Below are 139,591 nucleotides of genomic sequence, written 5' to 3' on the forward strand. Positions count from 1 at the left end.
CGCACCATTCCAATTTTCATGTGGTTCTACCTGTCTATTTCCCACCAGATTCAAGACACGTGGCTAATTATGAGCCACCTATCAGTTCTGATTTTCCCACCGCAACCTTGGAACGTGATGGGATTTTGTTTTCTTCCGTATTATTGCAATGAAGGACAATTAATACCCAAGTTAATTAATTATTTCTTTAAGTAACCAATTAATACCCTAATAATTGTGGTTTGGTATAATTTCTTTATTAAGGGGTCATATTGAAAAAAATACATGTAAAAAATCACATGATTTATTAATAAAATCTTAAAATTTTAATTTTAATAATTAAAGTTCAACGAAAGTTTTGAATTAAAAAAAGCACTTATATGTAATGTGTTTGAAGGATAATTTTTTTTTACTTTTCTTACCAAAAAATTGTTTATAAGTAGAAATAAATTGAAACATGAGAGATGACAAATGCTTAAAACATAACAATAGCTTCCACTATGTAAATGCAAATACATTAGGTGTTTCAATGTAATTGATTGTGCGCATTATATAAAAGTTGGTGATAATTCAAACTTCACACCCACTTGATCTAATTAATTAGATATATTTTTTAAAAATATTAAATGAATAAATTGAATTAAAATTTTATAAATTTAAAAGTACATAATTAATGAACTTAGGTTGTCTGAACTAAATTCAAATATACTACTCTCAAAAAGCCTAAGTGGGCTATCATTAATTTTTAAGAAATACAACTAAGTAGAGCAATCACAGGGAGAAAGAGAATCGAAGTCCATGAGCTAACAGTCGGCCATTGGCCTTGGTGGGGTCTCAGACAGGGAAACTAAACATTCTTTTAGTAATATGGGGCGGCAAAGCCATGTTCAACTGCCCTTCACTCAACTCCAGCCCTCATTTCACCCCATATATACCCCCACTCCACTTCTCGATCTCATCACAAAAAAAAACTTAAAGTCATATCCAAGCTTCTTACTCTTTTTGATTAATTTTTTGTCATTGAATTTTCTAAGCATTAAGAGGCCATGGCTAAGGACATTGAGGTTGGTGGTGAGTTTCAAGCCAAGGACTACCATGATCCTCCACCAGCTCCGTTGGTCGACGCCCAGGAGTTGACACAGTGGTCCTTTTACAGGGCTATAATAGCTGAGTTCATTGCCACGCTCTTGTTTTTGTACATCACTGTGTTGACAGTGATAGGTTACAAGAGCCAGACTGATCCTGCTAAGGGCGGTGATGACTGTGGTGGTGTTGGCATTCTTGGCATTGCATGGGCTTTTGGTGGCATGATCTTTATCCTTGTTTACTGCACTGCGGGTATCTCAGGTTAAGTTTTAACTCTCTACTGATCATGTCTTATAACTTAGATGAAAAAGGGTATTTTGAGGAGAGAAAGCATTGCATGAAACAATTATATGAAGCGAGAAACTGTCTAAAATTACAATAAAAAGATTAAAAACTGGATGATTTAGCAAATGACTAACAGTTTAGATCAAATATGCAGGGGGACACATCAACCCAGCCGTGACCTTTGGGCTTTTCCTGGCTAGGAAGGTGTCCTTGGTCCGAGCCATATTGTACATGGCTGCCCAATGTTTGGGAGCCATCTGTGGATGTGGGCTGGTGAAGGCATTCCAAAAGTCTTACTACAATCAGTATGGAGGAGGAGCCAACAGCCTCTCTAAAGGATACAGCACTGGAACCGGTTTGGCAGCTGAAATTATCGGCACCTTTGTTCTTGTCTACACTGTTTTCTCTGCAACTGATCCCAAGAGGAATGCAAGAGACTCCCATGTCCCTGTATGTCTCCAATTTAACCAACTCCACACTTTTATTTTTTCCTTTTTATCTCTCGATTAGGCTACAAATTTCTTAAAATTTTCAGTTTTGCTTTGATTACAAAATTCATGCACTTTTATGATTCTAAATTCGATAGACATGAAGTGTACAGATTCTACAGAAATTGTCTTAGTAACTATTTTTTTCTATATTCTAATTTAAGGTCCTGGCGCCACTTCCCATTGGATTTGCTGTGTTCATGGTTCACTTGGCCACTATTCCGATCACCGGCACGGGTATCAACCCTGCTCGTAGTTTTGGAGCTGCTGTTATCTACAACCAGAACAAGCCATGGGATGACCATGTATGAACCTTCACTTGTACAATCGAATCTAATTTTCCCTTTGCTTTATGTCACATTTTAAAAATTTTGATGCTTATGCAATATTTGATCTGTTTGAATTCTTGCAGTGGATTTTCTGGGTTGGACCTTTCATTGGTGCTGCCATTGCTGCATTCTATCATCAGTACATCTTGAGGGCAGCTGCTGCTAAAGCTCTTGGATCCTTCAGGAGCAGCTCTGCCATATAAAAAAAAAAAGCAATAATTTTCCAGCCACAAGTTAAAAAAAAAATCAGGTTCCATGGAGGAAAGAATTAAGTTTTATCTATGTGGTCAAGAGGCTTTTTCAGACCATTGAATTTGTAAACTATAATGAAAGGTGTCATGCTTCTCTGTATCTGGCACTTATTTTTAATGTGCGCAACTTCTCTCTTTTCTTTTTCTTTTTTTTTTTTTAATATCTGAATGTAAAATGACTTCGGTGGCCTAAAAATGTGGTAAAATTTGGCAAATTTATCAGTTTAAATGTCACCTGATCAAAACAGGAAAACAAGGGCTTGGGTGTGGTAACAAATGGATCCGACATTAGTCCTGTCGCTGGTTTCAAGCTGTTAAGTTGGAATCAACTATGGAAAAGAACCTTAAAACTGGGAGTACTTTAAAGCAGTTCAAGTAGATGAATTGAATTGAATTGAAACTGGTTTCATTTTGACAACTCCTGTCTAATGTGAAGAACTCTGGAGATTTGTTCAATTTAAGATGCGGAACAATAGATCATCTGATTGTCTTATTAACTGCTAAAATGAATCAAGATTATCTGTTTCCAGCTACTCATGAGGACTTTCTACTGTACTGTAAGAAATGGAGCATGACAAACAGCTTTAGGTGCCTCCACCAATGATAAATTAAACGAACAGAAAAGTTCATGTCAATGCCAGATTCAATAGTAAAACCAGCCATTTGCCACCTTCCTCTCCCAATTATTAGCGAAATCAGACCAGGATACAGTAGCATGTCTTGAGATTGCTATATTATGATGGTTGTTTTCATAAAATAATGGTTTCATCTACTTCATATCTTATTCAAATGGCTTCGAAATTAGATCTAACATATTTATTTGTTTAGATTTGTAAAGTTTTTTTGCAATTAATCTATTGTGTTCATTTAATTGATTTGAAGTTTATTGTCTATTAGTTGATTGTTACTCTGTTAGAATATTTTGTGTAAAGAAGCAGACATCATTTAATACCAGAAGAGGACAACCGACCAAAGTTCAATATTTTTGCCTATATAAAAAATATTTTGACATGATAATTAATGTTAATATGCTTGTTTAATTCATTGAAAAAAATTTTCATTTTAATGAGCTAAAAAATTTAATGAAATAATAATGATTACATAAAAAAATAAAATTGTTATTGAAAAAGAAAATCAAATCGAATTATTTATTGCATTTACAAGTAAAAATTTAAACAATTTATGAAATTTAACTATCTTTAGAATTATTTTTAAAAGAAGGGGCAAATTATTAATTTGAGGGGGTAAAATATGATTTTACCGTTTTTTTGGATGAAAATGTACTTATCTAGAAGTGATTTTGAGGAACCAAGGAATGCCAAGCCCCTGCCAGCCCTTCTAGATTCGCCTCTGATAGATTTCAATCCCAAATTAATTAGACATCATTTTTTTTTTTAAATGTTACTTAAAGAAATTATGTTAAATTTTTATAAATTAAAAAAAAATAATTAATGAACTTAGGTTGTCTCAACTAAACTCAAAGCTACAATTCTAAAAAGCCTATGGGCTATCATTAATTTTTAAGAAATATAACATAGGGTGTCAGATAATCAAAAGTCCAGCAGCAAAGAGCCATCCGTTGGTCATGGTGACGTCTCAGACAGGGAAACTAAGCATGCTTTTTGTATATATGGGGCGGCAAAGCTGTTCAATTACCCTTAAGTCCATCCATCATTTCACCCCATATATGCCCCCCTCCGCTTCTCCATACTTCTCATTACAAAAAATAAAAAGAACTTCTTCACATCCAAGTTTCTGTCTCTTGTTGGTTACTTTTTTGTCACTGAATTTTCCAAACATTAAGAGGCCATGGCTAAGGAAATTGAGGTTGGTGGTGAGTTCCAAGCCAAGGACTACCATGATCCTCCACCAGCTTTGTTGGCCGACGCCCAGGAGTCGACACAGTGGTCCTTTTACAGGGCTATAATAGCTGAGTTCATTGCCACGCTCTTGTTTTTGTACATCACTGTGTTGACAGTGATCGGTTACAACAGCCAGGTTGATCCTGCAAGGGGCGGTGATGACTGTGATGGTGTTGGCATTCTTGGCATTGCTTGGGCTTTTGGTGGCATGATCTTTATCCTTGTTTACTGCACTGCTGGTATCTCAGGTAAGTTTTAACTCTCTACTGATCATGTCTTGTAACTAGGATGAAAAAGGGTAGTTTAAGAAGATGAAGCATTGTATGAAATAATTATGCCACATTAGTCTTTTTTTTTATTTAAATTATGTCACATAATCATATTATTAGAAAAATTAATAATTTATTATAGTATAATAATTAAATGATAAATATTTATTTTAATAGATCAATTAATTATTATATAATAAATAATTAAATTTTTAATAATATAATATAATTATGTGTCATAATTTTAAGAATAAATAGCATGCATGATCCTTAAATTTTGGAATAAATTTTATATTAATCTTATATTTTAAAAAATTTTAATTGAATTTTTAATTATTTAAACGTATGTCATTATAGTTTAAATTGATTAAATTTTAGCGTGACATGACACAAATATAGTGTGGCATAACATATACCTGTGTAAGGTTAATATTCTCTCTTTAATTTTAAGCAAAAGAATTCTTGACAAAAGGAAAAATTAAATAATTGGAGAGACAAACAACAAGCAATTAAAGATAGAAGTAATCAAGCAATCGAGCACACATCAAGCAATACGCAGGGGAAACAATTCGGTAATAGATATTCAAGTAATTCAATAGCAAATTCAATTAGCATCCAAACATAAAATCCATCAAATCCAAACCTAGAAATCCACCATAAATCACCAATAAAAAAATCACTGCTCAATCAATCTATAATCTCCAATTTAGCATAATCGACAACACCATCAAGCAAACCTAAAATAATCTATACTCACAACCTACAACTAACTACACCTAATAATTGATCATAAGCTAAACCAGTTTGTAGAAATCAAGAGTTTTAACCCAAAAAACAGAACCCATTAAATTAAACAAAAGCCAAACGCAGAAAAAAAGACATCGCAAAACAAGAGTTTGGCAGTAAAATTTTTTAGAGTCTAGTGGTTTTGTTTGAATTTTCCAAATAGAAAAAAAAAGGGACTAAATTTGTTGAGATTTGAGTGGTAATTAGGTCTCGGTCGATGAAAAGAATAAGAGATTTGAAAGAAAATTTTGGCATAAGTACGGAGACCGACAGTGGTCACTAACAAGATCAACCGTCGGTAACAGAAGCGGTGGATAGTTTAGTGGTGGTAGACGTTAGCTTTTAGGTTAATATTGTCGATATTGATTAGGTTTGAAGAAGAGAGAATTTATAGAGAGATTGAATAGGAAAGGGAAGTTTAGAATGAAAACCAGAAGCTGTTGACCTTGAAGTTTTTTATTTCATACAAACGGTGTCGTTTAGGGCTGATGAGAAAGGGCTACACCAATTTAACCCATGTGGAAGATCCATAATACATTTGTCATTGATTGTAAAGTTACATGTTATGTCACGTTGAATTTTTTATCAATTTTAGATGATATAATAGATAAAAAAATTATATTTATTTATTAATACACCTTTGGATAATTGATGATTTAATTAGATTTTTTTAAATTTTAAAAATTAATATAAAATTTGATTCAAAATTTAAAGATTATGCGTGCTATCTATTATATGCTGACATAAAATAACAATTTTATACTATTCTTTCTCAAAAAGAAAATGATCGATTTTCCAAATTAGTAGTCCAAGAAAATGATCTACTAAAGTAAAATCTGGTAGGAAAGACGCTTCTTATATTTTTGAGAAGCGAGAAAGTGTCAAAAATTACAATAAAAGAGGTAAAAACTGGATGTTTTAGCGAATGGCCAACAGTTTAGATCAAATATGCAGGGGGACACATCAACCCAGCAGTGACCTTTGGGCTTTTCCTGGCTAGGAAGGTGTCCTTGGTCCGAGTAATATTGTACATGGCTGCTCAATGTTTGGGAGCCGTATGTGGATGTGGGCTGGTGAAGGCATTCCAGAAGTCTCACTACAATCAATATGGAGGAGGAGCCAACAGACTCTATAGAATACAGCACTGGAACCGGTTTGGCAGCTGAAATTATCGGCACCTTTGCTCTTGTCTACACTGTTTTCTCTGCAACTGATCCCAAGAGGAATGCAAGAGACTCCCATGTCCCTGTATGTCTCTAATTTAACCAACTCCACACCTTTTTTTCCCCTTTTTATCTCTTAATTAGGCTACAAATTTCTTAAAATTTTTCAGTTTTGCTTTGATCACAAAATTCATGGAATTTATCATTCCAAATTTGATAGACATGAAGTGCACAGAATCTATAGAAATTGTCTTAATAACTATTTTTTCCATATTCTAATTTAAGATCCTGGCACCACTTCCCATTGGATTTGCCGTTTTCATGGTTCACTTGGCCACTATTGCGATTACTGGAACCGGTATCAACCCTGCTCGTAGTTTTGGAGCTGCTGTTATCTATAACCGGAACAAGCCATGGGATGACCAAGTATGAACCTTCACTTGCACAATTGAATCTAATTTTCCCTTTGCTTTATGGCACATTTTAAAAATTTTGATGCTTACGCAATATTCGATCTGTTTGAATTCTTGCAGTGGATTTTCTGGGTTGGACCTCTCGTTGGTGCTTCCATTGCTACGTTCTATCACCAGTATATCCTGAGAGCAGCTGCTGCTAAAGCTCTTGGATCCTTCAGGAGCAGCTCTGCCATATAAAGTTGGTGGCAACTATGGAAAAGAGCTGTAAAGCCTGGAGTACGTTAAAGCAGTTTAAGTGGATAAATTGTGTAGTATTGAGACTGGTTTCATTCTGACAACTCCTGTCTAACGTGAAGAACTCTGGAGATTGGTTCAATTTAAGATGTGGAACAATAGATCATCTGATTATCATATCAACTGCTAAAATGAATAAAGATTATCTGTTTCCAGCGTCTTATGAGGACTTTCTACTGTACTGTAAGAAATGGAGCATGAGAAACAGCTTTAGGTGCCTCCACCAATGATAAATTAAAATAGCAGAAAAGTTAATGTCAATGCCAGATTCAACCGAAAAACCAGCCATGGGCCTCCGTCCTCTCCCAATTATTAAGGAAATCAGACCTGGCTACAGTAGCATGTCAAGCTTTCAAATTTTGGCATGTTATAAGTGGAGCTTTCCTCATTCTTTCTCAGGAAATTTCTTACAACAAGAATAGGTATTAATGATGTTAGCCCTCATTTATCGCAACGCATTAAACCCTGATATTGAGGATCGATTAATGGCAATCTTTTAATGATTTCAACCAGATAATCTATTCATTTAATGCAGAAACAATGTCACCAAGGCTTCCTGCAACTCCAGTTCTGGACTAATGTTAATATAATGTGGTGCCCTGCAACTTGGAAAATAAAGAGTTTCATTGCATATCTTGAATTTAGAGCTCTCAAAGTCATACAATTTCTCATCGGTTCAATAAAATTTTCCATTTAACTTCCTTCTCTTAGACTCCAACCATGCCAAAACATGCCCCCAAATTATGTCTCTCCTTGTTTATAGTGCTTTCATTGTTAACAAATTATAATTTTTCTGCAAAACCATCTGATCAAATCTTATGCTCCAGTAGCATCAGAATCTGAAATCAAATCTATTTCTCGTGAATCTTTACCTTTTCTTCCCAACCCTGACAGTCCAACTACTGAGGCTGAAGCTGTAGATGAAACTCTCTCTCCAACATAATTTCCTGTTCCTTCTAGTGCTAACATTCCTGATGATGAAACCAAATCCAATGAAACACTTTCTCAAGAGAATATTTCCACTCTTTCCAATGCTGATGAACCAACTGATCTCCAAATTAGCAAAGAAGAAGAAAATCTCTCTCAAGTGAATACATCACTTCCTCTTTCAAAGGCTGATCCTCCAACTGTTGAAACCAAAGAGAGTACTGAAGATCTTTCCCAAGAGAACACATCTCTTCCTCCTTCTCCAAGCATGGATGTTCCTGCTGTTGAAACCAAAGAAGATGAGAATGTTTCTCAAGAGAATTTATCATCTAACCAAAACCAAAGTCAACGAGATGCTTTCTCAAGAGAATACATCTGTTCCTTCTTCTTCTCCTAATGTGGATGCCCCTGGTGTTGAAGAGAACAAGTCTCCCGCTCTTGCCCCTGCATACATTGACACTTCAGCTCCTGAAACCTCATATGATGGAAGTTTGAGATATAACACGAATAATCTTAATATGAACATAGACCCAAATATTTCAATTATACAAATAATCTGAATGCGAATTCAAATGTTTATTATATGCGTTACAAACGATATGATATGATTAATACATTTAAAATTAATTTATTACACATTATTCAGGTAACACAATACAGTATGATTAAATACAAATAACACAATTAATCTATTTATTTAAGTAAAAAATATCATTTAAATTAGTGTTTTAAAAAAATTAATTAAAAATTAAAAATTTATAATCTATTTAAACACTGAAATAATATGATAACTATGATTATTAATTTATATAAAAAATAAATTAAAATAATTTTTATAGTTTGTATGTTTTATATGCTTATATAAATAATATTGTGTTTTAAACGTATCATTATTATTTAACACAAATAACACGAATAATATCATATCATAATTGTGTCGACATGATTAAAACATGAAACATAATGACACTAAATTCATATATGATTTTTTCGTATTATTTTTTTATCGGTTATCATGTCGTTTTTAAAATAATCAAATCTACCTCAAGGGTACTCATCAGCTGCTCCTCCGTACACAATGCCAGAATGCTGAAAATGCACCTGAACTTAATTCTACAGCTCACTACCAAAAACTGCAGTTCCTGCACCATCGGAGGCACTCTCATTTCCAGAATCAGACCCAACCATCCAGATGACTCCATCAAACCATAACACTTTTGGTTTAGCTCCAACAAGTCATCACACAATCTTGCCATTCAACTACAGGGGTGAAGATGAGTCTGTTGAACCTTATGAAGATGAGAAAGATTCTTGGAATGGAATCAATGGAGCTGTGGCTGGAGTCCTGGTTGGTGCCTGTTGCATTGGAATGGGAGGTCTTGTCTACCAGAAGAGGAAGAAAGATAATATTAGAGCACAATATCAGTGCTTGGCCTAGAAAGGAGGGGTTTGAATTGAACTTTATATCTATCTCTAAAGCAACTTCCACAATTCCAACTCTCTGAAGCTCTATCATTTCAGATATATGCCTCTTCTATTTCAACTATATATAGAAATAGAACTTAGATAGAATGGAACTTGAATGATCGATCTAAGCAAAATGCAGCTTTTAATCTCGTATGCTGAAGTTGGAAAAGAATGCATCATCACTTGGATACCTTGAAGATTTGAATTAGGAGGGTGGTGATTTACCCTATTATGTATAGTTGATGTTATCGATTTTGGTCATAATTAAGCTGAATAATATGGGATATTTATTATTGAAGAACAAAAGGTAAGAGAAATGGCAAGGCATCAAACTATGTGGATTGCCTCTGTTTTTCCCCCCTCAAAGGAAAATGGAATTTGTTATCGTCTCTATTAAAACAAGGTTTACATTTGGCACATCCACAAACAGAGCGAAGATGATTAGAACAACATAAATCAAACAACCAGCTGAATACAACTAGAACAACCTGAGGACAAAGATATAGACCCAAATCCAACAAATGAATACAAAATTATAAAAAAAAAGGGGGGGGGGGGTTCTGCCAATCTAACTCAACCCAATGGAGAACAATCATTTAGCAGCAAGCCTTTCTTGTCAAATGGGAATTTCAACAAACAACAATGAATAGGAACACTTGGACTGAAATTAAGCATGGAATGCCCCATTTTTGCTCTTATCTTTAATTTATCAAAAAATGAATGAAATTTTTTTTTTTCATACAAAGAAGGCCGCAACTTGGCATCGAAGAATAGGTAGCAAGTGTTGGGCTTTGAACCAGACAAGCTAGATATCATTCTCTTATCATTCTTTTAAGGTGACTGTATAGACCACCCAAAGTAAGCTCTGAGTTTAATGAAAAGAATATTTCTCTTTTTCATCTATACACATTTTTTTCCCTTTACGAATCAGGGCACTAACAAAAAAACAAAAAATGATACTCATGCTACCATAAGTTCTGATTCCTTCTACGGTTTCACTATCACTGCCAAGAAAAAAAACCCAGCAGCTCTAAACAAGTATTAAGCAATATAAGTAGATTGAAAACAAAGTAGCATATAACATTTTAAAGAAGCAAACAAAATCCAGTGTGAGTTCCAAGCAAAATCTTCTTCCAGTACAATCCACATGTACTGATCAGAGTGCGCCTAAACAAAATGAGTCCACTTCTTCCATGTCTCTTATCCTAGATGGTGGATCTACCACCCTGCGTAAATTTCAACAGAATGGCTTTAATGTGACCAGATAGTGACTATACATCAACACCGAAATCTGCTTGGCAATCAAACTTTCCATGTCCTCAGTGAAAAGTCTGGGGTCCTAACTTTCTCCTTCAGCTAGGCTTCACATTTCATCACAGTGGATTCTAAGAAAAGCATTTGACTTAGAATTAATCTTGTCAACAATTGATTTTATTTGTCTGACAAGGATATGTAACTGAATACATAAAGAATTAGATGGATCCATGTAACAAAAAAAAAAGGAAATGAGATGCAACCTGTGTGTATACAATGTATAGACCAATTGGATTAGATTTTTTGAAGATTTAGGAGACCCCAATTGGCCATTTATTCGGCATTGTTGGCTTTGAATATGGAATTTGGAATAGCTCCAAAAGATGCAGGTTGATTATAATATGATATTTTAGCAGAAAAGAAGCCAGACAGGCTGACCAAGCAACCACGTGATATGATCGGCGGTTTATAATTTCTAGGATAGTTTGGCAGCTAGTGCACAATTGACACTGAATTATTGTAACACTTAACAACGAAAATTCAAATTGAATTTGGTTTTCGAGCATCCTAGTTATTAATGGTCCCTTCATACGTTCAAAAATTGAAACATCCCTATCCATCTCGCTGCATTTATTTACCAGTAATAAATTTGATGCCGATGCATTCAATTCAAAGCACATTTTTACCGTCTGATTGCAGTTCTTGTTGTGTTTCAGACTTGCTTTTACTTCTTTTTCATAATTGTTACTAAATGAAAAATAATAGTGGTTCATAACTTATTAATAAGTTCCATGAGTTCATTTGATAGTGTGACGGAAGAAAATCTTTATCATGTTAACACGTCATAATTATGTTTTATGACTAAACCTTTAAAAGTATAGTCATGAAATAATATCACGTCATGGTAAAAATATCAGATTCACATTACTAAATGAATCCTAAACAAGGTGATTGGGTTTGGTTCTACCGACATATAATAAAATTGTGAAAAGAAATAGAAAGAAACTATCTTGATGACTTGTATTTTTGTCTTCTTGTCGTGGGAGTGGGAAAAAAAAGTAGGATTAGCAAATGTTAATAGAATTTTGTGAAGTTGCCTTCGATAATATGCAAAGTAATGCTCTCAGTCTAACAAATGGAAATGACACATTCCATATTGTTTAATGCCAAATTGTCTATGTAAAAAAGGCAAAAGGGAAAACAAGCGAATCAGGAGAATGGTAAGTGGGTCACACGCCAATCCATTAATACAAACAAACATCTGATATATTTATCTTTGGAGAATGCACCTGCACATTCAAAAGGCGTAAGAAACGCCTTTTTTCCTTTTTGTACATGTTCATTTGTTTATTTATCAGACGGGCTGTCATTTTCACAGCTGAAAGTGGAAAGATCTCTCTGTATTGTCCGATGGTGGGACTAACAGATCAGATCAGTAAAACACCATTCATATTGCTTTGCATATGTAATGACAACTATTTAGAGTCGTGCCCCCGATTTAAGTCAAAAGTCTCGTAATTTTATTCATGAAAAGAAACAATAGACTTGCAGTATTAACTTGGCCAACATTCTCGTGATTGTTAATAGAGTGTTGATGATCAAAACTTAAAGTAAAAAAATAGTAATTTGATGAGAAGTTGTTTCAATGATTAACACTGTTGGCGGGTAAAAGTGATTATAACAAACAGTTAATTTGGAGAGCTTGATTACCTTTGTAGTTTCGAAACACTAACGGTTCGAACCACCAAACACAGTAAAAATGGAAACAAACAAAAGAGAAAAAAAAAAAAAAGGCGATACTGTGTTTTTTCATCGCTACTAACCTCATCAACTTCCTCTTCCTCTTTCTATTACTCACTTCAAGCTCAAAGAAAGAACCCTCCATTTCTATTTTCAATTCCATGACACCAAACAAGAAGAAGAGAACGACAACAAAAAGAACAACAAAGACCCGCTATGGAAATCCTCAAAACCATCATGTTTTTCCTTCTTCTCCTCCTCATTTCCGCCATTTCCGCATCTGGGTTCGGATCAATGGGTCCTATCTCCGCCGCATTTGGCGACAACGGATTCTTCTGTGCCGTTGATGCCAGCGGGAAACAGGAAGTTATATGTTGGAGCAAGAATAGCAGCTCTTCTTCTTCTACCACCACCACCACTACTACTACCACTTCATCTTCCCAATCATCCTTGGACGCTACTTCTCAAGTTCCTCCAATGGCGGCTCTCTCAGGCGGTGAAGGTTTCCTTTGTGGCATCTTAGCTAATACTTCTCAAGTTTTTTGTTGGAGCTTGATGGCGTTAGGTATAGATCTGGTTCCTTCAAGTTATAAAACCACGGCTTATTCTCATATAGCTGCTGGAAAGAATCATTTTTGTGGAATTAGAGGGGTTTATTATTCTGATCATGAATCCGGTGTTGTTGATTGTTGGGAAATTGTAAAGGGTTCTAATAATACTTTAAGTTCAAAACAGAGTAATCTGTTTTATGATCAGAGTATTAGATATCTTGTTTTAAAAAAGATTGTTTCTGGTGAAGGGTTTAGCTGTGGTGGGATTAGAGAAGGAGGGCTTATTTGTTGGGGACCAAATGTGAATATTTTAGGAGTTTCCAATGTTTCGGAGAGTTTTTTAGATTTAGCTTCAGCAAAAGGTTCTATCTGTGGCATCCTGGATTCATCTGGTGAAGTGAAATGCTGGGGTGATTCTGACTCATTTTCAAACCCTCCTGTTGGGGTCCGTTTCGTATCGTTGACAGCAGGTGCTCATCATTTTTGTGGAATTCGAAAGGATAATCATGGGGTAGAATGTTGGGGCAGTTTCAATTTTTCTTCAGTTCCAAAGCGTTCTGGATTTATGGCACTTGCTTCATCTGACTTCACTACTTGCGGCATTAGGGAAGATGATTTGGTTTTGGATTGTTGGTCCGGAAATGCCTCCTTGCAACCTGATTATAATCCTCCACTGGAATTGTGCAGCCCTGGTCTTTGTCGTCCTACTTCCTGCGGAGAATGGGAGTTTGCTTTCAATGCAAGTATTCTAAATGAGCCAGATTTGACTAGCTTGTGTGTTAGGAAAGATTTGCAGATTTGTTCACCTTGTGGATCAAATTGCTCTGAAGGTTTCTTCTTGTCTAGTTCATGCACTAGGAATGCTGACAGAATATGCACAGCTTGCTCTCTTTGCCAAAACAGTTCTTGTTGGGATGTTTGTGGGTTCCAATCATCACCAGGGAAGCAGTGGCATCGCTTGCTTAGGCTAGTGCTCATAGTTGGTTCTTGTGCTTTAGGTTTTTTGCTGATATTACTTAGCTGGTGTTTCCATCCACGTATATTTGCGACTAAAAGGGAAGAAAGGACAAAAATGCAATTTAAGTCTTGCATAGGCAAACCAGAGTTGGATGCTGATACCACTGCTGATTCATTACCTCCACTCCCCATCACTCCTTGTCCAGGGACAGCTCAAATTTTCCGGCTTTCAGAGCTAAAAGATGCCACTAATGGGTTCAAGGAGTTCAATAAGCTTGGTAGGGGAAGTTATGGCTTTGTTTACAAGGCTGTGCTAGCAGATCGGAGGCAAGTTGCTGTCAAGAGAGCAAATGCTGCCACAATAATCCACACTAACAGTCGTGACTTTGAGATGGAACTTGAAATTCTTTGCAATGTGAGACATTGCAATATTGTGAATTTGCTAGGTTACTGTTCAGAGATGGGGGAGAGGCTGCTCGTTTATGAATATATGCCCCATGGTACACTTCATGATCACCTTCATGGAGGGCTTTCTCCCCTGAGTTGGAGCCTTCGTTTGAAGATCTCATTGCAGGCTGCAAGGGGACTTGAGTACCTTCACAAGGAAGTTGTGCCTCCAATTGTCCATCGGAATGTCAAGAGTTCAAACATTCTTTTGGATTCAGATTGGGGAGCACGAATTGCAGATTTTGGACTTCTTACATCAAGTGAGAGGGATCTTGATCTTAGTGGAGACATGAAAAGTGATGTTTACAGCTTTGGAATTGTTTTGTTGGAGATCCTCAGTGGAAGGAAAGCTTATGACAGAGATTATACACCTCCAAGTATAGTTGATTGGGCAGTTCCCTTAATTAAAAAAGGAAAGGCAGCTGCCATAATTGATCGTTTTGTTGCTCTTCCTAGAAATGTTGAGCCTATGCTTAAATTGGCTGATATAGCTGAGTTGGCTGTCAGAGAAGATCCTACTGAGCGTCCTACTATGTCAGTTATGGTAAATTTGTTGGAGCAAATTGCGAAGAATGGACTGGTCTTCTGATCATGGCTCCCCTAATTTTTGTGCAAATCAAATGAACAGATTAGCAAAGTGCATAGCTATTCAGTAACTGTAAATCAACTTTAGTACATGAGAATGAGATGCAACGTATCACTTACTATCCATGAAGTGAAGGGAATTCGATTTTTTTTTTACTTTTGTAAGTTCATACAATAATTTCAGCCTTCCATGTAACATTCTACAGCCATTCCTCCCAGCACTATGTTCAAGTTCCTAATAAAAGTGCTTGATTTTGGTATGATCACATTGTTATTTTCTTCAATTGTCAGTTTCAGTCAATTTGTCAACCTGTTAGCTGAGAGCATATTTCATTCTGCCACCACAAACATAACTAAGTAGCGAATGTCCTAACCATCCGATCAATGTCATCATCAATGTGTTAAAAGTAAATATTGTCATCAAAGTTATGCTGTAGACAAGTATATCTTCCGCTAGCTATGCTTTGAAATTTCATAAGTTCATCTGCAAGTAGGGCAATGGAACCGATCCTATAGTTTGTAGAGACCAATAAAACTAAATCATGGTATTCGTTTGTCTCTCTCACAAATAATAGTGTAATAGACACAAATAAATATTGCTACACCCATCTATAGCAGATTTATAAAGTGGTTATGATCATTTTTCCTTTTCATATTTCATATGCCTGGATTGTAAGTTTCACCAATACATATTGATTGTCACAAAAGGCAAAAGAGAAAGCAGAAGATCTAACAGTTGTGCATATTTTCACTGGATTGCAGTTCTGGAACTTTAGAAAACAAACTTGCATATATTTTTTTGAGTCCAGAAATAACTTTTTGGTCTGATCTGATTGTTTCTTCTTTATTAAACTTAGTGATTTTTTCATTTATATATGATCCATATCAAAATTTACTGAAACATAGGTTATTGGAAGTTTTTTCTTCTCTCAAGTGGGGGAAGGACTGAGGCTTTGATAAATATCTCTGCTGATAACTGTTGCGTTTGTTTTCTACTTGTTCTGGCCCTCTTGTGTACTTAAAGCCATTAAGGTTTTGTAAAATTTTTTAATGCTTTTGTTTTTAAGTATCTGTTTGGTTAATTAATAGAAGTATTTCTCAAGAGAGAGGAGAAAAGGGGAGGGGAGGGATCCAAGGAGAGAGCAGAATCTGAGCAAAGAGAGAGAGTCCAATGTCAACCAAACACAAAGGTCGTGCCAACTCTTGCAAGTGCTAAGCTCTGGCAATTCTGACAAAAGGAGAAGGATTCCCACCCTTGCAGTTCCACCCCCAAAACGATAAAATGTATTAATAGTAGTCATTGCTTTCAAGTTCCAAGACACAAACAGCTTATGCATCCCATATGTTTTTATGTCAACTGTTCTCTTCTTCAATTAAGGCAAGGGAAATGGAAATTCTTGTAGCCTTTTGCCAACATGTCACTTAGAACATGTTTTCTTCCAACAGAACAAGCTTTCTTCCAAACCTATAAGAAGATGGTAGTTGGCATGGCTTTCATAGTAGCAGCTAGCAGACTAGCAGTTGAAGGAATTCTGTTCATCAATCATGGAATCAAATTGGAGAAGCTGAAGCCAAATTCCTTTGAGAATGTTGGTTTGGCCGTGTTTGGCCCCACTGTGTACGTATGGGTAGGGAATGCAAGGGAAATTAAGCTGTAGAGAAGAAGATGGGACAAAGGTACATGAGAGGCACGAGAGAGAGAAGGGAGATGTTCTTTCAACACCAGGTGTATAGGTATGGGAATCCAAGTCATCCAAGCACTCCCTGACAAATCAGTTTCAGAAGCGCAAATGAAACCTTTGCTTTATGATCTAGAAAAGAGGGAAAAAGGATCCTCCAAAACCAAACAAGTAAGGCTCAGTATTTCTATTTTGCTTTCCTCTTTCTCTTTCTTTCTCTCCAACCTATCAGCTTCCTTCTTACTCTTTCTAAGCCACACAAAAACCCTACTACCTTCATTAAATTTAGAGACAAAAGTAGGAAATGAAGTGGCCTTTCAGGTGGAATGATATGCCTTGTGCTTGTGTTATAGCTATATGCCAAATTGACAACTCAAAAGTAGTTGGGGGGGTATGTTCCCAGGAAAACAAAGGGAAAAAAAAGAAGGTATGGGGGGCTTAGTCACCTTGAAGCCAACTTGATTATGACTGATTAGAAGTTTATCCAAGATATCTCCCTTTTCTTTCTTTCTTCTTTCTTTCGTTTACAAGACAAACTCATTTTCTTCAGTATATATGCAGCTCCTTGCCTCCTTTCTCTAAAACACTTCTTAACCTGAATAGTTTTTGTTCATTTTCTCTTAAAAGTTCTCAAGTATATGTATATATACTCATGCTTGAGCATTGAACCTGCCAGCCATGTGAATGTGGTGCTTCTTCACTGTCATAGTCACCATTGTTCAAGCATCATCAATCATTTGGTTTTGGACCTTAAAAGTAACAGGAAGTTTATTTTTAAGTGCCTCAGTATATATAGTTAGACATACATTTATGAATCCACTTATTTTCATATTCATATCACCATGCTTGCTATTAGATTAAATGCATATTTTGCATGCCTGGCTCCCTGTATGCCATTTGCAAAGCCCATCAAGAGTCCGGTGGCCTTCGTGGATGGCATGCGAGGAGCCATGCATGCATACTGCTGTCTTAATCACTGGAAGTTGATGGAGGGTAGATATTTTTCTATGGTCAATCTAATTTCCAAGTATAGAAGTTGGGATTTCCATAACAAAATAAGCTTTAGTCATAACCCTCTAAAACTTTGCAGGACTTAAGGATACAGGTAAAATCGTCTGAGAACGCTTGGATTAGTTCTTTGTTTTTGCTTCTGACTGGTTCTTTTCTCATCTTATACCGTGAAAGGGTGAATTCTGATGGCTGCTGGGCTACTTCAAATTCCATTTTCCTCATTTCAAGGTATGAAAACGATTCACAACTCACAACCTTCGATAGGCATATCCACTGACGTTATAGGCTCTCTGGTTTTCACAAAGTCTATTTGTGGTGTATGCTGCTGTTTGAGAATCTGGTAGTTATATCACAAAATTCAACAAGTAAACTGCAATATGCTTATCTTGATCCGAAAAAAAAATTTGTATACGGTGGAGAAGGGTTATTGTTCTATTTTTTTTCTTTGTACAGTATTTTCAGGACTGCGACGGAACTGTTTCAATAGTATCCAAATAATCATTAGTTTCCTAGAGGAACAAAAAAGTTTATCAGTAAAATGATTCATATTTGAATTCCTATGCTTTTCTGTTGACACCCCGACAACCCCAAAAGAACAATAGAGCCAGCAAGTCAAGAATATGGAATAAGGGGGCTGCGCGTGCTTTCCATGCTAGAGACTTTAGAGGAAAGGCCCTGAAATGTGGTATTTCGTCGTGATATTCATCAGATCAGCAACAAGACCAGGTTGTGAAATCTGAACTCCTTCGATGTCGATGTCATTAGTCAACATTTTCAGGGCCGTTGACATTTCTGGTCGGAGCCTGGCTGTTTCTTGAACGCAAAGGAAACCCACTGTGATGAATCGAACCGCTTCTTCTTCAGGGTAGTTCATAACTTCTATAGGATCCGCCAATTGCAGAATTCTATTAGCACTGTAAAATTCCCATGCCTGCACGTTTACACCAATAACAAAGTCAACATGTCAGTAATTTATTCTCAGAGAATATATGTATATATGCTGAAAATGAATTGAAAGATATAGTTTCTGTGCATCAGTGTTGGATTCACCAGTTACATTCAATAGCATTACCTTTTGAACTAGGTAATGTTCACCATGCTCTAAGTCAAAATTGACAACAGTTTGCCCGCTGATAATTTCCAAAAGTAGTACCCCAAAGCTGTAAACATCTGTTTTTCGAGTCAAACGACCACTGATGGCATATTCTGGTGCAAGGTAGCCTCTATCTCATTTGACATTGCAAGAAATTCCATTAGCCATTGGTACTTCAAGGAGCATAAATTCAACCATATAAGACAGATTCTAAGAAGGTTATGGGAAGAACCAGCAATTTTCACTTACAATGTGCCTGCGATATGAGTATTAATGTGAGAAGCACTATCTCTTTGAATTCTCGAAAGACCAAAATCTGAAACTTTTGGTATCAAATTCTGATCCAGAATTATATTGCTAGCTTTAATATCTCTGTGCACAATGTGAGGCTCAGCTTCCTCGTGAAGATAGGCAAGCCCACAAGCAACTCCTAATGAAATAGCTCGCCTTGCTTTCTAACCAAGTTTGATCCCGTTTTGCTCTCCACCTATTAATCAAGAATACATAGAAACCAAAATCTTTTAATATAAGAACTCGGGTTAGCTCGGTCAGTTCATGGATTCACTTTTTAAGAGTTGACATCCAATAGATTTGGGATTCAAATCCCAGCACCAATAACTCCTTCCTCGGCCTTCTTTGTAAAAAAAACTAATATAAATCTCTTGATGTGTTCACTATCTGATTAATTCTGGAAATTCTACATCGTTTAATACATCAGATGACTTATTCACAATAATGAAATTGACTAGACTATGAGTAGACTGACTAACAAATTTTTACCTAGTAAGATCAGCGCCAGGCTATTATTTTCCATGTAATTGTAAACCAAGAATCTGTTAGCTCCATCCACACAGCAACCCTTGAGTGTAACAAGGTTTTCATGTTTAAGATTGGAAAGTGTAACCATTTCAGATACAAACTGTCTTTCCCCACGCATCAATTCCAGTTCAACTGAAAGCATTTTTATAGCCACAATGGTACCATTCCTAAGCAGGCCCTACAAGGTAAAACCAAAACTTAACGTCAGCTTTTGTTTAGGAAAATTTACCAGAATTTTCTGTTCAAATCAAAGAAGAAACCTTGTAGACAGAGCCAAAGGCACCTTCCCCGATCTTGTTTGAAGCAGAGAATCCATGAGTGGCAACTTTCAGCTCACTATAAGAGAAGACAGTAAAATTCTGATAATTGTCTCCTTCGGCTTCTGTGTATGCAGAAAGAAAAAAACAAGTAATGTTTTGAAAACAGAAGAAAATTCAATCTTGAACACCAAAGACCTCTTAACCTTTGCATCAAAACAAACATAATTAAAGGCACAAGAAAGCCAACATTTTACCCTGTCTTTCACTGTAATTGTCGGTTTCTGATGCAGAAGAAAAGCAATTTGAGAAACAGGATGTGAACTTCATGTCTTTGGTCTGCCTGGAAAGTGGTTTCTTCTCAGAAAGCTCAATTCCAGAAGCTAGATGTTCAGATTCCTTGGAGAAAGGTAACAGCTAAATGAAGGGAGGAAAGCATACAAGTACTCAAGTACATAAAAAGGAAGAGAAATGAGAAGACAAGCTTCATGCCTTTGCGTTTGGACTTCTTAAAACTAAGACTTTGGAATTCTTCTCCAGGAAAAATTTAAAAACCATTCTAAACAGTTACCACTGATTCTATTTTTTTTCCAATGTAATTGGTTGAACAAAAACAGACAAGAAACAATAAGTTGGAGTCAGCTTCTCATTTCATAAGCATACAAAATCTGAGAAAAATTAACTTGATTTTACAAGATTGAAACAGGAAAGAAGACTTATCTGCATCAATCCACCTATATGGACTTAAGAACATCCAAACCCATATACAGTTTCAGAATCCAATTATTATTTGGATTTAGAAGCCTAATATCTAGTAAGGTGATTAACCAATGACTACTGGTATCAGAAAGGATATTTCCAGGAAAGAGCCAAACCCAACAAAACGAGCAGAATAAAATGTCGTCTAAGTGTTAATCAAGGTACCATTATCATCATAGTCTCACTGGACCCGAGCATATTTATTGTTTAGCATGGAAAAATTAATAGTAATGTATAGTTTCAAGTACTATAAAAAGGCGTAAACCCGACGACAAGGGTGTCGTGCACGAGAGAACTCATTACGTACCAAAAAATAAAAGAAATTATTGAGCCAGCATACTTAAGATCGAATTTAAAATCTTTAAGTATTATTATGGACCATCCATACTTGTTTTTTTATCTACAATGTACCAAAATTTTTTAAAGAGAAAGTATATTATTATGTTTGGCTGAGTAGTAAGGGATTTTCAAGCTCTCTATAATATATCTTTTCTCTAGATTCATTTTAAAAAAATTTATCTGTTTTTAACTAATGGCCACTAATATTCCCAAATTTTGAATTCTTTTGTACTTGCTCAGGAAATTGTTGAATATAACTTGGCTCAGTTATTAAAAAGTTTGTTAAAAACATTCTGAGTTCAAAGTCATTTACAAACTACTACAATTCCAAGTCTTTTTTTTCTTTTCAAGCTTGTGTAATAAAGAATTGTGTTCAAACTTATTCAGTTAATTTTCTAATATGAAACTTATATTATTATAATATGTAGGTATATAATCAAAATAAAAAAGAGACTTTTATTTTTTAAAATGAAGTGCAAAAATGTATTTATATATAGTGAGGGCTTAATATCCAAATATATCTTCAAATTTTAGCAAAAAATAAATTAATTTCTTATCCTTTTTATTATTTGTAAATAAATTTATAATTTTGTATTTTTTCTATAATTATAATTATAAATATTAGGTATAAGTCAACTGATTAGCAATCAGAACTTGATTAGTACGGTTGAGTTTTTAGGCAATCCAAGCAAAGCATGCCAAAACAATCGAGTCATTTTTTCTAAATAGATGGCTTGCCATCCACCAAAAGAGGGATTTGCCCGAGACCCCACCAGTAATTTGTCAAGACAATCATATTAGAAATGATCCATCAGCATTCAAGATGCCTAAAACCATTAAATTTCAAGCAAGAGATAGATGAAAAACAAGATACACAAGGTAACACAAAAAGATAGACCTAACTCTTTGAACTTCTCTACACTAAAGGTTCCCAAACACACCTCACTACCTTACTTTAAGTAATATACTGACTTGAACGTTGGAACGTGTCTTAAAATAATAATTCTGGCATCCCTTAACCATATTTTTTGATTGCCTATTATAGTTTTATTTTTCCATCCTGTTCCTTTCCTTCCAACTATGAGATCCAAAAACATCATAGATAATAAACTTTTAAAATTAATGAAAAAAATTCAATTGAAATAAAATAGTTATAGTACTAGAATTTTGTAAAATCTTTAAACTACAAGTTGCCTACCAACAAGATCTTGATGGCTAAATTTGCAAATGAACTTTTAACATAAAGAAAAAAATGAAAAAACCTTTGATTGGCCACATTTAGAGGGTCAAAAACTCAATAGCCTCTCAACCCTACAATGATGGTGATTATTTCAGTGTATAATATAATAAACAAATACAAAATAATTATATGTTTGATTTCATTTTTATGTACCAAAAATAAAGAAATAAAATTTTAATTTATTCAGAAACATACATATATATATATAAATTCGAAAATAAGTAAAGTGCGTGAGATTCTACTTATCTTTTTTAAATTTCACTGGTTAGTTTTCTCTCAAAATAATTAACGGTCTATTCAAAATTATTTTAATGTATTAGAAATCAATTAACCTTTTTTTAGGTAATTTATATTAAAAACAATTTAAGTTATACAATGTTTAACTTAACTAACTAATATTGGCAGCTTGAGCTCTTTTTATTAAAATGATCTTATCTTAAGGTATACAACTGAAAATTAAGATATTTTTAGTGTGTTAGAAACTAGATTCGATAAGCTTTCTAACTATATATTGTCCACCTTATAATTCATTGTAGATTAATTATAATAATTTTTGCAATCTATATCATATGTTGTTGCTAGACAACATGTATACATTCTAGTAAAAATTAAATATTTCTTAATAAGAGACTCGAAATTCAGTTCCTCTTATTTAATTGGAAAGTAAATTTAATAATCTTTTTAATCATATATGGCTCAATTTATAATTTATTTTATAAAAATTAAGAGAATTTTTGTAATTCCTTCATGTTGCTACTATCAGGTAACCTATATATTTTTAAGTAAAAATTAAACAATTCTTCATAAAAAATTCAAAAACGACTTTCATTTGTTTGTTTGAAAGTAGAGTCAACAAGTTTTCTAACAATATATAATACTTATAGTAATAATTTATCCATTAATACATAATTTCATTTTAATTTACTCATTCAATTTTTAAAAATTAAAATATCTACTTTCAACATTTAAAATTCACTCAATAATCATTGTTAAATCTTAATAACATGAAGAAAATAAAACTCAATAGTTTACTCAAATAAATCATCAATATTAATGAGAGATGTTATAATAATTTTTTATTTTTCTCTCATAAACTTTAACTCTACATAATAATTATTTACATAATATTTTTTTTAAATAAAAAAAATCTATATTCACTTTTAAAAAATTAATTTGATTGCAACATCTGATTTCATATCTACAACTTAATTTTTCACATTCTCTAACCTAAGAAAGACGAAAACAAAAACTCTTATGTTCTTTTCTATTTCACATTAACAAAAAATATTTAAATTTTCTTTCATAAAATACCTCAATCATTTTTTCTTTAATAATTAATCTCTTAATTAAATTAATAGGTTTTGATAATAATCTAGAGTATTTCAAGTTGCTTACCAACAGGATCTTGATGGTTAAATTAGCAAATGAACTTTTAAAAGAAAAAAAAAAAAAACTTTGATTGGCCACATTCAGGGGGCCGAAGAACTCAGCAGCCTCTCAACCCTGTAATGGTGGTGATCATTTCAACTATGACAAAGTAAAAGATACAGCAAATTTTGTATAAGAAATGGATTAATTATTTTAAGTTCCCTCTTTTGTTTGGCATTTCCCATTAGAGTCGTTATCAAAGGACATATGGTTAGCCATTAAACACAGAAAACTGAAAATTAGTTTCATTCATCATCATCATCATCATCATCGTCATCCAAGTTGTGGAGCAGGCTATGTTATGAGTTAGGCCAAAAGGGTAGTGGAAAACACATGCCCGGCATATAAAAATACTTCAATTTTTTTTTCAACTTTATTTGACTGGTTTGGACATGGAAATTGATCTAAAAACAATATGATTGATAATGAAATAAAATTACACATCAAATTTTCAATGCTTTTTTGCTAATTTGCCTGTAAAATTGACTGATACCGACATAGAACCAGAAGCTTCACCAGGTGGGAGGTTTGATCCATTTGTTCTTCAATATCCTTCATTTGTCCCTTATAATTGACCTGAATACTCAACCTTAAACCTTCCTTTTATAAGATACTTGCACTTTTTGTCTTTGTTCTCCGATTTGTCCATTTTGGTTCTTTTAAAATATTCCTTTTATATATAAAAAAATCGGCATATGAAATAAAAAATATTATAAATATTAAAATTAAATTAAAATTTATTAAAAAATATATTTTAAAAATAATTTTATAAATTAATAAAAAATTTCGAGTTCATTTTCTAAAAAAATTTATTTTAACCGAATTGAACCAATGCAATAAATTAAAAAATGAAAACTTTGATAGAACAATTTTAAAGATAATTTTTTTGTATGGAATGCATTTAAAATTTTATTTTTAGATTGTTTATAATTATGGAAGCATGATTGATTAAAAAAACAACTAATCTTGATACTAACTTAACTAATTTTTGTTAGCTTTGTTGCTAAAATCAATTTTTTTGTAATTAACCAAAAATTCAGACCATTAATCGGGTAGGTGCTTCTGCATGGGAACACAATCTGAAACCGACCAAGTTGGGGTATTTTTGTCATCAAATTACTAACTTTCGATAACAACTGTAATAATAAAACAAAAACAAAGAAAAACTAAAAAAAGAAAGAAAGATATTCACTTTTGCACAGCCTCTATCTCTCCATCAATGGTGTTTTGGGGCTTACTCAAACCCATTATACCCATCCAAAGATTCTTTCTTTTTCTTCTCTTTCTCCATCTCTTTCACCTCCCTTCTATCTCCCTTCGCTTTCCTTTCCCTTCTCTGACGGAGAAACGAAAGGAAAAGTAGAAGAAATTACAATCCTTTTGATCCTCTCCCAAACAACTTTTTTTTTTTTTTTGGTTCTTTGAGGGAAAAAAGGAAAACCCAGAAATGTTTACATGAGATTGGATCCAACTTTGTTATAAAAATCTGTCCTTCATATATATATATATATTTATCGAAAACTTTTAATTTGTTTCCCTTTATATTCCAACGACGGCAAAAATTCATGGGAAACATCGGAAGCAGCGGAGTCAATGGCCGGCGAAGGCATGGAAGCCTGCGAAGCCACCCCCCGCCACCTCAACCGCCACCTTCAGCACAGCCGCAACCTGAAATCCCTGCCAACCATTACGTCTTTGCCGCCGCTACGCCTTACCCGACCCAATACCCGAACACGAACCCGCCCCAATATTACCAGTATCCAGGCTACTACCCGCCTCAGCCTCCGGTTCCATTGCCGCTTCCCCCACCGTACGATCATCATCATCATCGAGGTGGGCCCCACATAGAGCCTGCCAATTGGAGTAGGTATGCTTATGGACCAATGATGCCACCGCCCCCGGTGCCGTATATAGAGCATCAAAAGGCGGTTACGATAAGGAATGACGTTAACTTGAAGAAGGAAACTTTGAAACTGGAAGCTGATGAGGAGAACCCTGGCAAGTTTTTGGTTACTTTCACGTTTGATGCTACTGTTGCTGGAAGGTATAAAATTCTATCTTTTTGGTTAAATTTTGAGTATTTGTTACCTATGAGAATTCAATGGTTGTAGCTTTTAATCTGGGTTGCTTTTGATTAAAATTTTACTCTTTGAATAGAATTGATGTGACTATTTCTTTTTTGAGAGCTTGAGATGTAAATTATTTCAAATTAGACGGAGAAGTGTATTACAGTTTGAGAGATATGAAATTTTAAAGGGATACAGATTTGCCAAGTGGTTTTAAGAATATAGATTATTAGGAACTCAATGAAAGATTATTTGGATTTCTTTTTTGTTGACCATGGATTATGTAGTTTCTCAGCTATCATTTGAGGTTGTAACTAATGTGGCTTTGTTTATTTGGGGTCTGACTATGATTGAAGAACTGGGTTTTTTGTATGTTATATGAAATTTTGTATCTACTTCAAACTAGATGACAAGATGACAGGAAAAAGGAAGAAAACTCACGAAATGGTATTTCACCTCATTGGAGGTGTTTTGAGGTCCCCTCCGGGCATGTCAGAGTTTGAGCCCCGTGATTCTCTTTCTTTTACTTGATAGACAAAATGTCAACAGGTTTGTTGTGACGAAGACAAGAATGATGGTGAAATTTGTTTGTTATCCTTTTAAATTTCTGCATCCTAGTTATCAGACATAGAAACTTCTCTACTAGAGTAAATGATGGAAAAGAGAGCTCTATTCCTTGGTTTTAAGAAGTTTTGACAAGGTTTACGGAAAAGAAACATGAATGATTTCTTGAAGTTCAACACAACTTACGTAGCAAGCATTTAGCTCGCTGAATATCTTGTAAAAGTGTAATAATCCGATTGATAACATTCTTTTCTTATGCACTTTCATTCATTTTCTTATCAATATTATGGCTATTGTTGTCCTTTTATTCATTGGGCTAACAATATATCAGTTGTGGTACTTTTCTTTCTCTAGCATCATGAGAAAGCAAGACTTATATAATGGGGCACATACTTGTAGTCCTCAAACACAAACTTTTTTTAACTTTTTTTCTCTGAATCAATTTTATGCATTGAGGTTATCTGGAAGTTCAAATGTTGCTTCTCTCCATTGTTGAGAAGCCAGTTTTTATGTGAATGCTATTGTGTCTGATATTAGTTCTTAACAAGATGTAGTGTCTGCTTTGCTCCGCAAACAGGATGACTGTTATTTTCTTCGCGAAAGAAGGTGAAGAGTGCAATCTGACAGCAATGAAGGAAAATATTCTACCCCCAGTAACTGTGCCTTTTGAACAAGGTCTAGGACAGAAGTTCAGACAGCCCTCTGGAACAGGGATTGATTTCTCTATGTTTGAGGAGTCAGAATTACTGAAAGTAGATGAGGTGGACATCTATCATCTGGCAGTGAAAGCAGAGGCATTGCCTGTCAACCAGAATGAGGCTGATGGAAACCAAGTGTCAGGAGGCATGAATTCTCAGATAACTCAGGCAGTGTTTGAGAAGAAGGGTGAATACCAGGTGAGAGTAGTGAAACAGATTCTGTGGGTAAATGGGATGAGGTATGAGCTGCAAGAAATATATGGAATTGGAAATTCAGTTGATAATGATGTTGATGCAAATGATCCTGGAAAAGAATGCGTTATTTGCCTTTCAGAGCCTCGGGACACAACTGTTCTTCCCTGCAGACACATGGTAAACACAGCCACTTCTTTTTTCTTCATTTTTTTTTCCTTTTTTTGGTCTTTTGCAAATCGACCGTATAGACAAGAAAGCAAAGGGGAACGAATGAATAAATCTTGTGGTAATTAATAGTAACTTGTTTTCTTGAACAACAGTCAGAATTACTTGCCTTTTATAAAAATAATACCGTGGTGGTGGGTCTCACATAATTGGTCGATTCGACCAATTTTCAGCTTCAGAACCATTTCTCTTCATCTTCCTCCATAATGAAGACAGAAATGGAGTAAAGAAAAAACTAGTACATGCTTATGGTTGGTTGTCTGATTCCGTTCTTTTTGTTCATTATGCAGTGCATGTGCAGCTCCTGTGCAAAGGTTTTGAGATGCCAGACTAATCGGTGCCCAATTTGTAGACAACCAGTTGAAAGGCTTTTGGAGATAAAGGTCAACAATGGCACTGATAATGATGAATGAGATGAGAACATGTTTCTTTAACTATCTTCCTGCACGGTAGCTTGTCGTTATCTTTCTTTGTTTTCCCCTCTTTTCTCTTATCAGTTTTCATCTGCCGTTTTTGTCATCCTCTCTTTTGTTTTACATGTCATGCCTTTGGAATAATCAAACAGGAAGTTATAATCCATTATGTTACATGGTATGAATGAATTGCTGGAATTTCACACAAAATATATATTATTATTTGCCAAATAGATGCCCTCTCGTTTGCTGGAACATCAAAATTTATTAATGTTTTACTTTATTAACTCGTTTGGCTGCTAAAGCAATTTACTTCGTTCATTATACGATACATGCTCGGCTGTATAATCAGCGGTCTCATTATTTTGGAAATTGGAACCTGCCAATTATCATCCAGCGTTGAATTTCATGACTCTGGTCTAGATGTACATAGCAGAAGCTAAATTTATTTGCAGGAGCTGCTAATTTTCTATGACTGCAGTCGTCAGGTTAAAAATTTTTCGTGTTGCACCCGATGAGTCTGCAAGAAACAGCCTATCAGGCATGTAACTTGCCTAATTTTTTTGGAATGATCAGTTAAAAACAGATGGAAAACAAGGACTTCACGCGTTTAAAAGATAAATAAATAAATAGGGGTGTGCTTGGCCTGTTTGTTTTATTGGGTTGCACCTGGTTGACTTGCACATTCTCTCACAAACTGGTTCAAAGTTTTGAGCCCGCCATGCCCGAGCTTGGCAGCAAGCATGTGTGTGTCCAAAGGGCTTCGGTGTTTAAGAGGAAAAGGGCAACACCAAGTGGCTTTTCTTCGTGGATTTACGTTAAGAATCGGTCGAATTATAATAAAATATTTAATTTAATATTTAAAATTAAAAAATTTTTAATGTAACGATAAGAGTGAATATTATGCTAATTAATATAAAAAAATTATATTAATTAATAAATTTATAATTTAAATATCATATTAAAATCTTATAAAGGATAAATTTCATATTGAATTATTAATTATTCCTTTACTGCTTCTGAGGTAAAGTTTCGAAGTTTACAAATTATTGATGGCATTGGCAGCACGTCACTGTAATTCCAGGACTATCTTGCGGTTAAGCTTCAAATTATTGATCGTCGTATCACATCATGTCACTGCAATAAAAAGAATCTGGCATTACTAGCCGTGGGAACTGATTGAAATATAAAAGGACAAGCGAATCACATCACGTAACTGCAAGAACCAATGGAACACCCAATGCTGGTTTTCACGAATCCACTTCTGCATATATTGTGTCGGTGCATGTGTCCTTTAACGAGATTGAAACATGCCTGTAAAACTGGATAATAGAGAGCTCATAATGATATCCAACCAATGCCTAGAAGAATGCCAAAAACAAAATACATATCAACAAAAAGAGAGAGTAATTAAGCGGGGCAAGCACACAATGATTTGTGAACTTTATTCAGCAAACTAGAGATCATAGTGGTTGTTCATTTAGCATAGTGCTCAACCACAAAAGCAACTTAATTTCCTCCCAACATACCAGAAGACGAGGAAGACCGACCATGATAAAGGTAATAAGTAAACAACAACAATAGCAACTGCAAGCAGGAGTAGCACATAGATGACTCATGACTCATACAAGACATAAACACCAGATCAATGGCTGTCTAATCTTCCCACCACTGATGGACATACACAACAGTTCTTCTAAGGGCCTTGAAGAGGTCCATGCAGTCTCCCTTCACCACTCCTCCACTGTCCATATGGTCTAAGCATTGAAGAAAAAGCTCATCAATGAAGCAGATGGTTCCACTTTCAAACAAATCTGAGAGAAGTTTTAACTCAACTGCCCCTGCATTCATCTTCAGAACCGCAAAGTCTGCAGTTTGTACTGTATCTTTAAACCAGAGAAGAAAGTCAAAACCTTCATCTTCAACAAATGGATCTGAATCATCAACAATATCAGAATCTGTGGAAGCCTTATTTCCTAAACTGGCAGTAGCTCTATTTCCTGCAAGGCCTGGGTGATAAACAAAGTTGATACCAGGCTTTTTTACGTAGGATAGCATCGTCGAAGTATTGTGATCAACAAAATAAACATCGAAGGCTTTGTGATCAATAGGGTAAGATGGCAAGAACCAACTTGTAAAATTTGAGTTCAAATGCTCACCCGCCCCAATATCAATATAGACCAAGCGTGCTTAGAAGATACGTTAACAAACTTAGGCAAATAAGTAACACTTTTTTCAAACGCCATTGGTTTCTCCTCCACAGGAGGCTCAATGTTATCCAATATAGCTTTGTTGCTTGTCATAGATGGGCAGTCAGCAGGAAGACGATACTGTTCAAAGTAAGTGGTATTTTCGAGTTTCTTCTTGAAGACAACCAATGTAAACTCGTTCACATAATCAACATGCACAACACGGGAAGCTTTCAGTAGGGAAGAAACTGGGGTAGCCGACCTAATAAAGCTAGTAGGGTCTGACCCACTAATACCAACAAGCATAGCCCCGATTCCAACAGGCCTAAGAACGCGCTCAATCTCAAGCACAAGAAGAGCAGGGACAGAGATCTTATCTAGATCCCTGGATAACACAAAATCAAAAGAACTGTCCTCATAATCAAGCTCATATACAAACTTCTTATGCTTAAGAGAGAAAAAGGGGTGCCTGTGAACCCCTGTAACATCAGAGAATCCCAAGTCTCTCAATGCCACAACAGCTGACACTGAGCCTCCACCAACACAGAGAGCTTTTGCACTGTAACCCAACATTTGCTTTCCCATTAGTTCTCTTAACGACTCTGGTTGTCAAGTTCCCATCTTCCTCACATTGAACCGATCCAAACGAACCCCAATCTTTGGAGAACAAGAAGGTGCCTGGAAACATAAATAGCCCTGAAGAACCAGGTTCAAGGGCACAGTCTGCTGAGGTAGAAACGGTATACAACATTTTTGGATCGGCCCCAGATATCATTTGCAGCAAAGGAGCAATTGATAAAGCAGCACCAAGAATGAAAGCGCGTAAAAGCACACGCCTCGCCAAAGACCCATGAAAGATCATCAACTTCAAGGTCTTAAAATCCATGGCCTTAACACCTTCGAACTCGATAAAAATAGCAAGACAGATCCAATCTTTGATAAAACAAAAGATCGTTGCTTCTTAATCTAAAATGAGAAATCAAGAGAAATTGAACCCAACACAAAGGAAGAAAACAAATTTAGCGAGAACAAAACCCGGAGGATGTGTGATTCCCACCCACAAGGAGACCTATTGATCTTTGAACAGTTAACCAGACCTTCATTGGAACCCTTTTTCTTGGCTTCATTTCAACCAAATTTTCCTCCATTTTCCCCTCTGGAAACATCCCCAAGACTCAATCTGTAACTACACTACATTACATCCTTTGATGAATTAGCTTCACTCTCAATCTGGGTTTTCAACTTTTTATTAAAAAGGAAAAAAACCCAAAAAAAATAGATTTTTTGTTGGTGTTTTTTTATGAGGTGCTGTCTTTGCTTGAGTGAAGTGAAGTGAAGCAGCTAAGGCTTTATAGTTGAAGCAATGGAAAGTAAAACGCGATAGATCTGCATCTATAACGCACAACTACACAACGAACAGCTAAGCAAAATAAAGACAGTGGGGCCATGGTGAAGATATGTGGCGACGTGGCAGGAACGGAATAAAGATAAAAAAAGGGCATTTTGATCTGACAAAGCCCTTGGGCTATGGGGCCCCTCCACATGATTTTCGACTTTTTCCATGGCAACGTACTGTTTATGGGGTCCACTTTGTCTGTCCAGAGACAATACCCATTTTTAGACTGACCTTAATGATCCATCATGTCATCCATGGCTTGGCCCTGTAACATCAAATTAAGAACTCTCCTCCTATTTGGGTTCTTATTGGCCCAAATTAATTTTTGTGATTTAGTCCAATAAAACCTTTATGCTGAGATAATAAAAAAATAAATTTAATAATTTTAAATACAATATATTAATATAAAATAAATATATATAATTTATATGAATAGGAATATAATCCAGTCGAATGAATTTCAAATGCACACTTGTTTACAGCTTTGTTTTCATTTTGAAATTGCCGGCGGCCTTGGGCTTCATTTCAAAAACCTCGAACCCGTATACTAGCTGCCATTGGCTACCAACAAAAGCCAAGGTAAAAAGTTTCAAACAATGTTTCAAAACGTCGCAATTTGTAAAACAGATCATTAGGGCTACGTATACAGTTCAAAGTCAAATTGAAAAGCATCCCTTGCATGATTGTGATGTTGCTACCTTGCTGGCTACGGCTCAATCAAATCCACAGTGCCCCTGGTTGATGAGATTGTGGCTAGTCACCGGCCATTTCCTATGTATGGGACCAAACTCAAAATATTTTGTGGTTGGTAACTGGTAATGGTCCTTTGAACCATCTTTATCGTTTGTTTTATCTGAAATGAAAAGAAAGTTTCCTGGATGCTTTTGATAATGTTATCATGTTTCATTTCCGAAAATGATATGTTATTTTGGCACTTCCTTCTTATCTTGATATAAACTCCATTATAAGTGCAGCTTTTACATGAATAATAATACTGATGTTTAATTGAAACATGCATGTTCTTAACCGAAAAGGATTGAGCACGAAATTACAATGTCTCTTATTAAGGTTATGTCAGGACTAATTCAAAAGCGATTTCAAAGATTAAAATTGACCTAGATATGAATAATTAACAAGCACTTTGCTTTCATAAGGATTTTCCTGAGATATTATTCATTTTGTTAAAAAAATTAATAAATTTAATCATAAAAATTATTTTTTTAAGTTCAATGTAGGTCTCCGGTTGATAAATAAATTTCTAATGTTGGATTCAACAGAAAAATAAATAAAGTTTAATAATTGAGTTATAGAAATCAATTTTTTTTAGATTGATGAATTTTAAATTCAACTTGATTATAATCTAATTTATTTATAATAAAGTTTATAAAATTTAATATGATATCAGAACAGATATTATTATCGTTGGTTATCTATTCCATAAAATTCATGCAATGTAATGCTGATTCAAAATTTAACAAAAACATTTTATTGCATATGTTGAAGATTTGTGGCCGTCAGAGGCAGCCATGGGAACGTGAGTTGGAACAATGTTTTGTCCAATAATTTATGAGACAAAAAGTCGAATTTTTGAGATGATTTGATATTCTTGCTACGAAGGGGTCAACAGGATTATGGTTTACACTGTTCATCACAACCCAAGCACATCCCAGTGCCACTGTCCAATAAGCAGAAACTGTATATGAAGAAGTGAGAAGGAACATTTGAAATGAAAACAATGGAAAATGTCAGCTGTGCATATATTTTGTATAGACATGTCATTTTCCTTTTTATGTTTTTGTTAATCGCAACAATTTTAATGGGTTTTAATTCAGTAATGAGTGAAAAAAATTGAAGCTTTTTTTTTAAGAGTTTATATTTAATAAATTATTAGTGTATAAATTTTATATGCTATTAATAAATCAAATAATTTTATTTTATTATGAGTAAATATCAATCATTAAAATAAATATATAAAAAAAATATTTAAAAAAAAATTTATTCGGTGATATCATTTGATTTATTTTATTAATAAAATGATATTATTAAACTTATCGATGATATATAAAATTTATAAATTGATAGTGTATTAAATATAAATATTTTTTTAATAATAAAAGCATTTTATAAGAGAAACAATGAGAACCTCAAAAACCAAGTAAAAGGAGTTAAAAGTATTTAAAGACATATGATATTTATATAGAAATTTAAAATTATTTTTATATTAAAATAAATAATATTTTATGGATTGAATACAAATTTTTTACTTAATCTCAAAATTAAATTCAAATTTAAAGACTTATCAAAGAAGGGTTCAATCATTTTTGGCCCCTAGAATTTACCTTCTTCAAATCTTGCAAATTTGCAATAACAATCATGGTTTAGAGGATCATTAATTGGTAAGATAAGGATGAGCAGCTATCATCAAGGATTGTTTTTGTGTTGTTTTACATGTGAACTTATCATCATAAAATCTTTACTATTTCTGTAGAGTATTGACCGAAGAACAATAGGTCTAAAAAGCATATTCTAAAAGTGACTTAATGTTTACTTGTAGAAAAAACCCCCTTTTTTTTATTAATTACAGTAGTTTTAACGAACATATGTGCCTTTTGGTACGCCACTAATAAATCATCACTTCTTTTTGAAGCCTGAAAGAATTCTTACCGTATCATACCACCAATGGCTGCTTTGTAGTAAAATTATTTTCCATGTTGGACCAAAATCCTGTGACAAACAAAGCCACCACAGCCAAACCATTGTTACCTAACTTTGGTACTTTGTCCTTTCATCACCAATCAATGAACCACAATGGCAGTTTTTGTTTTTCATTTTTTCCTTCTCTCTCTTTCCCTCTGGGTGGCCACCTCACCTACTCATATGATCTCTGGCGGTTTTCCTACCCTGGTTTTTGTCAGCTTGTAAGATCTTCAGACAGAGTTCCAAAAACAGTGTTTTTGGTCAGAATCCCATAGTTAATTTAAACAATAAACACCAATCAGCTGTCTCTTCTGAAAAAGTTTGGTTCTTTTCAAGAATTCTTCTTATGAAAAATGGAAAATGAAGGAGACCACGTTGTCAAAAAACAGAATGGTGAAGGAACAAGCAATAACACTCTTGATCCTCCACTTCAAGGGGTACTCTTTTAAAGTGTTTTTTTTTTTTTTAGTTTTGCTTTTTTTCTTTCTGTTTTCTAGTTTGTCTGCTTGTAAAAATCATAGCTTTTTGTTTTTTTTTGACAATTTTGAAACTTTAGCTTTTTATCGCTGGAAATGGTTGATGGGAATTCTCTCTTGCTTCAAGATCATGAATTTCTTCTCCTGTTTCTTCTATCCTTTTCTTTAGCTTTGATTTTTCATCTATGCTGATTGAAAAAGCTTCTTTTGAAGACATAAACGTTTAGGGTATCTCCGTTTTTTGCGCTTAAAAGAGAAATTTTAAAGAATTAGAGGTTCAAACTTGAGCTTTCTAAGATCAAACTTGAGCTTTCAAGCACCAAAAAAATTGCTTTATGCAGCTTCATGATAAAATTCTTTCTGTAAATCAGCTCTGCTGTACTATTTACACCGGGGATCAATGGGATTTTTTTTTTTTTTTTGGTAGTTTGGAGATTCAACTGAGATAATTGAAGAGACATCACTTGGTCAGCACCGAAGGCAGGATGAACTTGTCTTAGAGACACCACCAAGAACTCTAGAGGATGGCAGGGAAGATTTTATGAGAATAGACATGCCTTTAACACCAACAGCTACTCCTAAAAGGGTTAACTTTTCACCCATGCCTAGCCCTATGTATTCCAGATTTGATGAGTCTCCAGTCTACTTATCATCAAAAAGTAAATCATCCTTCAAAAGCCTCCTTCCAAAGTTAAGTTTCAAGTATCGCAACACTAATTTGGAGATTGAAAAGGCTGCCATCTTAGCACTGCGAGGCTCGTCAGCAGATATATATGGGAAGCATCACATTCCAAGGACGTTTTCCCTTTCAAAGCTTTTCGTACCAAAAATGAAGAATGCATCATTTTTACCTGGTACCCCAATTGCACATTCAAACCCAGAGTCCATGCATGACGGGCAGGTAATTAGCTACTAAATTCTGCAGTAAGCATTGAACACATTAGCTGAAGTCAATTGTAAACTACAAACACAATAGCTTGCATTCAGAAACCTCCTCCCTATGTATCTGTTGAATTTCATGTAATTATGCAGTGATTGTCACCTATTGTTAGTACTTTTAGGAAGCTGTCAATTCATCTTGCTCGTTAAATTCAGTGGTATTTTATATCATTAACTAATGCTTATATACTTTGATACCCACTTAATTCCTTTCTGTGAATTTTCTATGCATGTAAATGCTTGCTGCACTTCCTAATTTGAAGAGTTCCCTGACTTCCTCTATCTTTTGTATTGCATTTGCACATCTATGACCATTAGTTTTATCGCGCATTGGCATTTGTTGCAAGAATGCCTCATTAGCTGCATTATGTAGACATGGGCTGCTAATGTGTGATGAAAAATTAGATGTGTATTAGTGGTTTATGGAAGTTAGTTGTGTGTTAGTGGTTTTTGTTTATGGCTTGCAAATAGGAAGATCATGCCTTGTGACTAGCAGTTATTTTAGTTTTAGGTTAAAATCCTTTTGTATTTAAGGAAGTTGCATTGAATGAAGAAGTAGTACAACATTTTTAGTTTCATATTCTCATTGTTCATTCTCACAAGTTTTTTTTTTTTTTGTCTCTGTAATCCGACAAAATTGGTATCAAAGCCAAGCTTCTTGAGGGATCTATGAGTTGAGTGAACCAAAAAAAAATATTATTACAAACAAAAATCCTCTGCACAAACATAGCAACACACAAAACCCTTAGTCAAATGGAGTCACATAAAACATTCTCAGTTGAACCACTAGTCTTTGATGGTGACAACTATCAAGCTTGGGCTGTTGGAATGGCAGTACACTTGGATGCTTTGGATCTGTGGGAAGCAGTGAAGGATTACTATTAAGTTCCTGCACTACCTGCTAATCCAACAGTTGCTCAGGTTAAGAATCATAAGGAGAAAAGGACCAGAAAGCCAAAAGCAAGAGCTTGCTTATATTCTGCAGTTTCAAGCACAATATTCACCAGAATCATGAACCTACAATCAGCCAAAGAGATCTGGGAGTATCTCAAGAAGGAATGCCAAGGCAATGAGAGGACGAAGAACATGCAGGTGCTGAATTTGATCAGAGAATTCCAAATGCAAAGAACGAAAGAGTCAAAATCAATCAAAGAGTACCTTGACAAGCTGCTCAGTATTGTGAACAAGGTGAGACTATTTGTTAAGGATTTTTCTGATGAGAGAATTGTGCAAAAAATTCTGGTTACATTACCTGAGAAATATGAAGCTAAAATCTCTTCTTTAGAAGAGCCAAAGGATCTGTCAAGCATTTTTTTGGCAAAGTTGCTGAATGCATTGCAGACATAAGAACAAAGAAGGATGATGAGACAAAAGAATTCTGTGGAAGGTGCTTTTCAAGCAAAGGCACAGAATTCAGGAGGAGGCAAAGAAAAAAGGAACAATAGGAAGCAGAACAACAACAAGCCTGGAAACAATGCAGGCAACAACAAAAGCAAAGATGGAACTTATCCACCTTGTCCACACTGCAAGAAGACCAATCATCCGTAAAAAAAAGTGCTGGTGGAGGCCAGATATTCAATGCAAAAAATGTGGTTAGATTGGGCACATGGAAAAGATTTGCAAGTCACATAAGCATGGAGAGGAAGCAAATGTTGCTACTAAACAATATCATGAGGAATAGTTGTTTGTTGCAACATGTTTTGCAATGAACAACAATTCTAGTGATTCTTGGCTTATTGATAGTGGTTGCACAAACCACATGACAAAAGATCATGAACTTTTTAAAGAACGTGATAAAACTGACATTTCCAAAGTCAAGATTGGAAATGGTGAATACATTGCAGTCAAGGGCAAAGGAATAGTGGTCATAGAGAGTCTAACAGGTTTGAAATGCATTATTGATGTTTTATTTGTGCCTGACATTGATCAAAACTTGCTTAGTGTTGGACAACTACTTGAGAAGGGTTTCAAAATATTATTCGAAGACAAATGGTGTAAGATCAAAGATGCAAAAGGCATAGATGCATTTAAGATAAAAATGAGAGGAAAAAGCTTTGCTCTGAATCTAATGGAGGAATGGCGTATAGCCTTTCCATATAACACAAGCAATGCAGAATTATGGCACAGGGGGCTTGGGCATTTCCATCATGTTTGACTTCTTTATATGCAAAAACACGATCTGGTGAAAGGAGTACCATTGCTGGAAGAGAAGATAGTAGATCATGAGGCTTGTCAGTATGGCAAACAAGTCAGAAGTCTCTTTCCTCAAATTGCATGGAAAGCAACACACAAGCTTCAACTGGTTCACACAGATGTAGGAGGACCTCAAAAAACATCATATTTAAATGGCAGTAAGTACTATATTGTATTTATTGATGGTTATACTAGATTCTGTTAAATTCAAATATGAGGTTGCTGGTGTATTTTGAAAATTTAAAGTATGGTGGAGAATCAAAGTGGTTGTAGAATGCAAGTAATAAAGTCAAATAATGGGAAGGAATACACTTCTGACAAGTTTAACAAATTTTGTGAAGAAGCTGGTAGCACCAACTTGGCACCTTATACTCCACAGCAAAATGGAGTAAGTGAAAGGAAAAATAGAACCATAATGGAGATGACAAGGTGTATGCTACATGAAAAGGAGCTACCAAAGAAATTGTGGGCAGAAGTTGCAAATATAGTAGTCTTTCTACTAAACCTACTACCAACCAAAGTTCTGCAGAAGAGAACTCCATTTAAAGCATGGTTTGGTTTTAAACCAGACTTGCAGCATCTAAGAACCTTTGGTTGCCTATGTTTTTCTTATGTGCCACAGGTAAAAAGAGACAAACTAGACAAAAAGGCAGAACTAGGAGTCTTTATTGGATATAGCAGCTCATCAAAAGCTTACAGAATTTTTCAACCACAAAATGGAAAAATTCTTATGAACAGAGATGTTAAGTTCATGGAGGATAGACAATGGAACTGGAAGGAGTCAGAAAAGGAGCAACACTCAGAGTTTCAGCAAAATCCTAAGGATGACATAGATGAAGTACTAGTTAGAGGTACAAGGCCATGGTTGATATTTATGAAAGGTGCAATGTTGCTGTTTTTGAGCCTGCAGTATTTAAAGAGGCAGAGAAGGATGACAAGTGGATTAAAGCAATGATGGAGGAGCTTAGAATGATTGAAAAGAATGACACTCGGGAGTTGGTGGACAGACCTAACACAAAAAACCTATATGTGTCAAATGGGTTTACAGAACCAAAGTTTGGTTCTGTAAACAAATATAAGGCCAGATTAGTTGTGAAAGGGTATGCTCAAGTGTTTGGAGTAGATTTGTCTGAGACCTTTGCTCCAGTAGCACGACTTGATACAATCATAATGCTACTTGCCTTGGCAGCACAGAAGGGATGGAAGGTTTACTAGCTGGATGTAAAATCTGCATTTTTAAATGGTTATTTACAGGAGGAGATCTTTGTGGAGCAGTCAGAAGGTTTCCAAGTCAAGGGACAAGAGGAGAAGGTCTACTTGTTAAAAAAGGCCTTGTAGGGCCTTAAACAAGCTCCCAGGGCCTGGTACAGCAGGATTGATAAACACCTGTTAGGTCTTGGTTTCGTTAAAAGCCTAAGTGAAACTACGAAGTATGTAAAAGAAACTGATGCTAATCTAATCATAGTTTCTATTTATGTTGATGACATGCTTGTGACAAGAAATGATGAGAAGCTAATAAAAGAGTTTAAGGCCCAAATGCTCAAAGTATTTGAGATGACATATCTTGGTCTAATGTCTTATTTTTTTGGGAATGGAGGTGAAGCAAAATCAGGATGGAATCTTCATATGCCAAAAGAAATATGCAGGGGAAATATTTAAGAAATTTCATATGAAGGATTGCAAATGCACAAATACCCCAATGAATCAGAAGGAAAAATTTAGCAAGGATGATGGATCAAACAAAATTGATGAAGGTCAGTACAGAAGTTTGATTGGTTGTTTGATGTATCGTACTGCCACCAGACCAGGCATTATGTTTACAGTGAGCCTGCTCTCACCATTCATGCATTATGCTAGTGAGGTGCACTTTAAAGCTACTAAAAGGATTGTTAGATATATTAAGGGCACAATAAATTATGGTATCAAATATTTCTATTGTTAGGATTTTAAGCTCCGTGGTTACTCTGATAGTGATTAGGCAGGTTCAGTTGATGACATGAGATGCACAACATGTTTTTGTTTTAGCTTTGGATCAGGAATGTTCTCATGGTGCTCAAAGAAGCAAGAAGTGATAGCTCGGAGCACAGCTGAGGCTGAGTATGTTGCAGCCACTGCAGCTGTGAATCAAGCCCTTTGGCTCAGGAAGATACTTGCAAACTTACACATAGAAGAGGAGCCAACACAGATTCATATAGACAACCAAGCTGCAATTTCAATATCAAATAATCCTGTTTTTCATGGCAGGACTAAACACTTTAAGATCAAATTATATTTCTTAAGAGAAATGCAAAAAGAAGGTGAAGTCAATCTATTTTATTGCAGCACTGAGGATCAAATTGCAGATGTGTTAACCAAAGCCCTCTCCAAAGCTAGATTTGAAGCTTTAAGAAGTAAACTAGGTCTTTGTAGCTACCGAGGCAAGGAGGAGTGTTGCAAGAATGCCTCATCAGCTGCATTATGCAGACATGGGCTGCTAATGTGTGATGAAAAATTAGATGTGTTTTAGTGGTCTGTGGAAGTTAGATGTTTGTTAGTGGCTTATGGAAGTTAGATATGTGTTTGTGGTTTATGGAAGTTAGTTGTGTGTTAGTGATTTTTGTTTATGGCTTGCAAATAAGAAGATCATGCTTTGTGACTAGCAATCATTCTAGTTTTAGGTTAAAATCCGTTTGTATTTAAGGAAGTTCCATCGAATGAAGTAGTACAACATTTTCAGTTTCATATTTTCATTGTTCATTCTCACAAATTTTTTTTTTTTTTTTTGTCTCTGTAATCCAACAGCATTAAAATATTTAAATTGAATGGTTCCCGTGACTCTGTCGATGCAGCACAAGGTAGTTCCTATTCAGAAGATAAGTTGGGGAACTTAGAATTTCCTTTGTTAATGTTTAGACTTATGCTTCTGAATTTGAGAAATATCAGTGTCAATATCTCTTCTAAGGATTGTGGCCATATTTTATGCTTATTGCCTCAATAATTTATTTATGGCATGAATTTGCATTTTGACCTTTACCCTTACAATGTGATCCTATTTTCTACTTGATTCTTACAGAATTGCTCACTTTACAGAAAGGAGGGGCCAGACGACCCATTTATCGGTCACATTCAGTTCCTGTGCTCATCAAAGATGGAAGCATAATGCAGCTGGATTCTTTAGGGGGTGTATTTCGTGTAATTCCTACAACTCCAGGAGCAGTCAAGGGAACTGTTTTGACAACATCGAACACATGTACCAAAAATGATAACGGTAATTTTCTTCTGCATATTGCCTTTTTTTGCTCTTAGAACCCCCTCACACCTTCCAACCAAGCCCAACACATCATCCCCACCCCCAATCCCCCTCCAACACAAACAAACAGAAAACTTTAATTAAAGAAAATTCTGAGGAGGATAACAATTAAACAAAGAGTGAAGGATTAGAATTTTGAGATAAATAACTTGGACATATTTAAAGGCCTCTTCTGTTAAATTTCCCTAGTCGGTTCAAAATTGTGTAAACTTCACTTAGCAAGAAATACCTTTGAATTTTCACTAATGCTTTTCAGGCACTAAATAAAATATCATTTTTCCTGCAGCAACAGAACTAAGTAACAGCATAAAAGCTTCAACTTTTTGTGCCAAATCTTGATATTGGCCACCTAAAAATGAAGCCACATCTTTCTGATAACATATCTTTCGAAATAGAATGGCTGCATATGCTGGCAAAATTTTTGATTAGTGAACTAGTTAGATGTTTTCAAGGAATTTTTAATTATTATTAATAATTATATTTAGCTTACAAGTGGGAAAAACTCTGAATGCTATGATGTTCTAGTCTAACCTCTGTTTTCTTTTTATGCTTGTGATAACCAACCTATGTCTTATCTTAGTCTTATTGTTCAGATGGAAATGATGATGGTGGTGAACATATTCCTGAAGAAAAAGCTGTTTGTAGAATCTGCTTGAATGAACTGGGAGAAGGTGCTGAGACCCTCAAGATGGAATGTAGCTGCAAAGGTGAACTTGCCCTTGCCCACCAAGAATGTGCCATAAAATGGTTTAGCATCAAAGGTAACAAAACATGCGACGTGTGCAAGCAAGAGGTTCAAAACCTACCTGTTACTCTTTTACGAGTTCAAAATGTTCAGGCTCATAATTTGAGAGGAAGTGGGGAACAACAAGCTGTGGCTGCTAGATACAGGCAAGTATATAGTGCCCACCTATGCAGTTGGCAACAAATGATTTTTGCCATCATTTTTTTTAACGTTTTCTTATGACTAATTCAGAAAGTAAAAATTCTAAACTACTTGGCCATGGAAGTATGCATTTTCTACTCTTATTTTGGTTCAACATTATCATCAACGACTGTATATCCTTAACATAAAGGTATTTTTGACAGGTTCTGGCAGGATGTTCCCATTCTTGTCATTGTTAGCATGCTTGCTTACTTTTGTTTTCTTGAGCAGCTGCTGGTAAGTTTAGCAATTTGGTAATTCCTTCCCTTTCAAGCTTTTCATTGTACCTAAAGTCATCATGTGCTCAGGTTTCAAAAATGAAGACCGGTGCGATTGCCATCTCTCTTCCTTTTTCCTGTATATTGGGTCTCCTTGCTTCCATGACATCAACAACAATGGGTGGGATTAAGTTTGTTTATGAAAATTCTCTTCATAGTTTTCTTCTGAATTTGGTTAAGCTTCCTATTGACTTCCAAATTTTGCTTTAGTGAGGAGAAAATATGTCTGGATTTATGCTACAATTCAGTTTGGACTGGTGGCTCTTTCAGCTCATCTTTTCTACTCATTTGTAAGAGATATTCTTTCTCATAATGCAATTGGTAGAACAATTAGAGTTCAGAAGTCTCAGATTGTAGCTTGCATGCTTAGTATATGGACCCTTTTTCTCTTTTAATAGTGCATCCCGTGTTTCATGTGATCTACAGCTCCATGTACAGGCTGTTCTCTCTGTCATTCTCTCTGCATTTGTTGGGTTTGGAGGCACAATGTGTGGAACCTTTATTCTTCATGATGTTTCAAGACGGTGGAAAAGGCGGCATGCTGAGCCAAATCATCGACTTGGTTCTCAAGAGGTTCCACAGCCAGATCAACCATCGGTGACCCTGGAACAAACTCAGACGGATACTCACCCTAATGGAACTGAAAGGAGAGATGTATAAACACTATAAAATGAAAACCTTTCGGCTGTATGGTAACTGTGTCATATGTAGAGATGCTCAACATTACATGCTTGTTTATTGGTGGTTTTATTAACACTGCAAGGAGAAAAGCTTTTCTGTTTTTTTGTTTAATTTCAGTTCCAGTAATAAGCTGTAATAATGCTTTAATTCCTGTGAGTTATTTTCACAACTCAATGAATAGAGAAAATGACAATACATTAACAAGTGGAAAGATCTTGAATCTCAATATCCCAATTTCAGGGCAACAGTCACCTAGACAAGAACTCATGAAGCAATGTGCATGAAGCTATCCGCATGTTCAACATCAATGTTTTGATGATCCAACATAAATCATATCGTAATGGTAATGATGCATCACCAATAATAAATAATCACTCAAATGCACCTCTAAGAAATACAAATCTTAAAGGAGCAACTTCATGTTATTCCTGTCAGTGTCATATATACTTACAATGGAGGTCCTTTCTTCCCCAGACCTCTTTGTGCTGTCAATGGCATTTTTGTCCTTGAATATACAATGGATTCAGTTGGTTAATCTCATTGCAATTCAACTATGTTCACACGGTTGTACTCTGAGAAGACCAACTGCATAAAGAGCGATGAATGGCCACACTAGCAAATTGAAATGCAACTCCATCAGAGACAAGAAATGAGCTTTGTTTTGCCTTGCATCTTTTGATGATGGTCTGGTCATTGTTTGTAGCTAGAACTGCCAATCTTGCCGGAAAGTAATGGCTTATCCTTGAAACTGTTACTCAACACAGTTTCACTGTTGCTTGATTGGCTTTCCGCGACACTGGGTCTCATCCAGATTTTTATGTGCCCCTCTCGACAAACAGTAAGTACGGATTCCTGGGTAAAAATCAAGCCCGAGAGCGGTTCAGTATGAACACGATGAGCAACCAGTGGTGAAATTTTTGGAACATCTCGAATGCTTGGTGCAGACTGCAGGGTACCCAATGGGCATACATTGTCCCAGTGGGAAGATTGGCTGCCGGTGCTGTAAGTGGGAGAGCCACCAGGAGGGCCTCGACGCAATGGCACTACGATTTCATCCATTTCCAGGTCCCACAATAACAACTGTGTGTCCTACACAGAAGAAGGCAGTAATGAGATGTGAAGGATATTGCAGGTGCTGCAAGGGAGTATAGCTATTTTAGTCAAGGGGAATAATGCAGATTATTAGAATAGTGTATGCATAAAAAGGTTCATCAAGTTTATTCTTAGAGCCTGAATTTCAGTTTGAATACATTAATGCTCAAGCCTAAAGTCAGATGCCCCCCTTCAACAGGAAAGAAGGAATTACTTGTTTGATTGCCAAACTTTTTCCTTTGGTGCATGTCTGTGGGTTGCATGCATTGAAGGCAGGGGGCAGGGGTTGCTTTTCTCTTTTTTTTCCTCCTTTTCCGCACATGTTAAAGGAACAGACAGACAAGGCAAAGGATGGCAATAACTAACTTTAAAACCATGTTCCTTGACCATAAAATGTTTTTGTATGACAGTGACATTCTGTAAAAATATAAGGCATCTGTTCATCAGAGAATGTTCTTGAAGTACTCCCTGATTCTTTGGCAATATGATTTGGCTTCATCATCATTCTTCAGTTTTCCCCATTTGTATGCTCCAAGTAAAAATGATATTCTTCATATTAGCTGTTTAAGATGCTATTTAAACAAGAACCAAAGCTAAGGAACCTACAATATATAGTAACCGATGCAGACCTATAGTTTCATATAGTTTAAAATCTAAATATTTCCTACAACCTACACTTCATCATTGTGCTACCATATCACCAGTAATCCATCCTGGAAACAGCCAACTAGGGTATAGGTAGAGAAAGGAAGCAACCCCTACCTCTAGAAATGTTGCTTCAACAACATAATCATAAGTGTGAGGCATGTCCAACTTGCTAAAGCTAGATATTTTGGAACTTAAGAGTTGACTCCATATAAACACAATCAGAAAACATGAACAGGAAAGAACCATGGAAAAACACGGCATCAAGATAGATGATAATAGGACAGTCATTATTTTGACCAAACTAACATCTATTACCTGACCAACAGAACCAAACCGGTACATCACAGTCTCCCCTGTGCCATCAGAATTAGGCGTTGACCAATATGAATCAAATGCCACTCCACTAACCTGCCAGCACCATTTAGAAGGAAATGAGTACAGAGCCATCATCATCCACAACAAATAAATAGAAGCCTTCATTAGAAGATAAGAATCTTACCCACGAGTTGTGCCCCTCACCCCATGCCACAACCTTCCGATCTTCCATACTCCAAACTTGAACCAAGTCATCTTCACCCCCGATCAGAACATATTTCCCATCCACACTGTTTAATGAATGTTGTCAATGACAAATTTTATTTTCCCCAAATGTAATAACTTAGATCTTATATAAAAAGAATGGAAAATAACAAATTGAAAGCAAAGTATACTCTAGATAAACAGCATGCATGAGTTTAAAAAGTTCAAATATATATATATATACATAGCACACCTCCAAGCACAACACAGAAGAGCACCATAATAACTTTTGCCACCACATACGAGCTGTTCTTTTGAATAATCAAAAACTCTCAGATAACCTGCACTCAGCAAATGAAAAAGAAAATGTTTTAAAGTTCAAACAAACTAGAAAAGAAAATGGCCACGAAATTCAAATGATGTGAATTTGACTTAATACCATCTCTTCCAACGGTTGCTATGTAGGCCCCATCAAAGGAGAAAGCGATGCTATTAATTGAACCTTGACAAACATGCCATCTTGCAATTGGGTTACTCTGCAAGTAAAAGTGGCAAGTCAACAAACAAACAATACGTTGGAAGATAGGAGAAAATGTATATGGCTTCCTCAATGATGTCAAACAACAGTCAGACTAATACCAATTACAGTGCGAAGGTGGGTCCTCTATCTTGACACATATCATGACTATCATGGCATTAACTTGTAATAAAATAAAAAAATACACATATACACCAGCGGGCAAGCAGAAGACTAAGTTCTTTTTCTTTTTTCATCCACATACCACATTGCTAGCTAAATGTGTTGAGTGAAGGTTTTGAGCATCAATGATTAACGTGTTTCTATTAGAACTACTTGCAGATCTTCAAAAAAAAGTACCATTGGCAAACTTAGGACTAATTGCAGCTCTCTAAGAAATTTGGGTGTCAATTCCCATTTTCACAGTCTAGATCACGCACACCTCAGCTACACATGCATCATCTATATTTAAACAGAATGTTGTCTGGCTATAACTATGGTTCTAAGGTAAAGAATACCAATTTTCAGGAAGCATACATGAATAAGAAAGTCTAAAATAGTTTCTAAAATAAAAACTGATCAGTACCTTACTGTAACGTGCATGCGCAACCGAAAATTGAGTTTGGTCTTTGATAACAGAGAATGAAGAATCACCAGAACCATCCTTGTTCTAGAAGACAAAAAAAGAAAAAGAAGAAAAGAAAAAAACTCAAAAAAACAACTTACTGCATACAACATCATGAAATTTGTAAGTTGTACCCCCAGAAGTGAAAAAAGCCTTCTTAATTATTGGAAACTTGCCTTTTCATACACGTACATATTTCCATCAGCATGAGCAACCACAAAAGCACCATCACCTCCAGGAACCCATGCAATACTAGTACAGCGACTGCTGGAAACAACAGGCATTAATCAGACAGGCGTAGAGACAACACAATAAAAAAAATCAACTCAAGATAAACACCAATTAGTCACAAAAAAATTGGTAGTCCACTTTTACTATCCTGAGGGGAAGCCCAAGAGGAAAGCAAAATTTTAGAATTGGAAGACCAACTACAAGTCGAATATTGCTAAAAAGATTAACGAACAACTCAATGAGAGATCAACTTAATGAGAGGGCAACTCAGTTGCTGACTTTATGGAAAGTTAAAATTATGGGTGACTGAAACGGCAATATTGCCCGGTAAAACAACAAAAATATATTCGAAAAAAAACATTTTCATAATAATTAAATCAAAGCAACCTGCATATGCAAGATGTCATAGAAAATTATCCTGCTACAAAGCCTTTGTAATTATAATCTATCTTTATGCCATCCTAGAACCAGAACATATAAATCTACAAGAATCAACATGCAAGAAGACCTAAACAGAACATCTTAAACTTGGAAATTAAAAAAAAAAAGAAAAAACGATGGCAAAGAAAAGTTGAAAAAGTCTAACTTCTGAAAAATCAGAAAATGTATGTAGGATTTAGTAATCTAAATCTTGCCTGTTATTCACAGAACAGTCTTTATTGTAATGCTGTGCCCCAACAAGCTTCTTTCCCACATCCTGTAACTGCTGTCTCATCGACACCGAGAAAACTGCAATAATACAACAGAACCGATAAATTTGCAGAGTTTAAACCTTGGAATTAAAATCGAAAATTAAAAAAGGTAAAAAGGATTACCATCCCCAGAATTCAACCCAATAAGCAAATCATGCCCGTCCTTGGCATCCTGATCAAACGCATGGCAGACAGGGTTTGAATTACTGAAATGGATAGACTTTATAGGATCCTACATTGAACACCAAGATTCTTAAAAACAGCACCATGGAAAACCCTTCCCATTCATCAGAAACCGTAACAACAAAATTCTAAATTACCTTATCCTGAGAATTCAAATCACTTATAAAAATAGCATCACCAACATTGAAGATTAAATAAGTTCCTTTCCCATCAAAATTTGTATTAGTCATTGAATTACTTGAACTCAAAGCACTCAATGACCCAATCCTACTAATACCACTAACACTTTTAGTCCCACCATTCCCACCAGCAAAACCAAGCGCACGGCTCCCATTCCCAGAACCTAGCCATCTCGCTGCCGCTGATCTAACACCACTGCTAGCACTGAAACTGGAGGATGCAGATGTTGGAGTTGAAGGAGCCGGCTTCTCCTTCAGATGCGCTAGGGTAACCTGACAATCAAACTTAATCAAATATAATCCTTATGCAACATAAGTATAACACGAAAAATATTAAAATTTGACTTTAGAAGCATGGGCAGTGATTTAAATTCCAATCTTTTAACCAACAATGCTCTTAAACATTGAAAATACAAAAAACCTAATAAATACTGTTCATTCAATGCTTCCAACAAATGGGTATTTGTTAAAAACCCGATTTTCCAAAGAAATTGGAATGCCTTCATTGTCTAATTATAAAATTTATGCATCAAAAACACCAAAAAAGAAATCCCATACTACAAAAAAGGCAAATTTAGAGTGATATCAAAAGATGGGTCTTGATCAAAACCCCAAAAGAATAACCAAAAAATAATTTCTTTTCAATTATTTAAGAAAATGGACACTCAAAAATATTTTTAAAAAAATAGAAATGAAGTTACCTGAGTAACAGTTTTGCCATGAGCATAGTGAAGAAGGCCAGAAGGGTGAGTCTTTTCATAGTGAAGCTTATATCGACCTTCTGGGGTTTTAAAATAAGTCTTCAAACCCGGCGATTGAGCGTTTGCCGATGAAGATGATGTCGGAATCATACCGTTGGCTGTGTTGATCATGGTATCTCTTATCATACACCCGATAACATCTGATCATGACACTACGATTTCTTTTTTTTTTTCTTCTTCCTTTTCTTATCAATTTTGAAATTTTCTTATTTCCTAAGACAAAAACAATAAAACCCAAAAACAAACAAAAAAAAAGATTTTCGTTTTTCCTTTTATGTTCTTCAATGGGCACAGGGATCAAAGAAAAGAGGTGAGAGAAAGGGTATGGATTGGTTACAGCTTATGAGAAGTTTCTCAGTTTTTAATGGTCCGTCTGTAACCTGGGCTTTGTATATATGCTTTTATAAGATGTAGTTGAGAGATTTGACTTTTGGGAAGAGTTTGGAAAAAGTCAACGGATTTGTCGGCGGAGATGAGGTGGAGAATTGAAGACAGTGTATTTCTGGCTTTGAAATTATAAACTGAGAAAGGGGAGGGAGACTGATGCAAGGCAAATGCCAGAGCTTTTCTGTTTTGTTTGATTTGCCCAGAGTTAACATGCAAGAAATTTCTTTTGATGAATTGGGCTCAGGTAACCAGGTTGAAAGGCCCAGTCTGATTTCTTGGTTTGGACTCTGAGCCTATAAATAAGATGGCTAGAATACTCCAACAGACTCATTTGTGAAGCCCAATCGTTTGATCCATTGGGCTCGCAAAAGGCCAAGCCATTCTGAAGCTGGAGGCCTTAAATATGTTGGAATGTTGGAAATCATACCCGATACTGGAGAAAGAAGGGGAAAATAAAAACAAAACAACATTGTTTTCCTCGACTTTTTGTGTTCTTGCATGTATGCCTGTATTCTTCTTAAGCAACAACCTGCGAAATTCTAACCAATAATGTAAATTTTGTCTTAGATAAGAGTGAAATTTCGGTCCATTTAGGCAATCAAAACCTTCAGGCCCACCAGACCACTAATCCTTTTCAGCTTTTATTGAAAACTTTTTAATATATAAGAACTGTATTCTATGTATAAAAAAAAGATAGTAGATATTGAAATTAAAATTTTAGATTTATTAAATATTATTTTTTAAAATGATTGTAAGATTCAATTAAAAATAAGCTTTGAGCTTAATTTTTATTGACAACTTAAATAAAGGAAAAGATGTCCATAGAACCAGCAGAAACACCACGGTTTTGCTCATTGAGTCCTACATTCACAGCTCAAATTAGATTCCAATAATCCCATGTTCTTCCTTCTTCCAGTCTTGTAAAGCAACTGTTCTTTCCCTTTCTTTTCCTGGAATTCTTCTTCCTTTGCACCAAAACTTTTGCTTAAATAGCCTCCGCTCCTCCGTTACGCCGTATAATATCACTTCAATCCTTGAAAAGGGTGGCCAATTCACCCCTTTCATTAGGCTGCTGAAAGCCACCCAGGTAATTGATAAACGAAACAACCAAGCACCCCTGATCCGAATGATGGGTTGACAATATTTGCTCCAACTGACAATGCATTCAGTGGCCCTCAAGCCTGGAACACTAAGCTTGCTTTCTGATCAAGAAAAACTCTAGCTGTTTTAATTCCATATCCTCCCTTGATATCTGTGTCACAGTTCCAAACTGTCGGCAATCCTTTGCGTACACAAGCAGGTGATATTAGGAGTGGTAAGTTCCCGCTAAATGTGACTGCTTTCAGGGAATCATGTGAAACGACTGGTGTCGTCAATGCAACAGTGGCTAACTCTGTATTCTTTGATTGCCGGATTGCTGTTTATCAAGTGATCAGTTGCTCCTCCCATTGCAAATTTTTGGACCAGCACCCGCTACTGCACCGGCTAAGCCAGAGAAGAATGTTCCAGTTTCAACCCCTAAGGCATATAAGGGTGATGCTGATACTGACTCATCTGGTGCAATCAGCCTGAAACTCCATCCCATGGCAATGGTTTCTTCCGGATTTGCATTTTTCAGGGCAACTTTTTGGAGCCTTTGAGTTTTCATATTGGCATGGGATATGTTGCTGTATCATTTATTTGATTAAATCTTGATTCTTTGTATATTCTCTCATTCTCTTTTATACAAAAGAACTGGATGCATTTCGATCCTGGAAACAAAAAACTTGAACTAAAATTTAAGACGCTGCTTGAAATTTGCAAAATTTATATGCAATGAAAAGCTTTGTTCAAGCACATTTAAGGTGTTAATATAGTTCTAAGCAGCAATGCAGTGTAAATGAAACCTGAAGTCTGCAGAATGAGAACTAAATTAGAAAATATTCCAGCTCGTTGCAGCCTCAGTCTTACAACGATTGGAATGTAGCCAATTGGTTGACTTGTCCTACCCTATCCATAGAAGTTATGGTTCTTCAATACACTAGCCACTAGGAAACAGGGTAATGGCCTCTGCTACTCAAAAGAAGGGCTCAACAACAAAGCAGATCATATTACTAAAAGTCAGATGGGATCCTGAAACAACTAATTAAACTAATTAAACAAAGAAATCAGCCTATCATTTAATACGTAACATACATTAATTTCATTCGGAGATTTGGTGGGAAAGATATAAACTTTATTGAGAAATAAGGTTCCAAAGTGAACCCATAAAGAAAGACTCAACATATAACTAAATTGAAGCTCTTCAATTTCCTATGATCAAGTTTGATACAAATTTTAAAATGAATTAAATGGAGCAAAACTTTGTGAACGGGATACATTGTTAATGTAAGAAGCCACTTCTAGTGGTGTAAGTTACATACTGCCAAAAGATGTCAGGCCTAGTCATATTGGTGTTGGGGGTCAAGATTGAAAAATGCAATCTTATAACCATTTTGTGAAGGTATCAAAAGTTAAAACCAAATCCACCACCATCTGGAAACCCTCCTCCAAAGCCTCCTGGAAACCCTCCATCAAATGTAAATGTGAAATGCTGTCCCCCACCACCACCAAATGGATTGAAACCACCACCTCCCATACCCATGTCTTCAATATCTTCTCCTCTGTCATATCTTGATCTCTTTTCCTCATCCCCAAGAACCTGTACGTGAAAGGCAACATGTTATTAGCATTTCGTTCATTTTATCTGGAATAAATGGCATTGATTAAAAAGTATTAATGATCCCAAGGTTTTATCAGCAAAAAGTTGAAGTTGAAACATTATACCAACGATAAAGAAAGTTAAATATTAATGAATCAGACCTCATATGCTGCAGCAATATCTCGGAATTGTGCCTCAGCTTCTTCTCTATTATCAACATTCTTATCAGGGTGCCATTGCAAAGCAAGCTTCTTGTATGCACGTTTTATTTCAGCAACTGAAGCAGTCTTTGAAACTCCCAAGATTTTGTACCAGTCTTTGCGTTTGCTCACCTTCAAAGCTTTCTCAGCCCTCATAAGTGCTTCATGGATATTCATATCCTGCAAAGCAAGCAATTTTTAGCTCTCTTGAAGCCAGAGATACATATAAGTTAGGACAATAACCAAAATATAATTCTTAAGTTGATCTAAAATTTTATTGACAATAAGAAGACAGCAATGAAGGTTTAACATTAGGATTTCTACGATGTTACTGTATTATATTGTTATCTTATTCTCACTTAGCAATAATGCTAACAGAATAAAAATCCATGAAAGCAAACCCTGTATCTTAAATAGAATTCAAAAACTCTTCAAAATGCACAAATCAAAAGAACTACAAAAACACAGCCTTAAATCTACAGAATTATTATCCCTTATCCAGAAAAGCTTTTCTTTTTAGGTATAGAAACAAATGCATATAAGATGTCTCATACATAAGATATTACTGGTCTAATATCATTACCATATGAGAAGCCTAAAACTATAATCTGGGAGTATAAATTTTAACAAAGACAATTATTATCCAAATTTAATATTATGGCTAACCTGAGGTGATTTTTGAGCTGCTGATTTCAGATCTTCCACAGCACCTTCCCAGTCCTCTGCTAAAAGTTTAGCCTCACCCCTCTGAAACATACAGTTAAAGAATGAGAGTTATGGCATAATGTTCGACCAACTGTAATAAAAAGTTGGACAAAGTGAACTGAATATTCAGCAGACCTGTACTAAAGCTTCAAGAAGTTCCCCATCAATGTTAAGGGCCTCAGAGCAACTACTTAAAGCATCCTTCCCTCTGCCAAGCTTAACCAAGACCTTACACAATCCAAGGTGAAGATGCACATTATGAGCAAGATGATTGGGGTCCAATGCAAGCGCTCCTTTGTAGTCCTCAACTGCAAGGCGCAACTTACCCTTGCTTACATTATCTTCCGCCTACACAAGTCATGAGTTCAAGTATCTAAACAAAATTAAGATACATAGTGGATGACATGACCATCTTTAAGTTAAAAAATAAAATATAAATAGGGCCAGTACCAAACTACCATGTATCTAAACCCCACACTGATCTCAGACAGGACAAAAAAGGGAGAGGGAGATTTCAAAAAGATGTTTAGTGGGCCTACACTTTTAGTCTTCTTCAGTAAATTTTTCAATCCAAAATATGCTTTCTTCAGTTCACTGTGCTCTGGATCAAGGCGGAGACCTTTCTGGTAATGCCTGAAAAGATCACATATCATATCTATTAAATCCCAATTCCTTATGTAACCCAACAGCATCATAATACTCTTTTCCAAGAAAAAATTTAAACAAACCTTTGAGCAACATCATGATCTGCTAAATAGTAGTATGCACGACCACGAAGGAGTAAGGCCTCAAGATTGTTCTCATCTTCCTTGAGAATAAACCCAGTCTCTGATATAGCACTAGAATAGTCTTTAGCTGCTAACAGCAACTTCATTTTGAGGAGCTTAGCCTGCAAGTAATGAAGCGTGTTAGAGTTTATAAAGATTGCTATAACTCAAGGAAAAATTAAAGAACAGAAATTTATAGTAGGTGCTACCTTAGAGCATGCTGGAGAAAAAACTAGTACAACTTTGTCCACGTATTCCAAAGCTTTTGTATAGTCTTCAGAGTCAAAGAGATTGAAAGCTATTTCCAAAGCACTTTGAGCGTGATGCAATTGAGACAGTTCCTTTTCAGCGGCTGAATTTCCAGGTTTTAGTTCCAGAAACTTTTTGTAGCTTTTCTCAGATTCCTCATATCTACATCATTGAAAAAGTGCCTGTCATATAATTTTCCAATCAGAAGACGAAGAATGGTAGGAGAGAGAGTAAGAGAGAAAATACCAGAAACATTTTACCTCCAAGGTGCAAAGGAACCATAAAACTTCACAAAAACATTCATACCACATTTTTCTAGGAAGTATAGGAAAATGTCATCAAAGACTTTAGAATATCTCAATAAAACCATATTTCATTATAATTTCTTCATATTTGAATGAAACATGAAAAAGGAAAAAAAAGATGTTCTGAGTGATAGAATACAAGTATATATCCTAACTTCCTAAGTTTCAACAGTACCGGCATAGCTGACGCAGAATGGATGCACGGCGAGAATATGCTTCTGAAAGTGCTGGATCTGCCTCAATAGCAGCATTAAGATCATTGAGTGCTTCACTGTAGCGCTTCACTTTTATACTCTGTGAAACTCTCTCAAATAACTCAGCGGCATTTCCCGGCTTTCCATCTGCACATCCAAGTGGAAATTTTAAGAACAAAGAAACAGGGAAGGTAATCATTTACTAACAGTTACAATCAAACCAAAAAACTCCATGAATATCAATTCTAATATTAAAACAAGATGCACCAGCTATTCAGCTGCTGGGACTTAAAAAGTCAGTCAAAAATCAAACAAAAGATACACTTCTGCAAAGAAGTTAAGCAGCTATGCAGTCATCACTTTCATGCTTGCACGACCTTTTCAATTCATTTTGTTAACTAGAGTACATTTTAAAAGTATGAAAAAAGGAAAATTGTTTTTCAAGCTGAACCATCCAATACACAATTCTACTCCACCAATGTCCACCAGAGAAGGGTAATGACCAAAAACGATGATAAACCATAAAAAATGAGGAAATTATTCGTCCTTACCTAATTAGGATCCTAAATTGATAATCTTTTTACAGGAAAATATATAAAATTCAAAACCTTTTTCCATATTTAAAAAAAAAAAGGTCTTGTTCTTACATTCGTACACAAGATGGATAAATAAAGATGGCAATGCAGAAGCAATTACAAAAGCATAAAATGAGTAATTGACTTTCAAAGGCATTCTTTGCAGAAAACAACAGTCCAAGGAAAAACCAAAAAAGAGTTTCTTTGATCATAGATAAATCATAACCAACACCTACAGAAACAATTAATATAAAAATTTTAATCAATTTTCTCTTTCCCTCCAAGACTTTAACTTTCTCACAATCTCTAATCCAAAACCTTCCTTTAATCTTACTCAAACAAAACCCAGATATATACAACCCAAATTTACAGATAAAAGCAACTAATTTTATCAAACAAATCCCCAGATCGAACCATCAAACTGCACCAACTTAATGGGAATCCTCCAAAAACACAAAAGAGTAAAAGTAAAAAGGCTGACTGACCCAAAGCAGAAACGAGAGGCTGAAGAAACAGAATCTGACAAAACAATACAAAATGGAGTATAAAAAATGTGTAGACCAATCCTCTCCAAGCCATTGAATTGAAGGCCCAACTCAAACTCAAACTCTTCAACATTTTTCTTCCTCTCTTTCAACAAATCTATGGAATTACATAGGAGTTTTTTTGTATATTTTTAGGATGTCTGTTTGATGATTTTGATTTGGGATTTGGAAAACTCCAAATATTTGTCAGGAAAAAGAAAAAAAAATTGGGTTTTGAGTTTGGACGTTTCTTCGAGTCGTTTACATTTCGAACAAGTGTTCAATGAACCGAGGATTTGCATGTCATTCCACGTTGCTTCAGCCAATGGATGGAATACACGTGGATTAGAGCGGTCCAAACCTGTGGAATTTCAAACCAGTAGGTGATTGACAAGTCATAGAGTGAGTTTTCTCTGGCCCGACCAGACGCTTTCCTCAACCTCCTCAGCCCAACTCTTCCTTCGATCGGGCCATGAGGAAACAGTTTCCCACCATAAAACAAGAAATAGCCCAAAAATGCTGTGGGATATCGATATTAATTTTGATAAAATTAAAAATAATAATGATAGTGAAATTAATTATTGTAATAATGAAATTGGATATTATAATTATGAAATTAAAATCAGTAATTCTAATATATATTTGGATAACAAAACAACGGTGATAGTAAGAATAAAAAATTATCATTAAAAACTTTACTTTAAAAGTTTATTGATAAATTATTTATATATTTTTTAATATTATTTATAATATTAAAAATCTTAAAATTTTAATTCAATCAAACAGAAATACATATTATTTATTATATAACAATAAAATTTATTTATCATATAATAACAATTTTTATTTATATTAAATTAATAAAGTTGTTTTAAATTTTATAAATAAAAAATAAAAAAGGTCAAATGGCATGAAAGTCCCGGCAAAAAACAAACAAAAAACAAAATAATGAGCAAAATAAGAATAAAAGCTATGGTGAATATGAGAAACTTTCAAATGGAGCTCCAACCTCTATTAGATAAGTGGATGCCATTGACTCTTGTTGGTGGAACAACCCCTATACAAGTGAAAAGCACGATACAAGAAATATGAAATGGTGAAAAGCTTGAGGGTGGTCCAAAATCATTAAAATCTCAATTAGGTTATTTAATTTGGTCCTCTTTATATATATATAAACCCTAATGAATTAAAACTAGATTTTCATAGCTGGGTTAATTTGATGGGCAAAATGACCTATGAACTCAAAACCCCAAGGGCTATCTTCTACATATAGATTAGAATTTATTGACACTTCAAGTTTACACAAGGTTGTTAATATGTAATTTTGCTTTTATTACTTTTTAAAATTTTTTATAAAACTAATATATTAATGATTTTTTAAAAGACATAATCTAATAACTCATATTTGAAAATTATTTGGAAACAAATTTATAATTATACTACAACTTTTATCCTAAGCTAAAAACTTGTTTGAAGATTGTGTTGTGTGACATTTGCAAAAGGTGATGGAATGGAAGTGTTATATTTTGGAATTCCAAATATTAATCAATACGTCAACAAGCATAAGTGGTAAGGGGTGAGGTCTTGGTGCGTAGTATTTAGATTCGAATCTTTTCACAATTTTTAATGAGTAGATGATCTATAAGTAGAGATGGCATCGGGTTCGGGGCGGGTTTTGCTCACCTCGAACCCGACCTGATTTTATGCTTATTAAATTCGATCCCGACTCGATGTGAATTTTTTAAATACCCGAATTCGATCTGATCCGATACTATGTAAATTGTATCCGATCTGATCCGAAATTAATAAAATATTATTTTTAAAATATAAAATATTATTTTTTAAATATAAATATTTAAAAATATCATTATATAAATATATAATTAATTAATTAATTAAAAAATAATTTTTTAATAATGTCGGGTCGGGTAGGGTCGGGTCGGGTTTCAGCCATACCAGACCCTGACCCGACCCCGATTGTTACCTAATTTACCCGATCCGACTCGAAACCCGAAATTCAAAAAAAAAAAACCTGACCCTATTAGATCGGATCGGGTCGAAATCCGTCGGAGACGGGCTTGATTGCCGTCCCTATCTATAAGTTCAAAAAATTCGTAAATAAATGTTTAATAAATTTATAAATTTCTATTAAATTAATGATTTATCCATAAATTAAAGTTTAATGAATTCGTGAATTTCAATTAAGTTAAGGATTTATTCTGACTTTAAATATGAAATAACCACCATTATTCTTAAATTTTTTTCATAAAAAATATTAATTAATACTAAAATACTAGAACAAGTTCAAAACTTGAAAGATATAGGGTGACCCAAGTCTCAAAAAGCTAAAGCTGGTGGTGACTAGGGCTGTAAACGAGCCGAGCCGAGCCGAGTAGTGAGAGGCTCGAGCTCGAGCTCGACTCACAACTCGGGGCTCGATACTCGACTCGAGCTCGATCGAGTTTTATTTTTCAAGCTCGAGCTCGATTCGTGATCGAATTCGAGTTACTCGAGCTCGCTCGATTAAGCTCGATTAATATGTAAAAATAAGCTCGATTCGTATACTCGACAAAAATTCGATTATTCATGCTCGAACTCGAACTCGAACTCGGACTCGAAATATTTTATTAATTAAAATAATAAAAATATATTTAAATATAAAAGCTCGATTAGGCTCGCGAGCTACTCGAGTCAGATATAATAATACTCGAATTCGGCTCGATCGATAAATCGAGCTACTCGAGCTCGAGCTCGACTCGACAATAATCGAACCGAATTCGAGTTTTTTTCGAATCGAACCCGAGTAGCTTGCGAGTACTAATGTATCATTTACACCCCTAGTGGTGACAAGTACCAATAAAAGGGTCAAAATCACTATATAATAACATTCACTTTCTTTATACAAAAAAAACCCAAATTTAATAATTTGGATATCTCTTTCGTTTTGTGCATTTGGTTCTATGAAGCAGGAAGCATTTCCATTTCAAAAAAAAAAAAATTTGTTTAATTTTTTTTAAGGGCATTAAAAGTTAGGGGCAAGACTACAGTGCCCTATCCAAGGTTATATTTGCCTATGTCCTCTTCTATGATGGTTCATCAGCAGAAAACAAAGCAGAGGGAAAGAGAGAGGAGCTAAGAAAAATGGGAAAAAAAAATTTAATTATTATATATGTGAACTAAAATTACTATATGTGACTAGAAAATAAACTTATATTATAATTATAAAATTGCTATATGTTATGTATCAATCCCATATCATTGTTAATCAATAAAAACTGTTTGAAAATTTTAATTAATTTTAACAATTGAAATTTGTTGTTACCAAATTAATTAGATTATATATTTCAAAATCATCACATTGATGTAGATACTGATATATAAGATATTGCACATGAATGTTTGATTTAATATATGTATCTTTATTTGAAGAGTCGATTTCAAAGTTTTTTATTTTTATTAAAAAAAATTATAGAAGCATCGTAACATTATTTACATATCATATATATTTGGAGAATAAAATTTTAAATATATTATATTTATACACGAATATATGCTTTTAAGTTCGTCGACGAGATAATTAGATTTTTAAAAAACTTAATTAAAGATACCTCAGTCGTATTATAAAAATTAAAACAATAATCATTGAAGAAAATAAATCTATAAATGTAACTGATCATTTGGGATTTTTTTTTTTTTTTTCCAAATTCTATCAATTAAGGACAGATCCAGACGGCTATCCTTGATTTCTAACACCTCCAAAGCCGTCATCCTTTCCTTGGCCCCATAATTTGACTAGATTTCTCATTAGACTAAGGTCTACCTTGCAACCCCTACGTTCTTCCTACTTAAAATTTTTTTTATTTAGTGGAATTTTGTGAGTTTTATCTTGTATATTTTTTAATCAATCCAAATAAATTTATCAATAATTAATTAAGTTTATAAAAAATTATTTTTTTCATAATTTTTTATTTAAACCTAAACAATAAAAAGATCGTACTTAATTTGATCTGTCACTGCCTACCTTCCTTCATTTCACTTGTGATTACAAGCCAAATAAAGTGAACAAAACAAAAACAAAAACTCCTATGCTAAACAAATAGACAAACATATATCAATATGTGAAAAATAAAACAAATTAGAGACGTGTAAAGGCTACTAATTTGTAAGTCTTCCCTAATAACTAACATTTAAATATAAAAATAAAAAAACAAAATTAATGGTGCAAAGTAAGCTTTTAAATAGACATGGTAATTTATTTGTTTATTTTATATTAAATACATTTAAAATATAAAAAATATTATTTCAAAATTTGAATCACATGATAAATATAAAATATTTTTTAATTTTTATTAAAATTATATATAATTTTTGTCAAATAAAGTTCAAAACCAAGAACAAGTTGCAAATGAACCGACGAATGGAGTACAAATTAATCTCCCCCGGTCTCTCTCCTAATCCCTACCAACCAACGCGTTGACGACTTAGCCGCTTTACTTTTAACAGTCAACCAAATACTTTAGTTTACTTTAGCTTTGAAAAAACGATAAGAGAGCTGAGACGCTAAACAAAACAACAAGAACAACAACAAAGAGTACATGCAAGACCTGGAGTTGGTCCATTGTTTAGACTTTCAAACGTGGAAGTGGGACCACCTCGGCAGTATCACTGATCATTCACAAGATGAGTTTCTGTGCTTTTTCTGGGGGTTTGATTTTGCTTTGCCTTGTACACCGAGACTCCAACTCTCGATCCCACATTTTTCAGCTTTTCTAAAACTATATTGCAGTTATATTGTATAAGACCACGATCGTATATTGTTGCTGCACTTTTTTTTATATACGAGCTATAATGGTATTTGGAAAGGTAGGTAGCTAAGCTCAGTGGTTGCTGGCGAATTGACTCAGGCCCATGGTTGAGCCAATTGATGCAAATTTGGCTAGTTCTTGGCGTAAAAATGGACGAGAGGATTGATCATTGCTCATCCCAAGGAAGTCTCTAGTCAGGCTTTGATCAATGGAATTTGGACCGGGGTGCATCTTTAATTGACTTGGGTCACCTTGTTTTGCTCCTGTTTGCAACATGAGCTGATCAAGGTTGTTGCTTGTTGCACTGGTCAATGAATTCAAATTGGAACTTCTGAGACCTGCATCAGCACTCGTTGATACACTACTTGATGCCATGAAATTCTCTTGTTGCTTCACATTTGGATAAACCTGGTGCAGCTGATCATTTCCATTCTGTGTTGAACTCGAACTAGCTGTATGAGAAAAAGATGGGCTCATTACACCGAAACTGCTTCCAAAGAACGCTGGATTGCTTCTTGTTGAACCCATCTGGGCTGCTTTTTGTAAGAGTGCAGTCGCGGACATGGGTGCAGCCGGCTTGGATTGCTTGTTTTGAGTATCAGGATAGAGAGACGGCAACCTTTCCATCAAATTGCCTTTTCTTTCATCTTCTTCTTTTAACACTTGTGGCAATGGCGATAAGGAGAGATTGGAATTTTTTGAAGTAACACCACTCTTGTCAAATCCAGGGAAGTGACCCTGGCTACCGAAATTGGTCAGTGAAGTTGAGCCAAAGAGATTGCCTGAAGCCAATCGAACCATCTTAGGCAAACCTGTCAAATTCAATAACACAAAAAGACTACAAAATTAGCTTAGTCACAATATATATATATATATACACCAATAAGATTAACCAGGCCTGACTTAATACCAAGAAACAATCTGGGATTCTGGAGGATTTTGTTGGTTTTTTTGAGGGAAAAATGATCAATTACCTGCTGCAGACATCCCATTGAAATCTTGTGCAAAACCCGAACCAAATTGAGGAATTCCGGCAACATCTTGAACTCCTGGGCCAGCAAATCCATGAGGCAGATTCACATTATCATTTCCGAAGTTTAGGTTTGTGGCTGCAACGGAAGTGAGTCTGGCACTCTCTTCAGCTAAGGCGTCACAAAAAGCTCTATGGGTGATAAAGCTGTCTTTTCTGTTTGAATTAAAAGAACTCCAATTGATCAAATAGAAAACCAACACCCCAAAATTAAGAAAGACGAACACTTATTACCTAATCTTAGGTTGCATTAAATTCGAAAACCCAAAGCCATGAAACCCTCAAATATGAGCATTCATTTCTTTATGCAACGTCGTAAAAAAAAAAAAAAAAAAAGAGAGAGAGAGGAGATTTCTGAAAACAAGAGAAAAACAAGAAACCTGGAGAATAGTGTCCCACAGTCACACTTGTACTCTCTGGTACCACAAGTTTTAGAGTGAGCTTTCCAGTCGGATTGAACAGCATATTTCTTTGAACATTTCTCACACTTCCACTTCTTCTCTCCATGTTTTCTGCTATAATGTTTCTTTATTCCAGTGAGGTCGCCAAGAGCCCTGGATGGATCATGGTGAACGCAGGTTTTCTCAGGGCAAATATAAACCTTCTTCCGAACTTCTGTGTTGGTTCTTTGCCTGAGTTTCCATGGAAGATTATGACCCCTGCGATGAAGCTGTAAGTTTTGGTCTCTTTGGAAACCTTTGTTGCATATTTCACATATGAATCTATTTGTAGCCATAAGAGTTTTGGGAGATAACGCAACAACTTCAGCATCTGGATCTGTCAAGACAAAGAAAAAGAATATCAATCAGGAGATGACTAAATATTAATTGTTCATCCCAAAAAAAAAAAAGAAACTATTAAAAGGGTATCAAATAAAAAGAAGAATTGGTTAAGAAAGCTTACCAGGAGTTCCTGGAAGACTTCTCCTCTTCTTAACAGGATTCGGATTAGATTTAGGGTTAGGGTTTTCATTATTTTGATCTTGAACAAACCCTCCTCTTGAATCAGGCACAGAAAACCCATCACCAGACATAATTTTTTCTTTTTTTGGTTTTGAAAATTAGTTGGAAGAAAACAACTAGCTTTCAAAAGGCTAAAAAAGGGTACAAAACAAAAGAAAAAAAAAGGATTTTTCCAAACACAAGCAGATAGATCTTTGGTATATTCAAATAGTGAATCTCTTTCTCTCCCTCTCTCTCTGATTCTACCAAAGAGACTAGAAAAGCACAACTCAAGCTTAAATCTAAAACACTCTCCCCACAAATATATACTATCTACTAAACTTTAAAACAAAAAAAACAAAACAAAAGAAAACAAAACCCTTTAAAACTCTTCTTACAGAGATCTGGTTTTTAAATTGTTTGATTTCAAAAGAAAACACCAAAAACCACGATGACTAAAGAGAATATATCTCTCTATCTCATTTTCTAAGTTCTAACCCTCCGTCTCTCTCTCTTTCTTATAGTCTTTGTCTTATATCTTCAAAGTCGGTCAGCCATTGATTTATAGATGGGCCATACCTATATCATTCTCTTTCATACACAAAACGCACGATTATGGAAGTTTGCGTTTGTGTGTCCAAGACAGCAAGCTTGCCGCTATTGAGTAACCAGTTGAAAATGTATCGGTTTTTGTGTCTTTTGCAGTAGTTGTAGTAGTAGCTTTTTGAGCTCAAACTACATAGTATAATAATATCTTAATATTTTAATAGTATTAGCAGCGGAGAAAGATTTAAATGAAAATTTTAGATAAAGTTGTAAAAAATTTTATTAAAAATAATTAAATATAAAGTAAAATTAAAAATTAAAATAGATAGATTAAAAGCTTTTGTTATATAAATTAAATGTGTAAAATTTTAAAAATTTTGATATATTTTTTAAATAAATATTTTTAATAAAATTTTTGATAAAATTTTTATTATTAAGTAAATATCTATCACAAATTTTTCTTTAAAAATTTTATCTAAAATTTGTACTTGGCAATAGTAGCAAGAAAAAAATATTGAATAATAAAATTTGTGTGTGTTTTTTTTTTCTTAGTGAGTTGAGTAATAGAAAAGAGGGACTTGGGGTTAAAAAGTGTGCGGCCTTTACGCCATTTTATCAGGTATGAAATGATTAAACCATAATTAAAAGTGAGACCAAACTTAGGAAGAAGTAGAAAGGGAACAAGAAGAGATAAAGAGAGAGCATAAAGCAAAATGCGTTAGAGCTGCTGAGCTGATGGCCTGAGAGAGAGAGAGAGAGAGAGAGTGAGAGTTGGGGTTCCCGAGATAGAGAGGGGGGTGATAGGACGGTCCGTGATACCTGTCTTGGAAGAGGGACCCAGATTTGGACTGTGATTCTTCTGATGCTGCTGGGCCCTTTCCTCCTTCGTCCCAAAAAGAATTGAGTGCACATGTTGCCAGTGATACGTACTTTTCTCTGTTTTAGTCACTGATGTTGATGATGATACTCTCCTCTTTATATAATAAAGATCTACTGTAGTACTAGTAGTATATAAATACATATATATTTCTTAATTACCAATAATACCAATAAATGATTGATCGGATTCGTAAGAATTTTTTTTTTATGTAAAAATTTTGAATTTTAATTTAATAGATAGTGGTTTGTTAAAATCATTTTAAATATATGATTTTCAATCAATTATTTTAAATTATTAAATATAATACATTTTATATTAAATTGATAGATTAAATAATTTATTTATTCTTGAAATTTTTACACCGATATGTATATATATATATTTATTTATTTCTTAATTTTTACTGCAATCTGATTTTTTTTTCTTGTCAAAATTTGAAACTAACAGTAGCATTTTTTTTAATATTGTTACTTAAGATTGAGTGGTGTTAGACAAGGATAAATGTTAGATATGAATATATTTGATTATTTATAAAATATTTTCTCATATATTTTGAGAGTTTAATATTCCTAATATTTGTATCTTCTGAACATGTGTTGGGCATAAATATTTTAAAAAATAAAATAAAAAATGAAACAACACAGTTTTCAATTTTGGTTGTTTTTCATTGTTCAAGTGGTCTTGGATCAAATGATATTGTATGGAATCTAGGTTAAAATAATGCATAGGAGTATATATTCATTTCAATTGGAGAATCATAATTTGTACAACCATTTTAGCTATAGTCCTGATGGTGGAGAGATCTCCATCAATGAAACATTAATCCCAATTTGATTGCAGCTAAAACTAGTAAATTCATATATATAATCTTGGACAAACTTACTATAAATTAATTACTTCTGTGGTATACTCAAGTCATAACTTGTTTTAGTTATCTTATATATAAATTAAACTTTTTAATTGTTGAATTTTGCTTTTTGATTACAATTATATTTTCATGTTGACAATCCCAAAAATGCGAGAACCATATGTTTCATGTATTATTGTCATGATAAAAGAAATCGCGGTTTGTAGATAAATATCGATTATGACGGTGTATCAAATATTATAACTTCTTAATGAAAATTAGTTATAGGAAATTGTTGACTTCAAACTAATTATTTGTGAAAAGCTACTAGATAGAGTGGAAGACCAACCATGTTTACCACTCTACTTTAAAGTTATATGCTCTATTCCATTAATTCTAAAACCTTGATTTACTTTTTCATCACTTCTCACACCTAAGACAACTCTACCAAGATAATGGAATGTGAAATACAGGATGGACTTGTCACTCCTTTCAAAAAGCATGCTGGCCATGGTGAAAATGTATGGTAACTTGGTTATTAATTCATGAATTGCGCCCTAGCTACTTGTTACAATCATGAATGTTATTGAATTTTCTTATGTAGACAGCATAATGATCCATCAATTTTGATCTTTCATACATTGGAAACTCTTAGACTCATTTTTTCTTCCATGTCACATAATATATTTATTTGCAAATTTTGATTACATGGCATCAGACAAAATAGTAAATTATTGAGATTTTTTTACATAAAAAACTCTTCTCCGCAATTACCAAAAAAAAAAAAAAAAAGCTCTTATCCTCCTCTTTTTCTTTCTTTTTATAGTTATGTAATATGTACATATATACCATAATTCAAACATAGTATTTATGTTTTGGCCGTATTTGATATGACAAACAAGTTGTATCATTGATCACAAGATTTAAGAATCGTAAAATGCCTTAATTTATCATTAACAAATTAATCAAATTGAATTATTTCAATTGAACACGTTTTGACACGAATGCATACACATATATTTTATAGTATGTCCATATCAAGTGAGTTCATTTCATGTGGCAATGTCTTTATCAAGCTATTACGTTACAATATGATGGATGCATTAGTTGCAAACGATCGAATTCACACGTATAAGGGGAGATGTATAATTAAATTTTTTTTAAGCATTAGATAATTCAACTGCCTTTGGCTCCATGCATTTGGAGCTTCCTCCACAAAAAATGATGCCCCTCTTTCCATGGTATCCTATGCTTTTTGTTTAAAAAATATAAATAGGAACACATGCAAACGTAGGGACACTCACAAAATCCCATGTCCCATTCGTTAGATTTTTTCAAATATCTAAAAAACGCTAATTCTCATACTATGAATTAAGAAGTGGGAATGAGTTCATAAATATAATGTGTCCTACTGGAAACGACATCTTTCGCATTCATACATTGCATGGATTCCTAATCTTTGTCTCACTATGCTAAGTTATAGATTTGATGATTTACACATGTGTCATGTTTATATCATATTATTTGTATCGACATGTTAAATACTAAATATACTTTTTTAATTTTTATTAAATTCATATATAATTTTTATTAAAATTTTAAATCATATATCGTATTTAAAATTATCATATTACTAAATATTATAAAATGAATACACATTTTCTTAATTTATTATTCTCTCTTAAGCATTTTTTCTCTATTTTCTTTAATATTTTAGTGAGTATTCTCGAAAAGAAAAAAAAAATCAAACAATTTAGTTTATTAGCCTAACACAAGGCATTGTTTATTAATTTATTATTGAGTTAATTTTGAATGTTTGCACTACTTTAAATATCGATACCAACATCTAGACTCATTTACGGATTGATTTACTTGTTCAACTCATGGGCTTGATTCGATTTAGGTCGAGTCTTAAATATGAGTTTTGAAATCAAATTAATTTTGTTTATTAATGAAATTTTTTATTTAATTTTAATTTTAAAATAAAAATAATAAAAATTTAATAACTCTTGGACCTAACTGGCCTGAGCAACTTTTAAATGGCCTATCGAGAACCTAATTCGGTTCCTCTTTATTCTTGTATAAGTAGATTATAATTACCATCACATTTTTCACCAATATTTTTTTCTAATTTTAATTATTAATTTAGATCTTAATGAAGATTAATGAGAACTCCAACTATATCAGGTAAGAATTATTGCAAAGAAAGAATCAAAAGCCACTCCTAGGATTCAACGTTTCTTGTCCAGAAACAATGAAAGAGAAACCTCGATGTAAACGAGGTTTTATTTAATTTCCATTTCCAACCCTGAATTTAAGCTTTAATATTCAAAAACACATAATCAACAACTCTGCAATTAGTCTTTGAATGTAAAAAAAAAATCATAGGATTGGAGTGATGTTGAAGAAAACATCATAGGATTGGACAAAACAAAAATAATGGTTGGAAAACAGGAAGGTTCCAAGCAGAAAAATATGTGAAATCCAATCGCTGGTATCAAATTAGCCTTATTATGTCCCCCTCCCACTTTTTTCTTATGTTCTGTTTCTTGGAGTTTTGCATAGATGAAGCAAAGGAAAGTCTAAAACCAACAACAACACCATCTCTAGATTCTAAATCCCATATTTTTTGTTAATTATGTTTCTACTTTCTAATAATTGATCACTTCTTTTTCATTTTACGATTTTAAAGCTCGGTTTCAATAATGAAATTCTTTCTTATTTCATCTAGATTTGATAATTATAAATATGTCACGTTGATACAATATAAACATAATACGAATAAAAAACATGAAAATTATATAATTTAAAATTTTAATAAAAACTTTATGTGGGTTTAACAAAATCAAAATACATTTCATATTTTCATGTCTTAACGAATTATGACACATAATTTTAATATAAAATATAATACGATACATAAATTTTAATATTTTACATAATACATATATACGAATCACCAAATCTAATTTCATCCAACTTAATTTTAAATTAAAACTATTGAGATATTGGGTGAAAAATTATAAAATCGACTCGATATTAAATCCCAAAATGCTTGATTAGTCACCATTAAGAACTGTATCAATTAATTAGTTAAGTCAACATAGCTTTAACTATAAATTAATCTTGAAGCGTGACTTTCACGAAAGATTAATCATTTTAACTACTAATTATCTCCAGAAGAAAAGCCAAAATTTGGGGACATAGGCATATAGCTGAAGAAGAGCCAAAACATGAACTTCAAATATAAATAAATAAATATATATTTATATATTTATATATTAGGAAACCCATAAAACAACATGGAGTGCAAGCAACAGAAAAGAGTGGATTATTGTCATTTGTCTGTTAAAAAATAGTTTCATTGGCTATAATCAGTCTTGGTCATGGGCCTGTCCTAATTGACACTCTGCTTTTTCTTTGTCAACAATTTCCCTTTAAACAAACAAGATGTCATTATCATAAATTTGTTATATGTATTAATCAAAGCCGACTTTTGTTTGGATCTATTCTAACTTTCGATCTCTCGTGTTCTTCACTTGTATATATCTTCTATTTTTTATTTTATTTTGGCAATACAATTACGGATATCTGTAGATGTTGTTTAAGTTATTAATCACCTTTTAAAGTGATTTTAAAAGCATAATTTCCCATACCCACACGATACATTTAGAATTTTACTTTCAAAATGCTCTATACAAAAATCAAACTTTGATTAAGGAAAACAGTTTTTCTTTTAATCTTGGTGGTATTCATTTCCTAGTTGGAGATGCAGCAGTATAGCAAAAATATTTTTGCTAGCCCAATTGCAAATTCTCTTGTTTAATTTCTTGCAAACAACAGATGCAGAACATTATTTCTCAGAAAACTGTTCTTCAACTACTTCCTCGAATCTACATGATGCAAAACTCAGAATTTTCATATGATATACAGGGGTGTAGCTAGGGAGGCTGCCGGGCCATAGCTAGGGGTGTAAATTATATATTAATATTCATAATGCTCGAGTTTGATTAGAATAAAATTTGAATTTGATGTAATTATCATCAAGTTGAATTTGAGCTCAAATAACTCGAATAGCTTGATTTATCGATTGAGCCAATTTTAAATATTTTTATATTTGACTCAAGTAGCTCACGAACCTAATCAAGTTTTATATTTTAATATATTTTAATTAATAAAATATCTTGAACTCGATATTGAGTTCAAGTATAAATAATTGAGTTTTTTGTAAAATATAAGAATTAAACTTATTTTCACATATTAATCGAACATAATCAAACAAATTTCAATAACTTTATTTCTATCTCGAGTCGAGCTCGAACTAAAAAAATAGAACTCGATTGAGTTCGAGCCGAGTTTTAAGTCTCGAATTTCAAGTTGAATTTGAGCTTAAACTTAATACTGTATTGACTCGAATTCGATTTATTATACCCTCAACCACGATCCTCCAAAAAAAATTTTATACAATTATAGTAGAATATTTTATCCTACCAAAAATAATATTTGATCCCCTCTTTTTGAATAAAATTATTATTTGATCTATCCTTTCTCTTATTACTGGCTTGGCCTCTGCTTTATTCCTTCCGGCTAAAAATTGTAACCTTTTTTAAAATTTTTTTCTCTCTAGTAGCCTCCAATCATCTCCAATTGATTGGCAAATGCTTATTTCCTGCAATCTAGATTTTTTTTGTTATTAATTCATTAACTTGCTCAAGCTAAGCGGATATATCCCCAAAAGCCGAGACAACTAGTTATTTGGGTCACAAGATTATGCCAAATCATGATTAAGAAATGAGCAAATTCAGGATCTTGGCTACTAGATTATGTTTTAGATGACTATGCCATGAAGTCTGGCTGCCTCTAATTGGCAATAGTATTGCAATTTTTTGAAGTAGCTAACTATCTGTGGAGACTTGAACTTAACTTGTGAGATATTATTTATTTTAACTCGAATGTATCATGATTTTATCTCACAAGTTTAAGTTTAAATTGTTACATATATATCATAACAGAATTTCAAATTATCCTGATATAAGATTGGGATGTCACAATCAGAGATTTAAATAATGGTCGCAGTCGCATTTTCTATCACGTCGCGTTTATCGTATTTTTGAATATAATGGAGATCATTGTAGTTATCGTGATTATATCTATCGCGAATTTTTTTTTAATTTTGTATAATTTGTTATAAAATGTAATAATTATAATTATAAAAACTCTTATTTAATATTTTTTAAAATAGTTTATAATACTCTATGCTTTTTATTTTCTAAAAAAATTATTCATAATTTTATTTAGATTATAATAAATCATTTATATTTGGTTTAGAAATAAAATTTTTACTTAAGTCAAGTTCATATTCAAAATTAATTCTAGACAAATCAAAGTATTAACTAAACTTAATAAATTAAATACTAAGCATTTATATTTAATAAAATTACAAACTTAAAAATATAATAAATTCAAATTCCATCAACTATAGTTATAAATTAACAAGAATTAATCTTATAACAAAAGAATTGACAACAATATAAATACCAAAATAATAAAAAAATTATTAAATTTCAAATGCAAAATCATAAATTAATAAATAACAAAATCAAATTATAATATTTAATTATAATTATTTTTTATCTAACTTATACAAAAAAAAAATTATTAAAAATTTTCATCTAAAATCCATATATATAATTTCAAAAATTACAAATTTTCAAACTTATATTTTAATAAAATTAATTACAAAATTAAATAAATAAAAATCCACCCACTCACCCTAACCCACCCCATTCAGCACCCACGCATCCCCCTTAGTGCAAACAAGCCCTTCCCCCAAAATTTCCCCCAAAGTAGAAACCCTCGTCCAATCCTTAACTCTTCTTCATGTTTTATTCTTCTCTTTATTTTTCTCTCTGCAACTATCACTCTCTCTCGCGTACCATCGTCAATGTCATTGCCTACAGAATATCTCGATCTCATATCTCTCAAATTATTACAAAGATCAACATTATTTTATAAAAATTTTGTAAAAAAAGAAAAAGGTAATTTAACTTTTCTTACCTTCTTTGATTTTTATTGTTAATTCAAAACTTGAGGTTGATTTGAATTTGAGTAATTTTTGGATTGAGTTAGAATTATTGTCAATTGAAGTTTTTTTTTTTTTTTTTTTTTAATTTGAACCAATGACTAAGAAAATGGGGATAGTGGCAATAACGGTTCATTCATTATTGCCGCTTTTTTTCGTTACATCATTTTTTAGCGGCTGTTACGCACCGTTTTGAGTGTGATTCAATTTTTCAATAGCATTTTTTTCGATAGTGGTGGCAGATGTAAATTATATATTAGTACTCATAATACTCGAGTTTGATTTGAATAAAATTCGAATTCAACGTGATTATTATTGAACCGAGTTTGAGTTCAAGTAGCTCGAATAGCTTGATTTATTGATTAAGCCAAGTCCGAATATTTTTATATCTGGTTCAAGTAGCTCGTGAATCAAATCAAGTTTTTATATTTTAATATATTTTAATTAATAAAATATTTGAAATTCAAGGTTGAATTCAAGCACAAATAATTGAGTTTTTGTCGAATATTAGAATCGAACTTATTTTTACATGTTAACTGAGCCTAATCAAGCTAGTTCGAATAATTTGATTTTTATTTTGAGTCAAATTCAAATTAAAAAATAGAACTTGATCGAATTTGAGTCGAATTTCGAGTATTGAATTTCGAATTGAATTCAAACTTAATACTGTATTAATTCAAATTCGATTAATTATACCCCTAATCATGACTAGGGGTGTAATCAAGCCGAGTTGAGCCGATATAGTGAGAAGCTCGAGCTCGAGCTTGACTCACAATTCGAGGCTCGATACTCAGCTCGAACTCGATCGAGTTTTATTTTTCAAGCTCGAGCTCGATTCGTGATCGAATTTGAGCTACTCAAGCTCGCTCAATTAAGCTTGATTAATATGTAAAAATAAGTACTAAACAAGAGTTCGATTATGTATGCTCGAACTCGAACTCGGACTCGAAATATTTTATTAATTAAAATAATAAAAATATATTTAAATATAAAAGCTTGATTAAGCTCGTGAGCTACTTGAGTCGGATATAAGGATACTCGAATTCGGCTCGATCGATAAATCAAGCTACTCGAGCTCGAGCTCGACTCGATAATAATTGAACCGAATTCGAATTTTCTTCGATTCGAACCCGAGTAACTTGTGAGTACTAATGTATCATTTACACCCTTAATCACGACCCCTTAAAAATTTTCTTATACCATTATAGTAGAATATTTTATCCCACCAAAAATAATATTTGATCCCCTCTTCGCTACTAGATTATGTTTAAGATGACTATGCCATGCAGTCTGGCTGCCTCTAATTAGTGATAGTATTGCAGTTTTTTGAAGTAGCTAGCTATTTGTGAAGATTTGTATTCAATCTATGAGATATTATCTATTTTGACTTGAAGATCTCATGATTTTATCCTATAAAAAATATTTCACAAGTTTGAGTTTAAATTTTTACATATATATCATAACAAAATTTTAAATTATATTGATATGAGATTGAGATGCCACAATATCAATCCCTTAATTAAATTAGGGCCATGGTCAAAATTGAATTATACAATACCGAAGAACTCTTTATGTAATTGAATAGGATGCTTGGATTCAAGTTGTTAAACCCAAAACTGTACTGGCTTTTCATTTGGTCAGAAGATTAAATGGTTTATATATGATTCCAAATAGATTTATTTTTTTTAATAAATGAATGTGATTTTATTCATCTAAAAGCAATACATAGAATTTTATTTAGAGATACAATCATAACTCAAATAGATTTAATTTTGATGTAATGATTACTTTTTTTATGAAATTATATGTATAAATAAAAATTATAAGTATAATGAAATAGCCATTGATATACATCAAGAATTTGTTAGGATTTTCAAGCATGACTGTATTCGATAACAAAATTAATGCTAAATAATTCACACATACAAGAGATAAGAGATGATAAATAACGTGGTTAGACCCTAATTATCTACATCAACACACGAGAGAGAAAATTTTACTATAAACATAGATAGAAATTGCAAAAATTACAACACACCCAATAAGCTGACAACAATCTTAATTTTTATGCTCTCTAGTGTTTAAATACATAACATCCTTTATTTCATGTAACCCGATTGTTTTTTTTAAATTCTTTCTTATATCCCTATAAACTTATTTCATGTCACAGGGAAATTACATGTCTCTCACACCTTGTAAGACTTATTTTTATTTGTTGACATTAATTTGTTCACTAAATAAAACTCGCTCACCAAATAATATCTTAATCTCACAAACATCTCAAAAAATTTTCATCAAACTTTGAATTAATATTTCCAACAAAATTAATATACATAAAAAATATAAGTCACTAAACAAATCAAAGTACGTATAATTGGTGGATACTGACAACTATTATCGAAACAAAATATGGCTTATAAAATGAGCCAACGATTTCTTTTTCTCCCGGAAAGAGACCAATTAAAATAGGTTGGCAGACAACTAATTAATCAGGACGGGCTCCAATGTTTTAGCTAAAAACTTAGATGAAATTTTTTTAGATGAAATTCATGAATTTTTTTTTATTAAAAATGATTAAATCAAAATTAAAATCAAAATTTAAATTTGATAAATTGAAAGATCTTGTTACATAGATAAAGTGTGCAAAATTTGAAAAAATTTTAATAAATTTTGATATATATTTTTAATAAAAATATTGACAAAAATTTTATTGTTAAATAAGTATCGATCAAATTTAAATTATAAATAATATTTTTATTTTTTTTTACATATTATTAATTTTTACATTAAATTCTATTAATTTATCATGAATTTAAATTTTTTATTAAATTATTTCTTTTAAAAAAAAATTTATAAATTTTACTTGAAAGACTTCGTATGAATTTTCTCCTGGTGAGAAGGCTCCAATGCTCTGGGAGCCTTTGGTTCCAAAGCCTATCTGCCCACCGAACAGCTGAAATCAGGACGTAGATCTGGCCTAGTTATAGAAATGATGACGTGAAGTACTTGAACTGTTTGGGCATACAATTAATCTCTCGAGCTTAATACATAACAAAACAGGTCCATTGAAGAATTTCTGTTCCAAACACTGGTCACAATATGGACAAACTGGTAGCTTTCCAATCGCTTTCATTGAAACTTTATAATAAAATATGAGCCAATTTCGATAGCGTTAAAAATGTCGACATCTGCATGAAGATATAGAAACCACCCTAGCTATATAATCTTTGCACAGTGAAACTATTTGGAATCGATAATATCGGCGAGTGTCATTAATTCCTAGGTGTCTATCATTGATCATCTCCAAGAACATTGTTGACTGCTTCTTCCATGGAGAAAACACCTAGCTCATCATCAGAGATTCAGCTTCCTCCTGGTTTTAGATTCCACCCTTTAGATGAAGAGCTCATAGTTCATTACTTGAAGAACAAGGTGACTTCGAGTCCTCTTCCAGCTCCCATTATTGCTGAGATAGATTTATACAAGTACAATCCATGGGAGCTTCCAAGTCTGTATTACATAGCACTTTCAATGTCCTTAATTTATATATATGTATATATGTATTTTCCATTTAACTCTATCTGGTTTTCTTGTTTGTGATATAGAGAAAGCTTTGTTTGGAGAAGATGAATGGTACTTTTTCTCTCCAAGAGAGAGGAAGTATCCCAATGGTGCGAGGCCTAATAGAGCAGCAGCTTCGGGGTATTGGAAGGCGACGGGGACAGATAAACCAATTCTAACTTCGCGTGGAACCAAGAGCATTGGAGTGAAGAAAGCTCTGGTATTCTATGAAGGACGTCCTCCTAAAGGAACCAAGACAGAGTGGATCATGCACGAGTATAGACTGCTTGAAACCATGGTTTGGACTCCCAAGCGAAAAGGTTCTATGAGGGTAAGAACGTTAAATTTTTTTATGAAGACGTGATATAAGAATTGTTGATTCCCGATAAGTTGAAATGTAAAAGAAAAAAACACAGAACCCTTTGATTTTCTGAAAGGTGATGCATGGTTTTTCGTTTCTGATGATAAACTTTAGGTTGATGGAAATTAATCATTTCTTTTCTAATGTGTTACAGTTAGACGATTGGGTGCTTTGTCGAGTGAGGCAAAAAAGCAGCATACAAATGAACAGCAGGGAAGACAGAAATATTAACAGTCATGAAACAGATAGCAATCTCCCAAACTTGAATAAGCTATGCCGGCCTTCAAACGCAAACCACAACGTCGAGATGGCCAAAAGCTATCTTTTCAATGACTGCCCCATGTTACCTTACACATATGCATCTCAAGACCTTCCTTGTTTTGGTACAACCTCAAGCATTAGCTTCCAAAGCAGTGACAAATCTTGTATTTCTGTCCAGGAGGTGAATTCTGATAAGAAGAATTTGCAGATTTCGTTTTCATCTCTTCAAAACCTGTTTAACCCTTTGAAAAGAAAGTCCATGGAAGGTGGTAACCAGGCCACAAGTTTTATCCCTCCAAGCAAGAAGTTCATCAGGGAGGATAGAGAGAAAGAGGAAGTAATATCAGTAAGCAATGATTGCAGTGACATGAACTTTTATGGAACAAACCACTCCGATGGCAACAATTTTAGTCCAGATGAATGGAATTCCATCATGCAGTATCAAGAGCTTAATCTCCTTGATTTCACAGAATCTGACTAGATTTCACAGTATGGGAAAGTAGAAATCTGGTGAGTTGTTCAGTGTGTTGAGGTCTTCTGATACACAAAATAGTTTCTAATTACGGCCTAGATAGATTTGGTGATTTATTTCATATTGAATTTGAAACCTCCATGGGTGTTTATTTTTGAAATATTTATATTGTATGAACGTACATAGTAATTATAATTACATTTGGTAAATCAATAAATGGTTTAGTAGCTACACTAGAGCGCAGATTTAAGCTGATCTGTTCATGTGTTCTTCTGAAGTAAATTTAGGGAGCCTTAGCGTTGTCGCTGTAATTTATATTAGCATAAAAATAATGTTTCAGTTCTTAGAAAGTGTAATCATTCAGGAAACGTTCTTCAACCAAATGCTGTAGATGATGTCTGTGGATAGAGCCACGAAATCATGTTTTCTACCTATGACACCCTGATCCTATGTTGGAATGTTCTTAAGATTTACGTTGAGATTTAAGCCTATATCTTGTAAGATATTTTTTATGAAATAAAATCGTGAAAATTTTAAATCATAACGAATAATATTTTGCAGATGGAGTACAAATCTCTGCACTACCAACTCGTTTCATTGGTACTTTGCCAAATGAACCCTTTTAGTATCGTAATCTCCAAAATTTTCACTTTGAAACTCCAAACGATTCATCTACATGTAATATTGCCCGAGCATTCAGTTAAAGCCCAAAAACTAAAATGCAACATTGGCCCACCGTTATGGGCCCCTAATGAAACCAGCAAGGATTGGACCACAGATCATGCCTTTAAGTTCAGAACTGGTAATGCCATACAAGGCTGATTAGCAATGAGAAAACATTCTGTAGCAACATCATTGCAACAAGGGATACTCTAGCGTACACAAATGAAAAAGCCGCAAAACCTATAGAGTGATAAATTTGGCTATTCGTATATTTACGTAACATAAAATATTAAAATTTATATATTTTTATTATATTTTATATAAAAATAATATGTTATAATTTATATTAATATAAAAATATAAAATATAATTTTTTAATTTTATTAAATATATATAATTATTATTAAAATTTTAAATTATATTATTTTTATGTATATTTTTCGTATTATATTTATATTTTATAATTATATTATATTTTACATTATTAAATTTGAGAAATAAAAATCCAAAGGGTGGAGTAAATATATAGACTACTTCACTTACATTGTTGCCAATCTTCTCTCGTAATAATTAAAAGACAAAATTGAACTTAAAATAAAATCAAAATTAAACACGAATGAGCGACTAATAAAGTAATAATCAATAACATTTTCCTTTTTAGTTTCTAGAAAAGTTTTTTACAGTTTGAATCGGTAACCTGTTACACTGAGCAAAACAAAACAGCCAAATTTCTTTTTTTTTTCCTTTTTTCTTTTCTTTTATAATTAATAATTTTGGTGCTAATTTTCTCCTTCTCTTATTTATACACAAAGCCAGACAAACGCACCCAATCGCTTTATTTCCTTGTCTCTCTTCCTTCTCCCAAACACAAATATTTTTTTAATCTTTTGTAAGTATAATTCTAATTATTTTCTCTCAGATTTTCATCCAGAAAAAAAAAAATCGAGGTACGTTTTCCTTTTCCTTTTTATATTTGTTGATTTTTTTGTTTTGTTAATTTTTTTGAACGGACTTTGATCATGAAAGTTTTGTTTAGCTGTGGTCTAATTATTTTTTATTTGATTAATTTGGCTGTTTTTATGTTTGATCTTGACTGGACATAATAATCTGTAATGATTTCAGCTTGTTTTCTTGTTTATAAGGTTTAGATTCTTTGCTAAAGTTCTGTATTAATTAGAGATGTTCAAAAGAATCGCTGTTAAAATTGGTTTCCGAGTTGTGATCATGGCCATGATCGTCATCTGCATTGGATATCTCGTTGTTGATCGCCCGATTTTGGGACTTGACTTAAAGGATGACCGGTTGTTTCAATCTTCACGTGGTTGTTGTAGCTTTAAAGAAATAGATTTTGTTGGTGTTATTATGTTTAAACTCTGTTTGTAGAAAGTAATTCAATGTCCCGTTTTGTAGACTTAAACTGAATTTGTCTCTGCATTTTGTTCAGAGAATCGTGATTGAATGGTTCTTAGAACTGATACAAGAGTTCATATTCATTTTTTTCAACGGGAATGCTTTGAAATATGAAGTTGTTACCCAGTATATCAATGGGTATTTTTTTCTGATGTCCTTAATCTGGATCATTGCAAAATTAGGCTTTGTGGTGTATTGTATGCTATATCTTGTGTTACTAATTGCACTCAAATTTCACCTGTTCCCTTGAATGATTTTAGTGATGAGCTTAACGTTTTATTATTATTTTTTTTGTCCATCACATTGATGTTTTCTGTGTTGGTTTGAAGATTTAATTTCTTAAGGAAATAGAAAATGGTTTACATGAACTGCTTCCTTCCTTGGGCTGCTGTAACATGAGAAATTGACTTTCATTCTTTGTTGTGGTTTAGATGCCAGTACATAGTTGAATTACTTGTAGTTTCTAGCATGTCCAATAGCTGTTTGTTGGACAAGATGCTATAATAGATAGGATTAGACCTAGTTTTCTGTTAATTGATTTAGCATCAACTAGGTTTAGATGTTTTCTTTATGCAGGTTAGGGACTCGGTATTTCATTCGTGCCCCACATCTTGAGTTTGCCCTTAAGCATAAACACTAATAAGTAAGCCGGTTTTGGAACAATAGCCCGTCTAAATCTGAAGGTATGAAGTTTTGTTATTCTACTCTCTCTCCTAGCAATTTGTTTTCAAAGTAGTTGTTTAGAAGTTATTCATTGATAATTCTTATAACTGTCAGCTTTTGAGTGAACTGTGTCAATATCTGTCCGGCAATTATTTTTTTATTCCCTTCACTTTCAATCATCCTCTTCCTCAACACGTCTTGCAGCACCTTCATCTTCAGTTATATTTCCTATCTTAATTCCTCAGGCTTTAATCAATGCACTTGCTTAACTGCAAATAATTTTTGATGTATGTTAACCATTCCTTTGAATGAACCATATATAGGATACTGGAGTTGGTAAATAGCTTGGTTGTGGCCTTTCCTGTTTCTATTTTCTGAATAGCAAATGGTGTTGCAGGAAAGCTTTGGTCGACCGGGCAACTGAAGGAAAGATTTCTGTGTCTTCTTATTAGGATCATGTGCACTCATTTTAGAGTGTTATAAGCCTGCCTTCATACGAAGAGCAAATAAATGGTATTAGAGCTACTACTCCAATTTGCAGAATTCTTAGATCGGGATTCAATTTGACATATGGGTTTCTGTGCTCCACTGACTGGAGATTGCATTGAAAATGTTAAAAAACACTAATGATTATAGTCATTCCATTATCATAAATCTATCATGTTTGACATTCTGTGTTGGCATGCTAGATGCTTGGTGTAGAGTGTCACAGGTGGTTTAGGGAGTGACAAGAAGATTAAGGAATTGAGAATTGTATCTTTTTTCATATCTTGTGGTATGCAGTTCTAAGTATATGTAATGACCTAAGAATCCCTAAGAACCCTGGGGGTATCTCCATTACAGTTCTGATAGTCACCCTATCTACAGTTTCTGCTGAAAGGCTGATTTACAGTGTAGGACATGATGATGGCTTTGCTGAATGTTGAGCTTTGTACTATCAGCCGGACAACCATTGAAAGGTGCTATTTCTGGAGACTTGTTTGGTGGTGCTAATTGATGTCATATGGCCTCTTAAGGTGAAAATTTGGATGCTTAGATGATGACCATAGCCAAGTAGTTGGGATTATCTTTTGCTGCTTATGGTGGATGTCATTAAACCTAAATGGTTTGAAAAAATTTAGTGTTGAAAACTTGAAATCTTGCTTGTGGAGACTAGATGCCTGTGTGGAGGACAATTATGCTAACAGTATTGGGGCTCCAGGGATTATATAAAGGCCTGATGGTGTCAGGTTCACATGTTTTATTGAGGTGGAGGGAAGTCTTTTGACAGGAGAGCTGAATGATTATAAAGTTCTGGTTAAACTAAATGTGCAGCTGATATGGTCGATCCACTTCTCCATGTCAAAGGGAAACCACTGGTGTTGGGTTTTGTGAGATTTTCCTAATTTGTTGGTTAGGCTTTGTTCTTACTGTTACCCACGTCTTCCTGATTAGTATTTTATTTACACTTTCTTGAAGTTTCTGTATTTCTAGGGTAATAGGTTCCTTTTGATTTGTATTACTAAAGCTTCATGGTGAACCATTCCGCGATTGTGAAATATGCTCATAAATTGATGGCAGATTTCTTGTAAGTAACTAAACTTGTGGCAAATTGAGGCTTGCAACTTTAAGTTATTTACACAATATATTTTTTTTTGTTAGTACTCACCTAATCCTCTGACAATGACAGTTTTCAGAAGTACATTGTGAGGCACAATAATGTTCCTAAGAGATACAATTATGTATCCACTTCATTTCTACAAACGTTACATGATAAAAGAAGGTACTGTAGGAATCAACCTAGACCTTTCATATTTAAGACAGATATGCTTTCAGTGGATGGGATCTTACATTAGTGATGGTGACTGTCACCTTCTATATAATTGTATCGTAGCCATTCCTATTTTCTTATTATTTCCTTATTTTTTATTTTTATGTAATTTATTGGTTTTAGATTATACTTTTAATTTCTTTTGGTATAGGTTATTCTTTCAATGATTGTTTTGAGGGTAAAAGTAACGGTAATCACAGCAGACTATGTGCTTACCCACAATTACAGATGACGGAAATTCATGCTCTGCATCATGTACTTGAGCAAATGGTCTAATTACTTAACTTTCCTCTTGTTTAAGGAACAATTTATACACCCACAGGGAATTTGACTATAGTTCCTTATGATGATGAATGATTTCAAAATTTTTGTTTCTCTCCAATTTCTCCTCTTCAATTTCTCTGAGGGTGCTTGCTTTTTCTGCATAACTGTTCCATTTTTATCAACTTTTTCCCTTAAAAGTTTACAGCATATTTTAAATTTGAAATCTTCATTTCTTTGGCGTGGGTTCTATCTCAATGCTTTTGTATTTTTCTAACTTATCTTCATCATAGATAGGTTTGGGTTCCCCTTTTACAGAGTGGAAGTTCAATATGATGGAGGTTACTTCCTACAAATTGATTTCTTTTCTTTACTGAACCAAAAAGAGGAAAGAAGGAAGTTTTATTTTAATCTTGGTTTGCTTACTAATTTCATGACTGGAGTGAAAGGCCTTATTCTTCTGCTGTTACAGTGGCTTTGTGAACTTTATAGCCATGCGTGGTTAAGTGATGACCGTTCATCCCTTACATCTTCTGTGAGTTATAATTCAATTCCAGGTGTATGTCCTGATGAGTAATCCTGCATCTAGTGCTTCCTCTACAAGTCCGAATCTAAGGTACTATTGCGTTGGGGTTATGGGTTACTATTGTCATCCAATGTAAAGTCTGTATTTAATTACGAATCTAGCGTTCTCTATCTTGCCTTCATTTTTTCCTTCTTTGTTTCTTGCCCCAGAATATGAAGGATGCTCTCTTCATTTTTTTTTTTTGGGGGGGTGTGGGGGGTAGGGGGTGCAGATAAATGCAAGAGGCAGGACTATGCCTAGCATGCCAGCTTGTAAGAAGACCATAGTTGTGCAACTGGGTATTTAGGGTTGTCAACTTCCTGTATTTGCAAAAGCCTATTGCAAAAAGCTCCCTGAGCGTTGAATGCGTTTGCTGCAGCGACCTTTTTTCCTATTCCTAAAAATCAACTCACATGTGGTTTTGCTGTTCTTTTATGCACAAGTTTGATTTACTGGGCCAAACCCGAAATTTTTCATAGTTGTTAAAATTCTAATTGAGATGCCTTTTTCTGGTTTCAATTTGTACATGTTCATGTATGTGTAGTGGGTGATCTATTGTGTGCTAGGATATATAGAGAGCTTACTTATATATAGTTATATTGTTATTTGATTTTCAAAAGATTGATATTTGTAAGGCAATATGTGTATGCTGGTTCTCTTTTCGATGGTGCTTGTAACCTCATATCTTTTTGGATTTTTGATAGCACAGCAAGACTGTTTTCTCTTTTAGAAGGATTTAGCAGTTCATGCCAGGGGTGCAAAATGAGGGTAGCTTAATATTCAATATCTCTGCGTAGTGGCAACTAATTTATAACACAACCAAAAGATGTAATTCTTGGAGTTGCATTTGTCTGTATTTTGCTGGAGATACATGAGATCCTAAACATGATTATATTTGTGCCAGAATTGTGGATTTCTTGTAGAACATTGTGGAAGGTCTTGATAAGAAATGAAATCCGGTAAAAACAGTTTATGTTGCTTGTAATAATGACATGGGGACCCTGAATGCATCCATTTTTTTAATTTTTTTATGTTGTTAGACATTAAATATTTTTAATAACTCCTCCATTCTCTTATAAATATTTGTTTTTTTTTTCTTTTTGCAGGTGGACTCTTCTTCCGGAATATAACTTATCTTTAGCTTTTAAGTGACTTGGTTATGGGGCATAGACATGTATTTGGCACATCTCAAATGTTTGAGAGTGAAAATGAGCAGGGCAGGAATCATATGCATACAGAGCAACCGTATGCAAATCTAGGTATTGTTATTTTAATGCCTTCACTTTTACATTTTATTTAGATGACAAATAGATAACGATTTATGGTATGAAAACATGTTTGCAAGGTGGTTTAAGGTTGAACTTTTCATATTCTCCTGCCCAGAAAGTTGGGCCTAGGTTTTGGGTTATGCCTGCTTTTTGCATTATATAGGATTCTCTGTCCAATAGCTCTTGTTCCAATGGCTATTAATGCTGCTTGTTTTGTTCTGCAGTGAGGGCAAGCACTACAGAACATGGTTCCTTCTTCTGTCCTGTAGAAAATATGTCTGTTGACACGGTGCATTTTTCTTCTCATTGGAATCCAGTGCCTAGGTCAAGTGGTTATGCTACCTCAAGCAACAATGTTGAAGCTCCACACTATCAACCTGACACTTCAGGCCCATCTCATGATCTTTTTCTGCATCCATCACCACCTGGAGCATTTGGTGTAGCCCCTGAGAACCACATGCATCATGCATCTTCTTCCAATTATGATATGCAGACTTTCCATGGGATTGAGGGTGGTTTTGTTGATGTCTCAATGGGTGGTGGAAGAGGACCTCATAAACGAAAAAGCCCTGGAGTCCCTTCAGTCTGTGAGAGGGGTGGTTCAAGCAGATATGTTGGTGCTGGATGTTCATCTGATCTTCCTCTATCTTCTGACATTTGGCAAGAGAAACCTAACATAGATCCTCAACAAATGCATTGGGATCATGTTGCCATGCCCCCCAGTTATAGAGGCAATGAACTCTCAATTAGGGGTGAGGATTCTATGAGGAGTGTGAGAAGCCGTCCAGCTCTTGATCTTGAATCCACCCTAGTTAGAACCCATTTATCAAGCAATCCTTCTCACATTTCCTACTCTACAAGCCAACCAGTTGGCCATTCTAGTTCAGTGGATCTCTCAGGCTGGAGCTCTAATGCTTTATCAAGGGAGTGGGGCCATTTGAGAATGTCTCCTAGTCATGGAAGGACTCAAGCTTCAGGTTAGTTTGTTGAACATTTGTGTGTCATGTTTTGAATCTCCCATTATTTCTGAGTCTGTTGCTGGTGAACTGCAGATTCAAGTGTTTTTAATCATGAGACAAATCACTCTCTTGGTAGTAGCAGTGCTACAAATGCTTCCGTAGAGGTTGGGGGACTTCAGCATGATTTTATTTCTGGTAGAAATCCTGTTCTTCCTCAGAGTTTCCATGGCAACTCAGCACAATCTGTAAGGGGTGTTCGTACAAACTATTCTCAGAGATCTAGCCCAACTTTCAGGGCTTCTTCCAGTCGTGTGCGCTTTGGACATGCGGCATCATCAGATGGGGGGATGCAGGTGGTTGCTGAAAGTTATTCCTCCAGACAGCATCAGCCATTGTCGGCTATAACATGGCGCAATAATGAGCGGAATGGGAGGTCAAGAATATCTAATGATAGATATCTATCTCTAGCTGATGATGCAGTTTTACATGATCGATTTTCATCCGAGGTATTTACCACTTATGAAGGAATTAATGTCTTGCATTAGCAATTGAGGTAGAAATACATGTTCCCTAGTAATAGTTTGAAAACCATTTCAACACAGCTTTCAGCATGTCACATTTCTTCTGAGAGTTGTAGTCTTTCATCTTCGTGTCGTTTTTTGACTTTATTGTTTCATTAGTACCCTTCTTTGTTGAATGATAGTGGCCTATTCTGTTGATGACCAGGCCATGATTACTTTTGTTTATTAGTTTTGATGATTCTAACGTAGCCAAATGCTTCTGATCAAGTGCTTTGCTAATGAGATACAGAAAAATTTCTATTCGTATGTCCAGTATATCAGCTTGTAACAAACTTTCCTGATTTAATGAGTCATTAGCTGAATGTTATAATTTGTTTTCACTCTGCAGGGTTTTATGATTGCGGACCGCTCAGCCTTTTATGGATCTAGAAATATGTTTGATCAGCATAGAGATATGAGGTTAGACATAGACAACTTGACTTACGAGGTATGTACATATTTACCTTCTTGATTATGGCATTATTTCATTCTTCTTAGTGTTTTGTTTTAAATGATGACTTGCTTGGGCAGGAACTGCTTGCACTTGGGGAAAGGATTGGGAATGTTAACACAGGCTTGTCTGAAGACTTGATATCTAAGTGCTTGACCAAAACAATTTACTGCTCTTCAGATCATTTCCAGGATGAAAGCTCTTGTGTAATTTGCCTGGTAAGAGTTCTATTCTGTTTGAAACATAAATATCTTGGATTATGTTTATGTGGCTTGGTTCAACATGGAATTATAGAGAACAGTCCGGCACATGTCAATTACAATCCACTACTAGCGGCCGACATGTTTTTGTTTTTTCGTGCAAAAGAGGCCGCAATCTAAGAATAGGAAAAGAAGTTGCAGGTTCTGAAATTCAAATCTTAAACTTGTTGGATGTCACCTTTTAAAGATAATTATATGAATCAATTGATCTAAATTTCGAATTCAGCCGAAATGCTTGCCACCTCTTTTCTATGATCCCACTTGTCCTAGCTGTAACATGTACATTACTTTGATCTTGTAAAACAGAAAAGTACTAGTTGAATTTCTCACAAATATTTTTAATTCACAGGAAGAGTACAAGGACATGGATAGAGTTGGGGCATTAAAGACTTGTGGTCATGATTACCATGTTCCCTGTATCAAGAAGTGGTTGTCAATGAAGAAAACTTGTCCGATCTGCAAAGCTCCGGCTCTCGCTGACGATATGACGGAGAAATAATGACTTTTTATTGTGGTTTATCATTTATCATTTATCATTCTTGTAAATATATTTAGATACTTGCTCAAACAAAATCAAACATTGTTTTTAAGAAATTTGTAAAAGAAGGGGAAATGTTGTTAGATTAATTTTCAATCCATTTATTGTTGGCTTCCATCTCAATTATTTGGAGCCTTAAAAGTTGCCAGTGTTAGATTAACATTCCATACATATTTTGGTTTACTCATTTTTCTCGTGAGTTTTTTATTTATCTATTTTTTTTTTATAAAAAAAAGAAAGTCATTCAAAAAGTATTAGAAAAAATGCATTTTTAAGATCATAGGTTGTTTCAATGCATTTTCATTCCCTTTTAATCCATCCTTTTAATGCACTAAACTTACATTCATGGTCTTTGAATTTAGTTGAATAATTTTTTGTATGATAAAAATTTAAAATTAATATGATTTAAAATTTTAATAAAAATTATATACGAATTTAATAAAAAAATATTTTTATTTAATATATAAATTATAATATAATAATTTTTATATTTATAAATAATTAAAATAAAACCGACAAAAATACACGAATTATTCATCCAATTGAGGCAAAAAAGTTATACCTTGCAGCTACATCCTAAACAGGAATAAACCTCTGTATTAGTACACGACATATAATTAGCTATTATAATAATAATAATAATAGTCTTTAATTTATAATTTCTTAAGTTGTTGGGCAATTTCGTAGAAAGTGGAACGAAGGATCGCCACAGAGAAAAGCAGAAAATTCCGGAACCAATTGGGGAGTTGCGTGAGTCAGCCGTCTAGTAACCATTGACCAATTAAAAAACCGACACGGACGAGTGGCTAAGGTTACGCCGACTCATCTGACCACAAACTTTCTCGTTGTTCCATACGTCTCCGCTTGGACCCAGTAGCCCCTCCTCTCCTATATAAACAAAGCGCCTCACCCTCCCTTCAATCCAATCAAAGCCAAATAATAATTCTCTGCTTCATCTCTAAGCAAAATCTTCTCAAATCATAGCCTCGGTTTTTTTTTTCCTAGTCTTCGGAAGATGCAGATCTTTGTGAAAACCCTGACAGGCAAGACCATAACTCTCGAGGTCGAGAGTTCAGACACCATTGACAATGTCAAGGCTAAAATTCAGGACAAGGAAGGGATCCCACCTGACCAGCAACGTCTCATCTTCGCTGGTAAACAGCTCGAAGATGGACGAACCCTTGCCGACTATAACATACAGAAAGAATCCACTCTCCACCTTGTCCTCCGTCTTCGTGGGGGTATGCAAATCTTCGTCAAAACCTTGACAGGCAAAACCGTCACCCTCGAAGTCGAGAGCTCCGACACGATCGACAACGTCAAGGCCAAGATCCAAGACAAAGAAGGCATCCCTCCCGACCAGCAACGTCTCATCTTTGCTGGGAAACAGCTTGAGGACGGTCGTACTTTGGCTGATTATAATATCCAAAAGGAGTCAACTCTTCACCTTGTCCTCAGGCTTCGTGGAGGTATGCAAATCTTTGTCAAAACCTTGACAGGAAAGACTATAACCCTGGAGGTCGAGAGTTCAGACACGATTGACAACGTTAAGGCAAAGATTCAAGACAAGGAAGGGATCCCACCAGACCAACAACGTCTGATCTTCGCTGGAAAGCAGCTTGAGGACGGGAGGACCTTGGCTGATTACAACATTCAAAAGGAATCGACCCTTCACCTTGTTTTGAGGCTTCGTGGAGGAATGCAGATATTTGTCAAGACCTTGACTGGAAAAACGATTACCTTGGAGGTTGAAAGTTCGGATACGATTGACAATGTCAAGGCAAAGATTCAGGACAAGGAAGGTATCCCCCCAGATCAGCAAAGGCTTATCTTTGCTGGAAAGCAATTGGAGGATGGGAGGACTTTAGCTGATTATAACATTCAGAAAGAGTCCACCCTTCACCTCGTTCTTCGTCTCCGTGGTGGGCAGTGATTATTCCAAGAGAAAGAAATTGTCTTTGTCTTAAGTTAAGAATGTCATAATAAGTGCTTATTTTTCGTGTTTTGATGTTGGATTTCTGGATCTTTATCTCCTCTGTCAGATGTTAATCTAAGTACCTCTGGAATAAAAGTTTGTGATCTATTATTATCTGCTTATGTCTTGCCTGTTCTTTCTGGAACAAATGTCCCTGGAATTTCCATTAGAACTCTTTGAATCATGAAAATGGCTAATAAGAAAACAATGTCATTAACAAAAAGAAGCTTGCTTCAAATTTTGGGTTGGCTTCTATGTTATCAATGTGGAAAGTCAATGGAAACTATTGGCATTTGGAAAAAACATTTGATGATGGAGTCTAATCTAAGAATTTGTATTATCATATTCTTGTTCTGTGATAAAATGATAACTCATAAGGGTTCGATGTTAATTTCACATTGGTATGATCTATCAAAATCAATCTTAATAGGTAAACTTTGGTTCAAACCCATTTAGGACATCAAATTTTTTTTTTAATTTCAGTTTATTGAAACTTATGTATGGTTTACCGTAAGAAAATTGAAATATCAATCTATAACCTTCGAAGAACCTACTAAATTTACTGGTGTAGACTTCCATCTTGGCTTTTTTGAAAACATATTGCTTTATAACCCAATTTCCAATGAGAAATTAGATTTTGTATGGTTACCATGGAGGCTGTCATTAATATTCTTTTCGTTTTCCCCTGTTGGGACGAGAACAGAGAGGAAATTAAAAATGTTTATTCGGTCATTTTAATTAATTTTAAATTAAATTATTTAAAATTAAATTAATTAAATTATGTTATTTTAATTTTGTTAATGCATTGAATATGTTAATTTCAAAAATTAAGTTATCAAATTAAATTAAGTCGGTTCGATTAATAATAAAAATATTTAAAATAAATTATATTTTAAACTCCTAATTTTTTTATATTTGAAACAAATTAAATAAAATAATTTAACAAAATATTCAAATATCAAATTATTAAATTAAAAAACTCTAACAATTTCTAAAATTAAATGATTTATTTAATGTATTTTTAGTTTTATATTTGAGTTTTATTATATTTCGATTAAAATTTTGATTAATTTAGTTCAAAAATAAAATTAATAAAAAATATAAAGTTATCTAAAATTATTTTTGTTAATTAATCAAAACTAATTTAATGACCAACTGCTAAATCAATTCTATCAATTAATTATGTTAAAACCGAATTTTCTTGAGAAAACTACAGCAAAAGAAAATAAAGGGTAGTGTTGTAAACATTTTAACGCAGTTTGATCCATGTGGGCTAAAATTAAGTCTATCAAGAACTTTCATGCCCAATCTAGCCCACTATAATTTTGGGCTAACCTGGAAGATTAGTCAAACGGTCAAGCCTATTAATGGCTAGATTCAGACCCAACAAGTGAGACAAAAAAGCTCAATCTGTAGCCCACGATTATTTCAGGCTAAAGTAGAACATCTAAAAATTCCCCAAGCGTTACGTCTCCCAAAAAGCTTAAGGGGCACTCCGAGAATTGAACTCGGGACCTCTCGCACCCTAAGCGAGAATCATACCACTAGACCAAGTGCCCTTATTAAGGGCAAAGGGACTTCATATAAATATAAAATAAAAAAATGGAAACAGTCCAGCAATAAATACAACCAGCTCCATTTCCTTTAAGCTGGTTTTGCTAATCCTTTCCAATTTCTGGAACTCTCTTCGGTCCAAATTCGTTCTGGTGAGGAGCTCAACCGTTGAGTACGCAGCCATGTCAGACGACTTCGATTTCGCCGATAAGGTCTCTCTCTCTCTCTTGATTGCTTGATTTTTTTTTTTAAATAAAAATTTATAATCTCTTCAAGTCTCAATTTGATTGGCTTTTAACCGAGATCCGTGATAAATCAATTGGAATTTAGCCTTGTTATTTAGAGATCTGGTTTTGTTTCCTTATCTTATTGATTGCTTTCGTGGCGATCTAGTGCTTTTTCAATTTTAATTTCCATTTTTTTTAATTTTGAGAATTTTGCATGCTGATCGTCTCATTTAATTTAGATTTTTCTTTTTTCTTTTCATGTTGATTGTTTTGTCAAATAAACTTTGAGATGTTATTACATTTTTATATTTCGTGCGAATTATCAAATAATTCTTTGTTTTTTCTTCCATTTGGCGAAAATCTTTTGTTATAAATACATTCTTTCTGCTGGATGGGACGCTTTTTTTTTTTCCAAATAATCAATTTGGACTTTTTTTAACCATATCCTTTTGAGTATTTTGAAAGACGGACTTGATAATTTATGTATTTATGTCGTGTAAAATATTAAAATTAGTACATTCGAGTCATGTTTTATACAAAATTGCGTGCCACAATTCAAGTAAACATAAAAATATGAAATGTGCTTTTTTGGGTTTTATTAAATTTTATTGCTAAAATTTTAAACCGTATTATCTTTGTGTTTTGTATTTGAATGTGATCGAGTCTTGTTTCAAATTTTCAGCTCTATTGAAAGAAAAAAAAAATGCAAGCTGAATTTTTAAGCGGACAACGTGAAAAATCTTCCCTCAGTTCTCTACTGCCAGCGTCTGTCAAAATAGAATGTGGATAACATTTTTTTTCTTGACGATTTCATTATGCCATTTCCATGCCATAACCAATATGCCTGGCCTGCTAACATGAGTGAGGTGTTTCGTGGGATCCCTGATGAAGAGGGGACTACTACCATCTCTAATACATTTATGGTGTGGAAGCAATGGATGAATTTATGGGGTCTTGATATAAACCTTGTTTGATCACTTAAAACTTATCATACAGAATGATAAATCATCTTTTGATGCAATATTTCCATGCATGTATTATAAAGTTGGTTTATGTTACAGTTGCTTTTACTTGAGCTAAGGGTCCAGTCATAAAACGCACTAGCATTCTCACCGGACTCCCAAATGGAACCTTAGTGAGCATCCTAAAGCGTATAAATTTAATCTAATAACCACTTTGAAAAATCAGTAACTTGTGTGTAGTAGGACTAAGTTTTTAAAATAAACATATGCTATTATGAATTGTCCTTTAATAACGAAAACAACTTTTGCTCTTTGCTCTCTCTGGCCTTGTGAAGTTAACATGTTGAAGACAAATATTGAGCAGTAAGTTGCGTTTTGTACATCATATGATGTGTACTTACCGGGTAAAAATTTTGTTTTCACTTATGCCATAGGGAAACAAGATTATTAATGAAACTGAAGCCAAAGGGTTCAACCCTGGATTGATAGTGCTGCTGTTTGTTGTTGGGCTGCTACTGGTATTCCTTGTAGGGAACTGTGTACTTTACTCTTATGCCCAGAAGACTCTTCCTCCTAGAAAAAAGAAGCCAGTATCCAAGAAGAAGATGAAGAGGGAGAGGCTCAAGCAAGGAGTCTCTGCACCAGGCGAGTAGGACTTTTGAGGCATTGTCTCCTCTGTTCTCCATGTTCAAACTGTATGTTCACAATTTTCTTCCTCTTTTGTGTCCGGAGAGTTGCCTCGATTGAATTTTAGCATCTTAATTAGAAGTTGACCCTGTATTTGGGTAGACTAGGAAGTGAAATACAGTTTTTTGTTCATCAGATGCAGTCCACAGTTTACTTATCTCATTTCTTTTTTGCTTTCCTATTATTCTGCATGGTTTAGTACTCATTTATTTGCTTCCACAACCCATCTCAAATATTTACAGGATCAGAAGCAACAGAAATAATGTCTACATAGGTCTAACACATTGTTTTAAACCACTTTATAAATGCCAATTTTGATGCATGCCATTAACATTTGTAAATGTCTATTTTTGAGGCATGCATAACAAATATGTCTGTCGTTTTCTCTTCATGATTCCATCCATAAATTATAAATTTCTCCGTATGGGATTATTAAATCAAACTAACTACTCAATTCTTTCGTAAAAAGAATGGGAAATAACAAAAAAACAAAATAATAACATGGTGCATAACTTTAAACAAGAAATCATATAGTTAAATGGATGTCGAAAGGAGACAATCCAACCAACTTCTTTTGATAAAACATAAGGTGTAACATGTAATACATTATACAAAAACAATAGGGGGAAACCATTGTAATCCTCAATGATTTGGTCCGACCAAGCCAAGCAATCGATCTCTGATGGTTGTTTAGGCGATATAGGTAGAACTTTTTAACATTATTTTAGCAACATGACATCACATTGATAAAACTAGGGACAAGCCAGCTACTAGAATTTCTTTCATTAGAAGGCAAGACATGGGCAGCATGCACTTAGGCCCCACGGCCCATGGTCTGCTCCTCAGGGGGGATCATGACCAAGACAGGCTGAGCATTGAACCCCGGATGAGGCAACCTTCGACGAAGCTCGCGGCCTTCCTGGCAAAGAGCACATGCATGACAGAAAAAATGTGTCGCAAAGTCACAGACTGTCTCACACCGTTCACGTTGCACGTCATCTTCCATGCAGCTGCCACAGCATCCACATGACCTATTAATTGCCTCACAGGTGCCCTGTTCATCCAAAGAAAACCACAAAACTAAATCTCGGAACATAGTTCATATTGTTCCTGGATTATACGCATAAAACTCCTAGTTGTCCCTCCACACGAAAAACACAAACAATGTGTATGAAAATCAGGTTACGACAGAACATTCGACTTCCCCACCACCAACACAACCTCAGGATGGTAGAAATTTCCAAAACCAAATCAAAAAAGGATAGATAGAGGGACATTGAGCTTATGTCCTGTACAGATACCGAACAGAATAATAAACTGAAACCACATATTAGAATTTCCGAAACACCAAATGCAAACCCATACTATGCTTAATGAGCCGCTTAAAATGATGTCAATAACCTGACAAAGGCAAAGTTAAGGAAGAAGAAAGATCAGATTTACTTGCCTCCAGATTAAACTTCCGCCGAATGGCAACCCGGCTAGGGAATGAAAACGATGGTGCCAAAGTATTCCAGCCGAAATAGGAATTTCCAATCAGGTAAAGAACAGCGTAAGGCACGCAGTGACTTGCAAAGGTACCGGGAGCAGATCCAAGCCTTTCAACATTGCTTCCATACAGCACACAAGGTGCCATGCTTCCAAGTAGACCTGGCCAAAATATAATAATTAAAAATCCGGAGCAAATAAAAGCATACAAAACATTGTATAAAGATACCATAAAAATTGTATAAACTGATAACCACTAACCAAAAATTAATTGTTCTAGGAATTAAAAACAATAAAGAAGATTACAGTCACAACCCATCTTTTTAACCGTTGCAAAACATACAAAAAACATGATTGATCTTATGATTTTCCTTTTCTTCCATTCTTTTTCCCTTTTAAATTCCATGTTCTCTACAATCAAGGCCAAATTTTTCACAAAAAAACAGAATCACAGCTTTGAGTTTATAAAGTATGTCAATCATTATGGAGCAGTGGCAAAAAGCATAGAGTTTCTTACAAACTTCAATGTCGCTGCTGCAAAACTCATCGTTACGACCAAGACAAGCAAGGAGGGAGGAATCCCACTGGGACCGACCCATGGGTTCTCCGACAACACCCCCCTGGTCCAACGGAAGCCCATCGGCGGTCCACCCAAACCCAGTCCCGGTACAAACTTCCGGCGAAGCTGCCACCTCGGGGGTCGTCTCCCTTGACGTTTTACCATCTAGTTTCTTCTTCTCATCTTCCTCAACAACTTGTTTGCTCAAAAGAGGGCTCGATTCCTCTCCGGCGTCGTTGTTGCTACCATCTTTGTTCGCCATTTTTTGTGGGATTTTTTCTTTCGATTTTATTTTGGGAGAGAGAGATCTAAAATTTAAAAAGCCGTCAGAAAATGTTAAAATTAGATTAGGATCTAAAAATTGAAATGGAAGACAAAAAAAAGAGATAAAAAAAGAGTTCGATATTTTTGATCTTTGCCTTTCGGGGTGTCAGAAACAAAGCGCGTTAAATTATTTATTTGCTGTCTTAATACGGAGTTTCGCTCTGTCCGTAAATAATTTGTCTTTATCATGTCTGGAGCCCAAATGCAGCCCAACGTACAAGGTTGCTTAACTTATTGTCGGCCACCTCAAAGTTGGTTGTCAATAATTGTCAAAACTATTTATTTTTAGTACCAAATGCTGTTTTTTTTCTGGTTATAAATACAAGTATTTGTTATGTTAACAGATTATCTTTAAAAATTTAAGATTTAATTCAATTTATGTGATAATTTTAAAAATTATATCTAATTTGAATTTAAATTTTAATATTTATAATTTTTTTAATTTTTAGATTGTTATTTAAAAAAATGAAAAAGCAAAACAAAGGGATACGAATATATCAATTATAAATAATCAGGCTTACTCAAATTCTTGACACGGTAAAGGATAATTAGATCGATTGGTAACGAAATTTTTTTTTTGTTGTTGTTTGAGTTCAAATCCATTAAGAGATTAAAAAAGATATTTACTATATTAGATATAAATAAATCTATTTAGATTAATTCAAAGAGAGATATATAAAGAAAGAATATATCTATCACGTTTTGAGATTAAAATATAACACGATCATATTATCTTGAAATAAATCTCAAAATAATACGAAGTCTTTTTTTTAATCATTATAGTTTGTTAAATAAAATCTATATCTTTAATTCAATTAATGATAATGATGGTTTGTGATGATTTTAAATATTGATTCATGATTTGTATATAAAAATATATCATGCATTCAACTTACGAGATATTATCCGTTTTAACTCGAAAATCTCACGATTTTATCATATAAAAAGTATCTTACAAATTTGAGATTAAATCTTTATATATATATATCATTTTTTATTCACACATCCTTTAGATATAAGATTGAGGGTGTTATAATCTCTAAACCTTTAATGTTTGATGTCTTTGTCAAGCTTAATCTATCCATAGAACCAATATTACATCATACCATCATTTAACACTTAATAACTTTTACGATCCCACCGTGTAACATTTAGTGTGATTTTCAAAGTTATTGATTGATGATCATTCTGATATCATTTATGAGATAAAATCATGAAACTCTCGGATCAAAATAAATAATATCTCACAAATTGAGTATGAATATTCGTAAAATTTAAAAACCCTTTACTGTTAAAAAAAAAAAAAAAACTCTAGACATATTAGGGAGGATGCTAGTTTTTAAAGCGTCCCAAATTTTTTTTTTTGTTTTGTAAGTCAATTTTGTTATGAATACTCTCAAAATTTTTTATTTTTTTGTTAAATGATTATTTAATTATATATATTAAAAATGATATATGTGATAATATTATCAATTTTGCAATTATCTCTTTTTTTTTTTAAATTTAAAAACTTGTAGTGAATAATTATAATAATATAACTATAATAATATAATACTATACTATTTTAAATTTATGTTTATAAATTTTTTTATACATTATAAGCTAATAGTCTCAAAAAAAAATCTTTGAATCCTTAACATTTCCACCTATAAAATGACACCACCCAAATTTACAAGTTAAGGCTGACGATACAATTTTAAAAGATAAACAAAGACAGAAAAACTGCCATTCAAAACTAACATTTCTCAAATTTCACATATGATCTTCATATCCAGAAGAGAAGAAACTGGTTAATTATAGCTATAAACTACTATAAAATTAAACAAAAAATCAACAATCAAATAGGGGTTCCAAAACTTTCTTAATTTACCCATGAATGTTCTTAGCCTGCAAAACAGAAACAAAAACAAATATTGAAAATGAAAGGAAAATGCTATCATCCAACAAATATTGAAAATGAAAAGCTGGTTCATGAGATACTTCAAAGAGAAAGAGGGGATGATTGTAAACTGGTTCCAGTTTGTTATCTCTTCAAGAATACATGCCCATATGATTTCCTTGAATGAGTGAATGGAAACCTTTGGGTCCAATGTCAAACAGCTATTCTAATTTTTGGCCATGGTTTGATCTCTGTATCATACATAACCTTGTACTTCAGCTGCTAACCCAGAAGAAAAGTTATCATTCTGTGCTATGAATACTGGCCAAGGTTTCAGCTCTACGTATACTTGAACAGGAAAACAACTGCTGGACTGACCTTAGGTACCAAACAAAATCTTAGGGCAAGATACTGCAATGTTGGATCATAATTTGATTCTGAACTCTGCATCTGTTGGTTGGAAAGGTGATTAAAATCTGATGTATCAGACACCAAAAAATCTGGCTGAGTCAGGAATTTGGGGCAATAATTTTCCCTGGCAGCATAATATTTGGCATAATCTTAATGTATATAAATCATGGTATGCACAAACTAAGGATGCCGATGTTTTTGTAAGGCTTCCATTGAAAATTTCAAGCATCTTCTATCACTATTCATTATCCAGAAGTAAATAATCATCCTGCACGAAGATCAATGGCTTGGAATTTTATGTTCCATCCATGGCAGTTTATGAAGAGACTTCCTTTCAGGTCTGGGCATTCAGGTATTGATAAAGTTCTATTACTAGTACTTTTACAAGGGAAGGTCTAGCTGTAAAACTGAGATGAAATACTCAACAAATAACAATCCAAGCTTAACTAAAGAGCCTTACTTTAATTAGAACTTATAATTTTATACTAAACATGAAAACAATATTAAAAAAAATACATACAATTTGACAAATCGGCGTTTGATATGTCGACATAATTTTGACATAATAATTTTATATTTTACATGTATTTGATAAAAACAAATACAATACAAATACATATATACATTTATTCAAATAATTGATTCTAAGCTTAGGCATTGAAGAAAGAATACAAATAACAGCAAATTTCTAGGCCCTTAAAAGCCATAGATGTCACAAATGAAAGAAATTGCAAAAGAGGGATCCAGGGTTTGCCTCTCCATTTTCCATTTTTTTGGTTTAGACAGTTTGTTGTGTTGATACATATGTCCAAACCTAGGTTTCAAATCAGATTGCAATGGCATCTTAACCCAATCTTTTCCCAGTTAAGATACAAACAAACAGATTTTTTTTTTTTTTTTGAGAATTAGAAAATTTCCATCCCCAAGTTTCTTATCCAATCTGAAACAAATGTATGATCCCATTTTTGCTTCAATTAGTATGTTTTCCAACTTGCCAATTGCCATGCAACTTTCTCACAAATAAACATGATAATTCTCCCTTGCCTAAGTTTTCCAATTACAGTAACAGATCTTAACAGCATCATCAATATTAAAAAAAAAATCCTTAAACTAAAAATTGATAGGGGATTGAGACATTCCATTTAATAATATGTTTTCTTTATCATTGAAAAATTTCAAACAAATCATTTTTTTTATAAAAAAAATTACAGTGTGAGGGAAAAAAAATGATTTATAGGTGATTGAAATTTAAATTCATATATTTTAAATATTATTTTTTAAAAATAATTATATATACCAATTTAATTAAGAGAAAAGACATAAAATAATGAAAATAGGGGGTTCATAATACTGCATAAGCTTTGTACCAAATATAAAAGCTGGTCAGAGCATCCAAAGATGCAGAAAAGTAATCAAAGTGCCATAAAACCCCCCAGAACAGCCCTGGAACCAAAAGCAGATAACACTCTGCTCTCTCAAAGGACTATAGCTCATGAGGGGTTTCAGAAATTTAAAAAAAAATCAAAACACAAACAAAATTTATCATTGATTTCATTTTCCATGTTGATATAACAAAGTCATTTAAGTAAAAAAAAAAAAAACTCCAGCTTTCTTCCTAAAATAACCAAAAATATTCATAAAATTAATGAAAAAAAGAAAGTGGAAGAAAATTAAATGAATCACGTGAAACCCAACCTTCTGTTCTTCCAGAAACTCAGCTCAGGATCGAGTCTTTCAGCTGTTCTCGCCGGTTCTGATTTACATCTTGTGAGAATAAGAGGCCGTACCTTCTCAAATTGCTCTGTTTTCAACTCTTCATTGTTTTCAGATTTTTCTTTTTTTTCCTCTTCTAATTCCTTGGAAAAACCCTGCTTTTCTTCAGTTTCCGAATCCATTTGGGGTCCCTCATCCGAATTTCTACAAATGGACTCTTTTTCCGAAGTTGGATCCCCTTCTTCATTCAATCCTCTGTCTTCTAGCTCTATTTCCTCTGTTTCTTCGTTTGTTTCTCGGTTAAATAATGGTGACCCCCAAAATCTACAAGCTAAAGAAGAAGATCTGTACGGAGCAGATCGACAACGTGTTAAAATCAAAGCATTTTGGGGTGGTGATGGACAGGAAGAAGATACAAAAATCTTAGCTTCCTTTTCTTCTTCTTCTTCATTTTCTTTCGTAGAATCTTCAATTTTGTTCCCAAATTTCGATGAATCTTCTCTAATTTTGGGTTTTCTACAAGACCCCATATGGAAAATCGCCCACCATTGCTTCCAAGAGGGTCTAAAAAAAGGCTTGGCAACGACTTTCCCAGGGAAATGATGGCAAAACAGAGCATTTCTCACCCACTTACAGCAGCTGTGGCGACGGGTAGAAGCTCCGGGCCCACCGGGTTTTGAACCCGTTTGTTTGGAGCGTTTGACATGAACCTGACCCATGCAAGTGACTTCAGGCGAAGAAGGCTCTTGGGTTTCAATGGAGGTGTTCTTTTTTCTTACAAACATTGGGCTTGAACGGAACCTTCCCCTGCTTCTGCTCCCAACATTGCTTCTCAAAAACCCCATCAATGGTGGTGGATACTTCTCAGTCCGACCCGGACTCGATATGGGCTTGGATGATAGCTTCATTTCTTTCTCTTTGAATATTGCGAAGATTTCTTCTTTCTTGTAGAGTCTCTATCCACACGAGTTTGTGTGTGTGGCTTTTGAGTTTGGAGATTGAAAAGATTTTTACTTTGGTTATCTGTCTTTCTCTAAAAGCATGTGGATTTTTGGCGTGTGAGAGAGGACTCTGGCGATGGCTGTCTGTTGTTCTGGTAAGAAACTGAAGAAGATACACTGGTCACCTTCCTGCTTTGTTTTCTCTTTACTTTGGCTCTCTTCTGTTTTTGTTTTTTAAGACCTTTTCAAAATCTATTTGCACGGACGGGTGAATCAACTTTGTATATATTTTTTTCAATTTCTCTTTTGAGGTTGTAGGGTTCTGTTACCGCTTGCCACTTGCCACTTGCCACTTGCCACTTGCCGTCAGGTCAGTTATTATTTTACTGAAGAAAAAACCAGTAGGTGAACAACAGCTGCATATAAAAGTGCAGTTAATTTGGTGCAGTGATAACCGTTGGATCTGGGTTCAGTGTGGTAACACATCTAGGCTGTTGTAACCATTCATGATTGGATGGTGATTGATGCATCTTTTGTAAGGGAAACATCATTTCCAAACAAGCTGATCCTTTGGCTGACATTTCATTGGCTTTTTCAACTAGAAATGATGAAAGAAAGGAAATTGGAAGTTGGAACCATCCTTTGAGTAATTTACACTTATATTTGTCAATCGTGGAAAGCTCTTGGAAATCATGGGAACTTGCATTTGTAAACCGTCGGCCTTAAGTGTTCTTTTGTCTACCCTTTAATGGTGCCTGATATTGTGAAAGGGTTCCATCATTTAAGTAAAAAAAGAAGCCTCAAATTGCAGTTTTCCGGTGAAGAACTGGTAAAGAGGTCATCTCCATTGTCAAAGGATGGGAAAGGCAATCTTTCCACAAGCAACCACCACCGCACTCTAAATTTCTCTACCATTACGCGCTTCCAACATTACCCTTCAGTGCACTTCAATCATCCTTAAAGTTTGTGAAGGAGTGATTCGTAATTTATGGACATGTGTAATTAACTTTGTCTCCAACAACAAAACAAAAAGTCAACTATGATCTCAGGTTTCCTCTCTGGCACTCAAGAAAGAGCTTGACTAACAAGCAGGCAAACCAGCTAAGTCAATTAGGAATCACTTGGTGAAGAGAGTTCAGCTCCTGACACTAGGCATAAAAAACATAAAGATGTCCCAATAAAATAATCAGACAGGGACCAGAATGCAATAAACAGACTACCATTTCTGGGTTTCTGATACTACAGTATTATAATATTGTAAGGGTCCAGGAGATACACAGGGAATATGCATACTAGATTTTTGAATGGTGTGAGCTACCCAATTTGCACCTCTGCAGAATCCAACGCTTACTCTATTGGTTGATGCAAATAGGCTGACATCCAAAAAATTTAGAGTTCGAATCTTAACACCTACAATCTTTTTTTCAATTCTCAAACTGCAGCTCCTTTTATAAAAAGGTAAAAAAAGCACCTCTGCAGTTGAAAACTAAGATGAAGAAATATCAAATATGACATGATATACTTTCTATATTAAAGAAACAGCTCTGTGGTCAGCATGAATTAAATACTATTTCTTATGCCTTGAACAATGAACGATGCTGAAGACATTTTCCAGGGGCCTCATGACATTTCAAGATAACAGTTAAAAATCTCCAATCAAACTCAGATGAAGCATCCAATCACTATACTTAATCTCATTTGTTCTTGCATCTCATAACCTGTGATAAAAAGAAGTGAGCTCAATTTATATCATGTGTCATGCAGATTATGTAAAGTTAAGATTGGCACATCACTTTTCCTCAGTGTCAAACTTTTTCATGTAATTGCTAGTACTTCCTCAGATTATGGCACTAGAATTAACATTGCACAATTTCATCAAAGACACGCGTACTGATAAAAAAAATAATGAATTTTTTGCCTCAGTAAAATGAGTAGAAAGCTAACCAACATCATGAGCACCACTCTCTGTTATTTTGAAACATCCATAACAATGGGCTAGGGCCTTTCTCTCACCACATTCCAGTCATTTGGATACCAGGAAACTGCCACATCAGGAAACCGCGCTCTGGATTAGGCATCATGGCAAGATGTCGGCCATCAGGAGAACAAATTGCTGACACTCCTAATTGAGAACCATTCAAATTGAAGGGGTAAGCCTCTGTTGGATTTCCATCAAACTCACAATATCTTAATGAAGCCAAATCGGAATGCAGCACACGATCCAGAACACCATCATCAGGGAAAGATGCTCTTCCCTCACCATGGGCAGCCCATACACCTAATGTACTGCCTTCCATTTCTTTGAACATCATAACAGGAGAGTCCTTTATAGTCGCACTTGTGAAGCGGCATTCAAATCGTCCAGACTCATTGTGAACAAACATTCGCTGTGATGGGTCCCCACCAGCACCAAAAACACCCCCAACTTGGGGGCCTGGAACCTAACCTAGCAAAGCCATTAACTGACATTCATTGCAAACACCAAGACTGAAAGTAGCAGGGCGCTTGTAGAACTCCTGAAATTGACTGAGTATGGATGCAGCCCAACCTTTCGCAGAATCAAGCACATCAGCATAATTAAAACTTCCAACAAATGCAATTCCACCGAATTCATGCAAAGAAATAGCACCATTAAGAAGGTCTGACATTGTAACATTCCAAGCCTCAAAACCAGTAGCATAAAATACTGCCAACATTTCTCTATCTCCACTACTCCCTTCCTCACGAATGACAGCTACTTTCGATTTTAAAGTTGCAGTCATGTATTTCTCATCAGTGAAGGAAGGAGTGAAAGACAATGCCCAAGAAGGCTCATGCCTAAACTTCAAACCTTCTTTCTCTATCTCCACACAAGAAGCCAGTCTTTGGAACTTTCCAAGCTGGAAACCTGTGGCCTCCCACATGTCTCTCAGGAGAGAAGTTTTCTCGTTTAAATGAGTAATTCCATCAACCTTGAGCTCTATCATGGGTGAGGCAGTTACTGACGAGAATCAAGGGTTCTCATTCCAAAAGTTCTTGTCAAACCCCGAATCAAGGGTTCCCCAAATTTGTTACCATAGTCTGACGCACCATTGCTAGCCTCAATCAGTATTTCCGAAGGAGAAGCCAAATTTGATGGATATCACACGTGAAAGAAGGGTCTTCCTATGGAGTATATAATCCCTCCATATTAAGATTCCCAGTTGTGTAACCAGCTATGGCTGCAACAACAAAAGATCCCTTACCAGTGGCATGTGTATCCCTAATGCGACCACCTGCACCTGTCTCTGCATCAGGGTAGGGAGCCACTGCACATGGAAAGTTATGCGTTTCAGCAGCAAAGAAGACATCAATTAAAACACGAAATTAATACAAACTAAATACATAAATGATCATATCAAGTTAAAATATTGGAAATGGTCACGTAACGAAAAATTAAGAAAATATGGGAGGGCAGTAGTTTGACTAGCCTAGAGTGCCTCGTGTTATTTTGCAAAAGTTCATAGGGTATTATAGGGATTTCATCCGGAAATTTAAGTCCAGTTAGGGCATCTAGTCTAACGTGGAAGGAAGGAGAAAATTTCGAAAAACCTTTAAAGGCTGCTGTGAGATGTCGCACGTCAGCCGTTGGACTAGCTTTAATCCAACGGCTAAGAAAGAAACCCTAGTTAAACCAAAGCTAAGAGAGTGGCTACTTAAGCTAAAAGCAGGCAACGTTCTCGCCCTCTTTCCCTCGCTCTCTACGCACTCTTCAGCTGTGACGAAGAGAGCTTTTAGTCAATTGAATCTCAAAGAGTCCTTATTTTAGCCCACAGGTACAAATCAATTTCTCAATTCTATTTTTTTAAAAAAAATTTTTTGCTTTGGGTTGAAGGAAAATCTGATCTGATTAGTTGGTAACTGAAATATTAATTCTATTTTTTATATAATTTGTTTATAGTTAATGTAAACTGATTTTTATTATTTTCCTTGATTTGTGTCTTTTTAAATGATTCTTATCTTTTTGGTAAAAAAATGATTCTGATCTGATTCGTTTTGTTTGCATGATTCTTTTCTGTTAAGTTTCGGATCTGATTCTTTTTTTGTTTTGATCGATGTTTTTTTTTATATTTTATGCATTTATTTTCGTTTAAAATTTTTTGATTTTAAAATTCTAAAATATATTTTTAGAGAAAATAATTCTTGTGATAATCGATTTATCGAAGCAAATGTAGCCTAAAGGAAATATTTAAGCTAAAATAATCAAAATGGTGAACGATAATTTTTTTAAGGTTTATTTGTTTTGAATTGAAAAGTATATGTTCAGATCCAGTGGCTGTAGTTCAGTGGAAAGAACTCCATATCTATGGAGGACCTGGGCTCGAATCCCAGCGGCCACTCTTTATCAATGTGGAATCTGTTGAATATTTAGTTTTTGGATTTTTTTTAAAGTTGAACTATTCTTTATAAATCTGTTTTTTAAACTTGGATGTCTGATTTGTTTTTTCTTATTCCAAACATAGGAATTTTATTCTGTGTTTTTTTATGTGGAATTATGTTTGTGTTTTGATTTTGAATGTTTGTATGTGATTTGTGTTATGAATATGTTTCTAGTTGATTTTCAGCTTCTTTCCCGAGTTTTATAATGGGTAAGGAGAAGGTTCACATCAACATTGTGGTCATTGGCCATGTCGACTCTGGGAAGTCGACCACCACTGGTCATTTGATCTATAAGCTTGGCGGTATTGATAAGCGTGTGATTGAGAGGTTCGAGAAGGAGGCTGCTGAGATGAACAAAAGGTCGTTCAAGTATGCCTGGGTGCTTGACAAGCTTAAGGCTGAGCGTGAACGTGGTATTACTATTGATATTGCCCTGTGGAAGTTTGAGACCACCAAATACTACTGCACTGTCATTGATGCCCCAGGACACCGTGACTTTATCAAGAACATGATTACTGGTACCTCACAGGCTGACTGTGCTGTTCTCATCATTGACTCAACCACTGGTGGTTTTGAAGCTGGTATCTCTAAGGATGGTCAGACCCGTGAGCATGCTTTGCTTGCGTTTACCCTTGGTGTCAAGCAGATGATTTGCTGCTGCAACAAGGTGAGGTTTAGAACTTGTTCTTGCTTATTATAATATTGTATTGATTTCCCTTTCTCAATAATTTTGGTGCTTAAAACTTGATTTTGTGACTGAACTTGTTTTCGTTATCATTTGGTATAGATGGACGCCACAACACCAAAGTACTCCAAGGCAAGGTATGATGAAATTGTTAAGGAAGTGTCTTCTTATCTTAAGAAAGTTGGTTACAACCCTGAGAAGATCCCGTTTGTCCCAATCTCTGGTTTTGAGGGTGATAACATGATTGAGAGGTCTACCAACCTTGACTGGTACAAGGGTCCCACTCTCCTTGAGGCTCTTGACCAGATCAACGAGCCCAAGAGGCCCTCAGACAAGCCACTCCGTCTCCCACTTCAGGATGTTTACAAGATTGGTGGCATTGGAACTGTACCTGTTGGTCGTGTTGAGACTGGTGTCCTTAAGCCTGGCATGGTTGTGACTTTTGGTCCCTCTGGTCTGACCACTGAAGTTAAGTCTGTTGAGATGCACCATGAAGCCCTCCAAGAGGCTCTCCCTGGTGACAATGTTGGGTTCAATGTTAAGAACGTTGCTGTTAAGGATCTCAAGCGTGGTTTTGTTGCTTCAAACTCTAAGGATGATCCTGCCAAGGAGGCTGCCAGCTTCACCTCTCAGGTCATCATCATGAACCACCCTGGCCAGATTGGAAATGGATACGCCCCAGTCCTTGACTGCCATACATCCCACATTGCTGTCAAATTTGCTCAACTGTTGACCAAGATTGACAGACGATCTGGCAAGGAGCTTGAGAAGGAGCCTAAGTTCTTGAAGAATGGTGATGCAGGGATGGTGAAGATGGTTCCAACCAAGCCCATGGTTGTGGAGACTTTCTCAGAGTACCCACCACTTGGACGTTTTGCTGTCAGGGACATGCGCCAGACTGTCGCTGTTGGTGTCATCAAGAATGTTGAGAAGAAGGACCCATCTGGTGCCAAGGTCACCAAGTCGGCTGCCAAGAAGAAATGAGATTGCATTTGAGAGATAATCATCACTGCTAGGACAGTTTACTTAATTTTGGTCTTATTTTTATTTATATGGCAGTTTTATGGACCAATTTTAATATCCTATCTTTCTGTGTCTTGTTTTTGTTGAGACTTTTATCAAGTTGTCGAGGTCTTGTTTACTTTTTCTATGTCAATTGTCGTTGAATGCCTTCAAACAATTATAGTTTGATATTTAAGTTTTGATGTCAATAAGTCTCAATCGATTGCTGCTTTAGCCTTGAACTTGGTGTTGATGCTTCATTCGTCAATATGGGTGGTTCTTTCTGGTTGATGAATGCCTTTTGGAGTGAAAAACCATACGGAACTCGAGTGGCAAAATCAGGAGGAAAAGCGAACGCCTAGAGCTCACTCTTACAGCAGGACGGAGTTCCTGAGTCTACTGCCTCATAGTCCTCTAGAAAACCAAAAACGGTGATTTCATCACCATCAATCTGTCAATATCTCTGGTGTGGCAACAATTAATTAATAATTTTCATTAAGAAAAGGCATCCTTGGGTTTCAGCTTCATACCCTTTCTTCATTTCTTTTCTTTGTTTTTTTTTTCTCCGACCTTGGTTGAGGAATATCGGCCCAACCTAAATGTGAAATCTGAAATTTATATGCAATTTCATGACTGCAATACGAAACTCTTGTCCCAATCAAGTTTTGACTTAGCACGCTCTCAACTGGCAATTCCGTATTGCTAACATTTCGTTTCTTGAAATTCCCTGAAGTTTTTCTCTTATATATATATATATATATATATATATTTCAATAACATGATTAAAGAATTCAAGCATGTAAGTTTTGAGTATCCATGCCGCTATACTCGATCCTGCAGAACATTCTGCAACTACCTGTTTATGAGATCATAGCTTTTCTCAGCCAGGAAATATATATAAAAAAAGGGCACATTTGGTCAACTCCAGTAATTACAAAAATGAATTCCTAACATCAGGGAAAATATGGTATAAATTGTTTTGCAAAAAATATTTGGTTGATGGGTTCCATCTGAACAACCATTTGGTGCAGATAGCAACTCAATCTCTCGTATATGTTGCTTTCTCCATGTTTCTTTTACTTCAAGGGACAACTGGGTGAAGCAATGCCACGCCAATTGAACAATCCCAAAACATCAGTACCATTCCTATAACCTCCAAAACATTCAAATTATAAAATGAAACCTGATTTATTATATATAGCCTTCTTAATCCCCTTCTACTCTGACACAACAACACTTTTCAATTGATTCAGTGGAGGTGACCAAATTTTCCACCTTAAAATTCCATTTCCACTGATCGGTTCATAAGTTAGCAAAGATGGGGTCTGTGGAGAGATCAAAGAAGAAAGTCCAGTTATGGAAAAAAGCTATTGTTCACTTCTCTTTATGTTTTGTCATGGGGTTTTTCACAGGTTTTGCTCCAACAGGTAAAGATTCAATTTTTTCTAGCCGTGTTGTTGCTACAGAGAATAAATCATAGATTTCGCCGCAGCCTGTCCAAACGTTGAACCAATCAGCAACAGCAGTACATAGCAGTAATGTTAACAGAAGTTTGAGAGCAGAAACTCCAGTGCCAGTTCCAGCAAAGTCTAAGGAACTAGAAAGTCCAAAACAAGTGGATGGTCTTGAAGTCAAGTTTCCACCTAGAAGACTCAAAATTATTGTTACACCAGCAAGCACGAAAGATCAGTTTCAAGGGGCGTTCTTGAGGAGGCTAGCAAATACTATAAGGCTGGTTCCTCAGCCATTGTTGTGGATAGTCGTGGAAGGGCAATCGGATTCGAATGAGGTATCCGAAATACTTAGGAAACCGGGTATTATGTATAGGCATTTGGTGTTTAAAGAGAATTTTACAGACCCTGGAGCAGAACTAAATCATCAACGGAATGTTGCACTGAAGCACATTGAGCACCACAAGCTGAGTGGCATTGTTCATTTCGCCGGACTTTCCAATGTTTATGATCTTGATTTCTTCAAAGAGCTTAGACAAATTGAGTATGTGCTCTCACCTAATTCTTTTTCCGATAATATTTCTTATAATATAAGTTTCAAACAACCTGTATGAAAGGAGAAACTAGGACATGAGAATATAATGTGCTGGCTGGTGGGTGGAAGTTTCAAAGCTATTTTTTATTTAAGACAATGGAGATTAATTTAACAAATGAAAGAAGAGTATATATACTCTAAAAATACTAGGAAAAGATGTTTCAGCCAATCCCTGGTAAGTTGCAGAAAAGAGTGAGTGAATAATATTTAATTTATACACATTTTTTCAAATGTGCAGGGTGTTTGGAACTTGGTCAATGGCCTTACTTTCAGCAAACAAGAGGAAAGTTGTGATTGAAGGTCCAGTTTGTGATTCCTCTCAAGTTATAGGATGGCATTTGACGAAAATGAACAACCAGACAAATGCAGGGCCAAAACCTCCTATTCATATATCTAGCTTTGCATTCAACAGTTCAATTCTTTGGGACCCTGAGAGATGGGGTCGTCCCACACCTGTTCAAGGCACTTCACAGGTAAGCAAATATTCTCTGAACCAACCTTTTATTATACATTATAAAACTATTTTAATGTTATTGCTGCATTCCATCACAATAATAAAGCTCTCATTTTGAGATTCTGTTCTATCACTTGCTTAGGATTTAGCCCAGTAACAACTGGTTGACCTAAGATTAGGCTTAAAACTCAAACATTTAGGATTTTTTGATCCACTATCTAACAGTTTGGTAGTAAATGGCATTTAAATCATACTGAGTGATGCAAGTAACCAAAATTAGGTTACAAAGAATGCTTTTCCTGTTTTTACCAGGAAAGCAAATGGTTCAGTAAAGGCTAGACCAACATCCATTAATTTATTAATAACAGTGGCATACAGCATACCTTGACAGATATTAGATAACGTGTTAATTTATAAGATGTTAGCTGTTGCTTTGTTCAGTCACCCCACTCCGAAACTAAGTAAAAAGTATAATAAAATAAAGGGTACTTAGAAGCTTTTACATTATTCAAAATGGAGCTATAGACATGGCAAGAACAGCCTTTCTCTGGTGGGTTCTGACATCTTCAAGTGCTGGTTGTATGCTTTCTTCAAGTGCATCTGTCATCAACTTTAAGAATTTTTTATTGAGCAACTTTTTTTTTCCCTTCAGAATTCACTCAAATTTGTGAAACAAGTTGTTCTAGAAGATGAGACCAAGCTAAAGGGTATCCCACCAGAAGAGTGCTCCAAAATCATGCTTTGGCGTCTTCGTTTTCCTATTGGAGAAGTGCCAAGAAATCTTGTCAAAGTAATCTCATTGTTGGATGTTACTCAAAGTTAAAGGAGGAAAAAAAAACTGATGAGGAGAGAAGATTTCAATTGGAGGAGAAAATATGATCATATTATAACATCTATAATCTCAATTTTTTCCATTTATCATGTAAATTTTTTAAATTTTTACACATTTTTCAATTTTTTTGTTCTCTTCATTTAGTGTCAGCAACATTGGTACCATCTTTTTCTTGCCAAGAAACAAATATTACCAGAAAAAAAAAAGATATAAAACAGCCAATAAATAATTGAAAGATATTAAAATTAAGCTCGAAAATATAACGTAAAGACAAATCAACCAACCTTGGAACCTCTGATCAAAATTCCTGAATCATGATCAATTATGGGCCATAGGGCAATGAATTTATGTCTTTTTTCATTAGCTGCAGCCTGATTTTTGTAACATTTGCATTTCCCACACCTTTCAACAGGTGGCCTGGCCTATCTTGGTCTCTGGGCTGATTTCTGGTCCTTTAACCATTCTCTCCATCAGCTTCACCCTGCCAAACCTGGTCCTACAATTTAACAATAAGTGCTACAACTATATTCAATCAAATACCGAAATTAAAATAGCAATGAGTTGATAAATTAACGGTATTCGAGTCGATTCCAAAATTAAAGGTTTTGATTTTAAATTTTAATTATGAACTAAAAAATAAAAAGTACAAAAATTAAAGTAATGGGCCCATTTTTTAAAACGTGCCTCCAATAATGCTTTATTTAGTTGAAAAAAATTATGATATGAACGTTAGTATTTTAGAGTTGGATTTTTATTTCACGCCACCTTACAATTGTTGATTATAATCTATTTGCCATGTTGGCTTTTATTATGGAATATAAAATATTAATTAGTCAATCAACTTGTAATCAAGCTATAATCAAGCTATGTGAGCAAATAGTTCATTAACCAAACTTGCATGAAAAACTTGTTTTTTTTTTATTTATTATTATTATTAACACAATGGCTGCTATTTACACATAAATCCAAGAATCATGCTATATAGTTTTATTAACACAACACACCTCGAGCTTTGAACAAATTAATTAAAGCTGTTATAAATAATTTTAATATCAGTCAAACTACATAGTGTCATTTAAATAGTTGGTTGATTGATTAATCAAGTTTTATTTTAAGACTACCAAATTTTTTTTCTTTTTTTAATTCTAAAAATGGTTTAAACTTGTGGGGATGTCTACCGACAACTTGCCACATAGGCCTTGCGCTACATAATACTATAAGTATTATTATTATTATTTTTTATTTTCCCATTTTGTTTAGCTTTTAACTAAATATATGATTTTGCAAAATTATCACTTGAGAAAGCTTAAAAAAATATCACTATGTATTTTTTTTATATATATAATTGAAGTCGTTAGGAATTAAATTTTTATTATTAAAATTAATATTTTAAAAAATATTTTAAATATTTTAATTTTATGTTTAATAATGTTTTCATTAATAATACATTAATTTAGTATTTTATAAAAAAAATGGACCCTACCTGCTGTAATATTATCAAAACAAAATGTGCATGAATCAAATGGAGATTTAAGACGTTTCTAGACAACTCAAAAATTAAAAAATTAAAAAATTAAAAAAAAATTTCGAATACTTTATATATATATATTTATATATATATATTATAAGTGGCATTTAAAAAAAATTAAAAAATTTTTATTTGGGAAGTAAAAAATAATTTACCCAAGAAAAAGAGTAGATTTTACTGTCAAAAGTTTTACAGTTGACCTTCAGTTTTCACTGATTACTGAACTGAAGTGCCATTGTAATTTGGAAACAACAGAAAAAGAGAGTGCTTTTTAACTATGTTGGTTACCAAAATTTGGGATTGAAAAACAAAGGTGGATAGATTTTTTTCAACCAATCAGAGGAGACAGGCAATCTGTTAAATTAAGTGGGGCCCTGTTTCCCAACACAAGAAGTGGGGTCACATAGCAAAAAAAAAAAAGGAAAAAAAGACAGCTGTTTCTTCATATTATGTAAAATCATCTTGTCCAAGATCTGTTTTGTTTTTCCTCCTCCATATCACAAGGAGGCAGCTAGAGACCCTTTGAAGTTTCTGATCTTTTCAGTTTCTTTTGTGAATTAAAAAAAAAAAGAAAGGAAAGAGGACCCTTTCAAGCTCTTTGAGATCTGAGCATTACAATCTCAGGTAGTTTTGCTAATTTTGTTCTCTCTTTTGTTTCATGGACCCAATTTAAAGATGCATTTTTTAGCTTCATTCTGTTTGAATTTTCTGTTGCTTGGTATTGCTAATTGTCTTTCAAAATCTGGGTAGTTTCCTAATTTGTTAGAAACCAACCATTTGTTACATATATTTGGAGACTTTTGTGCTTAGCCTGGTTGAGAAAAAAATCAGGAAATGAAGAAAATTTGAAATTTTTATAGCTAAAGTTGTTATTGTACAGTTTTCCTGGAGTGGAAAAACATTTACTTTGAAACATTTACACCCCTATCTGCCCCTTTTAATATTTGTTGGAGAATGTTCATTCTGTAAAATCCTTCTATTTTACACTGAGAAATCATTTCTAATTTCTAGCTTAATGCATTTAGAGAAATGCTAATTTTTTTTTGTTTTGCCTCTTAAAGGATCATACTGAGGAAAGATAAGATGGGGAAGAAAGGAAAATGGTTGTCTTCTCTAAAGAAAGTCTTCAGCCCAGAGTCCAAGGACAAGAAAAACCAGGTTTGGAGAAGTCCCATTCAGCTTGCCTGTAGTTTATAGTTCTCGATGAGTTTTTACTATTCTTGATTGCTATGTTTTTCAGAAATCAAAAGAACAGTCTTTGGAGAAGCAGGTGCATTTGGGTCCCAGTGGTCCTGATGCAGCCACTTTAGAAACTGTCAAATTGTCCCCTCCTTCTCAGCCCGAGGAGGTGAAATTATTTGAAGCAGAGGCTGAACAGACCGAGCAGACTTACCCTGTGGCAGTTGCCATTGCTACTGCTGATGCTGTTGCTCCTGCTGCTCCAGCTCAGGCTACTGTAGAGGTTGTTCCACGTCAACTTAATACAGGTGCTAGGTTTGCTGGAAAATCTAAGGAGGAAGTGGCGGCAATCAAAATTCAAACCGCTTTCCGAGTTTACCTGGTGTGTGCTGCAACATAACTTTGATTTTCATGTTTTCCTTAGGAGGCTGTTGCCTTCTCATTTCTTACTAGGAATTCAATTGAATCTGATATATATGGTTATCGATCAGGTCCGGCGAAGTCTTGGTTAATTCTGCTCATCCTGCACGAACATTCCAAAAATCTCTTTATGAAACTTTTTCTTGATAATGGCTTAAGTTTCTTATCAATTATTTTTTGCAAGAAGAGGAATGTTTAAGTTTCTTAACAGTTATAACGTTGAAGAGACTTTCATGGAACAAAAGCTCAAGAGAATGAGAATCTTGTACTAGTATATGCCAGTAGCTTGTAAAAAAAAAAAAACATCTATGTATGTGTTCCCAAGTCAAATTAAATGACACACCCCAACCGCCTCGCTTATCATAATTTAGTTTTCAGCCACAACTGAAATTTATTTAATGGATTTGCTGATCATGATTTCTTGTTTTCAGGCAAAAAGAGCATTGCGAGCTTTAAGAGGACTGGTCAGGCTGAAATCATTGATGGAAGGGCCTGTGGTCAAACGGCAAGCAGCTAATACCCTTCGCTGCATGCAAATGCTTTCTCGTGTGCAGTGTCAGATTCGTACTAGGAGAATTAGGATGATAGAAGAAAATCAGGCTCTTCAGAGGCAACTTTTGCAGAAACATGCAAAAGAGCTTGTAAACTTGCAGGTAAATCCGCTTTTTTCTCTGATATATCAGCGTGATTGACTTGCTTGAATTGGTAGCAAAGTTAGTAGTCTGGGTTTATATCCTGGAAAATGTGATGTAGAAGTTGGACTGCTCGAAGTGGATTCAAATCTTTTCTCCAAGATCTGGTTTTTCTTACATAAATCCCATGATTAGAATTATTTTATACATCACAAACAAATAATATAATTGATTTACCCATTATATACAGCATACGGGGGATTTTGGAGTGATTTCTGTCACTGCAGTCAACCTGAGTTCCCTAAATGACTATATATTTTCATATAACCATTTAGTTTCTGATAAAAAAAGTGCCCTTAGCTTTTTCCAACAGTAGAAAACCATTCTATCATGTTGATTTTTCATAATGACTCCCTCCTGCTGACCGTAGGTTTTGAATGTTTAAACAGATGGGGGAAGACTGGGATGACAGACTGCAGTCAAAGGAACAAATTGAGGCAAGTTTACTGAGCAAGCATGAGGCCGCTATGAGAAGAGAAAGGGCCATGGCGTATTCATATACTCATCAGGTGACCTGGTCCTCCAATTTTATATATGCTATTGGAATACATGAAAAGCATCAAATATTTAATCTTTCCTCTGTGTGTTTCCAAGTGTGCGAGTTGAGAGATGTAACAACATCATTAAGTGACAAGAATGAATGAATGAAGCATAACTAAATTACTTCAAAAAAGGTTCTCCATAGCTTGGTGATGAGGCAGGAAGTAGCAGTTCCTTTGCAACTTCTAGCATTACTATAAATTATTGTACTGCCATATAGTTTAGCATAATTTAGTTCTGTGTCTGACGCCTACATATAACTTTTGCAGCAAACCTGGAAGAATGCTTCAACATCTATGAATCCATCATTCATGGATCCAAACAATCCCTCCTGGGGTTGGAGCTGGTTGGAACGATGGATGGCAGCCCGGCCATGGGAGGGTCGTGGCATGACAGAAAAAGAACAGAACAATGAGCAGGCATCCCTAAAGAGTGCATGCAGCAACTTTGGAGGAGAAATCAGCAAAGCTTATGCTCGCTACCAACTAAATTTGGATAAGCAATCCCCAAAGGCCAGCCAAAAGCCAAGCCAAACTTCAAGTCTCCTATCTCCTTCTACTCACAAGCCAGCTTCAACACCTGCCCGAAAGCTGAAACAGGCAAGCCCTAGGAGCAGAGTGGTTGGTCCTGATGATGACGCAAGGAGCATACTCAGTGTCCAGTCAGAACGAAACCGGAGACACAGCATTGCAGGCTCCTCAGTGCGTGACGATGAGAGCCTAGCAAGCTCTCCATCACTTCCAAGTTACATGGTACCAACTAAGTCCGCAAGAGCCAAGACCAGGTTGCAGAGTCCCTTGGGACTAGAAGCTAATGGAACACCCGAGAAGGGGCCTATTGCTTCTACCAAGAAACGGCTTTCTTATCCACCTTCACCAGCCAGGCCAAGGCGGCACTCCGGTCCTCCAAAAGTAGACAGCAACATGACTAATATAGAAGTTGCTATCACGAATGGAAAGGGCAGTTAGTTTTTCTAATTAAAAAGAGATTGAAGGAAAGCAAACATTATATGGCTGTGGAGAAGTCCAAAGGAGCAAAAACAGGCAGGAAGAGACATGAAGCAAAGAGGAAAATTCTAGTCATTTGATTTCTGAAGTTTTAATTCATTGTTTGCTCGGATTAGCTGTCATCTAAAAATTCCTTCTCATACATCTTTTTTTTTTAATTTATTTTTATGCCTTCAGGTGACAGAATGATAGTTGTGATTGACAGCAAATCATGTCCAAATTTAGTTTATTGAAATTTCTTATGGTGTTTGCATTTTTTATTTTATTTTATAAAAGAGACTAGTTTGGTTATTTGACAAGATTGAAAAATATTTTAGTTCTTAAAATTTGAATTTCAGTAAGTTATATATTAATATGAATTAATTGTATTAAATTTAGATTTTGCTGTGTTTGTATCTTGATTTTATAATAAATATTTTGTTTTTGTTTATTTTGGTACTTGATACTGTTTCATTTCGTACTCTTTTCTTTGTGAGATTTATATGATGATGGATGTTCATTTATTGATCAAATTTTATTGGAATATTTTCACAACTTTATAGAAAGATCAAAAAAATTAGTACAAGTTGCAGAAAATGGCAGCCGTGTAACGGAAAATACATAAAAGCCTAAAGGTCGTGGGGTCAAGTAGATGTGTTTTAGAGTCAAGTTATCTATTCACATTTTTCTTTTAAAATTCGGGTTTGAATAAAAAATTAAAATATGTTAAATGAATTTAAATATAAATTAGATTAATTTAAATTTTGGATCAGATTTTAGATAAAATTTTTATAATTTGAGTCTAAACCAGCTCAACCTAGTTTTAATTCATATTTATAAATTAATTATTTATATATATGTAAATTATATATAAATTAATTCACATATATATAAATTAAAAATTAAAATTAAACTTAATAAAAATTATGTATAACTTAATTTTTATTTTTATAATTTTAATTTATATATAGATGTGCATAGAATATAAATTCATTAAACTTAATTTATTCATATGTTTTTAATTTTTTTGTTATATAAATTAAGTCTAAAAGATGGTTTGAAATTTATTTTTTAAATTTGGATCTGGTGTGAGAAAAATTTTTAAATTAAAAATTTTAAATCAAATCAATTAAACATATAAATTATTAATATCAAATATTAATTCAGTTTGAACCTGACTTGATCCGACCCATAAATACATTTAGGGTAAATTATGATTTTTATTTTTCATATTAATCATTAAAAAATTACTTGATAATAACAAAAACAATTTTTTTTTACAAACTCTTCACAGCAAAACTCTAAACTTTTCAGACAAATGATTTGTCCCTTCAAAAACAAATCTTTTTTCGTAAAAGTTGAAAATTATTGATATATATATATATATATATATATATATTCAAAAACTATATTTTTTTTACTTAAATAATTGGGGTTTTGATTTCAAGCTAAGTGAAAAAAATAGAAAAAACCGAGTCTTTGTCTAAAAAAAAAAGGGTGGATATGTAGAAGAGATCGTGCTTTTATAATTCTCTCAAAATAGAAGTTATTCCAAATATATTTATTATGGTTTTTTACTTTGACAGGGTATAAATATTTAATTTTTTTATTTTTAAATACTTTTAAAGACATATTATCAATATTAAATAACAGTAAATTTGTATTTCGTTTTCGTGATATTATAAATGAATTATATATATCATGGTGAATTCTTCAAAAAAAATTATCTTCCACAAAGTAATCTGACAGCAACTGCTTATGCGGGGAGATATAGTTTTTTAGCTTGGCAGGCATTTAAGGCAAGACCACCGACGGTTAGAGCACGAAGATTTTATGAAGGTGGATTTCAGCCTGCTATGACCAGGAGAGAAGCCGCTCTCATCCTCGGAGTAAGGTATTATTTACATCCTTTTTCTCAAAAATAATTCTTTTTATGTCAATCTGTATGCTTTATATTATGGGATTGTTTCATTGAAGTTGAAAGTGTTTCTAATAAATTTTGTGCTTATTTGGCAATTTCATTTACACCATTTTCATTTATAAGCTCTGTCTATTACAAATAATTTCAGTTAAATTATTTTTATTTACATTTTGTTTCTAGTCAGATAAAATACTTCAATAGAAAAGATTAAGGAAGCACATAGGAGGTTGATAGTTGCGAACCATCCAGATGCTGGTGGAAGCCATTATCTTGCATCAAAGATCAATGAAGCAAAAGATATGAAGCTCGAAAAAACCAGAAGTGATACCTCTATATTTTGAAGGCGTTGAGATTTTTCAGTCATTGCAAAAATTTATTGAGATTTTTCAATTATTGCAAAAATTTGTTATGAAGATTTATCCTGCAAAAATTTATCATGCCAATGCCCTAAACCAAAGGTATCTATTCAAATAATTCATTTTACCCTAATAATTGTAGACTACTTGGAAAATCTCAATATTTTAGTTTATAGTTATTTCAATTTGATTTGTATGCTTGAAAGAAAAATAAGATTTGTTTATTTTAATGGTTTTATTTATTATAGTTAATGATCTTAAATGGACAAGGCTAATTTTTTATATTTTTTATGTATTTTTAATAAAAAAAATGGAAGAATCATTTAGAATCTTAAGGCTCTAGATCTTACTAGTCAATTTGTTTCATTAATCTAACAATATTTGCAGGAGGTCATAATGAATATAATGAGTATCAATTTGATTATTTGACTAAAAGTTGTTAAATAATCAACATTTTTATTGCAAATTCCACTAGTTTTATGAGAATTTGGGAGTTTCTATGTTGTTATCTATGTTCTCATACAAATGAGTAGAGAGCTCCCTATCTATAACTGAGCCTCCCTAAAACATGTGGTCTTTATTGTTCCAAGTGGCCATCCCTAATCTTTTAATCTGTTTTAAGACTCCTAAACTTAAGTTAGACCTGTGGTCTTTATTGTTCCAAGTATGTGGCCAGCACATGGCTTCTAAACTGTTTCAAGATCCTTGGACTCAAGTTAGGTCGATTAGACGACCCTTTGACTCAAGTGAGGTCGATTAGACCCTTTCTAAAATTATGCTACTTCTAGGCTTCCTGATGAGTATCGGGTCTGAGAGGGTTCATGCACTCCCGGTAAGTGCCAGCACCTAAAGGCTTCTCTATCTTTCTCTACCTGGGCACTACTCTGACGTTTTAGCATCTTCCTCATCCGAAAGCTACAGTGCCTGTGTCTGACCCTTTTAAAACAGTTTGTGCTTGCACGCCTGATCTGTCTCTAGATTGTTTAAGAGCCTTCTGTGTCTGTCTGCTAACATCACGTTTCTAGGGCATTTTAGATTCTTCCACTATAACTCTCGCATCCTAACCTGCACTTAGGTCTCATATATACTTTTAGAGCTTCGATCTCGATTCTTTCTGATCCATTACCCGTACCAACTCAAACAAGCAGCGTCACATGATCCATTTAGACTAGGACTTGTCACGAATGTGACACAGCCATCTGCTAATACAGAAGCCCTGTACCTCAAGCACCTGCTAAACATAGAAAGCCTTGTTCTTCTAGGAGTTATCGAAACGTGTCGGCACAAGATTTTAATGATTTAAAATTTCATAATTTTTTTAAGGTCACCAATCCAAAACCCAATCTTAGTTCTCAAACAAACCTTCTCATCATGTGAATAGATCAGCCCAACATTAAGCGCTCAATATAGAGAGGCCTCCTCTTCATTTATCAAACTTTAAGCCTATTTGATCGGATAACATATGCTTAAGTCAAGTCAAAATTCCTCTCAAATCACCTCATAGCTCGTCGTACCTCATCTAGCAATAGTTTGCCTTCTAGTATTATCCAAAAAAATTTTCAAAATTGTTGAAAATTGTTGTCAACTTTGTTTTATTAAAGAGTAAAATACATCTAAAATTTTTAATTTTCAATATAATTTAACTCATATTCATTTTTTAAAACAATGGACATTCCATCTAAAAAAATTTTCAATTAATAGGACCCGGAGGTCTTTCGTCAGTTAACTTTATTAAAAGACTCATTAAAAAATTATTTTATCATTAAAAAATCAATATCTTAAATATCACATAAAATAATTATTTATAATAATAAACTTTTTTAAATATATAAAATATATTAATAATATATAAAAAAAATTTTCAAGTGCAATATATAAAAACAAAATTCAAAATTATAATTAGAACATGTAACATGTAATAAGCAAATACTCACATAAATAATTATTTATAACAATAGTTTTTTCTTAAAATATATAAAATATATTAATCATATAAAAAAAAGATTTTTAGGTGCAATATATAAAAATAAAATTCAAAATTATAATAAGAAAAAATGTTATAATAAAAACATGTAACATATAATAAAAAAATATTATTTATAATTTGAATTATAATAAAAAAAAAGTTATAATAAGAATATGTAACATATAAGAAGCAAATTCTCATATAAAATAATTATTTATAATAATAATTTTTCTCTTAAAATATATAAAATATATTAATAATATATAGAAAGGATTTTTAGGTGCAATATATAAAAACAAAATTCAAAATTATAATAAGAAAAAATGTTTTAATAAGAACATGTAACATATAATAAGAAAAATATTTGGTTAAAAAAATGTTATTTATAATTGTGAATTATAATAAGAAAAAATGTTATAATAAGAACATGTAACATATAATAAGCAAATACTTACATAAAATAATTATTTATAATAAGTTTTTTCTTAAAATATATAAAATACATTAATAATATATAAAAAAGATTTTTAGGTGCAATATATAAAAAAAAATTCAAAATTATAATAAGAAAAAATGTTATAATAAGAACATGTAACATATAATAAGAAAAAATATTTGGTTGAAAAAACATGTCATTTATATATTGTGAATTTTGTTTTTATATATTGCACCTCTAAGAACATGTAAATATAATAAGCAAATACTCACATAAAATAATTATTTATAATAATAAATTTTTTCTTAAAATAAATAAAATATATTAATAATATATAAAAAAAATTTTAGGTACAATATATAAAAATAAAATTCAAAATTATAATAAGAAAAAATGTTATAATAAGAACATGTAACATATTATAAAAAAATATTTGATTAAAAAAATGTTATTTATGATTGTGAATTTTCCAATTTTTTTAATGTATTATTAATATATTTTAAGAAAAAATTATTATTATAAAAAATTATTTTATGTGAGTATTTGAAGATATTATTTTTTTAAGAATAAAATGATATTTTAATGAGTCTTTTAACGGAGTTAACTGATAAAAAAATTTTAATATCCTATTAATTAAAAAGTTTTGTGGCGAGACATTCATTTTTTAAATTAATAGACCTATGTTATTATACTTGAACATATTTTTTCTTTTCTTAAAGAATGTTTCATAATCTCACAATTGCTGTCTTAGTTACTGTAAATGTTCCTGTAGTAAATTGTGGATTAGATGTTCGATTAATTGCCCCAGAACTGATTTTTCGTTGAAGTAGTTTTTGTACTATTAGTTAGACCAATTTAGTTGATCTGCAACTGCTTTATCACTAATTCAGTTACTACTTCCAAATTGGGTTAGACCAGTTTAGTACCGATGGTGACGACTCTAGGTCCTCAAGATCAAAGAAAACGCACTCTAGAAACATTATAGCGAAGGTTTGCCTTTGCGAAAGCAGAGCTTCTTCAACAACAGAAAAAGAACAAGAAGACACTCCTGTGCAACGTGGGAAAAAAACTTTTAGCAGTAATTCTTCTCTTCCCAACGCATCCATTGTCTAAGTTCCAACCTTCCCGAACAAAATGCTGACAGCCTCATCTCCAACACCAATTGTCATGGCTGAATCTGATCCATCGTCTAAGTTCCAACCTTCCTATCTGTGAGATGATTCTGCAACTTTAAATTGGTTTACGCATCTTCCTACCTGAAGTAACATAGCTACCATGGAAATAGATATAATACTAATATGAATTAACTGGATGTTTGTATTTTGATTTTTATAATAAATATACTTACTTGTTTTGTTTTTGTTTATTTTGGTATTTGGTACTGTTTAATTTCATTCTTTTTTCATTTTTGTGAGATTTATTTGATGATGGATGTTTTCATCGATCAATTTTTATTGGAATATTTTCACAATTTTTATAAAAGATCAAAGAAATTACGATAAGTAATACAAAATAACAGCCATGAAGCGATGGGTCAAGTATGATTTAGAAGTGTTCGTGGACCTCGTCGATTGAGTTTGAATTAAATTCATATTTATTATTAATAATTTATATATTTACTTAAGTTTGATCTAAATTGAAATTTTGAAATTTAAAGTTTTCTCAAACTTAACTCCAATTAAAAAAATAAATTTTAAACTCATATATTGAACTTAATTTATATTATAAAAAATTTAAAAAAGTGATTAAATTAAGTTTAATAAGATTATATTCAATTCATATATATAAATTAAAATAAAAATTATATTTATAAAAATAAAAATATATAAAAATAAAAATTTAATTTAATAAAATATATATAATTTTTTTTTTAATTTTAATATATATGTGAAGTAATTTATAAACAATTAAAGTATATATAAAAATAAAAAATTTATATACATATTATGAATTCAGACCGAGCTAACCTGAGTTTATGTTTTAAATTTTTTGTATAAGTTTTGAGCTGAAATTTAAATAAATTTAAAAATTATGTTCAAACTTTTTAACGAATTTTAATTTTTTGTCCAAACTCTCTCAAAAAGTAAATTTTTAAGCTTAACTAGTAATCCAATTCTTATACAAATATAATATGATCTTTATTTTTAATATTGATCATTAAAAAATTACGTGATAATAACAAAAATATATTTTTTATTTTTCTATAAACTTTTCACAGCAAAACCCTAAAAATTAAAATTCAAAACCTCTCAGACACGTCAGAGATGGTGAGTCACTTCAAAAACAATCTTTTTTCATATATGTCAAAATTATTGATTTTTATGTTAAAAAAACTAGTATTTCTTTTGGCTTAAATAATTGGAGTTCTGATTTTAGATTGCTCTGTTAATAGTCGGAGTGCCTGTGCCAGCGGCTGCTTATGCGGGGAGATATAGTCTTCGTACGTGGCAGGCATTGAAGGCAAGACCACCAAAGATTTTATAAATGTGGCTTTCAACTTGCTATAAGCAGGAGAGAAGTCCCTCTGACTCTTTTGGTGCGAGGTAATATTTATATCTTTTTCTTCAAAGATAAACATTTTTTATCAAAATTTCTGGTTTACGTCATTCAAGTTGAAAATGGTTTTTAGAGAATTTGATGGTTATGCTGCCATTTCATTTCCACCATTTTCATTTAGAAGATTTGAATGTTACAAACAATTTCAAATGTACCATTTTTATTTACATTTTGTTTCCAGAGAAAGTACTCCAACTTAAAAAATTAAGGAGGCACATAAGAAGGTGATGGTTGCGAATCATCAAATGTCGGTGGAAGCCATTATGTTGCATCAAAAATCAATGAAGCAAAAGATATGATGCTCAGGAGAACCAACAGTGGTAATTCTGTATTTTGAAGGCATTGAGACTGTTATGAGAACAATTTGATTTTATATCCAGATTGTCCATTATTGCAAAAATTTATTATTCCAATAAAAGTGTTTGTTCGAATCATTTATTTGACCCCAATAATTGTAGACTAGTTGAAAAATCATTAACTTAATTCTCAAAATTTTAGTTTATAGTTATATAATTTGACTTGAATTCTTCAAGATTTATTTATTGTACTAGTTTTGTTGAGTTTCAATTTCATTTATGCGATAGTGGCAAGATTACAATAAAAAAGATTAAGATTGCAGTAAATTGGCACAAGAGTGAGTTGATTAAATCTATCCAAACATTTTAAACAGGATATCTATTATTATTTGTTGTTGGTTGTTTTGAACTGTCAAGGTTAGTTGTTTTGAACTGCAAAGGTTGTTTATTTTTTGTACTTTCTTATTTTTGCTAAAAAAATGAAATAATCATTTAGAATTTTAAGACTCTAGGCCTTGCTAATTCTAATAAATCCGTTTTATTAATCTAACAATATTTGCAATCTCTTTTATTAATCTAACAATATTTGTAGGAGGCCATATTGAATATAATGAGTATCAATTTAACTAAAAATTTTGCTCATCAAATAATCAACATTTGTGCTATGAATTCCACTGACTTTTGTTGTAACAGTTTACGAGCCGTTTGACGAATTTAAAAATAAAAATAAAAAAAATCAGAGTTGCTATCAATCTTTTTAGATTAGGTGTAATTGATCACTTATTAAAATTTATTATTTCAAAAAAAATTTAAAATTAATTAAAATTTATTAAAAAGATAATTTTATGATATGCGAAACAGTCTAGGTTCGGGAGTCGGTTACGCTTAAAAAAGAATTAGCACCCCCACAACGCTCATTTAAAATGGTATCAATTAATTATGTGTTATCCATTGATTTTGATAAAAACAATCTTATTTTTGGTGTTTGAAAAATAATTTTATTGATTTTTTTTGTTTGTTGAATTTTTTTGTTATTTAATTTTATTTATTGTTTCATTTTTTATTCAAATTTTATTTGAGAAAAATAAATCAAAACCCTTTTATTGAAATAATTCTTAAAATGTTCCAATACATTGGTAATATTAAAAGAACTCCTTCTCATCTAGAGATTTCTTAGGCATCGCTTTTTGGAATACCTTAACATCTCATCATTGGAGGCTCAAATTTATTTTTTGCAAAAAACTATGCCATGCATACAATGCAAATGATAATATGTTAATGCACATATTATATTTTTTTATTTAAAAAATTTATTAATTTTTACTAATTTTTTCATTTAAAACTTTGAGAAAAATGGAATTTTTATTATATTGAAGATTTTCTATAAATATTTCAATACACTAGTAATATTTAAAAAAATCTTCTCACATAGAAATTTCTTAAAGCATCTATATTCGAAATACTTTTAGAATCCCATCATCGAATAAAATTTTTTTCTCATTTTTATTACTTATTCTTAATTTATTAATTAATTTTTATTTACTATTTTATAACAAAAGAAAATTTTTATCGTATTGAAAATATTTTAATAAATACTCCAATACACTGACAGTATTTAAAAAAAATCTTTTCACCAAAAGATTTCGTAAGTATCACTACTCAGAGTACCTTTGAATCTCATCATCGGATAAAAATTTCTTTCTTATATATTTTTTATTAATTTTGTATTATTATTAGGTTTTTTTTTTAAATAACATAATTATAAAAATTTTAACAATATTAGAAAAACAACAAAAATTTATTATAGCAATTTTAAATATTTTAACATGCATAAATATTAATAATAAAATTTAAAATAACAAAAATAATATTTTTAAAAAATTCAAAAAATTTAAAAACAAAATAATTTTTTTTACCTGAACCGGACAGGTCAACAGTCCGATCAATACCGATTTGGTAGTCTAATCGCGTTCAGCGATTCGGGGCCAGTTCGGATTAGAAGCTAAAGGTGAAGCAGGTCGTCGGGTCAGGTGCACGGATCCCGGATCGAGTCACGAGCTGATGCGTAGATCCTTCGATTCAAAACGACGTCGTTTTGATCATTTAATGAAACGATGTCTTTTGGCTTTCAGCTTTCTATAAAAGTAAAAAAAAAATTTCTCATTTTCTCTTCTCCCTTTCTCTCTCTCTACACTCTAAGACTCTCTCTCTCTAGACTGTCGGTTGATAACCGTCTATTGCTCCGATTGTCGTCTACGACGATCGAAAAATCTTAAAAAATCCTAAAAATTCTCTTCGACTCCCTAAACACAGATCAGAGCCTAGTTTTGCCCGAATCTCACTGAAACGCCCTAGATTGAGCCTCAAAGGTTTGGTCAAACTTTTTTTTCTTTTTTTTTTTAACAATTAAGCTGATTTTTTTTTCAGGAAAGCTTTTGGCGTTAGGTTCCCCGTTTTAAGAGATTGTGTTTTTTATTAGAATGATTTTTTTTTACAAGAAGATTTTTTTATTCTAAAAACTTTTTTTTGGCAGGATCTCCCTTTTTTTTTGGTCTGGCACAGAGCTCAATTTATAAAGCTCCGACCATGCCCTATGCCTGGATGAATGGCACAGGGCTTGGCAGAGGGGGGTGCCATGTACAATACCCTAAGCATCAGCCCTCATTTTTTGCCCCATTATCCTTTTGTATTGTTAAATCTTGGCCCTGTGCCTGAGCAGGTGGCACAAGGCCTAGCATGGATGGGTGGTGCCAGTGGTGCCGTGCACGGTACTAGCTCTCATCTTTTTTGTTTTTTTCCTTCCTTTGTATTCTTCTGTTTTTTTTTCCTTTTCATTTTTTTGTGTATTTTGTTTAATTAAAAAATAAAATAAAAGGTAAGTTGGGCCTAAATAACAAAATGAGTTTCGGGCCCGATCGAATTGAAATCGGGCATGATGCCTATTTGAATTGAAATCGAATCTCTATCCAGAAACCTGAGAGCTCTTAATTAAAATCCGAACAAATTTGATATCTATAGATGTAGACACCCAATTTGGTCCAGGCCCGGATCAATTGGGCCTGGTCCAAATAGGTAAGTCTATGCTCTTTTTTTTTCCTTTATTTTATTTTTATTTTTTTGTATTTTACATTTTTATTTTATTTTTATTTTATTTTTATTTTTATTATTGTTTTATATATATTTATTTTTATCTTAGGTATTTACGTATTTATTAATATGTATATATCTTTATTATTATTATTATTATTATTATTATTATTATTATTATTATTATTATTTTTCCTGTTAATATTTATATATATCAGATTATGTATTATCTGTTATTTAATTTTAATTTATCTGTTAATTTTCTTGATTTATCTGATTTATTTTCATTTGATTTTTTTTATTTCTTTTGATTTATCCTGCTAGAAATTGGATTGGGATTCAATCAGAAGAGTCCATGTTGGATTCAATGATTGAATCTCAATCCAAAGAGGAATTGGGATTGATCAGAAACTCTTCTGATCAATCCCTATAAAAGGGATCTTCAAGAACACAGAAAACAGTGAGGAAAGAAGCTACTGGTTGAGATAAAAGGGCATATAGAAGAGATTTGAAGGCTAAAAAATGTTTAGAAATGTTAGAACAGATTTAGGAATTGAAAAAAAAATTTTAGAGATTTTTGGCGAAATTTTTTTTTGGAAATTTTTGAAAAATTTTTAAATTCCGGTGATGTTTTCGGCGGACATTGAATTTTTCGGCAAAGATTTCGGCCAAGTTTGAAGTTTTCGGCCAACTTCCCAGTTTTCGGTGACATTTCCAGAAATCGATCAGCTTTTCGATGAATTTTCGACGAAAAACCCAGATTCCGACGAAAAATTTTAGAATTCGATGAATATTCAATCAGAGTTCATCGGGCATTTTAGAGAAAAGAGAGAGAAAAGAAAGAAAGAGAGAGAGGAAAAAAGTTTGGTCTGCTGAAAAAATAAAGGAATCAGCCTTATATACCCTCCCAAAACGACGTCGTTTTTGCGTTAAATAACCAGAGGATCTATGCGTTTTGTCAAGATCTGACCCGACCCGAGCGTCGACCCGCCTTTTGACCCGTGCGTGTTCTACCTCCCCGAGCCGTTAGCCGAGTCGAGCCGACGTCCTGAGTCACTTCTCCGAGCCGTTTTTCTTCCTTGAGCCGAGCCGCTCCAGGTTTTTTTTTAAAATTAATTAATTAATTAATTAATTTATTTGTTTTTTTTATTAGATTAGGTTTATTTAATATTCTTTTATCTTTATTTTATTTTTATTTTTGTTTTACTTTGTTTTATTTTTTTTATTTTCACTTTTATTTTGTTTTATTATTTTATTTTCTTTAAATAAAATCAAAAAAATATTTTTTTTGGGGAAAAGTTGAAAGTATCAGTTTTTCTTAAAAAATAATTTTCAAAAAAAAGATTTTTTTAGGAAAAGTTGAAAGTATCAATTTTTCTCGAAAATCAAAGTTTCCAAAAAATATTTTTGGGAAAAGTTGAAAGTATCAATTTTTCTCAAAAATAAAAATTTCTAAAAAATATTTTTGGGGAAAAGTTAAAAGTATCAATTTTCCTTAAAAATACATTTTTAAAAAAGATTTTTGAGGAAAAGTTGAAAGTATCAATTTTTTTCGAAATTAAAAGTTTTCAAAAAATATTTTTGAAAAAAAGTTGAAAGTATCAATTTTTCTTAAAAATAAATTTTCAAAAAATAAATTTTTGAGGAAAAGTTGAAAGTATCAATTTTTCTCGAAATTAAAAGTTTTCAAAAAATATTTTTGAGAAAAAGTTAAACGTATCAACTTTTCTCGGAATTAAAGTTCCAAAAGAATATTTTTGAAAAAAAGTTGAAAGTATTAATTTTTTCTGCACAAAAACAATAATTCTTTTCTTCCTTTTTATTTTTTTAATGTTAAATAATCCGACGATGAAGCCTTTGTAAGTAAAATAGTAGTTTTCTTGCATACTCTTGAGGTGAGGGGATTTTCTCAATTTTTTGCTAAAAGTATTAGAGTCAATTGAGAATAATTTCTAATAATTAATTATTTGATAAATTTTTAAGGCTCATTGGATAACACAAATTTAAGCTAGTACCATCTTTTGATGGCGTTGTGAGGGTGCTATAACCTTCCTCACACGTAACCGAACTCCCGAATCTTATTCTGGTTAGTAGACCTGAACCTATTCTTTTAGCGATCCTTAAACTTAGGTGTTCCCTGAAAGGACAGATTCCTTAAGTGATTAATCGTACCTAGATAAAAAAGATTGATGACGACTCCTAAAAGTCAATGTCTAGCGATAGATCCCCGGATCTAGACGTTATGATAATAGTTTTCTAAGAATTCTACTTATCAAATAATCAACATTTGTGCTGTGAATTAGTATGACTTTTTGAGAGTTTGAGAGAAAGCTATGAAGAAAAATGTTAAGGGAGTTGTATTCTATTTACTTATACTTTTATTACATAACATTCTCTATGTCTTACTTGGTGTATGTACAATTGCTTTTGTTACATAACATTCTCAATGTCTATTCCCAAGTATCGTTCTTTATGTCTATCCCCAAGTCTATATGATGTTCTCTATGTCTATCCCTAAGTCTCTATGTTGTGTTATAACCTGTTTTCCTTATGTTCTAATTTGTACAAACGAAGGGAGGACTCTTTATTTATAATTAAGCCTCCTTAACATATGTGATGCTTATTGTTCCATCATAGGGTTTCTAGATCATTTTAGAATCCCTAAACTCAAATTAAATTGGTTAAGCTATTTTTAGAACCTTACTAGTTTTAAGCACCTTAATGAGCATAGGATCAGGGTTTGAAAGGGTCTATGCACTCCCGTTGAATGCTCGTGCCTATAGGCTTTTCAATCCTTATCTAGGCAACTAAGACCTTTCAGAATTTTTCTCATTGGGAAATTACAATACCTGTACATGGCTCTTTGAAACCTTTTGTGCATGTGCACTTAGCTTGTCTCCAGCCTATTCCAGAACCTTCTGTCTCCCAGCACCATGTTTTTGAGTTATTTTAGAACCTCCCACCGACTCTTACACTGGGCGCTAGGCTACTTACCTCAGGTTTGCTCTAGCTCCTGGCTATGTCCCTAGCCCTCACAATTGGGTTTCGTATATATTTTTAAGACTTCAATCTCGATCTTTTCATATCTTTTACTAGTACCAACTCAAACAAATAATGTCACACGACCCACCTTAATCTCAATTTTTTCAGTTCCTTTACTAGTACCAACTCAAACAAATAACGTCACACAACCCATTTAAGCTAAAACTTGTACGTGGATCGTGACACATTCACTTACTAACACAAGAAGCCCTGTTCCTCTAAGGAATTATCAAAACATGTCAATACAAGATTTTAATGATTTAAAATTTCATAATCCTTTTTAGGTCATCAATCGAAAACCCAATCTCAACTCTCAAACAAACCTCTTCATCATACAAACAAATCAGCCCAATATTAAGCGCCTAATATAGAGAGACCTTCTCTTCATTTATCAAACTCTAAACCCATTTGATGGGATAACAGATGCTCAGGTCAAGTCAAGTTTCCTCTCAAATTATCTCATAAGCTTATCGTACCTCACCCAACAATAGTTTGCCTTTCAGTATTATCCAAAAAATTTGTTGAAAGTCGCTTTCAGGTTCTTTTCTTAGATAGTGTGAATGTTCCTCTAACAAATTGTGGATTAGATGTTCGATTAATTGCCCTATAACCGATTTTTATTAGAAGTAGTTTTTGGGCCATTAGTTAGACAAGTTTAGTTGATTTGTAATTAATTTATCACTAATTCAGTTACTACTTCCAAATTGGGTTAGACCAGTTAGTTCCAATGGCTATAACCCCAGGTCCTCAAGATTAAAGAAAGCGCGCTCTAGAAGCATTAGAGTGAGGGTTTACCGTCACGAAAGCTGAGCTTCTTCAACAACAGAAGAAGAATAAAAAGGCATCCACTATGGAACGTGGAAAAGAAACTTTTAGCAGTAATTCTTCTCTGCCCTATGCATCCATTGTTCCCTCTTCAAATTTCTCATAAAAAAGAGGTCCTTAAAGTATTCAATTATCTTTTTTGGCTCTTCTCGTTTCACGTTTATTTGATTGATTAATGTTTCCATTATGTCTTACATTTAGGAATTTTCTTCTTAGGTCCCTCCACTTCCTAGGGTAGTTACTAATATTGTTGATTGTTAACATTTCATTATGTTAAATTTTTTGGTTTTGATAATGATATGAATTTTAATTTTATATGTAGATGTTGAAGAACATGGTCAGGCTCATTCCCAGCCCTCGGAAACTATACATGACAATTTGCTTCCAACTAATTCCAAGGTAACTTTTTTGCTGTTTGAATGATTGCAATTAAGACTTCATATGACTGATGTATTCTTAACATCTTTTGTTATAGTTTTTCAACAAAAAAGGAAGCATGGATGACAAGATATTGCAAGAACTTCTTCAAAGTGGGGATTATGCTCATAAATATATGTGTAAAAATTTGATTCTCTTACATTAGTGCAGTTTGATTTTCTAATTTATTTTAGAAATATTTCTCATTTACTCTTCCAATTCAGTCAATTAATCATGCCATAATAGTCAATATTTTCCTCTAAAGGGTTTGTGTCCCTAGCACTAGCATAGCTAATAGTTGATGAAATCACAATAACTCTTGAATTTTGTGTACTTGTAAATCTCTCATGAGATTTTGTGTGAAATCTAAATCCATTGATGATGAAACCTTTGTATCGTTTCACAATCCAGTTCAGACCTTGTGAAAGACACTTCACCTCTTCACTAACAAGCCTTCCACTCTAAACCTATAAAAGTGGAATAAATATATATATGTTATTAATGTTATTTTTACTGTAAGCATTCTATGTAGATAAAAAATAATGAGAAGTATGACATTACTTACAGTTGCTTCTAACCATTCATAAAAGTTTTTAGTGAACAACTTATCAACCTCTCAAGGGTTTGATCATTGATAATATGTAGGATATCTCAAACTATTTCTATACTTACTATAAAGCATCATGATAAAGTATTAACACCAAAAAAAAAAAAAAAAACACAATAAATTATGCCTAATGAAATGAATAATTTTTTTGCTAAACAACTTACATGTGAAACGATTCAATTGAGTCATGATGAAAAAGAACATATCAATGCGCTTATGCCCAAGATTTATCATCTAACTCCACCAATTCAGCTTTGCCTATAGGTTGTCCAAAACTTCGAAAAAGATAATTGTAGATCGAGTGTGTATGCTACATACCAACATTTCTCGAAGGTTTATTAAATCTCGTTTCAACATCTTTCAAATAACAGAAACAAAATGTCATACACTTTTTTGCTAAATATCCATCAACAATAGAACCTTTCGGATATCGTTTGTTACGACAATAAGACTTTAACCTCCTTAAAAATCTATAACCTAAAACATTAGTCATATGTTATTTTAAGTAGATTGGCTTGATAATCAATAAAAATGTAATCAATCTATTAACAAATAATACATTTCAATAGGATACATCCATCGATAATAAATCGGCCAACTGACCTTTGCTTCATATGAAAGGTGGATAACCAAATGCATCATAATAGTGAAGAAATTTGAAGGAAAAATCTTCTCTAAATGGCATAAAGTAATCGCGGCTTGATCTTAAACTTTGTCAAGCTCTTCCACATTCATACATTTCTGACATAGAGATTTAAATATATTACTCAATTCAATTACCACATAAGTCACTTGCTTTGACATTGATGAGCGTAAAGCAATTGGAAGTAAGTCTTGCATCAAAATGTGATAATCATGTGACTTCAATGAAGAAAGTTTTCGCTCATTCATATTCACACATCTTGATATATTTGACGCATAGCCATTCAAAACTTTGACATTTTTCAAAACCTTGCAAAACACATCTTTTTTTACTTTAAAAATCCTAAAATAAATAGCAACCAATCGATATTTGCCATTAGAAAGCAATATTGGATGAAGGTCTAGGTGAATCCCTATATCAATTAAGTTAAGCTGACTCTTTAAGTCATCATTGAATCTTCTATTCACATTGAGAATTATCTCGATAAAATTTTTGCAAACATTCTTCTCTCTGTGCATCAAATCAAGGTTATGACATAATAAATTATATTTTCAATAAGGTAACTCAAAAAATATGCTTCTTTTTTTCCACAACTCATACTCATTGGGGTCATCTACTTCATCATCCGCTTCATCACTTTGAACATTAAGATTATCAATTTCTATATGACTATCATCAACTTACGTAATACGAAGCCAGACACCTTCAAAGATGTCCTTTACTCTTTTTCTTGATAGAGTCATTTTTTCATATGTGAAATTGATATCTTTTAACTTCTACAAGATATTAGACCTACTAATGGGTAAAGACGATCTTCTCAACTTTTCAGTTCCATCAAAGAGATGTTTTTGAAATCTAAATCGATGATTATCATCTAACCATCAACGATGTCCCATATAACAGAACTTTCTACATTACTTAACCACGTTGAACATGTCTATATAGTACAACATGGACAAGCATAACGATCTTTTGTACTTCAATCAGATAAATTCACATAAGCAAAAAAATCGTTGATAGTCCATAATAAAACAACACACATATTAAAGTTCTCTGCTTTTAATGTATCATAGGTTTCAACTCCTTCTCATAATTACTTTAACTCTTTAATAAAAGGTTGTAAGTAGATGTATATATCATTACTCGATCTTTTCTCTGAGAATTATCATAGATAATATAAATGATTGTTGCTTCATAGCAATCTATGATGGCAAATTATAAGGAATCAATACAACTGACAAAATATTATAAGAAGTACTCATCATTTGAAATGGGTTGAATCCATCAAATGTTAGTCCAAGCATAACATTTCAATGATCAGATGCAAAGTCTGAAAATTTAGAATGAAATAACTTTCATGCTAAAGAATCTATAGGATGTTTCAATGATCCATCATCCGTTCACTTCTCATAATGCTACCTCATTAAATCTATAATTTTGAAAGATATGTAGAGTCGTTGAAGTCTTGGTATTAATGAAAAATAGCGTAAAACCTTAATAGGCTTTTTTTTTACACATACCTCATCGCTATTATCATTCAACCTTTTATCGAGGTTTTTGTCGACCTAACGAAAAATACCACATAAATGATAAGATTTTTTATTTTTTCTATCCCCCCAATACAACATGCAATCATTGGGACAATTATAAATTTTCTCATATCTGAAATCTAAATCCTTGATCATCTTCTTTGATTCCTTACAAGATTCAAAGATTTTTGTAAATAGAAATATTTCTTTCTTAAACTGTAATAATAAAGTCAAAGAGTTTTTCATCTATCCACATAAACATTTCAAGTGAAAAAGACAAACACAGAAAGACAACCTTAAATGCTTCGATCCTTCAAAAAGTTCTTCATTTATCTCTTCAAGCAACCTATAAAATTTTGATGCTTCTCTTCTAGGTTGTTGGTCACGTACACATATCCCAAGTTCACCAAATTCATGCATTTCAATATTAGACTAATTAAATCTTTCATTTTGAAGAGAAATATTATGAAAATTTTGGTTATGAATGTTAAAAACAGCTCACAACATGCTTTCAATGTTATCTACTATAAATGGATCATGTTAGTGATGGAGAGCCTTTGATGTTGAAAAAATTATAGTAAAAAACCTTGATGATATAGACTCTCCATGAAAATACCAATTAACATATCTCGATAGAAATCCAATACAAATTAAATGCTCATAAACAACTTTACGTATTTGTCACTCGATATTAGCACATTTCACACATGGGCATAATATCATATTATCTTCACTTGTATTCTCAAATGCAAATTTAAAAAAAATTTTCACTCTATCTCTATACTCTTGACTTAATCTTGACTTTTGCATCCAACTCTTATCCATTTATTAGTTGCTACATTATCAGACCAAATGTATATAAAAAATTAATACAAAAATGAACATATACAATTGCATAGTTTATGATATTTTAAACAAAAGATAAAAACAAAACCAATACTTACATAAAACGAGAACTCCTTGTTGTGAAGTAATTTATTAGTTATCAGATATTATGATTGTTAAAACTCTGCTGCTAACGTAGACAGTACCCAAGAGTATTTGTACTTAGGGTTGACATAAGGTGAAATAAGGTGGGTTTTGTAAAAAATTTTTTCACCAAAAAGAAAATTACAAATTGTAAAAGCTGAAGGAATAGTCAAATGAAGTAAAAGCTAAAGTCAATAAGTTATGAATAGTCAAAATAAGATTCTAAAAGATAATGCTCGAATACTAAAAGCGGAAGGAAAGGGAAAGTAAATTGTACTTGGTTTGAAAAGAGAAATAGTATAATAATGAAGATGAAACTTGAAGTTGGTGATTGGATGAGCTAAGTTTGAGAAGATTTTTATTGGACAAGATTATGGAAGGTGTTTACTAACAAAAAATGCCAACAATAATTTCCTCATAAATATTTTTTGAATATATTATAGGTGCCATGAACATATCGCCACACAAATTCTAACATTATTATTGAAGGAGTATATCCAAGAAAGACGCCTTTAATAATTTCTATCATCGTTTGTAGTTAATTAATGAAGGCGGTTGCAGAAAATAACGCCTTTAATAATTTTCTTAAAAAAAAATTTTGGATTATTAAATGCATCTTTTATTATGAGACGCCTTCAATATATCACGATGGTAATAAAAGGTGTTTATTAGAAAAGGTGCATTCAATATACCTTTAAACTTAGTAATCCATTACTGAAGGTGTTTGTTAATAATAGACGCTTTCAAAAAAATTTCACTTAATATTTTAAAAATTATTAAAGGCATTTTTTACTGTAAAATATCTTCTATATATCGTCACACAAATTGTAATACTGTTATTGAAGGTGTATATTTAAGATAGATGCCTTTAATAATTCTTATCACAGTTTATATATAATTACTGAAAGCGATTTCAGAAAATAACACCTTTAATAATTTTCCTAAAAAACTTTTTTCAGATTATTAAAGGTGTCTTTTATTATAAAACGCCTTCAATATACCACGATGGTAATGGAAGGTGTTTATTAGAAAAGGCACATTCAATATACCTTTAAACTTAGTAATCCATTACTAAAAGTGTTTGTTAATAACAGACGCCTTCAAAAATTTTTTACTAAATATTTTAAGAATTATTAAAGGTGTCTTCTACTGTAAAATACCTTTTATATACCGTCACACAAATTGTAACACTGTTATTGAAGGCGTATATTTAAGATAGACACTTATGGTTGCAGATAATAACGCCTTCAATAATTTTTCAAAAAAAATTTTTTAGATTATTAAAGGCGTCTTTAATTATAAAACGCCTTCAATAATTTGTTATAAACTTTGGAAATCCATAATTATTGAAGGTAATTTTTTAATGAAAACATATTTTATAATTTTTTAGAATTAGAAAAGGTATTTTTTTTTTTTTATAAAATACGCCTTTAATAAGTTGGTTGGACAATTTTAAAGGCTTATAATTAAAGGCGTCTTTTTTGTAAAAAAACATCTTCAATAATCTCCAATAAAATTTTTTCACTAAAAATTTTAAGAATTATTAAAGGCATCTTATACTGTAAAATACCTTCTATATACCACCACACAAATTCTAACATTGTTATTGAAGACATATATCCAAGAAAGATGCATTTAATAATTCCTATCACAGTTTGTAGATAATTACTGAAGGTGGTTGTAGAAAACAACACCTTCAATAATTTTCTTAAAAAAAATTTTTCGGATTATTAAAGGCGTCTTTTATTATGACACGCTTTCAATATATCATGATGGTAATGGAAGGCGTTTATTAGAAAAAGGCACCTTCAATATACCTTTAAACTTAGTAATCTATTACTGAAGGCGTTTGTTAATAATAGATGCCTTCAAAAATTTTTCATTTAATATTTTGAGAATTATTAAAGGCGTTTTCTACTATAAGATATCTTATATATACCGCCACACAAATTCTAACACTATTATTGAAGGCGTATATCTAAGAAAGACGCTTTTAATAATTCTTATAACAGTTTGTAGATAATTACTGAAGGAGGTTGTAGAAAACAACGCCTTCAATAATTTTCCTTAAAAAAAATTTTTGAATTATTAAATGCGTCTTTTATTATAAACCTCTTTCAATAGTTTATTATAAACTTTGAAAATCCATAATTATTGAAGGTGATTTTTTACTGAAAATACCTTTTATAATTTTTAAGAATTAGAAAAGGTATTTTTTTTTATAAGAAACGCCTTTAATAAGTTGGTTGAACAATTTTAAAGGCTTATAATTAAAGGCGTCTTTTTTGTAAAAAATATCTTCAATAATCTCCAATAAAATTTTCAAGTGATTATTGAAGGCATTGTCTATGAAAATACCTTTAATAATTAATTTTATATTCATTTTTCTGCCTTGAACATAGGAATTTGTAGAGCGTTGGTACATAGAATGATTAAAAGCTGTGTTATTCAATCAAACAAACCAAACCCTTAAACACATTTCTAATAGACCATTACTTTTTTTCTTCCATTCCTTGCCATCGACCTTCAACAAATCACCACTGCGAATGTTTATTTTAATAGGTAATTCTTTTTTTTTAGTTTACTGTATTATTTATGCCTTCAATAGAGAATTTTTGTTTTTTCAGTTCCTTAATATTGACATATGCGTTTATATATTTTTATTAACATCACCATCAGCATAGTCATCCAAGATTCTATTCATATTGCAAGTATGCTGTTTCTATGTAGTACACATTAAATATTGTGGTTTGCTGAACCTTATTGACTGATATTATATTACCGAATGGTATTGTATGATATGGGGGTCTGAATAATATTTCATGCTAAATGGTTTGTTGAACCTTGTTGTCTAATATTGTTTTACTGAATGAGTTTGAATGGGGGTTGAATGATGTTTCTGAGTGGTTTGCTAAATGGTGTGTATGAGCACATTACTGAATAGTATGCTAAATGTTATTTTTGTACATAGTATGATATTGGTTGTATTAAATTAAGTATAATGATCAATTTAGAAGGTCATATTGTGTAATTCATATAATTATGATCAATATTACAGGTAATATGGACTCCGAACAATATCATTCTCCTTCTAATGAACATGCAAAAGAAAGAAGTGTAGGCCAAAAAAAAAAGAAAGGGACCCAAATAAACAAATCAAAGTGCCTGACATAAAAATTTATTTGACTTCAATCAAAGTGGGCAGCCTATGTCGAAAGGAACTACCAAGATGGCTACTCATATTAGAGCCATCGTCCATCGGAGGATTTCAATTATGTACATTGATTGGTGACGAGTTTTTGAAGATTTAAAAGATGAGATATGACAGTCCGTTATGGTATGTTTATTCAACTATTTCATAAAATTTGTTATATGATCATTTAATTGAAATTCAATGTGTTGATACTATTTGTGTTAACTTATTTAAGAATAGTTCAACGTCCCAATTGAGTGTAAAAAAATTGTGTTGCAATCTACTGAAAAAGCTTTCAGAGACTTTAAAAGCAGATTGATAACCCAATATATTTTATCGCTGACTGGTGAAGGTGATGTTTTGGCTATTCTACCTACGATATATGCAGATGTCATAAGTGTTGAAGATTGGATAAATTTTGTTCAACATCGACTTTCAAAAGATTTCTCGGTACGCAAACTCATTACCAAATTAGTCCAAGTTTATAAGTCTTTATGCAATATAGCGTTTTATCTTCATATGTGATAACATAATTTCTTAATTTTGTAAAAAATCAAAAAACAACATCGAGACATTCGGGCCAAACAATAATATCACTATCGGACAAAAAAAAATGATATGCAACTATGAAGTATGAGCTTGTATGTATTCGCACACTTATTTTATACTCATTAATGAATATTTATGAACATTCATTTCATACATTCTGATTCTTTTATTATGGTAATTTAATAGAAATCGGTGAGTTCAAACATAGAAGTTTTCAAATGGGATGTCTGAAAACAAAGACATCAACAGAAGGATGAATCTTTCACAGATGAAGCAACTAAGGAAATGGTAAAAAAGATTGTATGTATAACTACTTTTTTGATATAATGTATGATTGGTATTGTGGTTGTATGCATGAGTGTATACTAGCTTGTGTAGATTTGTTATAACAGCTTAACTTATTATTATCTTTCAAGATGATTATGCTGTCAAAGTAAAATCTAGTGAATTAACAACTCAGTATGATGAAGATGTTTTGTCTTTAGCATTAGACGCTAAAGAAAGGCCCGGTTGGATTCGTGAGGTTAGTAAATTTATCTTGCCATCAACGTATTTTGGTAAACAACCAAAAATCACACGAATGAGAAATGCACAATATGAAGCAATAATTGAGCAACAACAGTAACAAATTAATGACTGGGAGCAACGCCTCAATGACCAACAACAAAGACTCATTGCTTTGGAGTCCATATTGGCAGCAATGTAGTAGGTTATGCCAGTACCCAACCTGATAGCATCATCCCCGTGCGAGAAGCTTTCGTTGTAAGTAAGAAAGCCATCCCATCATCCGCTACCACCCAAGAAGTATGATATTGTTTATAATTTGAATATTAATTTGTTTATTATATTGATTGATTTGGTTTTAATACTTATATTTCATTAAATATTGTAAGAGGATATTCAGACTCAAAGTCTGACCTTTGCTCAGGCTTCTATGGATGAGTTAACAAAATATTCGCTGAAGAATTGTATCGACGAAAACTTTATATCCATTGAGTCTGAGGAAGACTTATTTGATAAACAATCATTTTTTTTATTGGTGTGGATGAGGTGAAATAACTTTGTGAAATGGATGAATTATTAGTTGGTGAAATCGTTACTTATATGAGGTTAGCTTATAAATACAAATATACACATTCAACATGTAGTAAGTTAGTATTAGGGTGTAATACTAACCAGCAGTGTTGATTGTTATCGTGTAGCTTCCTGTATAAAAAGTTGAATGGGAGACAGTTGACGAATAGATTTAGATTCATTGACCTCAACTTTATTAGTGAGCAGAGTGGCACAGTCGTGTATTATACTAATCATGTGATCATATGCATAAAAAGACCAGTTGATTATTATTTGTTCTCGTATAATGAGCAGTAAGCTATATTCCAACTTTAATTACTCCAACCTGCTCCATTCTATGATCTGATGCGTATTCTAAGTATATCATTATTATTATTTTGCAGTCATCATTGGGTGCTTATTGTGATTGACACCAAATCTTTAACGCCATACTTTCTTAATTCAGTTAATTCAACAGCAATGCCTAACCTCGATATTCAAACTTTTATAAAGAGGTATTACAGTACTTTATTATATTATATATGTTCTGTTTCTTCATAAGAAATTTTATTTATGTTCTCATTATTTTATTTTCTTTTCAATTTAGGGTAATATCTGCATTCAATAAGAAGATAAAGAAATCTAAATGGGTGTCAATACTGGTAAATGTCAAATTTTTTTTTTTTAATACTGAGTTTATGTAGATAAATATTTTCTAAACCGACTCAATTTAATTTTCAAGTACTTCATCAACTCGGTAATATTGAATATGGATATTATGTCCTTCGTTTTATGCGAGAGATAATGTTACATGATTTTATGACCACACCATTCAAGGTTAGTATAAATTTCATAAACTCGTTATATATTCAAAAAAATAAAATGGTACATTATGTTCTCATTTCTTAACATTTACTTATGATTTTTTTTTTAGTGGGAGGGTAAAGAAAGCTTCACGGAAGAGGAGCTAGATGAAGTTTGTAAAGAATGGTGTAATTATGTATTATCATTTATCAATGTTGATAAACCTTCAGGTTAGACATTGTTGGTTGAATGTAAATATATATGGAACAAATTGTTATAATATTTTTAACATGCCATGTTGAATTGAAACTTTAAGTTTGTACATTAGAGGTATTGGTTTAATATTATTGTTATACTTAATATGAATACACTGTGTGTATTTATTAAATTACTGAGTACTATTATTTCAGAAAAATATATTAATATGACAACTTATCAGTTTTAATTTCGGATGTGTGGTCAATTTTTTGAAATACAACAATGTTCATTATGCAAATTCCAAAATGTAATTCATAGTATCAGATATATAAACCAAATATTTTTTAGGCATAAATATACAACTGACAGCAAACGTTTTTCTAGGCATAAACCTACAACTGACTTCACATATAAATTATCAATTATGTATTTTTGATGCGATTAATGAAGTCATTTTTAGCAAGAAAACGCCTTCAATCACCCCAAACAGAAAACATTAAAGGTGTTTTTTTTTATCAAAATCACCTTCAATAATCTCCTCAAAAAATTATTGTCTGAAATATTAAAGGTATTTTGGACAAAAAATACCTTCAATAATACCAACTAAAAATTAATCGAATAGATTATAAAAGGCGTTTTCCTATGGGTAACGCCTTTAATAATCCCAACAAAATGTTTATGAAGGCATTTTTGGATATAGCCGCCTTCAATAATTCAACCATTAAAATTTATCGTTGGAAATATTAAAGGCGTTTCAAGCCAAAAACGCCTTCAACCATCCCATCCAAGTTTTGTTTATGAAATATTGAAGGCGTTTTTTACAAAACCACATTTAAAAATCCAAAAAAAAAATTACTGATTAAATTATAGAAGGCGAGTTCGGCCAAAAACGCCTTCAAGAATCAATTTCATATTTTTTCTATCGATTATTAAAGGCGTCTCTCCAAGAAAAATGCCTTCAATATTCTATGAAAATTTTTTTAAAGCAATTGGTGAAGGCGTTTTTGTCAAAAAAACACCTAGAATAATTAATAACAAATAATTTGTACCTAAACCCAAAAAAAGATTAAAGGATGTATCGAACCAACAACCTTATAGTAAATATCTGTACGATTCAAACAATTTAATAAGCTTAATATTGAAAGAATTTTTACAGAAAATAAATTTAATAAGCCTGAAAAAATTGTTAGTCTAAATATTAAAGGTGTTTCTTGTAGACAACGCCTTCATTAATGTCATATAATTTTTTATAACATGATTATTGAAGGTGTTGTCTGTCAAAAAACACCTTAACTATTCACTGAAACTTTTAATAAAAAATATTCAAGGCGTTTTAGTTAAGAAACGCCTTTAATATCAAGTCTTGAGTAACGTTTATAAGTAACAATACTGTTATTTAAATATTTAGTGACGTTTGGATAATAAACGCCTGAAGTTTTATAAAAACATGAAAATTAGCGACGTTTGTAAGTGAAAGATCGCTACAAAACTGCCGCTAATATGCCATTTTGCTGTAATGGGAAGAATGCTTCAAGGTCTATGAATCCATTATTCATGGATCCAAACAATCCCTCTTAGGGCAGGAGCTGGTTGGAACGATGGATGGCGGCCCGACCATGGAAGGATTGTGGCATGACAGAAAAAGAACAGAACAATGACCAGGCATCCCTAAAGAGTGCATGCAGCAACTTTGGAGGAGAAATTAGCAAAGCTTATGCTCGCTGCCAACCAAATTTGGATAAGCAATCCCCAAAGGCCAGCCAAAAGCCAAGCCAAACTTCAAGTCTCCTATCCCCTTATACTCCCAAGCCATCTTCCACACCTGTCCGAAAGCTGAAACTGGCAAGCCCTAGGAGCTGTGTGGTTGGTCCAGATGATGACACAAGAAGCATACTCAGTGTGCAGTCAGAACGAAACCGGAGACACAGCATTACAAGCTCCTCAGTACGTGACGATGAGAGCCTAGCAAGCTCTCCATCACTTCCAAGTTACATAGGACCAACTGAGTCCGCAAGAGCTAAGACCAGGTTGCAAAGTCCCTTGGGACTAGAAGCCAATGGAACACCTGAGATGGGGCCTATTGCTTCTATCAAGAAACGGCTTTCTTATCCACCTTCACCAGCCAGCCCAAGGTGGCACTCCGATCCCCCAAAAGTAGACAGCAACTTTACTAACACAGAAGTTGCTATCACGAATGGAAAGGGTAGTTATTTTATTTCTAATTAAAAAGAGATGAAGGAAAGCAAATATTATATGGCTGTTGAGAAGTCCAAAGGAGCAAAAACAAGAAGGAAGAGACATGAAGCAAAGAGGAAAATTCTAGTCATTTGATTTCTAAAGTTTTAATTCATTGTTTGCTTGGATTAGCTGTCATCCAAAAATTCCTTCTCACACATTCTTTTTTTTTCAATTTATGTTTATGCCTTCAAGTGACAGAATCATATTTGTGATTGACACCAAATCATGTCCAAATTCAGCTTATTGAAATTTCTTATGGTGTTTGCATTCTTTTTTACAAAAGAGTCAGTAGTTCGGGTATTTGAGAAGATCGAAAGAAATTTGAAAATTTAGAATTTGGATCCGAACATATTAAATTTCAATATGAATAAATTACATTAAACTTGAAAGATATCATATTTGTATTTTGGTTTTTATAATATATATACATACTTTTTAGTTTTTGTTTATCTTGGTATTTGGTAGTGTTTAATTTTGTTCTCTTTTCATTTTTGTGAGATTTATTTGATGATGGATGTTCATTCATTGATCAAATTTTTTTGGAATATTTTCACAACTTTGATAAAAGATCAAAGAAATTAGTACAAGTAATTGAAAATAACAAACGGTTGGGGCAAGATAGAAAAGCGGCCGGTTATGGTCTCATGAGTCGAGTTTAGAATGAGTTTTATTTGATATTAATAATTTATATATTTATTCATAGTTCGACCTAAAATTTAGGATTTCAAAATTTTTTTAATTTTGACTTAAATTTAAAAAATAAATGTCAAACTTATCCATTAAATTTAATTTATATAATAAAAAAAATTTTAAAAAGTGATTAAATTAAGATTAATGAGATTATATTTAATTTAGATATATATAAAAATTAAAAATAAAAATAAAAGTTAAATTTAATAAAATATATAATTTTATTATAATTTTTATTTTTAATTTATATATAAAAAATAATTTATATATAATTCACGTATATATAAAAATAAAAATTTATATATATATGTGAATTTATGCTAAATTCAAATTTTAAATATTTTGTATAAACTCCTACCCAAAATTTAAATGGCCTTAAAAATAGTGCCCGAGTCTTTTTAATAGATTTTAATTTTTTTGTTCCCATTCTGAATTTTTGGGCTTAAACAAATAAGCAGACACTTTAACAACTTTAGAATGTTCTTTATTTTTCATATTGATTATTAAAAAATTACTTCATAT

The 139,591-nt window shown here is 33.3% G+C and overlaps 16 protein-coding genes, 1 long non-coding RNA gene, 1 other non-coding gene and 5 pseudogenes across 74 annotated transcripts; 14 read left to right on the forward strand and 9 right to left on the reverse strand.

Annotated features, from left to right (window-relative positions):
• The first annotated feature begins 921 nt into the window (after window positions 1-921).
• LOC111296992 (aquaporin PIP2-2) lies at window positions 922-2,554 on the forward strand. Its single transcript, XM_022891510.2, has 4 exons — window positions 922-1,326; window positions 1,505-1,800; window positions 2,003-2,143; window positions 2,251-2,554. The coding sequence occupies exons 1-4, from the start codon at window positions 1,026-1,028 to the stop codon at window positions 2,368-2,370; spliced, it is 858 nt and encodes a 285-aa protein (XP_022747245.1). The 5' UTR covers window positions 922-1,025; the 3' UTR covers window positions 2,371-2,554.
• Window positions 2,555-3,972: 1,418 nt separating this feature from the next.
• Window positions 3,973-7,366, forward strand: LOC111296460 (aquaporin PIP2-2-like). Of its 3 annotated transcripts, none has more exons than XR_016326186.1 (3): window positions 3,973-4,528; window positions 6,290-6,583; window positions 6,784-6,922. XR_016326186.1 is itself a non-coding variant. In XM_089741397.1 (3 exons), exons 1-3 carry the CDS (start codon window positions 6,443-6,445, stop codon window positions 7,149-7,151), a joined length of 402 nt encoding a protein of 133 aa, XP_089597523.1. In that variant the 5' UTR covers window positions 6,309-6,442; the 3' UTR covers window positions 7,152-7,366. The 3 variants fall into 3 exon arrangements, 2 of the variants coding, with proteins under 2 accessions (XP_089597523.1, XP_089597522.1); XM_089741397.1 differs by lacking the exon at window positions 3,973-4,528 and adding an exon at window positions 7,032-7,366 and having other exon boundaries at window positions 6,309-6,583; window positions 6,784-6,924; XM_089741396.1 differs by lacking the exons at window positions 3,973-4,528; window positions 6,290-6,583 and adding an exon at window positions 7,032-7,366 and having other exon boundaries at window positions 6,784-6,924.
• Window positions 7,367-12,522: 5,156 nt separating this feature from the next.
• LOC111296813 (serine/threonine-protein kinase-like protein CCR1) lies at window positions 12,523-15,428 on the forward strand. Its single transcript, XM_022891283.2, has one exon. It carries the CDS (start codon window positions 12,813-12,815, stop codon window positions 15,138-15,140), a length of 2,328 nt encoding a protein of 775 aa, XP_022747018.2. The 5' UTR covers window positions 12,523-12,812; the 3' UTR covers window positions 15,141-15,428.
• A 2,779-nt stretch (window positions 15,429-18,207) lies between these two features.
• LOC111297825 (putative serine/threonine-protein kinase) lies at window positions 18,208-20,929 on the reverse strand (annotated as a pseudogene). Its single transcript, XR_016326187.1, has 6 exons — window positions 20,253-20,929; window positions 19,999-20,120; window positions 19,700-19,916; window positions 19,169-19,406; window positions 18,899-19,049; window positions 18,208-18,757 (listed from the first exon to the last, which is right to left on the reverse strand). The product of XR_016326187.1 is annotated as a putative serine/threonine-protein kinase (transcript).
• A 4,003-nt stretch (window positions 20,930-24,932) lies between these two features.
• LOC111296823 (putative E3 ubiquitin-protein ligase LOG2) lies at window positions 24,933-28,155 on the forward strand. Its single transcript, XM_022891297.2, has 3 exons — window positions 24,933-25,805; window positions 26,969-27,461; window positions 27,800-28,155. Exons 1-3 carry the CDS (start codon window positions 25,327-25,329, stop codon window positions 27,920-27,922), a joined length of 1,095 nt encoding a protein of 364 aa, XP_022747032.1. The 5' UTR covers window positions 24,933-25,326; the 3' UTR covers window positions 27,923-28,155.
• A 1,177-nt stretch (window positions 28,156-29,332) lies between these two features.
• On the reverse strand, window positions 29,333-31,140 carry LOC111296581 (uncharacterized; annotated as a pseudogene).
• A 3,160-nt stretch (window positions 31,141-34,300) lies between these two features.
• LOC111297925 (uncharacterized) lies at window positions 34,301-43,096 on the forward strand. Its single transcript, XM_022892529.2, has 8 exons — window positions 34,301-34,641; window positions 35,108-35,581; window positions 40,882-41,059; window positions 41,695-41,992; window positions 42,191-42,263; window positions 42,335-42,425; window positions 42,515-42,594; window positions 42,731-43,096. The coding sequence occupies exons 1-8, from the start codon at window positions 34,558-34,560 to the stop codon at window positions 42,962-42,964; spliced, it is 1,512 nt and encodes a 503-aa protein (XP_022748264.2). The 5' UTR covers window positions 34,301-34,557; the 3' UTR covers window positions 42,965-43,096.
• Window positions 43,097-43,163: 67 nt separating this feature from the next.
• Window positions 43,164-49,020, reverse strand: LOC111297924 (uncharacterized). Of its 4 annotated transcripts, none has more exons than XM_022892527.2 (11): window positions 48,373-49,020; window positions 47,630-47,944; window positions 47,433-47,541; window positions 47,253-47,346; window positions 46,563-46,650; window positions 46,348-46,431; window positions 45,684-45,780; window positions 45,498-45,585; window positions 45,225-45,330; window positions 45,041-45,133; window positions 43,164-44,074 (listed from the first exon to the last, which is right to left on the reverse strand). In XM_022892527.2, exons 1-11 carry the CDS (start codon window positions 48,556-48,558, stop codon window positions 43,676-43,678), a joined length of 1,659 nt encoding a protein of 552 aa, XP_022748262.2. In that variant the 5' UTR covers window positions 48,559-49,020; the 3' UTR covers window positions 43,164-43,675. The 4 variants fall into 4 exon arrangements, with proteins under 4 accessions (XP_022748262.2, XP_089597525.1, XP_022748261.2 ...); XM_089741399.1 differs by having other exon boundaries at window positions 43,164-44,120; XM_022892526.2 differs by having other exon boundaries at window positions 46,563-46,653; window positions 48,373-49,011.
• On the forward strand, window positions 48,976-50,597 carry LOC111297826 (fasciclin-like arabinogalactan protein 11 pseudogene; annotated as a pseudogene).
• Window positions 50,598-51,085: 488 nt separating this feature from the next.
• Window positions 51,086-55,300, reverse strand: LOC111297336 (dnaJ protein P58IPK homolog). 3 transcript variants are annotated; one of them, XM_089741401.1, is made up of 10 exons: window positions 54,980-55,264; window positions 53,865-54,066; window positions 53,681-53,735; window positions 53,381-53,582; window positions 53,133-53,293; window positions 52,944-53,037; window positions 52,540-52,752; window positions 52,366-52,446; window positions 51,661-51,879; window positions 51,086-51,499 (listed from the first exon to the last, which is right to left on the reverse strand). In XM_089741401.1, the coding sequence occupies exons 3-10, from the start codon at window positions 53,722-53,724 to the stop codon at window positions 51,305-51,307; spliced, it is 1,209 nt and encodes a 402-aa protein (XP_089597527.1). In that variant the 5' UTR covers window positions 53,725-53,735; window positions 53,865-54,066; window positions 54,980-55,264; the 3' UTR covers window positions 51,086-51,304. The 3 variants fall into 3 exon arrangements, with proteins under 3 accessions (XP_089597527.1, XP_022747786.2, XP_089597526.1); XM_022892051.2 differs by lacking the exon at window positions 53,681-53,735 and having other exon boundaries at window positions 53,901-54,066; window positions 54,980-55,300; XM_089741400.1 differs by lacking the exon at window positions 53,681-53,735 and having other exon boundaries at window positions 52,863-53,037; window positions 53,901-54,066; window positions 54,980-55,237.
• Window positions 55,301-59,339: 4,039 nt separating this feature from the next.
• On the reverse strand, window positions 59,340-62,526 carry LOC111296378 (zinc finger protein JACKDAW-like). The gene is made up of 4 exons (XM_022890658.2): window positions 61,757-62,526; window positions 61,234-61,630; window positions 60,798-61,009; window positions 59,340-60,635 (listed from the first exon to the last, which is right to left on the reverse strand). Exons 1-4 carry the CDS (start codon window positions 61,884-61,886, stop codon window positions 59,896-59,898), a joined length of 1,479 nt encoding a protein of 492 aa, XP_022746393.2. The 5' UTR covers window positions 61,887-62,526; the 3' UTR covers window positions 59,340-59,895.
• A 10,615-nt stretch (window positions 62,527-73,141) lies between these two features.
• LOC111296564 (uncharacterized) lies at window positions 73,142-75,250 on the forward strand. Its single transcript, XM_022890935.2, has 3 exons — window positions 73,142-73,657; window positions 73,755-74,041; window positions 74,226-75,250. The coding sequence occupies exons 1-3, from the start codon at window positions 73,480-73,482 to the stop codon at window positions 74,811-74,813; spliced, it is 1,053 nt and encodes a 350-aa protein (XP_022746670.1). The 5' UTR covers window positions 73,142-73,479; the 3' UTR covers window positions 74,814-75,250.
• A 1,045-nt stretch (window positions 75,251-76,295) lies between these two features.
• Window positions 76,296-84,301, forward strand: LOC111295898 (uncharacterized). 46 transcript variants are annotated; one of them, XM_089741406.1, is made up of 13 exons: window positions 76,296-76,414; window positions 77,454-77,560; window positions 77,938-79,107; window positions 79,210-79,302; window positions 79,502-80,227; window positions 80,400-80,448; window positions 81,081-81,135; window positions 81,283-81,435; window positions 81,669-82,421; window positions 82,497-82,909; window positions 83,313-83,411; window positions 83,495-83,632; window positions 84,024-84,301. In XM_089741406.1, the coding sequence occupies exons 8-13, from the start codon at window positions 81,336-81,338 to the stop codon at window positions 84,171-84,173; spliced, it is 1,653 nt and encodes a 550-aa protein (XP_089597532.1). In that variant the 5' UTR covers window positions 76,296-76,414; window positions 77,454-77,560; window positions 77,938-79,107; window positions 79,210-79,302; window positions 79,502-80,227; window positions 80,400-80,448; window positions 81,081-81,135; window positions 81,283-81,335; the 3' UTR covers window positions 84,174-84,301. The 46 variants fall into 46 exon arrangements, with proteins under 46 accessions (XP_089597532.1, XP_089597540.1, XP_022745434.2 ...); XM_089741414.1 differs by lacking the exons at window positions 80,400-80,448; window positions 81,081-81,135 and having other exon boundaries at window positions 79,502-79,620; window positions 80,084-80,227; XM_022889699.2 differs by lacking the exons at window positions 80,400-80,448; window positions 81,081-81,135 and having other exon boundaries at window positions 77,938-78,932; window positions 79,014-79,107.
• Window positions 84,302-85,069: 768 nt separating this feature from the next.
• On the forward strand, window positions 85,070-86,309 carry LOC111295900 (polyubiquitin-like). Its single transcript, XM_022889723.2, has one exon. It carries the CDS (start codon window positions 85,228-85,230, stop codon window positions 86,143-86,145), a length of 918 nt encoding a protein of 305 aa, XP_022745458.1. The 5' UTR covers window positions 85,070-85,227; the 3' UTR covers window positions 86,146-86,309.
• Window positions 86,310-87,674: 1,365 nt separating this feature from the next.
• TRNAP-AGG (transfer RNA proline (anticodon AGG)) lies at window positions 87,675-87,746 on the reverse strand. The gene has a single exon. It is a non-coding gene; the product is annotated as a tRNA-Pro (tRNA).
• Window positions 87,747-87,795: 49 nt separating this feature from the next.
• LOC111296181 (DNA-binding protein S1FA-like) lies at window positions 87,796-89,779 on the forward strand. Its single transcript, XM_022890308.2, has 2 exons — window positions 87,796-87,953; window positions 89,365-89,779. Exons 1-2 carry the CDS (start codon window positions 87,924-87,926, stop codon window positions 89,581-89,583), a joined length of 249 nt encoding a protein of 82 aa, XP_022746043.2. The 5' UTR covers window positions 87,796-87,923; the 3' UTR covers window positions 89,584-89,779.
• A 369-nt stretch (window positions 89,780-90,148) lies between these two features.
• On the reverse strand, window positions 90,149-92,123 carry LOC111296180 (cell number regulator 8-like). Its single transcript, XM_022890306.2, has 3 exons — window positions 91,623-92,123; window positions 91,065-91,267; window positions 90,149-90,671 (listed from the first exon to the last, which is right to left on the reverse strand). The coding sequence occupies exons 1-3, from the start codon at window positions 91,924-91,926 to the stop codon at window positions 90,432-90,434; spliced, it is 747 nt and encodes a 248-aa protein (XP_022746041.1). The 5' UTR covers window positions 91,927-92,123; the 3' UTR covers window positions 90,149-90,431.
• A 3,684-nt stretch (window positions 92,124-95,807) lies between these two features.
• On the reverse strand, window positions 95,808-97,270 carry LOC111297827 (uncharacterized). The gene has a single exon (XM_089741438.1). It carries the CDS (start codon window positions 96,897-96,899, stop codon window positions 95,958-95,960), a length of 942 nt encoding a protein of 313 aa, XP_089597564.1. The 5' UTR covers window positions 96,900-97,270; the 3' UTR covers window positions 95,808-95,957.
• Window positions 97,271-98,817: 1,547 nt separating this feature from the next.
• Window positions 98,818-99,919, reverse strand: LOC149515921 (putative phosphoribosylformylglycinamidine synthase, chloroplastic/mitochondrial pseudogene; annotated as a pseudogene).
• Window positions 99,920-100,635: 716 nt separating this feature from the next.
• Window positions 100,636-103,259, forward strand: LOC111295854 (elongation factor 1-alpha). 3 transcript variants are annotated; one of them, XM_022889622.2, is made up of 3 exons: window positions 100,636-100,726; window positions 101,505-101,997; window positions 102,118-103,259. In XM_022889622.2, the coding sequence occupies exons 2-3, from the start codon at window positions 101,536-101,538 to the stop codon at window positions 102,997-102,999; spliced, it is 1,344 nt and encodes a 447-aa protein (XP_022745357.1). In that variant the 5' UTR covers window positions 100,636-100,726; window positions 101,505-101,535; the 3' UTR covers window positions 103,000-103,259. The 3 variants fall into 3 exon arrangements, with proteins under 3 accessions (XP_022745357.1, XP_022745356.1, XP_089597563.1); XM_022889621.2 differs by having other exon boundaries at window positions 101,516-101,997; XM_089741437.1 differs by having other exon boundaries at window positions 100,636-100,706; window positions 101,529-101,997.
• An 844-nt stretch (window positions 103,260-104,103) lies between these two features.
• LOC111297174 (beta-1,4-xylosyltransferase IRX9-like) lies at window positions 104,104-106,524 on the forward strand (annotated as a pseudogene). The gene is made up of 3 exons (XR_016326301.1): window positions 104,104-105,012; window positions 105,302-105,536; window positions 106,170-106,524. The product of XR_016326301.1 is annotated as a beta-1,4-xylosyltransferase IRX9-like (transcript).
• Window positions 106,525-108,294: 1,770 nt separating this feature from the next.
• LOC111297228 (protein IQ-DOMAIN 2-like) lies at window positions 108,295-112,098 on the forward strand. The gene is made up of 6 exons (XM_022891878.2): window positions 108,295-108,501; window positions 108,939-109,035; window positions 109,118-109,438; window positions 109,908-110,129; window positions 110,558-110,677; window positions 110,978-112,098. The coding sequence occupies exons 2-6, from the start codon at window positions 108,961-108,963 to the stop codon at window positions 111,674-111,676; spliced, it is 1,437 nt and encodes a 478-aa protein (XP_022747613.2). The 5' UTR covers window positions 108,295-108,501; window positions 108,939-108,960; the 3' UTR covers window positions 111,677-112,098.
• Window positions 112,099-125,207: 13,109 nt separating this feature from the next.
• Window positions 125,208-127,373, forward strand: LOC149515922 (uncharacterized). Its single transcript, XR_016326302.1, has 3 exons — window positions 125,208-126,232; window positions 126,502-126,578; window positions 126,655-127,373. It is a non-coding gene; the product is annotated as an uncharacterized LOC149515922 (long non-coding RNA).
• Window positions 127,374-139,591: the final 12,218 nt, after the last annotated feature.

This window comes from Durio zibethinus, chromosome 12 (genome assembly GCF_047325235.1).
Source record: "Durio zibethinus cultivar Kanyao isolate XHJ-2024 chromosome 12, ASM4732523v1, whole genome shotgun sequence".
Lineage (NCBI taxonomy): Eukaryota > Viridiplantae > Streptophyta > Magnoliopsida > Malvales > Malvaceae > Durio > Durio zibethinus.

Bases quoted from the DNA above. Each gene is read 5' to 3' on its own strand.
- LOC111296180 (XM_022890306.2), bottom strand. From the start codon at position 91,926: ATGGCGAACAAAGATGGTAGCAACAACGACGCCGGAGAGGAATCGAGC. The intron at 91,268-91,622 runs GTAAGAAACTCT...TATTTTGGCCAG, and splicing joins CAGCAGCGACATTGAAGTTT to GTCTACTTGGAAGCATGGCA. The intron at 90,672-91,064 runs GCAAGTAAATCT...TTGGATGAACAG, and splicing joins GGCGGAAGTTTAATCTGGAG to GGCACCTGTGAGGCAATTAA.
- LOC111295898 (XM_089741405.1), top strand. From the start codon at position 81,336: ATGGGGCATAGACATGTATTTGGCACATCTCAAATGTTTGAGAGTGAA. The intron at 82,422-82,496 runs GTTAGTTTGTTG...GGTGAACTGCAG, and splicing joins TGGAAGGACTCAAGCTTCAG to ATTCAAGTGTTTTTAATCAT. The intron at 82,910-83,312 runs GTATTTACCACT...TTCACTCTGCAG, and splicing joins ATGATCGATTTTCATCCGAG to GGTTTTATGATTGCGGACCG.
- LOC111297336 (XM_089741400.1), bottom strand. From the start codon at position 55,112: ATGTTGAAGAGTTTGAGTTTGAGTTGGGCCTTCAATTCAATGGCTTGG. The intron at 52,447-52,539 runs GTCTGCTGAATA...TGTATGTTTCAG, and splicing joins TTCTTGAAGCTTTAGTACAG to AGGGGTGAGGCTAAACTTTT. The intron at 51,500-51,660 runs GTCTGATTCATT...TTTCACGTACAG, and splicing joins ATATTGCTGCAGCATATGAG to GTTCTTGGGGATGAGGAAAA.
- LOC111296181 (XM_022890308.2), top strand. From the start codon at position 87,924: ATGTCAGACGACTTCGATTTCGCCGATAAG. The intron at 87,954-89,364 runs GTCTCTCTCTCT...CTTATGCCATAG, and splicing joins ACTTCGATTTCGCCGATAAG to GGAAACAAGATTATTAATGA.
- LOC111297925 (XM_022892529.2), top strand. From the start codon at position 34,558: ATGGAAAATGAAGGAGACCACGTTGTCAAAAAACAGAATGGTGAAGGA. The intron at 35,582-40,881 runs GTAATTAGCTAC...CTCACTTTACAG, and splicing joins AGTCCATGCATGACGGGCAG to AAAGGAGGGGCCAGACGACC. The intron at 41,060-41,694 runs GTAATTTTCTTC...CTTATTGTTCAG, and splicing joins ATGTACCAAAAATGATAACG to ATGGAAATGATGATGGTGGT.
- LOC111296460 (XM_089741397.1), top strand. From the start codon at position 6,443: ATGGAGGAGGAGCCAACAGACTCTATAGAATACAGCACTGGAACCGGT. The intron at 6,584-6,783 runs GTATGTCTCTAA...TTCTAATTTAAG, and splicing joins CAAGAGACTCCCATGTCCCT to ATCCTGGCACCACTTCCCAT. The intron at 6,925-7,031 runs GTATGAACCTTC...GAATTCTTGCAG, and splicing joins ACAAGCCATGGGATGACCAA to TGGATTTTCTGGGTTGGACC.
- LOC111295900 (XM_022889723.2), top strand. From the start codon at position 85,228: ATGCAGATCTTTGTGAAAACCCTGACAGGCAAGACCATAACTCTCGAG.
- LOC111297827 (XM_089741438.1), bottom strand. From the start codon at position 96,899: ATGAAGCTATCATCCAAGCCCATATCGAGTCCGGGTCGGACTGAGAAG.
- LOC111295854 (XM_022889622.2), top strand. From the start codon at position 101,536: ATGGGTAAGGAGAAGGTTCACATCAACATTGTGGTCATTGGCCATGTC. The intron at 101,998-102,117 runs GTGAGGTTTAGA...CATTTGGTATAG, and splicing joins TGATTTGCTGCTGCAACAAG to ATGGACGCCACAACACCAAA.
- LOC111296823 (XM_022891297.2), top strand. From the start codon at position 25,327: ATGGGAAACATCGGAAGCAGCGGAGTCAATGGCCGGCGAAGGCATGGA. The intron at 25,806-26,968 runs GTATAAAATTCT...CTCCGCAAACAG, and splicing joins GATGCTACTGTTGCTGGAAG to GATGACTGTTATTTTCTTCG. The intron at 27,462-27,799 runs GTAAACACAGCC...TTCATTATGCAG, and splicing joins TTCTTCCCTGCAGACACATG to TGCATGTGCAGCTCCTGTGC.
- LOC111296813 (XM_022891283.2), top strand. From the start codon at position 12,813: ATGGAAATCCTCAAAACCATCATGTTTTTCCTTCTTCTCCTCCTCATT.
- LOC111297228 (XM_022891878.2), top strand. From the start codon at position 108,961: ATGGGGAAGAAAGGAAAATGGTTGTCTTCTCTAAAGAAAGTCTTCAGC. The intron at 109,439-109,907 runs GTGTGTGCTGCA...TCTTGTTTTCAG, and splicing joins CCGCTTTCCGAGTTTACCTG to GCAAAAAGAGCATTGCGAGC. The intron at 110,130-110,557 runs GTAAATCCGCTT...ATGTTTAAACAG, and splicing joins AAGAGCTTGTAAACTTGCAG to ATGGGGGAAGACTGGGATGA.
- LOC111296378 (XM_022890658.2), bottom strand. From the start codon at position 61,886: ATGTCTGGTGATGGGTTTTCTGTGCCTGATTCAAGAGGAGGGTTTGTT. The intron at 61,631-61,756 runs GTAAGCTTTCTT...TTGTCTTGACAG, and splicing joins AAGTCTTCCAGGAACTCCTG to ATCCAGATGCTGAAGTTGTT. The intron at 60,636-60,797 runs GTAATTGATCAT...TGAATTTGACAG, and splicing joins CAATGGGATGTCTGCAGCAG to GTTTGCCTAAGATGGTTCGA.
- LOC111296992 (XM_022891510.2), top strand. From the start codon at position 1,026: ATGGCTAAGGACATTGAGGTTGGTGGTGAGTTTCAAGCCAAGGACTAC. The intron at 1,801-2,002 runs GTATGTCTCCAA...TTCTAATTTAAG, and splicing joins CAAGAGACTCCCATGTCCCT to GTCCTGGCGCCACTTCCCAT. The intron at 2,144-2,250 runs GTATGAACCTTC...GAATTCTTGCAG, and splicing joins ACAAGCCATGGGATGACCAT to TGGATTTTCTGGGTTGGACC.
- LOC111297924 (XM_022892526.2), bottom strand. From the start codon at position 48,558: ATGATAAGAGATACCATGATCAACACAGCCAACGGTATGATTCCGACA. The intron at 46,654-47,252 runs GCAAGATTTAGA...TGTTGTTTCCAG, and splicing joins GACTGTTCTGTGAATAACAG to CAGTCGCTGTACTAGTATTG. The intron at 45,586-45,683 runs GTATTAAGTCAA...TGCTGAGTGCAG, and splicing joins AGCAACCGTTGGAAGAGATG to GTTATCTGAGAGTTTTTGAT.
- LOC111296564 (XM_022890935.2), top strand. From the start codon at position 73,480: ATGGAGAAAACACCTAGCTCATCATCAGAGATTCAGCTTCCTCCTGGT. The intron at 73,658-73,754 runs GTCTGTATTACA...TTTGTGATATAG, and splicing joins CAATCCATGGGAGCTTCCAA to AGAAAGCTTTGTTTGGAGAA. The intron at 74,042-74,225 runs GTAAGAACGTTA...AATGTGTTACAG, and splicing joins AGCGAAAAGGTTCTATGAGG to TTAGACGATTGGGTGCTTTG.